Here is a 144,179-nt window from a genome sequence, read left to right as displayed (position 1 = left end):
CCACAAATTTGATGAACCATATGCACAAGAAATATGAGGAAAACTATACCAAAAATACGATGAAATTGCTTAAAATAAGTGATAAAGATCTTTAAATTATCCAGAGAAAAAGGGCAGATAACATACAGTGGAACAAAAGTAAGGATGATAGCAGAATTCTCATTGTCCAGAAAACAGTGGAACAAATATTTAAAGAACTGAAAGAAAAAACTGTCAACCTAGAATTCTATATCCAGTGAAGACCTCTTTCAAAAACTAAGGTGAAATAAAACCTTTTTCGGACACACAAAAGCTGAAAGAATGCATCACTGGCAGACCTGCTTTACAAGCAATGTTACAGAAAGTCCTTTAGGCAGAAGTAAAATGATACCAGATAAAGATCTGGATATTCATAAATGAATGAAAAGCACTAGAAATGTAAATATGTAGGTAATTATAGGAAACTTTTTTCTTCATTATTTAAATCTTTTAAAAAGGTAATTGACTGTTTAAAGCAAAGTAGTAACAAAGTATTGTGGGGTAGAAGTAAAATGTATGAAAACTATAGCACCCAGACCAGATGGGGAGAAGTAGAAGGGGACTGTTTTAATGTTCTTACACCATGCGCAAAGTGGAATAATAGCACTTGAAGGTAGACTGTGATAAGTGAAAAATATATAACATATACCCTAAAGCAACCACTAAAAAAATAAATAAATAATTGTAGCTAATAAGCCAACAAAGGAGTAAAAATGAAATAATAAAAAGGTAGTCCAAAAGAAGGTGGAAAAAGAGGAAAAGGGGAACAAGGAACAGATGGGTCAAATAGAAAGCAGATACCAAGATGGTAGATTTAAATCCAGACCTGTCAGTAATCATATTAAATGTGAACAGTTTAATATCCCTATTAAAGGGCAGAGATTGTCAGATTGGATAAAAAGCAAGATCCACTTATCCGCTGCTTACAAGACACCCACATTAAATATAAAGGCACAAGTAGGTTAAAAGTATGAAGAAGGGGCTTCCCTGGTGGCGCAGTGGTTGAGAGTCCGCCTGCCGATGCAGAGGACACGGGTTCGTGCCCCGATCTGGGAGGATCCCACATGCCACGGAGCGGCTGGGCCCGTGAGCCGCGGCCGCTGAGCCTGCGCGTCGGGAGCCTGTGCTCCGCAACGGGAGAGGCCACAACAGTGAGAGGCCCGCATGCCGCAAAAAAAAAAAAAGTATGAAGAAGGATATACCATTGCTAACGCTAATCACAAAACCTGGAGTGGCTATACTAATATTAGCCAAAATAGTTCTCATAGTAAAGAATATTAACAAGGATAAAGAGGATTATTTCATAATAATAAAGTGGCCAGTTCATCAAGAAATCATAAAAATCTTCGAAGAGACAACCCTCAGAATGGGAGAAAATATTTGCAACTGACAAAGGATTAATCTCCAAAATATACAAGCAGCTCATGCAGCTCAATATCAAAAAAATAAGCAACCCAATCCAAAAATGGGCGGAAGACCTAAATAGACATTTCTCCAAAGAAGATAAACAGACTGCAAAGAAACACATGAAAGGATGCTCAACATCACTAATCATTAGAGAAATGCAAATCAAAACTACAATGAGGTATCACCTCACACCGGTCAGAATGGCCATCATCAAAAAATCTACAAGCAATAAATGCTGGTGAGGGTGTGGAGAAAAGGGAACCTTTTTGCACTGTTGGTGGGAATGTAAATTGATGCAGTCACTATGGAGAACAGTATGGAAGTTCCTTAAAAAACTAAAAAGAGAACTACCATATGACCCAGCAATCCCACTACTGGGCATATACCCTGAGAAAAGCGTAATTCAAAAAGAGTCATGTACCACAATGTTCATTGCAGCAGTATTTACAATAGCCAGGACATGGAAGCAACCTAAGTGTCCATCGACAGATGAATGGATAAAGAAGATGTGGCACATATATACAATGGAATATTACTCAGCCATAAAAAGAAACAAAATTGAGTTATTTGTAGTGAGGTGGATGGACCTAGAGTCTGTCATACAGAGTGAAGTAAGTCAGAAAGAGAAAACCAAATACTGTATGCTAACACACACATATATATATATAGAATCTAAAAAAAAAAAAAAAAAAAAGTTGTGATGAACCTAGGGGCAGGACAGGAGTAAAGATGCAGACATAGAGAATGGACTTGAGGACATGGGGAGGGGGAAGGGTAAGCTGGGACAAAGTAAGAGAGTAACATTGATATATATACACTACCAAGTGTAAAAGTGATGGCTAGTGGGAAGCAGCTGCATAGCATAGGGAGATCAGCTACGTGGTTTGTGACCACCTAGAGGGGTGGGATAGGGAGGGTGGGAGGGAGACACAAGAGGGAGGGGATATGGGGATATATGTATACATATAGCTGATTCACTTTGTTGTACAGCAGAAACTAACACAACATTGTAAAGTAATTATACTCCAATAAAGATGTTTTTTAAAAAGTATAAATAAAAAGAATTTTAGAATAAATGGATCTTTTTAAACAAAACAAAACAAAAAAGTCATAAAAATCTTAAATGCTTGTGTGCCTAGTAATAGAGCTTCAAAATACGTGAAGCAAAAACTGACAGAACTGCATGCATGTATAAACAAATCTACAATTCTGGTCAGAGATTTCAACACTCCTCTTTCAGTAATTGATAGCAGGGATGCAGTCAACCCTTGAAATTAGTTCTGGGGATCTAATGGGAAGTGGGAAGTAAAAGTGGTGAGATGTCGGGGAGGAGAGGGAAAGGAAGAAGCGGAGAGGTTAGGAGCCTAGACCTCATCCTGAGGGCAGTGCCTGGATCCTGAAGGGTTTTGAGCAGGCTGGAGACATCATTAGGTGTGCCTTTTGGAAAGATTGCTCTCATTTTACCCTGGAGAGTGGTTTGTCACAGTGCAAGAGAGGAAGAGTCAACATGGCTTCAGCATGTTTAATTGCTGATGGCACTGAGCCAGTGTAGGAGGAGAGCTTACTGATACAGGAAAGGGGATCCAGAGTACTGGTGGAGGAATTATCTTTAGAAATGAAGGGATATATTTCTTCCAGTTTAATGGGAGGGAGAAAGAATTGGGTGCAAGTACAATCCGGTTTGTAGTTGGGTGGCAGTACATTGCAGGACCACCCATGTCATGGTTTCTGTTCTCATAGTAGAGAAAGCAGGGTCATCTATTGAGAATGAGACAAGTGTGGCAAGACAAGGCAAGAGGGTTGAGGGAGAGTAGAAACTTGAAATACTTATTGTGGAGAATGAGAGATTAGGGACGTGGGAGTAATTACTTAGCATTGAGACCGCTGTTCAGACTGACGATTGTGAAATTATAGTGGCACAAATTAAAGTTCTGTAGTTTTGTTTATCAGCATTCAGATACCCAGGTGTAGACAAGGAGAAAACAGGCAGTTGGATTGATCTGGAGCTGGGGCTTTATCAGGCATATGTGAAGAAAGGACAACTGGGAAGAGATGTGCGAATCAGAGGGTGCATTTGAAGTGATGATAGATGATACACTGAAAGGGAAAGTAGTGGGCAATTAAACATGCTGGAGCTTTGTAGATTCTTCCTCTCAAATCTACTCACTGCATTACACTGGTTGGAGCCATCATCATCTCTCACCAAGATTATTGGAAGATTTCCTAATCATATCCCTGCCTGTGGTCTTGAAAGTAGGATGTCAGGGTGGTGGCTGACAAGTAAAATGCTGTTTATTGGTGTTGAGCAGACCAAGAAGCTGAGAGGCTAACACAGTAGATGCATCCTATGGGTGACAGGGGGACTTGGAGTGAAGAGGGAGACCTTCCAGGAGCCTTTTTGCTTAGTCGCGTTTTTCCAAAAGGAGAGCTCTCATCTCACTTCCCGACCTGAACTTGTTCGCTGCTGGCATCTACGTGTTGCTTCTCTTTGCTCCTTGAATTGTTCAGCGCAGAAATTTGTGGCCATCTTAATTTATCCCTTTCTGATAGAAGATGTATATGTCATATCCTCTAGGAAGCGTAAATAGATCTTGGCATTCAACCACTTTTTCTGAATCATTTTCTGCCCTTAATAACCAACGTCCATTTTATCTTTGGATTCAGTTCTTTCATTCACCTCAGGGAAACTTTCTTTTATTTTATTTCTGAAATAATTATCTTACTCTGTTCTATTTATTAGAGTTGAAGGTACCAATTATTTTTATGTTGGCTCATCTTGGTCTCTTTTCTGTATCTATCATTTATCTCTTAGTTGCTTTGGCTACTTTGTTCTATTTTCTCTGCCTTCAGTTATGGTTATCGTGGGCCTTTTCTCTGTGGCATTGATTTGCTTTTAAACCGTATCTATTCTTTTCCCCATTAGTTGATTTCTTAAAGTCATACTGGCATTATTTTGGTCCTCACATTATTTCCATAGTTCTGTGGTCTCCCATTGTGTTGTTTTATGACCGTATCTTTGAAGTTAGAAAGAGGAATGGCTATTCTTGTTAAGTTAGGGGCCACATTGTGCTACCAGAATCTTTCTTTCCCCCCTTGGCCACTGCTTTTCTCAGTTTAGGGCATATTTTACCCACTTATTTACTTGCTTGGTTTCTGCTGATCAAGTGGAGCAGTAATTTTTGACAGATCTGTATTACTATTTTTATTCTTTCCTCATTGTTCATGCGTGTTGCAGATGAACGATTCCGTGATAATGCCTCACGCCTCCATCTTAACCAGGAACGCAGACCCATGGCAAGATTTTTATAAATACTCCTATCGAGTGGTTTGGATGTGAACTTTTGGTGTTACCCTTCATATTTTGATGGGAGTGGTAGCAACTTAATCTAGTGGAAAATCAGAATCATTGGTTGTATTTGGGCATCTCTAATGTAACTTCACCGTGTTTATAAATTGGTTGTAAAGTTACTGTTTGCTGGCAGGAGGAACCTGATCACCATTTATTTGCTCCTGCTGACTGTGGTGAAAAACCACGGGAATGTGGATTTCAGGGTGCCTTCGGTTACCCAATGAACCTTTATTTACCATCTGATGACATTTTTATTTCTTTTTTTGCCAGCGTAAAGATGTTAGTTATACGTTGGTGAGTCAGGCCACTTAATAGGTGGTATTTCTGCTTTCCTGAGTAAAGTTAACCTCCGTGGAGTTGTCCTCTAAGTAGCAGGTGTGAATACCTGAGCTAAGATATTGTACGAGCAGACCTTACCGTCTGGTTGCTTTACCTCAGGCCCCTCCAGACTCCACTCACCACTTGCCTTTCTTGCTCTCTTGGCTTGTTTTATACTGTATAGAAAGAAAGGATGCATTAAAAAGGAATTTTTATTCGCCTAGCTGATTGAAACCTTAAGAGTTCTCTTTTGTCCTCCAAACTTTTTTACACGTGTGACCCACTTAAAGGAAATGCCTGCCGTCTGTCTGAGATTTTTTTTACAACCTTTTCACTGGGGGCATGTAGTCTCTAGAAAAATAGTATCCTTTTTTTTGCAGTACACGGGCCTCTCACTGTTGTGGCGTCTCCCGTTGCGGAGCATAGGCTCCAGATGTGCAGGCTCAGTGGCCATGGCTCACGGCCCCAGCCGCTCCACGGCATGTGGGATCCTCCCGGACCGGGGCACGACCCGTGTCCCCTGCATCGGCAGGTGGACGCTCAACCACTGCGCCACCAGGGAAGCCCTAGTATCCTTTTCCTGACTACGATAGATTGGAAATGCGTAGCACTACAATAATAAAACAGTTAAAGAGGAGATAGCTACTTTGCATTGATTTTCTTTTAGTTTATCACTTATTAGATCTTTTGAAATCCTGATAGGTAAACTGTTAAGCTGTGATCCTTGTTTTTGGTTTTATTTTGCATGTGACTATGTTTAAAAAGTCCAAACTGTGCTGAAAGCACAAGGGCCACTGTAAATAATTTTTATCCAGTCTCAGATTTCTGTTTAATTATTTGGAAAAGGAATTGACTCTCCTTTTCGTCCTATTTCTCTCTTCTTCCATAATCCCCTTTGGCTTTTTTACCTCAGTTGTGGAACTCTACAGGGTTCTAATCTCCGTCCCTTTGCCAAGGGAAGGGAAGCAGTGAGGGTCAGAGGTGAAGTAATTTGAGCACAGTTTCATGTCTAATAATCCCTTCAGAACTCTGTGAGGTACAGAGATGGTTCTGTACTTCTTGGCCTAAGGAAATATACCAAGAGAAGTGGAGTAGTTCGGTCAGTGTGTCTGACTCCAAAGCTCCTACTTCCCCCCCCGCACCAAACCCCGCAAAGTAGCGATTTATTCAGGAGGGAGAGTCTGGTTTTAGGAATTATGGGTGGTGCAGCCCAGTGGTTAAAAGCATGCCAGAAAGATAAATTAGGAGGAAATTGTTTAACTTCCTTGTATGTTGGTTTCATCTGTAAACAGAGATAGTGAGCACTTTTTTGTGTTGCTGTGGGCCTGAGTTAGTGTTCATACAGTGCATAACAAAATAATAATTCAGTAAATGGCAGCTTAGAAAAATAAAGATCTAATATTAGAGCAGGTCCAGAAGCAAGGCTGACTTACTAACTTAACTTGGAGTGCCTGATCCTGGACAACCTATTGGTTTAAATTGACTGGAGTTGGATGGATGCTGTCCAGAGTTACTGTCCTGCTAAAATACCTGATTCCAAAATAATGATTCATAGTTGTTGAAAAGAAGTGTTAAAATCCGAGTCCCACGTATGCTAGGGTTAAGATATGTTGATTTCATGAGGAATGCAACATAGGTCTAGGTTTCTTTAAATCTGGGAGACTTCCTTGGTGGCACAGTGGTTAAGAATCTGCCTGCCGATGCAGGGGACACGGGTTCGATCCCTGGTCGGGGAAGATCCCACATGCCATGGAACAACGAAGCCCAAGTGCCACATACTGAGCCTATGCTCTAGAGCCCAAGAGCCACAGCTACTGAGCCCACATGCCACAACTGCTGAAGCCCGTGTGCCCTAGGGCCCACGTGCCACAACTACTGAGCCCATGTGCTACAACTACTGAAGCCTGCATGCCTAGAGCCTATGCTCTGCAGCAAGAGAAGCCACCGCAGTGAGAAGTCCGAGCACCACAACGAAGAGTAGCCCCTGCTCGCCGCAACTAGAGAAAGCCTGTGCACAACAACAAAGACCCAACGCAGCCAAAAAAAATAATAAATTCTGGTGCCATCTTGTTTCAGTCAAAGAGCACTTGGTTAGTGCAAGTTAGTTCAAGTAAAAAGAGTTGATTGAAGGATACATGGACACCTTATGGAATTTAAGGGCAGGGAGTATTGGCTGGGCCTCCTTGGTACTAGAAAACTGTCAGAAACTGAAGGTGTTCACTTCACCTTTTAGGGTCTAACTTATGGTTCTCTTTATATTCTTTCTCTTTTTATAGCATTCTACAACATGGTACAGCATTTGCATTGTTTAGTTTCTTGAGTGTATTTGAATTGCTGTTGGGCACCCACTAGATCTGGTGACCATTGTGGCCCATGTTGATAGTCATTTGTACTAAATGTGGCCATTTAAGGACCACCTTTTTAGCAGAAGATACAGGTTTGTAGAGGATAAGCCTACAGAGAAGAGCAGGTGCAGAAACCCTGTCTGTTATTAATATTTTCACAAAAGAAAGAAAGGTCTAGAAACTAGTTGTGTGTTTATTAGCCCAGTTCCCCAAACTGAAACTTCTAGCATTACTTGATGGCAGAATGCCCTGATAGCATGATAACTTTTTATGAGAAAATAATTCTCTTGGAAGTTGATCCTGCAAATCTAAATTTGTAAGTTTGCTGTTGTCACTTTATAATAAGTATTGAATGTTAATCTTCATCTTCTTTTGAATTTCTTCCAGAGATATGAAGACTATGGAATGGCTCCCCCATCAGGCCCATTATCAAGGTAAGGTTTTTAGGAGAAAATGTATCAGGACTTTCTCACATATGCTGTTTCTTAAATTTTGCAGATTTGTTTCTTTTAGCTAATGTGAACAGATGAAAAACTCTTGAGTTGTGTGTTATCTTGATCTAACCAGAAGAGGGGGAAGAAAGTTGGAATTTAAGTCCTGCTTCCAGTAGTGACAGACTAGATAATTTGCTGATGATAACTGGAAAAGCTAGACAAGATTTAAAAATAAAAACAGAAAACCACGTGGCTAACAGGGCAGTGAAGCAGTATGGGGCCAAGATCCAGCAAATCCAGAGAGATGAGCCCTGCCTTTCTCCCACGGATACCTGCTGATTCCAGAGGAGGTGACTGAGAAGCTGAGCAAAACTTTTGACGGACTCGTGAGGCTTGCTTAAAAATGCACCATATCGAAAGTTGTGTGGTACATGTAAAGCCATGTTAGTGGGGCACTTTGATGCCTTGAAAGACTCAAAATATATTTGAAAAGAAAAATGGCTGAAAATCAATAATCTAAGTGTCTGTCTCAATGTTAAAAAAAAGACCTAATAAACCTAGGGAAGTAGAAGGAAGGAAATAATAAAAATAAGAATAGAAATTAATGAAGTAGAAAACAAATACCATACTAGAGAAGACCAACAAAGCTGAAAGTTAGTTCTTTGAAAAATTCCTAGAAAGAGAAAACCTGAATAGTCCTATAACTATTGAGATTAAAGTCATTATTAAAACTCTTCCCACAAAGGAAACTTCAGGGCCAGGTGGCTTCAACAGTGAATTCTACCAAACACTGAAGGAATAAAAGATACCAATGTCATACAAACTCTTCTAAAGAACAGAAAAAAGAGAAAACACTCCTCAACTCGTTTTATGAGACCAGCATAACTTTGATACGAAAGACAAGAAGGACAAGGACATTGCAAGAAAGGAAACATTAAGGGCCAGTTTCACTCCTGAACATAGATGCCAAAAATTTGAAACTATATATTAGCAAGTATATCCAGCAATATAATCAATAGGATATCTATCATATCATAATCAAATTGGATTTTTTTCCAGCAGTGCAAGAGTAGTTTAAAATTTTTAAAAATTGTAATTCTCCACTTTGCAGTGAATAAAGGAGAAAAATGTTCTCATTTCAATAGATAGAACATTTGATAAAGTTCAACATCCATACATGGTAAAAATCTTAGCAAACACAGGATAGAAGCAGACTGATAGTAATCTGATAAAAAGGCATCTTGGCAAATATTGCTTAAGGGTGAAATGTTAAACGCTTTCCTCTTGAGAGCAAGAGCGAGACAAAGAGGCATTGCCCTGTGGGGTCCTGGCCAGTGTAATAAGGCAAGAAAAAGAAACAAAAGGAGTAAGGAATTCAAAGAGAGAAATAATACTGTTATTATTCACAGATGATATAATTTTGTAGCAGAAAAAACTAAAATGTCAACATGTGAATTGTTAGAAGTAAGTGACTTTAGCAAGATGGCTAAATAGCAACATAGTTAAATGACAAGGTAGCTGGATACGAAGATTACAGAGATCAGTATACAGCATTATAAGACCAGTGTACAAAAATCTGTTCTGTTTATGAGCAGTTACAGAAAATAAACAATTTTAAAGATACTATATAAAATAGCGTTCAAAAATATAAAATACCTCAGGATAAATCTAACTGAAGATATTCAAGCCTTCTAAAGAAAGATATTCATGGATTGTGCAACTCAGTATTTTTTAAATGTCAGTTCTCCCCCAGTGATCTATAGATTTATTGCAGTCCCATTCACAATCCCAGTAGTTTGTTGGGTTTTTTAATACATGGAAATTGACAAACTCACTCTGAAATGTATGTGGAAATGCAAAGGGCCAAGAACAGCCAAGGCACTTTGAGAAAGAAGAATAAGATGTTAGGATTGTTCTAAGTGTTATAAATTACTGTCAAGGAATTAAGAGTGTGGTATAAAGCAAGACAAATAGACCATTAGAACAGAAGAGAGGGTTGGTAATTCAGACCCACATGTGAATAGACAGTTGATTTATTTCAGTGAAGGAATTGTAGATAAACAGATTTAGTCTCAGAAATCATATTCAACTATCCCTTTAATGATCGGAAGTCACACAGGAGTAGGAATGTTATCTGCTTCCTCCTTACTTTTGGTTTTTTAAAAAATTTATTTATTATTTATTTATTTTTGGTTGCATTGGGTCTTTGTTGCTGCGTGCGGGCTTTCTCTAGTTGTGGCGAGCGGGGGCTACTCTTTGTTGCGGTGTGTGGCTTCTCACTGCGGTGGCTTCTCTTGTTGGGGAGCACGAGCTCTAGGTGCCCGGGCTTCAGTAGTTGTGGCATGTGGGCTCAGTAGTTGTGGCTCGCAGACTCTAGAGCCCAGGCTCAGTAGTTGTGGCGCACGGGATTAGCTGCTCCGCGGCATGTGGGATCTTCCCGGACCAGGGCTCAAACCCGTATCCCCTGCATTGGCAGGCGGGTTCTTAACCACTGCACCACCAGGGAAACCCACTTTTTCTTTATTTTTCTTTTATTTGCCCTCATTTTCAGCAGGGTTTCTTTTATTTTTCCCCAACCCTCCTCCCCCACCAAGGCAGTGCTTTGTGGTCCAAAAGCAACAAAGGGAACAGGTGGAGATTAGGTGATCCCGGGCAGAAGCTAATGATAGGGGGACCAGGTGACCTGATTTGCCCAGTTCAGTCCTAATTTACAGCTGTTGTTCAGCGTAATTATTAATAAATTTCACTCTCAAAAGTGTTCTGGTTTGGATAATAAATTTTACCGTCACCCAAGATAAAAGATTCTAGAGTATTTGGAGTGCACTGAACTATCTGAGCACACAATTTAGGATTAAAAGGATGCAAATGTAGGCAAGAGGGTGCTTATTGACTGGGTAAAGCAGAAATAAGTAAAGGACAAGAGATAGTTCCTGGGTGGATGGTCCAGAGATTATCATTAGGTTAGGTGAGCTCCAGTTTACAGATCTGGAAGAAGGAGTGTGCATTGGCTAAGCTCTTAGATATGTAAGGCCAGAGAGGTCAGACATCTGTTTCCGAGGTCAATCTAAAACAGCAGCATTTATTTAAAGAGATTAATATAGGTAGCCTGAGTTTCAGTTTATGAGCTGTACTCCAGAAATCACAGTATAGAATAAGGGCAAGTTGGTGTACTTTCTCATCGAACAGGTATAATCTATTAATTACTAGTTAACTGTCATTTGCAAGAAACTGTAATTAAATTATCATCTTTTTTTATTCTTAAATTTCTTTAGAAGGGTGGTTCTCAGGGTGAGATTCTTAGATCCCTAGAAGGTCCTTGAGAACCGTTCAGGGAGGTCTGTCAGGTCAAAACTGTTTTTTATAATAATATTGTTATCTGACTTCTCTCATTCAGTTGACCCTTGCACCAAGGTGCGAAAGCAATGGTGGGTGAAACTGTGGTGCCTTAGCATGAATCCAGATGGTGACACCCAGTTGAAGGGCGAGTTGAAGGACTCGCTCCAGTGTTCTTCACTGCTGGGCAATCACAGCTTTTTTTTTTTTTTGCGGTACGCGGGCCTCTCACTGCTGTGGCCTTTCCCATTGCGGAGCACAGGCTCCGGACGCACAGGCTCAGCGGCCGTGGCTCACGGGCCCAGCCGCTCCGTGGCATGTGGGATCTTCCCGGACTGGGGCACGAACCCGTGTCCCCCCGCATCGGCAGGCGGACTCTCAACCACTGCGCCACCAGGGAAGCCCGACAGCTTTTTTTTAAATGCCAGGTTTATGTTAGTATGTCATTGATGAAGTAGTAAAAATTAATTTTTTTAAGCCTAGACCCTTGAGTCTCTTAACAGTCTGGGTGACAAAAGAGGAGATATAAAGCGCTTCTGCTGAATATGGCCTTTTGAAGAAAGGCACTTGTTCACTTGTTTGAGTTGAGAATTGAACTAACTGGTGCCGTGTTTTTGCTTGAACAAACAGCCAGCGGACTTGGGTGTTTGGCCTCGAAAATGGACCTGTCACTTCAAGGAAAACAACTGACAGCATTTGTTGCCAATAATAAAATTGAGCTTTCAGGTGAAAGTTAGAATTTTGGAAACTTGTCTGCCACCGTGCAATTGACAGCTCCCTAGTACTTAAAGCCTTCTCTGATGAGCTCAATGGCGATATTAATGAATGTGATTTGGGGTTACTGTAAAATAAAATGTGTCAGTAAACTAAAAGTCTGCATAACTCATTGAACCAGTATTTTTCAAATGACCAGTGTCGTAAAACCATGCATAGGTCTATTCAAAGTGCAAGAAAGACCAGTGGTTTTAATGTAACAGAGGTGAAAAGTTCATTGATACCGTTTCAGAGTCTGTATTGCCACTCACCCTTAAGGAAATATTGTTGAGTTCTGGTGTGGTTTCAAAGAAGAATATTTAACCGAAATACTATTTGAATATTATCTGGAAAGGCTATTAAAATCTTCCTCCTTTTCCCAACTACATATTTATGTGAGGTGAGCTTTTCTTCTTAAAATAACTGATGGCAACTGATTGAATACAAAGTTTATGAGAATCTAGATGTCTCCTCTTAAGGACATTTTTTTTAAATGTAGAATTCTTCTCATTTAATTTTTTTTGAGGGGGGTGGAAAATATAGTTAATTTTATAGAAAATGTTGACATGTAATAGGTTTAATAATGTTATTTTAAATGAATTTTTAATTTTTTCAGTTTTAATTTTGAACATGAAAACTATCTATAGATACGGTATGCATAAACAAAAGCTCTTGGGAGTCCTCATTTTCATGAGTGCAAACGGGTCCTAGAACTAAATAGTTTGAGAACCACTGCTTTAGAGCACTGGTTTTTAGCCTTGATGAAGCTCAGGATCATCAATGGAGCTTTAAAAACTACCAGTGTCTGGGTCTCACGTCTAAAGAGTCTGTTTTCATTGGTGTCGGGTGCAGCGTGGGCTCCCCAGGTAACGCTACCATGCAGCCAAGGTTGAGAACCACCCCTTTAGTTGGGCGCTGGAGGTGATCGGGCCCCAGAGCTTGAGCCACACCCTCTTTGGGTCTGTAAACTAGAGCATTACTTCTTCAGTCATCCAGCAGATTGGACAAGCATCAGCTGTGTTCCAGCATGTATACTGGATGGCATATATACTTTTCATAGCACTGGAGATTTGTCAGTGAGCAAATAGAGTCCCTGCCCTCAGGGAGCCTGCGTTCTGGGAGAGGAGATGGATAATAAGCCAACAGACAAATAGGTCTTATTTTTCCTTAAGGGCTGAGGGTGGACCTAATAAAGTGCCGGAGTCGGGCAAGTGTGGTCCTGACGCTTGGGTGCGCTTCGCTTTCAGACCAGGTTTTGGCCCCGGTTTGCTGCAGTCTGCGGAGCTGCTGCCTGCCGAGCCCCAGCAGCCCCAGGCCTCGTCTGAAGCCACCTCGTGTGCTGCCCGAGGGATCTACTCTGAGGAGGTGCCATCGGTGGCCCGGCCTCGGCCTGTCGGGGGCACCACAGGTACATGTGGCTATTTACCTTGCGTTTCTTTTTAGCTAACTTCTGCAGAGATCATTTTCGACTTCCCAGAGCATCAGCATCCTGTTACTGGCCTCTTTCGCCGGTAAGAGCCGCGTCCCCTCGGATCCCGGTAAAGATGTAGGGCTAGGGAGGTAGGAAAGGAGAGAGTGGCTGAGATCCCAAGACTGATGGCCTCTGATTTGTTCCTGAGTAAGTGTCTCGAAAACAGTCCCTTCACATGGAATTCACACCCACACCTCTTCCAGGGAAAACGTTTCTGAAGTCTTACAGTGAACTGAAAGACCTATTTCTGAGTGCTTGCAATGGCACGAAAACAAGCGTTTATTTTAAAGAAGGCACTTTTCCAGTTTGTAATAAGCAACCTAAAAGTTGATGGAAAGTGACCAGAGGGAGATTTGTGTTTTATTTGGTCATTTCTGGGAGGGTATAACCACTGTTTTCTCCTTGAGCCTTACCTCCCTCATTTTTTCCCTTCTACCTTTATTAATAATCATCTTTTTCTCATTCTAAAGTGTCCTTGTCATTATCCCATGCCTCTATGCCTGTCCCTTCCCTGCTGTCACGCATGGGCAGAGTCGGCAGTGGAGGGCCTGGGGAAGCTGGTGGCCACATGGAACTGTTCTAGGTTTTTTTCCACCTCCTCTTTCATGTCATCATTAAAAGAACAATCTTAGTGTCATTTGTGAGTAACCAGTGCAGTCCTTTACTTGGCAATTCAACAGTGAAAGGTCACATTTTCTGAAGTTGTCTTCTAATTCATTACTAAACTTTTAAGTCTTTGCACACTGCTTTTCTTTACTTTTAGTATTTAGGTTTGCTTTAATTACCTGTTGGAAGTCAAATAAAATCTATACCAGATTATCTCCACATAGGAAATAAAAGTTCTCAGCTTATGTTCTTGAAAGAACATAAAGTGCCCAATTCCTGGAGCTCTTGAAGCCGGAGAGAAAATATGTTTTATTTTTAAAGGATTCTAAAATATATTTTTACTAGTTGTTTGGGAAACATTACACATAATGTGGTTTACTTGTAAAACTACAGTATTTAGTATATTCAGTGTAAAGATACAGGGAATTTTTTTTCAGACCAAAATTAAAATTTAGGGATTAAAAATTTTTCATATATCCAGTTTTGCTTTTTTAGAAAAAGAGCTATAAATACCAGTATTTTAACAATCTTTTTTGTCAGTTTTTGAGATGCATGTAGAGATTTGAGGAAAGGAAGAGCCCTTAGAATTTTGGTAAAGCAAAAAAGGTATAATGGTTTCTGAATTGAGTATCCTCAATAATTATATCCAGATTAGGAATAAATTTATTTTCAGAAAATGAGAAGAAAAGAAAAAAATACATTTGTCTCAGAGTCCCCTGGGAATTTTGTGATACTAGTTGAACCCACAACAAATCCTCATCAAGTTCAGTAGATGCTTGACGTTTATGAGGGATTCATTCTGAGATCTTTGTAAATCCCCAAATTTTCAAACACTGCTAGACCTCATAGTTGATTTCCCTAATCAGTCCAACAGAAGCGTAAGTGGACCAGCTAAGAGACCCTTTCCAGACCCATAATGAGAGACACTGCTGGTTGTTGACACACAGCACCCAGCATGGCTGAGCTGATATTCTGACAAGGCAGTTGGCTGGTCGGCCTCCACCAGGTTGCCTGAGACCCAATCTTGTGCCCCAGATTACAAATCACTGTTGCATGTCATGAAACTTCATCTCATGAATAGTTGATACTGTGAACACTGATTTGTGCATATCACTCAGTGTTCCCCGAGCTCTTTCCATTTCTTTCTTTTTTTTTTTTTCTTTCTGTTTCTTGTACCGCTACTCTAAAAAGTCCTCAGAGTTCATTATTACTCTGTCTTACTGCATTTTATTACCAGGGCTCAGAGCCCATCTTTTATTTTCCTAGTTCATTTCCTTCCTTTTGGAGTCTGATGCTTTAATAAGAGGAGCCATTACATGTTAAATAATTTCTTTTGCTATTTTCTCATTTTCTGGAGAATATACCGTTTTATAATGTCATCAAATAAGTAGTTTAGGCCAATTCCAAATTTGCGATAATTGATGGCTAATTATCCAGTATGGTCTTTTTGGCAGTTCTTGTATTTTGCATTGTCTGTCAGTCAATCAACAAAACAAAGAATGTATCCTGATAGCCTACATGATTTCCCATACCTTGCAGGTGCTGTGCTTTGCAGTGGGTCTTGTTTCCCTTATTAATTGTTTTGTATTTGAACCTTGTTGCATAGCACTTATACCAAACAGTATTCAGACATATTCATTTTTAATCTGGAGGAATATAGAAATTATATGTATGAAATATTTGAAGAGGAAGTTATTTTCTAATAATTTGCCATAAGGGATTAAATTGTGTAAAAATTTGAAATGGAAAAAATACTAAGATATACTAGAAAAGTTACTTTTCTGACTATGTAAAATTATCAAATATGTATATGTCTAAAAATTACCAAAAGCAAAAGGAAAGTAGTACCTAGGAAGATTTATAGCAGATATGACCAAGAGGTAGTCTTATTATAGAGAATGGCTCATAAATTGATAAATGGGCAAACTGCAAAAGATAAACAGGCAAAGGACAGAAAGAAGGAATGCACAAAAGAAATGTGTGTGTATCATATCAAAGTAAACATGAAAAATGTCCAGTTTTGAAAATGATTAAAGAAATGCAAATTAAAACCATGATGAGCCACCATTTCAATCATGAAATTGTTTTTATAATAATGTGATGTGGTAAAATTAGCATTCGGTTTCTTTATCTGTACAATGGGGATAACATTAGTACTTACCTCTTATGGTTATTTGATGATTGAAGAAGATAACAAATGTAAAGTGCTTAAAATAGTGCGTGGCATACAACAAATTTTAACAAATATTAGCTGCCATCATTATTACTATTGTATTATTTCCGGTGATGGTGTAAATCGTTAAACTTTTGGAAAGCAGCTTGGCAGTATAACTTCATGAGCCTTTGATTTGGTAAGTTTGGGAATATAGGCTCCCCTCACTGAAGAAATGCAAAATACTGGAGAAAAACTACATGTACAGAGATGTTTATTGGAGCATTATTCAGAATAGCAAACAACTGTGAGCTCCCTCAATACCAGTTATAAGGGCATCAGTAGTAAACTGGACAGCTATTTAAAATGAAGAGCTCAGATAGAGCCAGAAAAAGGGAATTTAAGATTTCCTGGTTGCCTCCTATGCATTTGGTACTTGACCTATTTTATCTCTTTTAATCCTTGAAATAACACTGTGAGGTAGACTTTTTAACTTCATTTGAAAAGTGAGGCATTGAGGCTCAGCTGGAGTGATTACTGGGTGTCCAAGGTCACGGGACTTGTCAGTGGCTGAGCTGCAATGCAAACCCAGGCTTGCTCGGGGCGATGGGCCACTTGAATCATGGGGGAGCTTGTGCTGTCTCGTTAAGTGAACAAAGCAAGATACAGAATCCTGTCTGAGCTATGACCTCAACTACTGTTACAATTTTAACACAAAGGTATGCTTTTCTCCCTATGCAGCTGTCTGAACCTTTATAAGTGATGGGGAACACTGGGCTGCATTTCTGTTCTTTGCAAGATTTGCTCAAACAATGTCTGTTGGGCAAACAGTACTGATAGTTCTAATAGCTTTAATACTGTTATGAATCTTCAGTAACTGACAAGCACTCCTGCAGAGTACGTTTTTAAAAATGTATTTGATTAACAGAGGCTGTTAATTAGGCAACTAGAGTAGGAGTAGACTTGAAGACGGAGGGGGCCACCTCCCTTATCTCTGTGAAAACCCTGAACCTTTGTGGGACCAGTCTGAGCATCACAGATGAATTAGACGATCCTAGGAGCATTTGTAAATTGGTATTTTATCTCACAGTGTTTAAAGATCTGTTTTTCCTCCCTCCATCTGTTGAAAAGAGATATTTCCGTATGCCAAAGTTGATGGGGGAGAAAAATACGTTGTTTAAAGCCTGGCTTTCACAGTCACACAAGGCCATAGCGAGTCTGAGTGTAGAATGAGTGCTAGAGATCATCTGTCTTTGCTATCAGTATACCTCAATGAGAAGGCTGGGTGGGTGGCGTTAAATTTTTAATTATGATATGACTAAGTTATGAAAACAATGTGAGTGTAACAAAAATGCACTTTAACATTCTGAATTCACACTCTGCCTGTTAAGGAAACAAAAGCATATTGTATTTTCAGCTCCTTGTGAGTATGAAAGCCATAAGCAAGAACCAGGTTTCAGCTTCTTCATGGCACCAACATCTTTCACTCCTTTTTTCTGAATACATAAGGTCATCCTTATTTGTAGCCTCTACAGAAATGAGTGGAAGGGCCCTCTGTTATGCCCTTTATTCCCAGTCCTTGGATGTCTGGCTGGGAAAATATGAACATCACTGTTAGCCACTGTATTGAAAGGAAGTAAAAGCCTGCAAACCCAGAAACTCATGGTCTGTTTTTCTTAGGAAATGTCTTCTCTGGAGGTAGAATTGGTGCCACGTTTGAGCAATGTTCGTATCCCCAGGGCGTGCTGTGGTCAGAACCAAAGTGTCTTACTGGGCAGCCTCACCCCCCTACCAGTGTTCACTGGGCCACTCACTGTGTTCCTCCAGGCTCCCAGATCCAGCACCTGACACAGGTGGGAATTGCCAGCAGAATTGGAGCTCAGCCAGTGGAGATCCACCCAGGCAGAGGCAGCCAGTATGGGGGACCAGGCTGGCCTTCGTACGGGGAGGAGGAAGCTGGCCGGAGAGAGGCTGTGAGTACCTCGTGTTGGGATCGTCATTGAGAATTCAGACATGATCACTTAGTGTAGCTGCTGCTGCTTCTGCTCGGGGGATCTCTTTTTAAAACCTACATAAAGTTTTAACTCCCCTCACTTTTTTTCCCCTTGAGTGTGTTTTTTCTTGCAGTTTGTAGATGGTAAATTCCCTCTGACCAGAGTGCGAGAGTATTGGCATTGAAATTTGGGAAAGTATATAATTTTTCTTGAGGTAGCTTTCAGGCTTGAAGTAGTGAGTTTTGAAAAATAACTTAAGAGGGCGGAGTCAACATGGTGGTGTGGGAAGACACCAAGTTAGCGTCTCCTCACAACTAGGGCACCTGCTGGCTGCTGGTGGGGACCCTGACGTCCAAGGAGACGGGAGGAACCCCCAAGTGAACCAGTAGGATGTGGAGGGACAGAGGGGGGAGGAGAAGTGGAGGCCAGGTAATTGGTGCCCCTGAGGCTGGGGAGATCAGGAGGGGCAGGCGGGAGGGGCCCTCCAGGAGGTGCGGGAGAGGAGCGGAGGGCGATTGCCCCGCCCACTCGGGCATGGGGAGCCTGCTGGGCTCCCAGATGAGGTCCCCTGCCCTCTGAGAACAGGGTTGGGGGGCACGCCTGGGCCCCTTCTGTTCCTTGAGCCTAAGCCCTGCCCCCCACAGCCCCCAGGGCCTTTTCCAGCCCTGTGGGTCCTCAGCATAGGCCCTGCCCACTGCCCAAACCTAGCTCTTGCTTACGCCCTGCCCTCCACAGCCAAGGCCTTTTCCCTGTTTTTTCTTTTTTTTTTTTTTTCTCTTTCTCTTCTCCCTCCTCCTCTTTTTTACTATTGTGGTTCCATTGTACCTTCCGGTTGTTGATTCATCTATATTTTTATTTTTATATTCTTTCTAACATATCTGTTAGTTTCCTAGTCTAATTTTATTTTTTACTTTGTTATTGTTCTCTCTTTTTTTTTTTTTTGCCACCCCACGTGGCTTGCGGGATCTTGGTTCATGAGCCGGGGACCGGGCCGAAGCTCCTGCGGTGGGAGCTCCATGTCAGAACCACTGGATAACAAATAACCTCAGACCCCAGGGAGTATTCATCGGACTGAGGTCTCACAGAGGTCCTCATCTCAGCACCAAGACCCAGCTCTACCCAGCAGCCTACAAACCCCAGTGTTGGAAGCCTCAGGCCAAACAACCAGTGAGACAGGATCACAGTCCCACTCATAAAAAAATGAGACAGCCGAAAAATATGTCACAGATGAAGGAACAAGGTAAAAACCTACGAGACCCAATAAATGAAGAGGAAATAGGCAATCTACCTGAAAAAGAATTCACAGTAATGATAGTAAAGATGATCCAGAATCTCAGAAATAGAATGGAGGCACGGATTGAGAAAATAGAAGAAATGTTTAACAAAGATCTAGAAGAACTAAAGAACAAACAAACAGATGAACAACACAATAACTGAAACGAAAAATACATTAGAAGGAATCAATAACAATAGCTGAGGCAGGAGAACGGATAAGTGAGCTGGAAGACAAAATGGTGGAAATAACTGCTGAGGAACAAATAAGGAAAAAAGAATGGAAAGAAGACATTCTCAGAGACCTCTGCGACAACAGTAAACGCACCAACATTCGAATTATAGGGGTCCCAGAAGAAGAAGAGAAAAAGAAAGGGTCTAAGAAAATATTTGAAGAGATTATAGTCGAAACTTCCCTAACATGGGGAAGGAAATAGTCACCCAAGTCCAGGAAGCACAGAGTCCCATACAGGATAAACCCTAGGAGAAATGCACCAAGACACATATTAATCAAAGTAACAAAAATTAAATTCAAAGAAAAAATATTAAAAGCAGCAAGGGAAAAACAAAAAATACATACAAAGGAACCCCCATAAGGTTATCAGCTGATTTTTCAGCAGAAACTATGCAGGCCAGAAGGGAGTGGCAGGGTATACTTAATGTGATGAAAGAGAAAAACGTACAATCAAGATTACTCTGCCCAGCAAGGATCTCATTCAGATTCGATGGAGAAATCAAAAGCTTTTCAGGCAAGCAGAAGCTAAGAGACTTCAGCACCACCAAACCAGCTTTACAACAGATGCTAAAGAAACTTCTCTAGGTGGGAAACACAAGAGGAGAAAAGGACCTACAAAACCAAACCCAAAACAATTAAGAAAATGGTAATAAGAATATACATAATAATAACCTTGAAAGTAAATGGATTAAATGCCCCAACCAAAAGACACAGATACAGAAACAATACCCATATAAAATGGGTCTGAATGGATACAAAAACAAGACCTATATATATGCTGTCTACAAGAGATCCACTTCAGACCTAGGGACACATACAGACTGAAGGTGAAGGGATGGAAAAAGATATTCCATGCAAATGGAAATCAAAAGAAAGCTAGAGTAGCAATACTCGTATCTGATAAAATAGAGTTTAAAATAAAGACTATTACAAGACAGAGAAGGACACTACATAATGGTCAAAGGATCTATCCAAGAAGAAGATATAACAATTATAAAAGTTTATGCACCCAATATAGGAGCACCTCAATACATAAGGCAAATGCTAACAACCATGAAAGGAGAAACCAACAGTAGCACAATAATAGTAGGGGACTTTAACATTCCACTTAACACCAATGGACAGATCATCCAAACAGAAAATAAGGAAACACAAGCTTTAAATGACACAATAGACCAGATAGATTTAATTGATATTTATAGAACATTCCACCCCAAAGTGGCAGAATACACTTTCTTCTCAAGTGCACACGGAACCTTCTCCAGGGTAGATCACATCTTGGGTCACAAATCAAGCCTCAGAAAATTTAAGAAAATTGAAATCATATCAGGCATCTTTTCTGACCACAATGCTATGAGATTGGAAATCAGTTACAGGGAAAAATCTGTAAAAAACACAAATACATGGAGGCTAAACAGTGCTCTACTAAGTTACCAAGAGATCACTGGAGAAATCAAAGAGGAAATAAAAAAATACATAGAAACAAATGACAACGGAAACACAATGACCCAAAACCTATGGGATGTAGCAAAAGCAGTTCTAAGAGGGAAGTTTATAGCAATTCAGTCTCACCTCAAGGAAAAGAAAAATCTCAAACAATCCACCCCTACACGTAAAACAACTAGAGGAAGAACAAAGAAAACCCAAAGTCAGTAGAAGAAAGAAATCATAAAAATCAGAGCAGAAATAAATGAAATAGAAACAAAGAAAACAGCAGCAAAGATCAATAAAACTAAAACCTGGTTCTTTGAGAAGATACTTATCAAGAAAAAAAGGGAGAGGATGCAAATCAATAAACTTAGAAATGAAAAAGGAGAAATCACAACTGACTCTGTAGAAATACAAAGGATTATAAGAGAATACTACAAACAACCATATGCCAGTAAAATGGACAACCTCGAAGAAATGGACAAATTTTTGGAAAGATACAATTTTCCAAGACTGAACCAGGAAGAATTAGAAAATATAAACAAACCTATCACAAATAATGAAATTGAAACCGTAATTAAAAATCTTCCAACAAACAAAAGTCCAGGACCAGATGGCTTCACAGGCAAATTCTATCAAACATTTAGAGAAGAGCTAACACTGATCCTTCTCAAACTCTTCCAAAAAATTGCAGAGGGAGAAACACTCCCAAATTCATTCTATGAAGCCACAATCACCCTGATACCAAAACCAGCAAAAGATATCACACAAAAAAATTATAGACCAATATCACTGATGAAGATAGATGCAAAAATCCTGAACAAAATACTAGCAAACAGAATGCAACAACACATTAAAAGGTTCATGCACCATGATCAAGTAGGATTTATCCCAGGGATGCAAGGATTCTTCAGTATATACGTAGATCAATCAATGTGATACACCACATTAACAAATTAAGGAATTAAAACCACATGATCCTCTCAATAGATGCAGAAAAAGCTTTTGACAAAATTCAGTTCAAAATTCATTTATGATAAAAAACTCTCCAGAAAATGGGCATAGAGGGAACCTACCTCAACATAATAAAGGCCATATATGACAAACCCACAACAAGCATCATACTCAGTGGTGAAAAACTGAAAGCATTTCCACTAAGATCAGGAACAAGACAAGGATTACCACTCTTGCCACTCTTATTCAACATAGTTTTGGAAGTCCTAGCCACAGCCATCAGAGAAGAAAAAGAAATAAAAGGAATACAAATTGGAAAAGAAGAAGTAAAACTGTCACCGTTTGCCGATGACATGATACTATACATAGAGAATCCTAAAGATGCCAGCAGAAGACTACTAGAACTAATCAGTGAATTTGGTAAGGTTGCAGGATACAAAATTAATGCATAGAAATCTCTGGCATTCCTGTACATCAACAATGAAGAATCAGAAAGAGATATTAAGGAAACAATCCCATTTACCATCGCAACAACAACAAAAAAATACTTAGGAATAAACCTCCCTAAGGAGGCGAAAGACTTGTACTCATAAAACTATAAAACACTGATGAAAGAAATCAAAGATGACATAAACAGATGGAGAAATATACCATGTGCTTGCATTGGAAGAATCAATATTGTGAAAATGACTATACTACCAAAACCAATCTACAGATTCAGTTTAATCCCTATCAAACTACCAATGACATTCTTCACAGAATTAGAACAAAAAATTTTGCAATTTGTATGGAAACATAAAAGACCCCGAATAGCCAAAGCAATCTTGAGAAAGAAAAATGGAGTTGGAGAAATCAGGCTCCTTGACTTCAAACAATACCACAAAGCTACAGTAATCAAGAGAGTGTGGTACTCGCACAAAAACAGAAATATAGATCAACAGTACAGGATAGAATGCCCAGAGTTAAACCCACGCACATATGGGCACCTAATTTACGACAAGGGAGGCAAGAACATAACAGTGGAGAAAGTACAGCCTCTTCAATAAGTGGTGTTGGGAAAACTGGACAGCTACATGTAAAAGAATGAAATTAGAACATCACCTGACACCATACACAAAAATAAACTCCAAATGGATTAAAGACCTAAATGTAAGACCAGACACTATATAACTCTTAGAGGAAAACATAGGCAGAACACTCTATGACATAAGTCACAGCAAGATCCTTTTTGAACCACCTCCTAGAGCAATGGTAATAAAAACAGAAATAAACAAATGGGACCTAATGAAACTTAAAAGCTTTTGCACAGCAAAGGAAACCATAAACAAGACAAAAAGACAACCCTCAGAATGGGAGAAAATATTTGCAAATGAAACAATAGACCAAGGATTAATCTCCAAAATATACAAACAGTTCATGGAGCTCAATATCAAAATACAGACAATCCAATTAAAAAAATGGGTGGAAGACCTAAATAGACATTTCACCAAGGAAGACATACAGATGGCCAAGAGGCATGTGAAAAGATGCTCAACATCACTAATCATTAGAGAAATGCAAATCAAAACTACAATGAGGTATCACCTCACACCAGTCAGAATGGCCATCATCAAAAAATCTACAAACAATAAATGCTGGAAAGGGTGTGGTGAAAAGGGAACCCTCCTGCACTGTTGGGAATGTAAATTGATACAGCCACTATGGAGAACAGTATGGAGGTTCCTTAAAAAACTAAAAATAAAGCTACCATATGACCCAGCAACCCCACTACTGGGCATATACCCTGAGAAAACCATAATTCAAAAAGAGTCATCTACCACAGTGTTCATTGCAGCTCTATTCACAATAGCCAGGACATGGAAGCAACCTAAGTGTCCATCGACAGATGAATGGATAAAGAAGATGTGGCACATATATACAATGGAATATTACTCAGCCATAAAAAGAAACGAAATTGAGTTATTTGTAGTGAGGTGGATGGACCTAGAGTCTGTCATACAGAGTGAAGTATGTCAAAAAGAGAAAAACAAATACTCTCTGCTAACACATATATATATAGAATCAAAAAAAAATGATGCTGATGAACCTAGTTGCAGGGCAGGAATAAAGATGTAGACATAGAGAATGGACTTGAGGACACAGGGTGGGAGGGCAGAGCTGGGGCAAAGTGAGAGTGGCATGGACATATATACACTACGGAATGTAAAATAGTTAGCTAGTGGGAAGCAGCCGCATAGCACAGGGAGATCAGCTCGGTGCTTTGCGATGACCTAGAGGGATGAGATAGGGAGGATGGAAGGGAGGCTCAGGAGAGGGGATATGGGGACATATGTATGTGTATGGCTGATTCACTTTGTTGTACAACAGAAACTAACAGTATTGTGAAGCAATTATACTCTAATCCAATTCCAAGATCCATTAAAAAAACTTAAAAATAATAAAAGCAATATTCATTATGAAAAATCTGCAAGAGGCCTAAGAAACAGTTACTTTTCCTACCATTTTTTTCAATTATGGTAAAATACACAACATAAAATTTACCGTTTGAACCATTTTTAAGTGTATACCTCAGTGGTTTTAAATACGTTCGTAATATTATGCGACGATCCCACCATCCATCTCCATAGCTCATTTCATCTGAAAACCTGAAACTCTATACCCATTAAACCCAAACTCCCCATTCGCCGCTCCCCCCAACTCCAGGCAACCACGATCCTACTTTCTGTCTCTATAATTTTAACCTTTAAGGAGTGTGTTTGAACCTATAAAATCTGGACTTGATCTTTGGTGTGATCACTATATAAATATTCATGATCTCACATACCTCCTTGCTCTCCATTTGAGCTTTATTGTTGGTTAATGTCATTTCCATTATAACCACCATGAGTAGGTGCCTTTGCCATAAGCCAACTGTTTGGGACATCGCAATACATAAGTCATCTTTTGGAGGCTTCTTATCACTGTGGTCACTCCTTGATAGGAATGGAATCAATATGAGCACCGGTAATTTCTACAAATGCTTTCATTTTTCTCAAGAATTTTATACCGAAGGGGATTAAATTAATGAATTTGACAACACAAACCAAAATAATATTTTTTGTTTTATCCTCATCACTGTGCCTCAGCTTTCGTTGCACTTACATGCTTTTCCAGCAGATACACTAAATTCCCTTGGTGACTGGATGCTTTTACTCAGTGGAAAGAAATTAACTTTAGGATATAATGTTCCCCTGAAGCACACATGGCTATCCTTATAGTCTCAGGTCTCTGCTTTACATTTGCTGACAGTTTGCTTTTTCTGTGCCCAGCTTAGTTTCATGAGGTGTTCTGGATTTTCCCGTCAAATCCGACATGCACTTTTAGAGGGCCTCTCGGTCATGATTTGGAGAAGTGAAATGTAGAAGTTTTTCTAGGGCTTGACTGTCATGTTTACCAGGCTATCAGGTTGCTCTTCGCACAAGTGAAACCACAGACGTTGTGTGTGTGTGTGTGTGTGTGTGTGTGTAACGAGATTTTTCACTGAAAAAATATGGCAAAAAATCACTGAAAAGTATAATTCTTTCAAAGGAATGCTCGATCTGTATTTTGCCAACATCAGCAAAACTATTGTATGTTTTGGCGCAGATAGCTTTTTACAGAAAAGGCTCTACAGAGCACTGATACACAGACACACGGACAGACAGGACGGAAGATGACTTTGTGATCTCGTTGCTGTCCTGTGGGCCCAGTCTGTGTCCTCATCATACCTTCCTTGGGCTCTGGACTCTGAGCAAAGACGGTTGCTGTTCCCGTCGGTCCGTCTGCCAGTATGTGCTTATTATCCCTTTGAGCAGACATCATCATCCCACCTTCCCATCCGTGGGCTGCTCTGGCCTCCCTCTCTGTCCAGCTCTTTAGGGCCCTTCCTGGTTCCCCAGCAGCCCATTCACTTCCACACACGGCAGCGCAGGGATTAGCCAGTGGGGCCGACTGCACATTCATTCTTTCTGTCTGTCTTTAAGCAAGTGCTTATAGGCCCTTGTTTTCTGTTTTTTAAAAAAATATTTATTTATTTATTTAGGCTGGGCCAGGTCTTAGTTGTGGCATGTGGACTCTTAGTTGTGGCATGTGGACTTCTTAGTTGTGGCATGTGAACTCTTAGTTGCGGCATGCATGCGGGATCTTGTTCCCCAGCCAGGGATTGAACCAGGGCCCCCTGCATTGGGAGCATGGAGTCTTACCCACTGGACCACCAGGGAAGTCCCTAGGCCCTTGTTAAGTTCATGGGCTTCTTTATTGTACTGCTCTCCCTCGAGCAATTTGCCTGCAGTTACTTCTCTCCATCCCTGTCCTGGGAGGCTGAGTTGTTGGGTGGGAGATGGGCGGAGCACGTCCAATGCCAGTTTGCATCTGATCTTCCCTTCTGTTTTCACGTGGGAAGTACAGTAACGTTTGCCATGTTTTTCAGACACATGTGCTCGGACATCAGGAGTATTCGTCACCGCTGTTCCAGGTGCCAAGGACTTCAGGTCGGGAGCCCTCGGCTCCTCCTGGGAACCTCGCACACAGGGGGCTGCCGGGCGCCGGGCTGGCCTACCCTGCCAGCTCCACGGAAGACCTCCAGCCCAGCCACTCCTCAGCCTCTCTCATCAAAGCTATCCGCGAGGAGCTGCTCCGGCTCTCCCAGAAGCAGACCACCGTGCAGAACTTCCACAGCTGATCGGCCTCACCTTGCAGATTTGCCAAGTATCCGCTTCCCGTGGAAGCAAGACTAAAAGGAAATCCACTGAGCAGGTGTTTGGAAGAGGACAGGCATCTCCTGGGCTGAGGGCCCAAGTAAGGGAACAAGTTGCAATTGTAAAAGATGCCATAAGTCCCGTGACAGCCCATGATGCTTTTAATACGTTGGCAATTTTGTGACCACCTGGGTTCAGTTGCAATTTATGTACTTTTGGCCAAAAGCCAGCAGCACTTCACGAAAGACAAACCACGATTCTAAGCTAATGAAATGACTACGTTAGTCTCTTTTTTAAAGGTGAGAGATGAAAATGTGTAGATGGTGTAGGGATGAAAGGAATCTAGTATTTCCGTGGGAAGATGTGATTCAGACTGGAGTGTACAATGAACCCGCTGCTTCGTTTTCTGAGAAAAGAGGTTTGAAGACATTAACAACTTAATTTCCCTCTTTTCCTCCATAGGAACTTATTTTAATAGTGATGTTAACAACATGAATCCTAAGGCTGTCCGGGAATTCAAGAAGCTACTAGTGAGAAACCAAATGATAGATTGTAGAGCCTGATGATTCCAAACGGAGCCACCAACTGCATTCTCCTTCCACTTCTGGTGCTACAGCTCCAAGAGCCCTTCACGTCCTCTGTGAAATGCAACTTTGGCTTTCTCAGCGGAAGGATATGTGGAAGGTTTCATTTTGTTCTAGAAAGGGGAAAAAAAAAAAAAGCCTCCCAAAATGGAAAAAGCTTAATATTTATTTGGTTTTTCAAAATACATATCAAAGTTTAGATTTACATTCTTAATTGTATTTGTGGTTTGTGAATCGGACACATGCAACTGCTCATTGCATCTCATTCGAGTACATGTCTTCATCCAGGCCAGGCCTAAAGAAAGAGGCTTTCAGGAGGTCCTAATGAATCCTTGCACTTTTGAGTTGCTCCCAAATTATGTTTGAATGAGAAATCTTACATAAGCAAAAATGATCTGTCAAAATTCCTAGGACCACTGAATGGTTGGTTATCCATGGATGCATTCATGGTAATCACATTCCCTGTGTTCGAGACCTGGAAATGAAACTGAGTTCTGTTCAGCCTCTTCGTAATGAGTCAAGAAAGGAAAGAAGAGCTTTGAGACCACGAGGGAGAAAAAATGTTCCTTCTGATTTCTGATTCTATTGTCCCTGACTCCGTCTAGTGACTGTTAAAACCGTCTTTGGGCCCAACAGAGGGGTCCTCCCACTTGAGATTGACCCTTGAAGGAAACATGTCTCCCCTTCCCAAAGTGGAGTAAGGAATAGAGTAACAAGGGCTGTTCTGTTTTCTGGGACCTGAGTGAAATGAAGAAGAAAGACAGACTTAGATAACAAATTTCCATGAATCCTTTTTTAGTAGATCAACTGATATCTTTAATTAAATAACAGATACACAGGCAGAACACGGGGTTGTGACTGGTCAAAATCTGTGTATCTGTGTCAAATTTTAAGAACCCTGAAGCAGCTAAAACAGGTTCCTAAAGTGTAATCATTGGGTTTTCAGAGTCATGTTTCAGCCCTTCCTTAATTAAGCCTGTTGTATAGACCCAGAGTCTCACAATCCAGGGGAAGTTGGTTCTGGGAAATTAAAATGTAGCCATTTTTCATCTTTGCACCTCTGAAAAAGGGGGAGTGCAGGAAGACAAGTCTCTTGAGGATGCTAAATAAAGGAATGGGAACTCCTTTTTAGGCGACCCTCACAGGCTCCAAAGAACGGGGGAGAGAAGACCCCGATCTGGGCTTGATTCTTACCTCTTGGTCTTGGTTAAATACCAGACTTGCCCAGAGTGGAGATTCTCCTTGCACGTCATTCAAAAATACCAGGTTTCTTGAATGTGTAATTAAGAATTTCAGAGATCCAGGCAGCATTTTATCATGGACACCTTACGGTGAATTCAGATTGAGTGCCAGCTGATGGGGTAAATGCTGGCCCCTCTCCTCCCATTCTGCTCTTTGTCCTCAGTGTTCACACGCAGATTGTACGAACATGATTACCTCCTTAGTACATGGCAGGAACGGGCCTCTGTTTTAAATGGGGCTGCAGTAGCAGTTTTGATGCCTTTCAAACTAGCATAAGGAGATTCTACCTGTATTTTTCTTCTTAGAACCGATACACTTTTAAACCGACGTCAAGACCAAAGATGACGTGGAATAAACAACGGCTGATGTGTGGTGGGTGTGAGCAGGCCGGTGGGATCCCCGGCACTCTTGTGTTGGCCATAAAGCATACTCAGTGTGCACTCAGTTTGACCATCACGAGATTCAGAACAGACTAGCTGTCATGGGGAGCACCACTCAGTGAACGGGATCTACGTAATGAAAGGTCCTCGTGGCAGTCACGCATGGCTCTGGAGTTCCATTTATTGAAGCACCACAAAATGAAAAGTTAAATTTTACGTCTGTTCTTTTTTCCTCTTTGAAAAGTTCTAGTGGTAATAACAAGAGCTATAAATTTGAGTCAGAGTTTTAGAGACGATTGTTTGGAGAAATGATCGTTTTCAGAATCTACACAATCACTAACCGGCTGTGTCAGGTCCCTTCTCTAAGCCTCATTTTCCCCATCAGCCAAACGAGAACAGGCCTCCCCTGCCCGCCTCCCAGGAAAGTTCTCATTGAGAGAATCAGATGTGGTCACATGTGCACACGTCCCTTGAGGAGGGAGCACAAAGCACTGTGAGAATGTAGACTATCTGTGTGATTGTGGTGGGAGGGGTGATCTGATCTGCTGTGGCCTCCCAGTGAACGAGTTCCCGTGGAGGGAACCAGAGGAAAACTAGAGGCCCCGTGTGACTCCGCTTCCTCTCTCCTGCTTTGCTTTAAATTCACTTCCTTCACCGTTAACTCTCAATTATCATGCATCTTCCTGCTCCTGAGTTACTGCTGTTCCTGGCACCAAATAAGTCAGTAGGAGCCCTGCCTTCTGAGATCTTAGAATCTGAATCAGACAATACCCATGGCTATAGAAGATGGAAGAAAAGGAAAAATAACGTGGTTTAAACATCAGTAAGATTCACCGAAAGGACACAAGTGCATCAGGCACTCAGAAGGAGGAATGGAATTTGCACATAGGGAAACAGTGGGATCTGGGGGAGAACTCAATGTCAGAAGCTACTTTGAGGAAGACAGGAGCTTCCCAGGCACATGGTGAGATGGTGTGGGAAGAGCCGGATGGAGAAAGTGGGTGAAGCTGCCGTTGAAAATAACCTTGATCCTGATCCGCTCCAATATGGGGACGAAATCCCTAACTGCACGGTCGAGGGAGTTTTATAAGAGGAGGAAGTGATGCTATGAGGATACATTTGCAGGAATACAGCGAGAAAATGACCAGGCTTGGGAAGAAGGTCGGCGGAGGAAGAGACCCGTTCTGAAGGGGAGGGGAGAGTCCCAGGAACTGCTGGATGACCAATGTCAAGTGTGAAAATAGTGAGACCTCCACCGAGGTCTACTGCTTAGAGCAGATCTCAAGGGTCAGCCATTCGGCCAAATTTAATCCTTTGTGGAGCGTAGGTGGGTTATAAATAAATATATTTGACTTCTTTACAGCTGCCTACACATTTTCCTCCAGATTATACTTAATTTCAGAGCGTGTTTTCTTTTTGGTGGTACGTGTTTTGAGCAGCAGACTTAAGCTGGTTTTTTGCCAACCAGATTTTTCAGGGCCTGAGGCCTGTGATGCAGGGCACAGGTGAAGGGACACCTGGAGGCTTCGGGCTGAAACAGGTAATTCTGTGCTTTATGGGCCTCCTGTTGAACTGTGTACAGGGTCAGCGTTTACTGCGTTTGCACAGCTTAGTGCTCCAGTGACCAAACCAGTCACTTGGACACTGATTTGCATTTGCAGTACTTCAGGAGTTAATCATTAAATACACTTCTCTATCCCTTTCATACGAGATTCCTAGACATGAATGAATCTGTTGGTTGGAAGGAGAGCTGGTTAAGGTTCTGGGTGGGTGGGCAGGGGGCTCCAGTGTTAAGTACCACGCCCGCTTTCACTGTAGATGTTTTAGCCATTTCATTTCTACCTCCAGAGCAAGTCCCCAAAGCCAGTCTCCAGAGCCCACCTTTGTTCCAGGCAGGAGCGTGAAGAAGTCTACTTCTGCACCTGCATGTAGACCATTTGAACACAAACCACGTTTCTGGGGGGTTTTTTTCAAAGCACATTTTTATGGGATGGTAACTTGAACTTCATTTTTACGTTTAATCCAGCACCGTCATGGATATTCTCGTAACAGGTGAGAGGGGTTTCTCTGAGCAACTGCTGTAACACACTCATAAACTGTATTAGGCTTACACTTGTTACCTAGCGTACAAGGAGTGTGTGCATTTCAGGTTTCTTTTGATATCCTTGGTGATGTTCATTGTTTAAACTAGGACTCCTTTCTCTAATTTTATGAAAAAGACTTGAAAACCGGAACCTCACGGTACGATCCTCATTCCATGCTGTGTGTGTAACAGAACACTTGACAATTTATCTTAACATGCAGCAACATTGACATTTAGGAAAAGAACATCAGATGCCTTGGAAACATGAAACCAAGTTGGGAACCAGTGAGCAAGTGAAAGAAGGAAGGAATGTCTCCCTCTGAGGCACTCTGTCCAAATTCCTTTTCCACAGGGTAGATAATCATGCAGGCTCTTTGCTTTTCCTTCTTCCTGTAGGTTTTTCTGCTCTGGGGCCACTTCACATTTAAAGAAAGAGTGGGTAAGTAGAAGGGACAGCGAAAATTGAAGTGATTTGGGTCTCGAGGTCCCTAATTCCACGGAATCTTTCTGGGCAATTTGGAACACCATGAATAGCCCCTTCTCATGTCCAGCAGATTCCCAGCATTCATAACTTGACCCCCTAAGTGTGCAAGGTCGGAATAGTACAGGGCCAGCTTCTAGCCAGGCTCCCTGTACTGTTCCTCCTGCAGATGTGGGGAAGGAGGAGGGGGCACTAGGGGGAACAGAGGCTCCACCAATGGGCTCGGTTGCTCTAAGCAACAGAGGGTTAATTTCAGAAAAGGGGAGTAGAAACTCTCCACTTTGCCCTCCTCCGGGGCACAGTCTAGGGAGCATGGGGATCGGGCGAGGCTCGCCCTTACGGGAAAGGCTGCTTAGCCGAGCCGCTCTGAGATGCCCACTTATCTCCTCTGACGTTGTCAAGGCCCGTGTCCTTATGACTCTTCCTGCACCCTCATTCCTAGATTATGAGTATTAATGTACGAAAATATGCAGAGTAAATTGAGGGCACTCGTGGGCTCAATACTGCAGTTTGAACTTGACAATCATGGTTTGCTGGTCTCAAACGGGCCCTTAAATTTCAGTATGGGTATATGATTTAGTAATCGAACCCTCCCTTCTCCTTGCTGGTTATGTTTCTACCCTTCAATTAGCTGCACTGTTTTCTAATGTGCTGTAGAGTTTTTGAGATAATTTATGCAAGTGTTTGGTTTCCATGTTTACAATTTATACAGCTTTCCTAGCATTTTAAATGGAAATGTCAATAAATGCTATGAATTGGTGTCAAGTGAGATTTTCTGTTTATTTCCTTTGCAACATGATAATTCTCTCATTTGCAAAATGTGAAAGTTGTGTGAGATGTTTTTCTCTAATTTTCGTGTCCCTCGTGAGAACACCTAGTACTTTCATCTTCCAAAGAATTAAGTTGAAAGCAGTCTATTCAGTGTGTGGAATTTGCAGAATTGTCACTCACACTGGTTGGTGCCACTCCTTTCTACTCAACTGTTTTGCTTTACGGCTCCCCACTAATCAAATTGATGCTTCCATTAAGAGCAGATTCATTTTGGAATTAAAAGATTAGGACTACAGTCTAGAAAGATAACTGAGAAGATCGACGTTTGTATAATCTTGAAAGGTAATAGGGTAAACCTGGAGTTGTTTATGAAACTCAAGAAAATAAAAACCCCTTGAAACTGAGAAAAACAAGAGGAACTACAAAACACAGTGGAACACAACAAAGGAATGAAATGTGGAAACCTGGGTAGGATTCTAGAACAACAAAAGTTATCAGTGGAAAAAATGGTGAAATCCAAATACAGTCTATAGTATAGTTAGCAGTATTGTACAGAGGTTCATTTATTGGTTCTGCTAACTTTAATATTAGGGGAAGCTATGTAAAAGGTATACAGAAACACTCTATTTTTGCAATTTTTCTCTAAATCTAAAATTAATTGAAAATTTAAAAACTAGTCTGGTACAGATAAAGCCCATAGGCCCCTGCAGAGGCTAATAAGAGCCTGCTGTGGGCATCCATGACCCAGAACTTGCCTTGCTTCTCAAGGCAGTCAGCTCCTGCTGAAGTGGAAACCACAGTTAGCAGTTGCAAGTCTTGGCAGAAAATAAGCCTTCATGAAGGAAAGTTCACAGGATCAACCCAAAGGAGAATTTGAAGCTAAAAATTAGAGAAAGACCACTATGAAGAAACGAATGTGTGTTTTGGCCGTTTACAGAGGTTAAAAAAAAAAAACAAACAAAAAAAACAGAAGGACAGGATAACAGGAAAGTTTAAGCACATTTGAGAAAACCAAAAATTAATCCTTGAAAGAAAAATAAAGGGATTTAAGAACATACATATATTCACACAGTGGTGTCAGATACTCCAATATTTTAGACATAGCTGAAGAAATATAATAGTTTTAGTATATCTTTATATTATGTTTTAATAAGTATACTTCAGATTAAAACCAAAAACACTGTGGGCTACTTGGTACACCTCGTTCCCCTAAGAGATTTTACATGCTCGAAATGTAAAAAGGTTCAAAATGGTGGAAGGACAAGGAGTTAGGAGAAGCAGCTAAGGCTTAGGAGGAAGGTCAGGCTGGTCCCACACCCAGAGCCTGACCACTGGGTTGACGTGAATGTTAACTTAAACCACAGTTGGCATTTCTTGTCCCTCTTTCTCTTCCACATTGCACCTGCCAAGCACGGTTTAAGGAAAAAGCAAACAAGGAACAATAACAAGAGAGATCCTTTGGTCCAGTGCCTGGGTTAGATAATTAATGAAATGTTTTTATTGTTGTTGGACCGTGCACTATTTATGCAGTAACTTTCTTCCTCTAAAGATCTCCGACACCTTCCTTGCTACACCCACCTGGGGGAATAATTAGAGGTGGTGTGTGTTTGATCTCTCTGGTGTTGGGAGACTGCAAAAATTGTAGTCACAATTCTAGGTAACCCATAGTCATGTAGTTAAACTACTATGTGTCATATCTGTGCCAAAGGATAGCATTACAGAAGCATGAAACAACATATCTGGAAAGCTCCTATTGTAGAGTTGTTTTAGAGTGACTGGTTCCTAGGTGGTTACATCAGTACCCTGAAACTACGCATTAGTGTAAGTATTTAGACTTTGATTCTGTGATGTGATGATACGCCTCAAGTCAGTGGTGTCTTTCATTCAGCATTTTACAATTCTGAGATTGTTCTAAAGAAAACAGTACAAAGGAACCGGTATGTGTTTAGAATGCTGTTTTACATTTCCCTGCTACTGTTCTTTCTGGATTCCTTGCAAGACAAGTTTAGGAGTAAAGTTCTTGAAAAAAGATGTAATTAACCAAATTTAAATAAGAACATCATATTTTTGGGTTGGCCAAAAAGTGCCTTCGGTTTTTAAGTAAAAATAAAACACATTTTTCATTTTCACCAAGAACTTTATTGAACAATGTATTCACCCTTTTGTTCCACTACCTTCTGCCATTTTCCAAGCAACTACATAATTCCGTCTTCCCAAAACTTTTTATCTTTTTGAGCAGAGAACTGTTCCAGGTGCCTTTACAGTCTTCCAGGGAATTGAAATATTTTCCATTAAGAGAATTTTGTAAAGACCTAAATAAATGGAAATCCGAAGGTGAAAAGTCTGGTGAATACGGCAGATGAATCAGAACTTCCCAGCCAAGCTGTAACAGTTTTTGCCTGGTCATCAAAGAAACGTGCAGTCTTGTGTTATTCTGATGGAAGATTATGCGTTTTCTGTTGACTAATTCTGGACGCTTTTCGTCGAGTGCCGCTTTCAGTTGGTCTGACTGGGAGTAGTGCTTGTTGGAATTAATCATTTGGTTTTCTGGAAGAAGCGCGTAATAGAGGACTCCGTTCCAATCCCACCGTATACACAATATCACTTTCTTTGGATGAAGACCGGCCTTTGGTGTGGTTGGTGGTAGTTCATTTCACTTGCCCCACAATCACTTCCATTCCACGTTGTTGTACAGTATCCACTTTTTGTCGTCCGTCACAATTTATTTTAAAAATGGAACGTTTTCATCACATTTAAGGAGAATCACATGTGGAAATACAGTCAAGAAGGTATTTTTCGCTTAACTTATGTGGAACCCAAACATCAAAGCGATGAACATAACCAAGCTGGTGCAAAAGATTTTCAGTGCTTGATTTGGATATTCTGAGTCTGTCGGCTGTCTCCCGCGTGGTATAACGTTGATTGTTCTCAGTTAATGTCTTGATTTGATGGCTCTCAACTTCAACTGGTCTGCCCGACCTTGGAACATCGTCCAGCGAGAAATCTCCAGCACGAAACTTTGCAAACCACTTTTGACATGTTCGATCAGTCACAGCACCTTCCCATACACTGCACAAATCTTTTTGTGTGTTTCAGTTGCATTTTTACCTTTCTTGAAATAATAAAGCATAATATGTCGAAAATGATGCTTTTTTCTTTCATCTTCAATATTAAAATGGCTACACAAATATTCACCAATTTTAATAAGTCTTTTTTTAAATGCATGTTCATATGACAGCTGTCACACTCTAACAAAATTGTTTTGAATGAAAAAGACAACTAAGTGCTACTAGAGCCATCTTATGGAAAAAAACGAACGAACCTTTTGGTCAACCCAATACTACAGGTAGCCCATTAAACCTAATCTGTTTAATTTTACCTTTTCTGGAAAAATTCAGATTAGCAAAAAAGGAAATAAAAACCACTATAACTCCACCATCAGAGATATTGCCATCAAAATTTTAATTAAAAAATTTTAATCTCAGCCAATTTAATCTTTTTTAAAAAACTTTTTATTTTATATAGAAGTATAGCCAATTAACAATGTTGTGATAGTTTCATGTGCACAGCAAAGTGACTCAGCCATACATATACAGGTAGCCATTCTCCCCCAAACTCCCCTCCCATCCAGAAAGCCAATTTAATCTTGTTTGTTGATTGGGACTGATCACGATGATTTGCTTTCTAATTGATCTTATAATTAAATAGATTAGGTCAGGAAGAGGGCAAAAGGATTAGAACTGGTGCAGGATGTAATCTGGGAAGAAGGATGGGGGAATGTGTCTGGGATTCTTCAGCTGCTGGAGGGAAATGGCACCATGACCTTGAGAACCCCACCCCTTTGTGGCTAATTCTGTGCTCCACTGGGGGGCACTGGCCGATTGACCTCCTGACATATTTCATGGCATTTTGCAGGGACTTCCCAGTGCTTGTAGCTGAGGTAGAGGACTTCATGGACAGGGAGGCTGGGTCCAGAAAGCCATATTCCATTTCTAGCCTCGGCTTTAATGCAGGTAACTTAAAAGCTTCTGCACACTGCCTTGGGGGGGACCATTGTGAAAGGTGTTTGCCTCGATGTCTTTCCCTTCACTGGCACACACATCAACTTTCCATAACGCATTTCCTGCCCAGGCTGCCTGCCTCTTTCTCCCGCACCAGGAGTAACATCTCAAGTATTTCTGCAGGGTCAAAAGTCTGATTTGGCCTATGACAAAGTCCTCCGTGTCTCAACCCCTTTCTGGATAATTAAGGTTTCTGTCTTCTGAGGTTACTGTCCCCTGGACCTCAGAAGTTAGGGTTTGTATGCTCTTCACATCAATGATCAGAGTGACTTACTGAACTTGATAATGCCTCAAAATGTAGAAGGATGGTTTTGTGATGGGTGGCAGTCAGAATTACAAATGATATTGATAAGCTAAAACACAGGCAAAGAACATCAACAAAGTTTCATTTATTCCTACTAAATTTACCTACATGTCTATTTTTATTTGCTAAATATGGCAACCTTAAAATTATGGATACCAGACATGTTGTGCACTGATGGGGGTGGCCCATGGAGTGAAGACAGAGAGGAGAGTGAGAAGGGCTGGGATTCAGAGGATAATGGGGGAATTGGTGTTCGGAGGAACAGGGATATTTCCCATTGTGCAAGGAGGGGAAACAGAACACAGCCCAGATTCATGTCAGTCTGTAGAGATGCGAAAACTGACAACCTTTCTGCTTCTGAGAAAAATTGATTTCAAGTGAATATGTTACCATTTCTTTAGACTTATTAGCTTAGGGTTTTTTTTAATAGGCAGCAAAAATATTATTTCACGGTAGATTGTCTAATTTTGTGCTTTTTAAAAGACGAACTCTGCTTCATTTTCCACGGCTAGAAAGATACATTCAAATTAATAGTGTCTGTTATTTGGGGTAGCATAATGACTGAGTGACACGGAGCTATTTCTTCTCTTTAATTTGTTACGGCCCAGAATATAGTCTATCTTGGTGAATATTCCATGTGAGTTTGAGAAGAATGTGTAATCTGCTGTGGTTGGATGGAGTAGTCTATAAATGTCAATTAAATTCAGTTGATTGATGGGGCTGTTCTGTTTAACTATGTCCTTACTGATTTTCTGCCTGATGGGTTTGTCAGTTACTGATAGAGGGGTGTTGAAGTCTCCAGCTATAACAGTAGATTCATCTGTTTCTCCCTGCTGTTCTATCAGTTTTTGCCTCACATATTTTGTTGCTCTGTTGTTAGGAGTATACACATTAAGGGTTGTTATATCTTCTTGGAAAATTGGCCCCTTTATCATTTTATTATGCTTCTCTTTATCCCTGATAAATTTCCTTCTCTAAATTCTGCTCTAAAATGAACATAACTATGCCAACTTTCTTTTGATTAGTGCTAGCATGGTATATCTTTCTCCATCCCTTTACATTTAATCTATCTATGTCTTTATATTTAAAGTGGGTTTCTTGTAGACAATGTATAGTTGGGTCTTGTTTTTTTTTCTATCTATTTTGATATTCTGTTAATTGGTTTCTTTAGGCCATTCACATTTTTTTGGAATTTTTGAATTTTATTTTTTTATACAGGAGGTTCTTATTAGTCATCAATTTTATACACATCAGTGTATACATGTCAAGGCCATTCACATTTAAAGTGATTGTGGACATGTTTGCCATATTTGTTACTGTTTTCATTCATTCATTGTGTTGTTTCTGTATTTTTTGTCTTTTTCTGCCTTCTCTAGTTCTATGAACATTTTATATCATTCCATTTCTCTCCTCTCTTAACATTTCAAGTTTCCTTCTCTTTTTATTCTTTTAAGCAGTTGCCCTAGAGTTTGCAATACATGTTTATGACTCATCCAAGTCCACTTGCAAATAACACTATACTGCTTCACAGGTGATACAAGTACCTTATAACAGAGTTTCAGCTCTTTACAAGTTTTACTGAAGCTGGAAGACATGGTGGTATTTAATTCACAATTAAACACATATGCACGTGCTACCCAGACATACATATTCCCCTGTATTTTGTTGCCTGAGGTTACTATGCAGCTTATTCAAGCAGCTCTCAACATTTGGGTGAAATTCCTTCCAGACTTTTCCATATGCCTCCTATTTTACCTAGTTGAGGGATATACTCTATATACAATTTTTTATTCTGTTTTCTTTCTTAAGCATTGTCATAAACATTTTCCCATGTCACTGAAGACCTATTTTTACCCATCATTTTATGTCTAAATCGACATTTTCCCCCAAATTCTTGTATAATTCATTGTCTTATAGCTTCCATGTATCTGAGTTAATTTCTTTTCTAAAAACATTTTTTCCTTTAGCGACTTGATTGTATTTGTTCCTTTGTAAAGTTTTGTGGTTGGCACTTGCATTCCCTTTAACTCTTCAACAGAAGAATTCCTGGTTCCTTCACCATTCTCACTTAAATATGAAAAGTGTAATTAGTTATGGAGGTGGAACTCATAGAGATCAGTGTGTCAGCCTACTGGGGTGAGGCACCCCTTCTGGGTTGCAGACTTCTCATTGTATCCTCACATGGCGAAAGGGGCTATATATATATTTATATTTTTATTTATTTATTTATTTTTTGCATAATATTCCTCTCTGTGCATCTACCATAATTTAACCATTCCCCCAGTGTTTAACATTTGGTTGTTTCTAATGTTTTGCTCTTGTACATAATGGTGTGCTAAATGTCTTTGTGTATAAACTGTCTAATTTTCAGATCCTTTCCTTAGAATAAATTCCTAGAGGTGAAATCACTGAGGTGAATGATCTGAATAGATTTAAAGGGTCTTATTCCATATTATCAATTATTTTTCAGAAATCCTGGGCCAATTTATATCCCCAAGGTCCACTTTGAGAATACATTTCATTGTACCCTCACCAGCATTGAGTCATAGAGTATTTTTATATATACTTAATATTTTATAATTTGACCAATAAAAAATTTCTGCATACTTTTCATAGTTATCATTTTACATCTATATAATATTCCATAGTCGTATTATCTTTCCTTGACCTTGTTCTTTGATATTTAGTATTCTTTTCTCAGCAGGTTCCATTATCTAAAACAGCAAATTACTGGAAACAACTACTACTTACCCAGATTATTTCCTAAGCTTTTTTTCCTTTGAATTATTATGTTTTCAATATACGTGGATTTTAAGGGGCTCTTTCTTTCTTTTTTAAAAAAATTTTATTTATGTTTGACTGCATTGGGTCTTTGTCGCTGTGTGCGGGCTTTCTCTAGTTGTGGTGAGCGGGGGCTACTCTTCGTTTCGGTGCATGGGCTTCTCATTGTGGTGGCTTCTCTTGTTGGGGAGCACGGACTTTAGGTGCGTGGGCTTCAGTAGTTGCAGCACAGGGCTCAGTTGTTGTGGCTCGTGGCTCTAGAGCACAGGCTCAGTAGTTCTGGCGCATGGGCTTAGTTGCTTCGTGACATGTGGGATTTTCCCAGGCCAGGGATTGAACACGTGTCCCCTGCATTGGCAGGCGATTCTTAACCACTGTGCCACCAGGGGAGTCCTAAGGGGCTCTTTTGTAGTGCAATGAACATCATTTCCTGGAGGTCACCAAGCAGACAGGTCATCTTTCTTGAGGTATGGTTAAATGCATGTGTGTGTGAGAGAGAGAGGAGATAAAATCTGTTGGCCTCTAAGGTCCCTTCCAACTCCGATTCTGTGACTCATTACATTGTCCCAGTAACCCAGGCAGTCTTGCTGATGAGGACTTAAAGCAGAGAATTCCAAGCCTGGAGAAGATCAGATTTATTATTATTAATATTTTTAATCCAAGCTGAGCTACTTAGAGTGATGTGACTTTGGTCCACTTACATTATCTCCTTGAGTTTCACTGAAACCCACAGATGCCTGTAAAAATAATTTATGTAGATAACATTAAATGGTAAGCTAAACATCTCCGGGCAAAAATTTTTTAAATATTGTCACATTGTACACATTAAATATATACAATTTTTGTCAGATATACCTCAAGGAAGCTGAAAAAAATGTTACCATCCTCAGACCATCATGGAGGTCTGATTTGCCTTACATGCGCAGATCTTATCCACCTGGCTCCCTGCCAACCCCACCTTAACCTCTCACCCCCAGAGTTCTTCAAAGGGAATTGCCCTTGGGAAGCTGGAAGTGAGAGGTTTGTTTGTGCCTATTGAGCTGGATGCCTTCCACGTGGCTTTATCCAGAGATGGGCTGGAAGGCTGACAACTCTGAATGCAAATTGGAGATGTTGGGGTACCCTGGGAGGTTCTGTATGTCCCCTGGAAAATTTAACTCTTGCAGTGGTATATCAAGTCTGTGGAAATTATTTTAATATATTAAAAATGATTCTTAAGGGGCAGAGTCAAGATGGTGTACTAGGAGGACCCAGAATTCACGTCTCCTCACAATTAGGGCACCTAGCAGGCACCAGTGGGGGACCACGGACACCTAAGGGGATGGGAGGAACCCCCAGTGACCAGGTAGGACGTGGGGCATGGGGGGAGTGAAGGGGGAGGAGAAGTGGAGGCGGGCTGAGACTGGCGCCCCTGAGGGGTGGCTGGGGGAGGGGAAGGGATCCCACACCCAAAGGAGGAAATTGGGGAACCATTGGGAGGGCAGGGGATCAAAAGGGAGCGTGGCCAGGTTTCCCTTGCCCACTGGGGCCCCCAGGAACCTACTGAGATCCCGGGCCTGATCCTCTGCCCACTGAGGCCCTCTCCAGCCGTGCGGGTCCTGAGGGAGTGGGAGAGAGGGAAGGGGGGAGCAAAAGTAAAGGCCGGACCTCTGGGACAGCACCCCTGAGGGGCGACTGGGGTAGGGGAGGAGTTCCTACACCCAGCAGGACCCACCCAAGGTTAGGGGTCCAGCAGCGACCAGGGAGACCCTGGGGGAGATGGTGGGGCAGGGGCGCAAAGGAACAGAAGGGAACGGGACCAGCCTTTCCCTGTCCACTTCGGCACCGGGGAAGCCTATTGGGCTCTGGGGCCTAATCCTCTGCCCTCGGAGCTCCCTCCTGCCACATAGAGCCCAAGCCCCGCCCCTACACCCCACCTAGGGCCCTACCTCTATACTCAGAGACCCCCTCTGAGACCCCCTCCAACCTGCTGGGCCTAAAGCCCACCCACACACCCTCACTCAGGGCCCTACCTCCAAACTCCAGAACTCCACACTCCAGAGGCCCTCCTTTCCACCTGCTGCCTCTCCCCTTCTGCACAGGTCCTGAGCCTAGGCCCTGCCCCATGCCGCTGAAACGTCACTCCCTGCACCTGCCTAGGTCCCACCCCACCCCAAACCCTGCCCCTGCCTAAGTTCCACCCCTGCCTAAACTCCGACCCCATAGCCAAGGTGCTTTTTTTTTCTTTTCTTTTTTCCTCTTTTACATTGGGGTTCTGTTTTACCTTGTTGATTCACTGTTGTTGATTCTTCTATATTTTTATTTTTCCTAATCTTTTATTTTTCTAATTTTACTTTATTCTTTATACTTTGTTAGTTATCTCTCCTTTTGGCTTGCTCCCCCCCACCTTTTTTTTTTTCTTTTTTCTGTTGTGGTTTTATTTTACCTTGTTGCAGTTATTTCAATTATAGTTTTATTTTCCTAATATATTTTTTATCTTTCTAATGTTATTTTGTTTTTTATTCTTTGATATTGCACTGCTCCTTTTTTCTTTCTTTCTTTCTTTTTTTTTTTTTTTTTACCATGCCACAAAGCTTGCGGGATCTTTGTCCCCTGGCTGGAAGTTGGGCCTGAGCTCCTGTGGTGGGAGCTCCGAGTCCAAACTGCTGGACTAACAGAGAACTCAGACTCCAGGGGATATTAATCAGAGTGAGGCCTCCCAGAGGTCCTCATCTCAGCACCAAGACCCAGCTCTATCCAACTGCCTGCAAACTCCAGTGCTGGACTTCTCAGGCCAGACAACCAGTAAGATAGGAATACAGCACCACCTATCAAAAAAAAAAAAGAAAGAAACGACAAAAAAATATGTTGCAGACAAAGTAGCAAGGTAAAAAGACCAAATAAATGAAGGCAAAATAGGCAACCTTCCTGAAAAAGAATTCAGAGTAATGATAGTAAAGATGATCCAAAATCTCGGAAACAGCATGGAGAAAATACAAGAAACCTTTAACAAGGATCTAGAAGAACTAAAGAGCAAACAAACAGTGATGACCAACACAATTACTGAAATTGACAATACTCTAGAAGAAATCAATAGCAGAAGAACAGATAAGTGAGCTGGAAAATAAAATGGTGGAAATAACGGCCAGGGAGCAGAATAAAGAAAAAAGAATGAAAAGAATTGAGGACAGTCTCAGAGACCTCTGGGATAACATTAAACGCACCAACATTTGAATTATAGAGGTCCCAGAAGAAGAAGAGAAAAAGAAAGGGTCTGAGAAAATATCTGAAGAGATTATAATAGAAAACTGCTCTAATACGGGAAAGGAAATAGTCAATAAGTCCAGGAAGCACAAAGAGTCCCATACAGGATAAACCCAAAGAGAAATACACCGAGACACATAGTAACCAAACTATCAAAAATTAAATACAAAGAAAAACTATTAAAAGCAGCAAGGGAAAAGCAACAAATAACACACAAGGGAATCCCCATAAGGTTAACAGCTGATCTTTCAGCAGAAGCTCTGCAAGCCAGAAGGGAGTGGCAGGACATATTTAAAGTGATGAAAGGGAAAAACCCACAACCAAGATTATTCTACCCAGCAAGGTTCTCACTCAGATTCAATGGAGAAATTAAAACCTTTACAGACAAGCAAAAGTTAAGAGAATTCAGCACCACCAAACCAGCTTTACAACAAATGCTAAAGGAACTTCTCTAAGCAGGAAACACAAGAGAAGGAAAAGACCTACAAAAACAAACCCCAAGCAACTAAGAAAATGGCAATAGAACATACATATCTATAATTACCTTAAATGTAAATGGATTAAACGCTCCAACCAAAAGACACAGACTGGCTGAATGGATACAATAACAAGACCTGTATACATGCTGTCTACAAGAGACCCACTTCAGACCTAGGGACACATACAGACTGAAAGTGAGGGGATGGAAAAAGATATTCCATGCAAATGGAAATCAGAAGAAAGCAGGAGTAGCAGTTCTCGTGTCAGACAAAATAGACTTTAAAATAAAGACTGTTACAAGAGACAAGGACACTACATAATGATCAAGGGATCAATCCAAGAAGAAGATATAACAATTGTAAATATTTATGCACCCAACATAGGAGCACCTCAATACATAAGGCAAATACTAACAGCCATAAAAGGGGAAATCAACAGTAACACAGTAATAGTAGGGAGCTTTAACACCCCACTTTCACCAATGGACAGATCATCCAAAATCAAAATAAATAAGGAAACACAAGCTTTAAATGATACATTAGACAAGATGGACTTAATTGATATTTATAGGACATTCCATCCGGAAACAACAGTATACACATTCTCCTCAAGTGCTCATGGAACATTCTCCAGGATAGACCATATCTTGGGTTCACATATCAAACCTTGGTAAATTTTAGAAAATTGAAATCGTATCAAATATCTTTTCTGACTATAACACTATGAGACTAGATATCAATTACAGGAAAAAAACTAAAAAATACAAACACTAAACATTACGCTACTAAATAACCAAGAGATCACTGAAGAAATCAAAGAGAAAATGAAAAAATACCTAGAAACAAGGACAATGAAAACGCAATAACCCAAAACCTATGGAATGTAGCAAAAGCAGTTCTAAGAGGGAAGTTTATAGCAATATAATTCTACCTCAAGAAACAAGAAAAATCTCAAATAAACAACCTTACCTTACACCTAAAGCAATTAGAGAAAGAAGAACAAAAAAACCCCAAAGTTAGCAAAAGGAAAGAAATCATAAAGATCAGATCAGAAAAAAAATGAGAAAGAAACGAAGGAAACAGTAGCAGAGATCAATAAAACTAAAAGCTGGTTCTTTGAGAAGATAAACAAAATTGATAAACCATTAGCCAGACTCATCAAGAAAAAAAGGGAGAAGACTCAAATCAACAGAATTAAAAATGAAAAAGAAGAAGTAACAACTGACACTGCAGGAAAACAAAGGATCATTAGAGATTACTACAAGCAACTATATGCCAATAAAATGGACAACCTGGAAGAAATGAACAAATTCTTAGAAAAGCACAACCTTCCAAGACTGAACCAGGAAGAAATAGAAAATATAAACAGACCAATTCACAGGCACTGAAATTGAGACTGTGATTAAAAATCTTCCAACAAACAAAAGCCCAGGACCAGATGGCTTCACAGGCGAATTCTATCAAACATTTAGAGAAGAGCTAACACCTATCCTTCTCAAACTCTTCCAAAATATAGCAGAGGGAGGAATGCTCCCAAACTCATTCTACAAGGCCACCATCACCCTGATACCAAAACCAGAGAAAGATGTCACAAAAAAAGAAAACTACAGGCCAATATCTCTGATGAATGTAGATGCAGAAATCCTCAACAAAATACTAGCAAACAGAATCCAACAGCACATTAAAAGGATCATACACCATGATCAAGTGGGGTTTATGCCGGGAATGCAAAGATTCTTCAATATATGCAAATAAATCAATGTGTTACACCATATTAACAAATTGAAGTAGAAAAACCATATGATAATCTCAATAGATGCAGGAAAAGCTTTTGACAAAATTCAACACCCATTTATGATAACAACTCTCCAGAAAGTAGGCACAGAGGGAACTTAGCTCAACATAATAAAGGCCATATATGACAAACCCACAGCCAACATCATTCTCAATGGTGAAAAACTGAAACCATTTCCTCTAAGTTCAGGAACAAAACTAGGTTGCCTACTCTCACCACTATTATTCAACATAGTTTTGGAAGTTTTAGCTACAGCCATCAGAGAAGAAAAAGAAATAAAAGACATCCAAATCGGAAAAGAAGAAGTAAAACTGTCACTGTTTGCAGATGGCATGATACTATACATAGAGAATCCTAAAGATGCTACCAGAAAACTACTAGAGCCAATCCATGAATTTGGTAAAGTAGCAGGATACAAAATTAATGCACAGAAATCTCTTGCATTCCCATACACACAGATGATGAAAAATCTGAAAGAGAAATTAAGGAAACACTCCCATTTACCATTGCAACAAAAAGAATAAAATACCTAGGAATAAACCTACCTAAGGAGACAAAGACCTGTATGCAGAAAACTGTCAGACACTGATGAAAGATGATACAAACAGATGGAGAGATATACCGTGTTGTTGGATTGGCAGAATCAACATTGTGAAAATGACCATACTACCCAAAGCAATCTACAGATTCAGTGCAATTCCTATCAAACTACCAATGGCATTTTTCCCAAAACTAGAACAAAAAGTTGCACAGTTTGTATGGAAACACAAAAGACCCCAAATAGCCAAAGCAATCTTGAGAAAGAATAACAGAGCTGGAGGAATCAGGCTCCCTGACTTCAGACTATACTACAGAGCTACAGTAATCAAGGCAGTATGGTACTGGCACAAAAACAGAAATATAGATCAATGGAACAGGATAGAAGGCCCAGAGATAAACCCACACATATGTGGTCACCTTATCTTTGATAAAGGAGGCAAGAATATACAATGGAGAAAAAACAGCCTCTTCAATAAGTGGTGCTGGGAGAACTGGACAGCTACATGTAAAAGAATGAAACTAGAATACTCCCTAACACGATACACAAAAATAAATGCAAAATGGATTAAAGACCTAAATGTAAGGCCAGACACTATAAAACTCTTAGAGGAAAACATAGGCAGAACACTCTATGACATAAATCACAGCAAGATTCTTTTTGACCCACCTCCTAGAGAAATGGAAATAAAAACAAAAATAAACAAATGGGAGCTAATGAAACTTAAAAGCTTTTGCACAGCAAAGGAAACCATAAACAAGATGAAAAGACAGCTCTCAGAATGGGAGAAAATATTTGCAAACGAAACAACAGACAAAAGATTAATCTCCAAAATATACAGGCAGCTCATGAAGTTCAATATCAGAAAAACAAACAACCCAACCCAAAGATGGGCAGAAGACCTAAATCAGCATTTTTCAAAGAAGATATACAGATTGCCAACAAACACATGAAAGGATGCTCAACATCCGTAATCATTACAGAAATGCAAATCAAAACTACAGTGAGGTATCACCTCACACCAGTCAGAATGGCCATCATTAAAAAAATCTACAAACAATAAATGCCGGAGAGGGTGTGGAGAAAAGGGAACCCTCTTGCACTGTTGGTGGGAATGTAAATTGATACAGCCACTATGGAGAACAGTATGGAGGTTCCTTAAAAAACTAAAAATAGGACTACCATATGACCCAGCAATCCCACTACTGGGCATATACCCTGAGAAAACCATAATTCAAAAAGAGTCATGTACCACAGTGTTCATTGCAGCTCTATTTACAGTAGCCAGGGCATGGAAGCAGCCTAAGTGTCCATCGACAGATGAATGGATAAAGAAGATGTGGCACATATATACAATGGAATATTACTCAGCCATAAAAAGAAACGAAATTGAACTATTTGTAGTGAGGTGGATGGACCTGGAATCTGTCATACGGGTGAAGTAAGTCAGAAAGTGAAAAATAATGTATGCTAACACATATATATGGAATCTAAAAAAAAACCCATGGTTCTGATTAACCTAGGGGCAGGATAGGAATAAAGACACAGACGTAGAGAATGGACTTGAGGATATGGGGAGGGGGAAGGGTAAGCTGGTACAAAGTGAGGGAGTAACATTGACATATATACACTACTAAATGTAAAATAGATAGCTAGTGGGAAGCCACCACATAGCATAGGGAGATCAGCTCGGTGCTTTGCGACCACCTAGAGGGGTGGGATAAAGAGGCTGGGAAGGAGACGCAAGAGGGAGGGGATATGGGGATATGCGTATGCATATACCTGATTCACTTGTTATACAGCAGAAACTAACACAACATTGTAAAGCAATTATACTCCAATAAAGATGTTTTAAAAAATGATTTAAAATTATTAAAACCCCTGCCTCTCTGGCATTTACATTCTAGTGTTTTATAGAATCTGAAATACCCTCAGTATAAGCCTTGTAAGTCACGATGTCTGAGGTTTCCTCACCATCTTAGCATGGAACACAGGTGTCATCCAGCTTCATAGCCCGCTCTGCTGTTTGTTCTCACTTCTGGGACAGACTTTCAGAACTGACCAGTTGAAGCTACGTTTTGGTTCATTTCTGGGAAAAACACACTGAGGTCTCATCATAGTTCTAAAAAGGTCCTTCAGAATTGCTCTCTTGAACAAAACCGCTTCTCCACATTTCCCCAATCCTGGCACAAACCTGGTATATCTGAAGGTGAGGAATCTGTCCCGGAGCCAGGAATAGAGTTACAGGGCAGTAAATTTTATTTTTCAGTTCAGCTAAAATGCACACTTGCATAGAATTTCTGTTATAGCTAACCTTTAAAAAAACCACATTTAAAAGAAAAATGCTAACTCTGATACAAATTGATTAGCAGTGCTGTCTTCATATTCAAGATAAAATTGAATTCAATAAATCGAATTCAATATCTAACAGTGGGAATGTTATGTGTATTATTCTTGGATGAGGCGTGGATATGATTAATGTCTATCCTGGAACAGGGAGATAGAAAGAAACAATGAAAAGTCAGTTTCAGTTTCTGGGACAAAATGAAATATCTGTGTGTTGATTTAAAAAGAAAGTTATCCTGTAACACTTAGTTCAATTAAGAATGTGTTTCTCCTGTGACCGTGTGTTACTGCAGCTGGCAGTATTGACCTGGGGAATACATTCCCAAACCCATAATGGGAGCCTCTGAGGATTTTCGTGGCAGTGTGATGTGGAGGTGGGCTTGGAGCCAACCTGGGTGTCCATCTCCCTGGAAATGGTGAAGTGAGCTGTGGTTGCTCACATGGTAGAATCCTGTGTAGCAGCTAGAAGCTCTGGACTTACGGACATAGAAGTATAAACAGATCTTCAAAACATTACTAGCAAGTGAACAAAGTAAGAGGCAGGATGAAATCTAGCTTACGTGAATTCAAAGTACCTAAACTTAAAATAAGACTTCATATTTTATAGGAGTCCATATAGGGACCAATATGGTTGCCTTAGAGGGTGGGCGCAGGAAAATGAGAGAGAGAAATGGGGGTAAAAGTGAATAAAGAGTAAAATGAAGAAAAGCTGGGTTGACCATTGGCTGTATATCAGACATTTTCCCCCAAATAAGTAAATAAATGAGTACAGTTATCTTAAGAGTAAACAAGTACTTACACTTTTGATTTATTCAGTGATCCTAAGAATGGACTTGATAAACTAATTTAGGCATTAAAGTTTGGTGCTGGTGCATACGATATGGAAGTTATCGTTGCATAAGTAGTCTTTTATTCAAGATTTTTTTTTTTTTTTTTTTGCTGTACGCAGGCCTCTCACTGTTGTGGCCTCTCCCGTTGCGGAGCACAGGCTCCGGAGGCGCAGGCTCAGCGGCCATGGCTCACGGGCCCAGCCGCTCCGCGGCATGTGGGATCTTCCCGGACCGGGGCACGAACCCGTGTCCCCTGCATCGGCAGGCGGACTCTCAACCACTGCGCCACCAGGGAAGCCCTATTCAAGATTTTAAACTCAAGGTTATTTAATTTGATGCATAAAAAAACCACCCTTCTCTGGAGTGAGTACTAAGATTCTCCCAGATACTTGTAAATCCACTTCTGAAAAGAGACTTTATGTTTTAGGTTAGGTCTTTAGGTTCACAGCAAAATTGAGCAGAAGATGCAGAGATTTCCCACATACGCCCTGCCCACACATGCATAGACTCCCCGGCTCTCAGCATCTCCCACCAGAGCAGTACATTTGTTACGACTGATGAACCTACACTGACACATCATTATTACCCGAAGTCCATGGTTTACGTAAGTGTTCACTCTTGGCGTACATTCTATGGTTTTGGACAAATGTGTAATGACATGTATCCTACATTATTGTACCATACAGAATACTTTACTGCCCTAAAAATCCTCTGTGACCAGCCAGCCTATTCATCCCTTCTCACCCCCAATCACTGATCTTTTTTACTGTCTCCATAGTTTTGCCTTTTCCAGAATGTCATATAGCTGGAATCATTTAATAAGTAGCCATTTCAGATTGGATTCCTTCACTTGGTAATATACGTTTAAGGTTCCTCTATGTCTTTGCATGGCTTGATAACTTATAATTCAGTTTTTAAAAAGAATATTTGATCTCAGCATCTTCAAAGTATGATTTTTCTCTGTATTTCATATACTGCTTATAACAATACAAAATTTGAGAAATAAACTACTTGCTCAACCAGTGAAAACAGAGAAATAGTTGCTTACCTTTATAGAACCAGTTAGCTCTTATTCCTTCTTGAGAGAAACGAACATGTCACAGAAGAAATATGATAATTGCATTTGTGGGCCTGGCTGCTTTAGTGGGGAATAGGAATGGCTTCTTTGCCCGTGCAAATTGCATAACTGCATGTTTGTAGTCTACCGACAGTGTCGCATCTGTGCTGTGGCCCTTTTTATCAACGGCGCTTTATCAGTCTGGCCATTATGGAGTATTGTTTGTAATCAAGTTTTGTTTTTTTTTTTAACTTTAGCCTTTTCTTTTCAGTACAGTTTGTTTTTGTTTTTGTTCTTGTTCTTGTTCTTGTTTTTGGCCGCGCCATGCGGCACCTGGGATCTTAGTTCCCCCACCAGGGATTGAACCCATGCCCCCTGCAGTGGAAGTGCAGAGTCCTAACCACTAGGCTGCCAGGGAATTCCCATTTCAGTACAGCTTAAACAATGAATTTACAAATATGCTATATAGCAAGTGTGTTTTGTACCAGACAAGCCTGTAATTGAAGCCAAATGTTACATCTTATGTGTCATTTCTTTTTTCTTAGGTTTTGGCAGCCCTTAGGCCACCTCTATGCAACTTTTAAAAGGTGCCCATTCCTCAAGGAAACCTGAGTAAGTGCGTATGAACCACCTGAGCTGTTCTAGAAGAGCTTTCCAGATCCCAGCTGGCAGCAGCCTCGGCCCCGTACTCGCTCTCCCGCTCATGTGCTCCCAAGGCGCCCTGCGTTGGCTTCTCAAACACTCCGTGTTCCTCTGCCCAGGACCATTCAGAGTCAGACGGGGGCAGTGGGGCAGGAGGGGACGAAGCGTGGCAGTGTCAGGCAGTAAGTAGGGAGTGGGCCAGTGAGGGAAGCGAGCTCAGGGGCCCCAGGTGTGGCCAGAACAAGGCGACAGTGTGCACAGCCATGGGTGCAGTGTGGGTTTATTATAGGGTTTTCTAGAAGCGGGCTTCCTGCTACCCCAGGATTTACATGAGAGCCCTGAAGTCCTGCATTCTCCACCCCTGGCCACTCCCAGCCCTCACGCAGGTAAGTCTGGATGGAATGGTGTTTTTGTGCCGTGCACAGGATGTGTGTGACCCTGGGGCTGGCATCTGGCACCTCTAGTCGTCCCGTCTTCCAAGGCAGCATCTCCACCCTCCTGACCTGTTCTTGAATAGGTAGTGTGTGGTGTGGGAGAGGAGAGCCATCCCGGGCCATGGGGAGGTGCAGGAAGACGGCCTGGGTCTCTGGTCCCCAAGTGTGACTCACTCACTCACTCCACATGACCACAGCTTGAAGCTCCATGGGAAACCATCCTGCCTATCTGTTCATGTTCAATCACTTCATGTCTGTGGTCCAGGCATCGCAAACCCTGGACACAAGACTCCCCTTGGTTTCAAGTTGAAACTGCTCTTTTTTCAAAAAAGAGCATACATACAAAAGAGCATACAAGCATACTCCTTGTATTAGTTTGCTATGGTTGCTCTGATAAAATACCACAAACTGGGTGGCTAAGACCAATAGAAATGTACTGTCTCACTGTTCTGGAGGCTGGAAGCCTGAGATCAAGGTGTCGGCAGGGTTGGTTCCCTCTGAGGGCCATGGGGAGCATCTGTTCCAGGCCTCTCCCCATCCCCCCAACTTCTGGTGGTTGCTGACGACCTTTGGGATTCCTTGGCTTGTGGGCATCATCCTGATCTCTACCTTCATCACATGTTGTCCTCCGTGTGTGTGTGTGTGTGTGTGTGTGTGTGCCAAAAAATCTTTTTTATATAAGGACAGATCAGATTAAAGGCCCAATAGAGGTCTGTTCCAGGGTAACCTCATCTTAATTAATTATAATTGCAATGACCCTATTTCCAACTAAGGTCACATTCTGAGGTACTGGGGGTTAGAATTCCAACATATGAATTTTGGGGATCACGCAACTCAGCCTAACACTCCCTCTCAGTAGCTTCTCTCATTTTGACCTGGTAACAGGAATCTCCAAGGTAAAAAGATCTACTGCAGGGTACAAAGAACAGGACAAATGTTTCAACAAAGAGTTCAACAAATAGTCACTGTGGAAATAAACAAGACCACCCAACTGAAAACAAGCAAACGCTATTTATTCAGGGAGTCGGCCACCATCATTTACATTTGGCAGAGACTCGAAGGTAGGCAGTGGGGTGGGAGAGCTTGATGGTGAAAGGAGGAAGACTTCAGGTCTTCAGGTGTGCCCCATCGGAGGCTGTTGGCATGGGATGGCTGTAGATGGGCTAAGTAGGAGCAGGGCATCCTATGTGATTGGTCAGGGGTACTTATTTGGCTTTCTGTGGTTGGTCCCAAGTTGGAAGTTGGGGCAAGAATTGATTAATTAGGGCTTCCCTGGTGGCACAGTGGTTGAGAGTCCGCCTGCCGATGCAGGGAACTCGGGTTCGTGCCCCGGTCCGGGAAGATCCCACATGCCGTGGAGCGGCTGTGTCCGTGAGCCATGGCCGCTGAGCCTGTGCTCCGCAACGGGAGCGGCCACAAAAAAAAAGAATTGATTAATTAATTAAACTGTCTGAAGATGTCCATTATTAACCAAATCCTGGCTGTCTGGGCTGATTGCTATGGAGGTTGTTTGACTTCCTGGACTAGTTGCTGAGGGTAGTGGGTTGGCTTCTTGGACTGGTTGCTGCAGACTCTCGGTTAAAGTTCTATTTTTATATATGGTCTGGCCCTTGTCCATTTGTATATTTAGTCTCTTATCACGGAATCAACTTTCGGGGTAGGTCTGCCAGATACTTGTTTCCACAAGTAACTTAATTATGTATACTTATGAACTTATGAAAACAATAATTTAAATGTTTCCCAACTTTGAAACCTCAAATTTTCCCAAGAGCCTCTTTCTTTGTCCTCACAGCTCTTCTGCTTCACTGTGGTTGTTTGCACAGGCCACATTCGTGGGTCTCCTCTGACTCACTAACTCATCAGATGTTTATTGAGTTTTTGCTTCACACTGGTTAGGCAGAAGGAATCAGAGGTGAAAGACACAGTCTCTGCCTTCAGAGAGATCAGTGGGAAAGGCAAGCATGTAGATACTATAGTCCAAAGTGCTCAGTTGTCAAAGATAAACAAAGCTGGACACTAAGGTGGTGAGGACAGATCTGAATAAGAACTATAACTATTGTCATAGATAAGAGAGTCCACTATGACCTGAACTCAACTGTACAGAGGTGGCTGGGCATTTTACACGGAGGATGAGGGAGAAGGGAGAGGTGAGTGGGGCTCAGGAGAGTCAGGGAATTGAGAAATTACAGAGTTGGTCACTGTAAATGCTGATCAGGCCAGCTCTACCTGCTACCTGGAAGACCCTGAAGCTAGGATTCTGTCCTCCCACAGAGACCCGGGGGACAGAGGGCCTATCCTTCTTGATGAATAAATTTTAAAGGAACAGGTTTCAGGTCCTGAGTTGTAGGAGATATGGATGGATGGATGGATGGATAGGTAGATAGATGGAGAGAGAGATATCTCGAAGGGACAGCGGAAGGACTCACAACTAAGCCCTTTTTAGTAAATGTTCTAAGAAAATATGCTCAAGGGCCTATTGTCAGGCATTGATTAGAACAAACAGCAAATTCTTTTGGCAGCCTTGAGAAAAGAGAGGCTAGGGTCATCCTAGGGATGCAGCCTTGAGCTGTTAGAAAATATGTTAGTGTTTATTCAAGCCTTTAATGGCGGGGGATGAAATCATTTGTGTTGAGAGTCTGTGGTTTTTAGAGGCTAGGTTGAGGTCTAGTTGACAAGAAGGCACAAAGGAGTTTGGTCAAGGAGAGAGTCTTTGTGTGTTTTTTTAAAAAAATTGAAGTGTAGTTGATTTACGACATTGTGTTAAAGACATACAGCAAAGTGATTCTGATATATATATATATATATATATATATATATATATTCTTTTTAAAAATTCTTTTCCATTATATGCTCTTATAAGATACTGAATATAATTCCCTGTGCTATACAGTAGGTCTTTGTTGTTTATCTATTTTATATATAGTAGTGTGTATCTGTTCATCCCAAACTCCTAATTTATCCCTCATCCCCCTTCCCCTTTGGTAATCATAAGTTTGTTTTCTATGTGAGTCTGTTTCTGTTTTGTAAATAAGTCCATTTGTATTATTTTTTAGAGTCTACATATAAGTAATATTATATGATATTTGTCTTTCTGTCTGACTTACTTCACTTAGTATGATAATCTCTAGGTCCATCTATGTTGCTGCGGTGGCATTATTTCATTCTTTTTTATGGCTGAGTAGTATTCCATTGTGTATATGTACCGCATCTTCTTTATCCAGTCATCTGTTGATGGACATTTAGGTTGAATCCATGTCTTGGCTATTGTAAATAGTGGTGCTATGAACATTGGGGTGCAAGTATCTTTTCACAGTATGTTTTTCTGCAGATATATGCCCAGGAGTGGGATTGCAGGATCATATGGCAGCTCTATTTTCAGTTTTTTAAGGAACCTCCATACTGTTCTCCATAGTGGCTGTACCAATTTACATTCCCACCAACAGTGTAGGAGGGTTTCTTTTTTCTCCACTTCCTTAAGGAGAGAGTCTTTTTCACATTGCTGCCCTGGAGGTGAGCACAGGCCATTGAGGTAGGTTGTGCATGCGTGCGTGCTTGCACGTGTGTGTGTGTGTGTGTGTGTGTGTGTGTGTGTGTGCATCCAGGGAGGAGGGATAACTTGACTTGGAGGACCAATCCCAGTAAACCAAATGAATCTAATCAGGAGAGGGAGAGGGGAGGGAAGAGCAAGGGCAGGTCCAGTTTTATGACCTAAAATGTATACAATTAGAGTTCCCACTTTAAAAAAAAACAAAAACATACAAAATTCGGAATATAAAATTAGGTAGAGGACCTTGGGGTGGGGGGCATGCAAGAAAGGGGACCAGAAATTTTAGCTTCTCTTGGTTCATGGCAAATCTGCCTCTTGGGAAGCGTATGTTCCAGGCTGTGTGAACAGCAAGAACGAAGGTTTGGAGGATAGTGAGAGAGCTGAAATAATTCAGAACTGGGTGTGTGTGAAGAATATAGAACAGATAAAGCTAGTGAGGGTCTTATGGGTCAGGTAAGAGTATGGAGTTTCCTCCGTCAGATGTGAGGAGTCACTGGAGGATTTTAGGCAGGGAAGAGTGACTCGATCCCTTATTTATGGATTAGAAAGATCACTCTGGAAGGAAGTGTGGAGGATGGGCTGAGCCAGGTAAGGCTGGTTGTAGACATCGGGTAGAGGTTGTCTACAAGGCACTCCTCCCACACAGTGATGAAGACCCATGGAATGTCACTGTATGTGTATGTGACTTCAAAACAGAAGCCAGGCCTCCAACAGAAAGAAATGTTCTTCATCAAAAAAATTTCTAGGGCTTCCCTGGTGGCGCAGTGGTTGAGGGTCCGCCTGCTGATGCAGGGGACATGAGTTCATGCCCCGGTCCGGGAAGATCCCACATGCCACGGAGCGGCTAGGCCCGTGAGCCATGGCCGCTGAGCCTGCGCGTCCGGAGCCTGTGCTCCGCAACGGGAGAGGCCACAACAGTGAGAGGCCCGCGTACGGCAAAAAAAAATAAAATTCTAGATTGTTCTTTCTCTAAGTTTAAAAATATGCCTACATGTATTTTTGTGGAAAAGAGGCCCAAGTTACCCTAAGACTTGTTTTTAATTAATTTTGCATGGCATAACGTTTCTATACATAAAAGAAAATTATATATTTGGTTTATTTGTCCTTGGCTATCATGCATCTAAAAATGAATAGATTTAAAGATGATGATTTTAAAAGCTAGGTAATTGTGTCACACCTTAATGTTTAAATATTCTATTTCTGTGTAGGGCATTTTGAGATATTTAGAAATGCCCCAAACTGGATGTGCCCTGTGTCACACAGTCTGTAATGGCGCTGAGGACAGCCTTGGTTGCTGGGGGCAAAGTTTTTAAATGAAAAGTACATGTACTGTTAGGCAGGTCCTGCTGCCTTATCCCAGAAAGCTCTTAGATGGATGTTGATCCTCAGTTTTCCCTCTCAGGTTTTCCTTTTTTTTTTTTTTTTTTTTTTGCGGTACACGGGCCTCTCACTGCTGTGGCCTCTCCCGTTGTGGAGCACAGGCTGGGGACGTGCAGGCTCAGCAGCCATGGCTCACGGGCCCAGCCGCTCCGCGGCATGTGGGAGCTTCCCAGACCGGGACACGAACCCGTGTCCCCTGCATCGGCAGGCGGATTCTCAACCACTGCGCCACCAGGGAAGCCCCAGGCTTTCCTTTTTAATTTACTAACAAATCTTTGCTTTGCTAAATAAAGAGATTCCATGTTGAGGGTGGATCTGAGAGACAGCATCTGGGTAGCATAACCATCAAATTATAAAACCATCTTTCTTTCCAGTCTCAAAGAAAAAAGTGATTGTTTGGATTTGATCTATCCTTCCTATTGTGAAAGAAAAGCAATTCACAAAATGCCTAAATTTTATTGTGACAGTGGCAGCAACTAAACACAATTCATTTCAGTGTAGTCAGAGAATCTACACGTTGTCCCAGGCGCCAACTGGTGCTCTGACTGTCCGTTCTCTAAGGCAGCAAATGCAATCTTGCCACAGAGGTCCACATACGTGTAAAACAGATTAGAGCCCTGCTGCTCTGGTTGCAAGGAAGGGCCTCCTGCACACCCACTTTCATGAAGCACCTTGCATAGCTCCCTGAGCTTTTGGAACCTAGTTTGCAACTGTGTATTCGGTCCAGTTCTTACATTTTCCACTTAGAAAATTGAAGCTCACCAAGGCAACATGAGTCAATTCTATTCACATTTGTTAGAAATAAATCTTAATTTCCCTTCTTTTTTTTTTTTGCTTTTGTGAGCCCGTGCTCTTATCACTATTGCCCACTGATTTATTTCAAAACTGTTCACAGATATTAAATCCAAGTAAGCTCCACACTGAATCTTTTCATCTCGAAGGAATTAAACCATTCATGTATTGTGGAAACTCTTTCCTTCAATTTCTAAAAAAGTGGAACACACATCCACGTGTATGTCCATGACATCGCTCGGGGCTTACATAGACACTTGTGTCCACATGATTAACCCTTAGGGACAATAAATCCATCCCGTTTCTCTGATTAAACAACTGAGATTCTGAAACCATCTGGCTCTTCAGAAGATAGCAAAATGTGCCAGGCGATCCTTTAGTTCCCATTGGCAGGGAAATTTATTCAGACTTTCTGAAAGAGCAATCGGTCGGCTTTGGGTCATTTGCCACCTCTAGATAATGTTTCTTCCTATTTCAGAGGCCTCTGACTTTTCTTTTTTTTCTGTATTATGATTATTTAGAGTTTATCCATTCGAAACACATATTTGCTCTCAAAGGGAAGACATGTTTTCATAAAGAAAGAGTCATTGTCCTTTCTTCCTTCTCATGAACCCACCCTCCTTTCCTCCCGACTCCCACTGGAAGAGTGCACAGTGATGGGGGACACCCTGGTCCTGAGGGATTCCCTGAGTCAGCAGGAACTAAGTAGAGGTCATTTGTGTCAAACATGTATAGAAAAACGGTGGTTCTGAATGCAGAGCGATGATCATAAATTCATCTAGGGCAAGAACTTATTCATTGGCTCATTCATCCGTTCACTGGAAAACATTATGCCCCAGAGTGTGAAGAGGCCCATTCACAATGGCTTTGCTCAGGGCAGCACGGAAATGCCCTAAGACCACCAGCTTCTGGTCTCCCAAAGACGAGCAGAGAAGGCTGCAAGCAGAGCAAGCATTAGAGCTGGACTTGGAGGAACAGCCTTCATTCTGGAGGTGGAGGTGGAAGTAGCCACCCTAGAAGAGGGAATGACAGCAGAGAAGTGGAAGACATCGGGATGAGGGGAGTGACAAGCTGGGGGTGCAGATCCTGAAGCAGTGAGAATGAAATGAAATATTCCTGACGTGATGGTCAGACGGTGTAGTGAAGGCCAGAACTAGGGTGCCGGCAGGGAGAATGGCTAGGACAGCCATGGGAGATGCATCACAGAAAGAACAAGAGCTGGAGAAGCATCGGACATGGGCGTGAGGAAGCTGGGGTGTCCAAGGTGAAGTTCACATTTTGAAACGACAGTGACGCCCTTGACTGAAGTATGGGACAAAGGACAACACCTTGTTTTTGGTGAGAAGGTTCTGAGTTCTGTTTCGAATGTGTTGACTAAAAGACTGAAGCTTATGTTTCTCGTGTACCACACCCTTGGAAGCCAGAAGAAGGCGATAGTTAAACTACAAGCAATTTTCATGGGGGCCATCTTGAGAAAGGAGATGATCAGGGAGATATGAGATTATAAAGGGCCCAAGTGCTTTTTGAAATTAGGTGTGACGGCAGCAGCACTGATCTTGTCTTCCTTGGACCCCCATTTCCTTCTTCTTTCCCTTTTAAAATTAACTGAAGTTTAGGGATGAAAAGACTTTGGGAATTCCTTGGAGGTCCAGTGGTTAGGGCTCCGAATTTCACTGCCAAGGGCCCGGGTTTGATCCTTCGTTGGAGAACTAAGATCCCACAAGCCGCACTGCACGGCCAAAACAAAAACAGAAACAAAAGCAAAAACAAACAAAAAAGGATTAAAAGACTTTAAAGTAATGGAAATCACATTAGCGCTATCCCTGCCTGCTATTACCTACAACTTGGTGGTGATTGACATTCTTGGGACAAAGATTCTAAGTCTCATGCTTGCAAGTCCTTGGGCTCATCTGGAGTCAGCTTCATCAGTTTGTCCACACAGAGCAGGATGAGGGTGAGAAACAAGAGACTCCAACCAACGGCAGCCGCGATCCAGCCGTATTCATCCACTCCGGTGTGGCAACACTGGGCTGCTTGTGGGCAGAAGTCGACATCTGGTGGGAAGAGAGAGCGAGCAGGAATGACAGCGTCACACCAGCCTCCCCTCCCCCGAGCTCTTCTCTAATATTCATAACATTGAGACCAGTAATAATAGAATAGCCACCATTTACTAAAGCACGCCATGTACTAGGCTAAGTGCTCTACACACATTACCTTATTTATTCCTCACAGAGTGATAGGCACAGTTATTCCTGCTGTTTGACATGAAGAAACTGAGGCTGTCACCTGTGCAAGGTCACGAGATGGCAGAACTAGAATTCAAACCCAAGCCTGTAGGAGTCCAAAGTCATGTTCATAACCTCTACATGTTATTGCCTATTACCCTCCTTTGTAAGTGCCCAGAAGTAAACACATCTGGTCATCCAATGAAGGCAGAATCAAGGAGGCAAACTTCGAATAAGGCAAACTTCCTGTTAATTAGACACGCATAGCAGTGGTTGCTTTATGAAGCGGTAGGCTCCTTGCCACTGGAGGTCTTCAGATAGAGGATGAACTCAAATATACAAAGGATACCAAAATGAAGCTCCTGCCTTGGGCATAAGTTGGACTGGCTGATGTCTAGGGTCTTTCCACTTCCAAATTTCTATAAGCATTTGAAGGCAGGGGGGTTTTGACTGCTGTCCTGGGGATGGGCCATTAAAGCCACCTGCACCAAAGAGTGTGAGCTTAGATGGGGACCAAGCCCAAGAGAGCTTTTTAGACGTGCTCTGCAGACAGTTCTGGGGCTGTGAACAAACCACACCGGTGCACAGGAGGGCCAGGCAGGCGCTCAGCCACCCGATGCCAATGGGCAGAGAGCAAGGAGGCTTAAGTGTCCCTCCCCGCTCCAGGGTGAGCCCTGGGGTTAGGGAGGTTGCCAGGAGAGGCTTACTGGGGCACTGCTCCAGGGTCTCAAGGCCTGGATGGTGGACAGTCAAGGTTGAGTTGCTGCTGCCGCTGGCTTCTGGAAGAAAAGACAGAAGATAGTCTCAGGCACTAGGAGAAGCCATTCTCAGGCATAGAGTTTGCAATCTTTTTTTGAATCAGTAGTGAGTATTATGAAAGTGTTATAGAAGTTCCAGTAGAGGTACATTGAAATTTCATGCAACAAAGCTAACCCTCTGTCATAGCCTGCACTATGTCCCCCAGGTTTGTAGGTTGGAGTCCTAACCCATTTTATGGAAATAGGACTTTAAAAAGGCAATTAAGGTTAAATGGTTAAATGAATCCAATATGACTGGTGTCCTTGTAAGAAGGGGAAGAGACACCAGGTATGTGAATTCATAGAGCAAAGACCACATGAGGACCCAGCACAGACGGGACCATCTATAAGCCAAGGAGAGGGGCCTCAGGAGAAAACAAACCCGGTGATACCTGGAGCCTCCAGAACGGTGAGAAAAGAAGCTTCTGTTGTTTCAGCCACCCAGGCTGTGGTATTTTGTTGGCTAGCAAACTCACACACTCCCCTTTTCCTATCACTCCCGAGTCCCATTCAGAGATGCCTTATCTTCATATCTCATGTCCCTTCCGTCACCAAGGGCCTCTAAACACTCTCTTTTATGTGCTTTCCATGCAGATAGGTACATCTATAAACTTTTTTTCTAGTATATATTAACACAATCACTTAAAAATCTGGAATGTCTTTTCGTAACTAGCTTCAATTTCCTTCAAAAACTTGAACTAGTAAACATTGAAGTCTGACCTTGATTCTTTATTTATGATAAGTATGATGTTATTACTCAGAGAGAGGGTTTAATAAAAAATTAATTAAACACCCTACAAGCAAGTTGAGAGGTCTCTAGAATATGCAGCACTTAGAATTGTCCCTTGATTAATAAACAAGGAGCACAATGATAAAAAGAACTTTAGCAGAAATATCAGAGTTTGGGGGGTGGGGAGGGGTTATGGAGAGGAACATAAGGATCCCCAAGGGAGAAAAACCATGGCCCACGTTCCCTCTCATCCCTGAGGATAAGAAGATAGATGATTGGACTTCCCTGGTGGTCCAGTGGTTAAGACTCTGCCTTCCAATGCAGGGGGTGCGGGTTTGATCCCTGGTCAGGGAACTAAGATCCCACATGCCATGGGGTGTGGCCAAAAATTAAAAACAAAAGCAAAAAACAGAAGGTAGATGGTCTCGGTCTCTGTTCAACGTGGTGACCACTAACCATTGTGGCTGTTTAAGTTTATTAAAATTAAATGAAAAATGCAGCTACTTGGTCATATCAGCCACATGCCAAGTGCTCAATCACCACATGTGACTAGTGGCTACCATATTGGAAGCACAGCATAGATAACGGAACATTTCCATCATCAAAAAAGTTCTGTTATGGGCTTCCCCGGTGGCGCAGTGGTTGAGAGTCCACCTGCCGATGCAGGGAACATGGGTTCGTGCCCCGGTCCGGGAGGATCCCACATGCCGCGGAGCGGCTGGGCCCGTGAGCCATGGCCGCTGAGCCTGCGCGTCTGGAGCCTGTGCTCCGCAACGGGAGAGGCCACAACAGTGAGAGGCCCGCGTACCGCAAAAAAAAAAAAAAAGTTCTGTTAGACAATGCTGATCTAGGTAGAGCAAAACCAAGAGACCATTTAAAAGAATCTTTCTGGAAATTATGTTGTTGTTCAATCTACTTCTTTGGGAATGAAAAAAAAAAAAGAGTTTGGAACTCTCCAGGCCCCACTGACTCTAGGTTAACATGTCCTTCAAAATTGCTTGTTGTCACATAGCAGGACGAGTCAGGAGGAAACTTCTGATTTAGCCAAAGCCATGAAATTGCTGCTCAGACTAATTTTATGCCACGCACCCCCAGCCACTCCAATGTCCTGCTTAAGTATAGTAATTACCTTGATGCAATCTGATTGTTACTGTAAATAATTTACAGCTAAATGCCTTAGAGCTTGGTCTTTATTTGCTTTGGAAAAATTGATTCCTCAATGTTTTAATTTCCCTTGTTACCCAAATAACTTCCTTGACCCTGACTTTCATCTCCCCTCTACCCTAGAATGGAAGTGGTCCCAGTCTAGAGCTAGTGAATGGAAGAAAACCTAGTTAATGGAATACTAATATTAGGTTCAACCATATGAAATTGGCATTTCTGTAGGTCAAAAATTATTCAGTATCAGAAATTTTACGTGGTTCAAACTAAATGCCCTGTTACAAATTCTTAAGAATTTAAATATCACCCACCTCCCTCATAAGCAAAGCCAGCCAGGGACTGGTCCCACTTGGAGTCACTTCCAAAGTAAAGGCTGCTGGCAAGACCCAACCATTCAGTGCAGTTAAATTTGTCAAGTGTTTGAGGCCCTCTCTTAAGCATGGCCGGGTAAACAGAAACCACTCTTATCTGGGGAGGGGTGATTTGGAAAATAAAAGGAATGTGTTAACATTCGTTGAGGGTTTACCATGTGCTATTTTATTAGAAGTTGTTTACATTCAGTAGCCTATTTCATCTTTACAACGAACCTATATATAAGCACTATGATTATCTCCATGTTAGAAATGAGGAAACTGGAGCACAGAGAGGGTAAGTAATTTGCTCAAGGTCACACAGCTAGTAAGTGTGGAAGCCAGAGTTGAGTTGAGCCTCAGTGGCTTGAGAGCCCACGCTCTGAACCTCCATAGGAGAGACCGTGAGGATGGGAGAGAAAGATACAGCCTGGAGGGGGGACAGCGAGGATTGGTTTCAAGAGAGGGAGAATCTGTCTGTCAGAGAGGAGGGCAGACTGTTCTGAGGAGCAAGATCAAAGCCAGAGGCAGAAACCAGGAGCATGAGAATGTGACCGAGGTCCCTGACGTGCAGAGCCCAGCCTGGGAGAGCAAGCCAGGGGAGACCACCTAACATCCCCCTTTAGCCTCCAGAAGAAAATCGGGACATAACCCAACATCTCCTGAGCCGGGCAAGGTGGGAGAAGGTTAAACAGCATATGACAGCTTTGTGTGTTGAGGTTTTGTGAAAGTTGCAAAGGGCGCACAGGGTCAAGGGAGGGACAGAGGTCCTTAGGTGAGAGGAGGGCACGCAAAAGCAGGATGACAACCACAAAATATGGGTTTGCAACACAATTATGCTGACAAGGAGCCATTGAGAAACAGCAACCCAAAGATATCATTTTAGGCCAGTTTGGTCCCCTGATGGGAGAGACTCTTTGTGGCAAAGGCCAGCAGAGGTGGCTGCTCCCATACTGGCTGACGCTGGTCTTAAGGTAACTCCCATCCCACCCTACCCTCTCTTGCCTAATCCTTCAGATGAGAAAGTACTGTTTCCTCTTTCCTTTGTGCGGGACCAACCCTAGCCAAGGAATCCTTCTCCCACCTCCTTCTTTCCCCCCTCCCCTCCCTTCCTCTTCCCAGCGTGGCAAGAATAAAGCTCACAGTTCTACCTGCCAAGCAAGCCGGGTGGAAAGAGGCAAAGGCCAGGCTGAGGACCAGGGCGGCCCAGGGCGCAGAGTTGAGGTGCTTCATGCCGAGGAGCGAGGCTTCTGTGATCACGGTCCCCGCCGAGGCGAGCTGAGGGCCGCCTGCCATGCGTCCTGTGTGTGGCCCGTCTGGCAGGAACTTGAAAACAACGCTGGCAGAGGTGAATTTCTGTTCTGTGTTTGGGGGAAAGAGAGGGGGTGGAGCAAAGGGAACTCGGGCTGTCACACCTGGCTCTCACCTCTCCAGGAGGGAAGCTGAGCTACGTTGGCTGGGGGAGGAATGGACGGTGACTCAGTTGGTTCTTCCTTAGCTCACATTTTGTCCCTGCTGTGAAAAAAGAGGACAGGGGCAGGAGATCTGTGTCGTGCTGGTTCCTTGAAGATGAGTTTACTGCCTCTTCCACCCTCAGGCATAGTCATCCTGTCCAATATTTACCGAGCACCTACTGCGTGCACTACCCTCTGCTCAAGTCTGGAAATACCTGCCCTCCAGGTGCTTTATTACAAACACACATCGTTAAAGCACAGAGCGGTGTTTCAGGGGTGGAGGACAAAGCACTTTGCTTCTCAGCAGTAAGAGGCCTCACCTCCTGATGGCTGCTTCATGAGGAACATGGCATTTGGGTTGGGCCTTGAAGGATGGATAGGGCTTTGACAGGCGAAGAGGAGAAAAAGGCATCGTATGCAGAAGGGACAGGTGAGCAAAGGCCCGGAGGTAAGAGGTGCTCAGAAATCCACTGTGACCAAGAGGCTGAGCATCCGATGTGCCAGGCTGGGGGTGGAGGGTTTGAAACTGTCAGGAGGCCAGAGGGAGGCTTTGTGAAGATTTTGAATTGAGTAGTAACTTGATTGAAGCTCTGCCTCCAGTCTAAGACATTTGTTGAATGCCAACCATGTATTGTAAAGGCACCATCCCAGGCATTCGAGACTCAAAGATGATTAAGATGTGACGCCTCCTCTTGATTCCTACTCAGTACGGCAGTGAGACCAGGCAGTGAAGAAAGAACTGGGAGGCAATATGGTGGGACTTAGTATGGGTACCTTCCCCGGTGATGGAGATATAAAAGAGGGAGGGGGAAGTCTGCCCGAGAGCAGTGGAGGAGAGATTCACAGAGGAAGTGACCTTTGGGCTGGGTATTAAAGTTTGCGTATGCAGGTGGGAGGTGATGGGCCTTTTGAGTACAAGGAATAGCAGCATGTGTGCATGCTGGCCGGCTACCACGTGTGGATACGTGTATTGTGTTCCTAAATAAGCTTGGGTCTGGCTAAGAGAGTGAGGGATGAGCTTTGAAGCTCATTCAAAGCTCAGTGGAAGTGTTGCAGGAAGGGGGACCCCTTCCAGGGCCCGAGAGTGGGCTCTTGTCTAACACTCAGAAATGAATTGTCCGAGGAGACACACGTGTTGACAAAGCAAGAGACTTTATTGGGAAGGGTGCCTGGGGGGAAAGCAGGAGGGCAAGGGAACCCAGGAGGACTGCTCTGCCACGTGACTCACAGTCTCAGCTTTGATGTTAAGGGGGATAGTTTCCGGGTTGTTTCTGGCCAGTCATCTTGCTTTGCCCATAGTTGGTCTGACTCAGGGTCCTTCCTGGTGGCGTGCATCTCTCAGTCAAGACGGATTCCGGCGTGAGAGCTTCTGGGAGGGTGGCAGGACATATTTTCTCCTCCCTCCTCCTTTTGGCCCCTCCTGAATTCTTCAGGGTTAGTTTCAGGGATGGTTTCGGTCCACAGTTCCCTAACAGAAGGACGTATAAGCCATGTGTAAGCCCAGAATAAGGATCTCGTTGTTATACATCAGCCTGGAGGGGGCACTTTTTTCTAATCCGCCCAAACGTACCAATTAATGGTGGCCCTATACTCTTGGATTTGGGGATTGGGAGCAGAAGAGCTTTAAGAAGGCTGATCTTCAGCCAGTGTACAAAAGTCCAGCTTAGGCCTACCACTTGGTTGAATATTCAGTGATTACCAAGTAGCTGGTGTATCCAGGCCCTTGGTATGAGGGAGGGGCTTTGACATGGGTAAGGCCGCAAAGCCCCTGTCCTCAAGGAGCTCAGGGTCCAGTGAGGAAGATGGACAAATAAGTAATGACAACACAGTGAAATAAGTGTGGCGAGGAGGGTTGAGGACTAGTGGATCCTGAGAACATTTCACAATGGAAGTGGCATCTCGACCTGAAACTTGAGAGATGTGTAGTTCGCCAGGCACGGGAGAAGGGACCAGTGTGTGCCTGGTCTCTGAGGCATGACCGTGTGCCCCTTGCTTTGGGAGGAATTACTGTCCTCGGGGCATGGGCTGGGGCATGGTGTGTCTGGTTAGACTAAGAGATTGTAAATGGACCTGCATGCCAGACTAAGGAAACTGGACTCTCATCTTATCATTGGGGCACTATAAGGAAATTGTAGATGTGGCCACCTTTGTATTTCAGAAAAATGGAGGAGGGAGGGCAGGTCTGTATTCAGAGAGATTATCGAAGAAGCTGTTGCAGAAATCCCAGACAGACATCAAAAGAGCCCTGAAATAAGCAGCTGGACTGAGGATAGAGGAGGGGGGGACAGAATCTAGAGGTATTTAGCAGGCCGAATCAACAGAAAGGAATCCAGGAAGAAAGCGTCCAGGATGGAGGCAAGGTCTCCAGCTGGGGTGAGTGGGTGGCCATGAGGCCAGTCTGGGCTAGAATCACAGCCTTGTGTTTTATTGGCTGAGGGGCCCTGGGCAGGTTACTTTATACATCCAAGCCTCAGGTTCCTCATCTGAAGAATAATAGGAGGTGCTCCTATCTCAGGAGTTGTTGTGATGACTTAATGAAGTAATCTATGTGAAGCGCATTGCCCAGTGCCGGCTGATGGCAAGTACTCAGCCAGTGGTAAACATCATTATAATAGGAGGATCATTGTAAGTAGCAAGTATGGGAGAAAGGCAGTTTTAAGGAAAAATAATGCTATTTATGTATTCATTTATTTATATCCTGCCTTGGTCCAAAAAGGATTTAAGGAAGCTTACATACATTAATTAAGCTAGGTAAAATAAAAGAAACAAGAAGAAATGAGGCAGAGAGAAAGTTAGGATAGTAAATATAAGATGGAACCATGAGTGAGTTGAGAGCACAAAAATGGCATGCATGTTTTCTAAGCTTTCTGGTAGCCAGTGCCAAGAGGGTCACATGATCACATACATGATTCATGACCTCACAAGACGAAAACAACAGGGGAAGTACAACTGCTATTCATGAATTCATTATTGATGTATAGTTGATGTTCGGTGTTTCAGGTGTACAGCAAAGTGATTCAGTTACACGCATATATATATATATATTTTTTTTTTTCAGATTCTTTTCCATTACAGGTTATTACAAGATATTGAATATAGTTCCTTGTGATATAGTAGGTCCTTGTTGTTTATCTATTTTATATACAGTAGTGTGTATCTGTTAAAAGCACAACTGCTCTCGATACCAAAACCAGATAAATGCTCTTGATACCATTTCCCCTTGGGTGCCCACAGAGATGACACTACTTAATAGGATGAACACTTTCTTTGATTTTTTTTCTCCTATCTTTTTTAAAAAAGATTAATTAATTTATTTTTGGCTGCATTGGGTCTTTGCTGCTGTGTGCGGGCTTTCTCTATTTGTGGCAAGCAGGGGCTACACTTTGTTACAGTGTGCAGGCTTCTCATTGTGGTGTCTTGTTGTGGAGCATGGGCTCTAGGCACACGGGCTTCAGTAGTTGTGACATGCGGGCTCAGTAGTTGTGGCTTGTGGGCTCTAGAGCACCAGCTCAGTAGTTGTGGCACACGGGCTTAGTTGCTCCGTGGCATGTGGGATCTTCCCAGACCAGGGTTTGAACCCGTGTCCCCTGCATTGGCAGGCGGATTCTTAACCACTGCACCACCAGGGAAGTCCCTCTCCAATCTTTTGATCTCTGTTTTCGACATTCTCCTCACAGCACACCCCTCAGTGAGCTTCACAGATTAGGGCTGATTTATCCAAAGGGCAGTGGAGATAACAGCAGTGTGTGTGGTCCACGGAATTTTCAAGGGCCCCCCAAATGTTTGAGACCTGAAAAATGTTCTCAGGTCCAAAATATGAACAACAACAGCAACAAAACCTGTGCAATCCAAAAAATTTATTTCGGGACTTCCCTGGCAGTCCAGTGGTTAGGACTTGGCGCTTCCACTGCAGGGGGCATGGGTTCGATCCCTGGTCGGGAACTAAGATAACATAAGCTGTGGCATAGCCAAAAAAAAAAAGGAAAAAAATTTATTTCAAAAGCAAAGTTATACAATTCAAACATTTAAACAGAAACAATTTAATGTAGGATGTTGGGTGTATTTTAATAGGTTTGATGTGAGCAGAGCATGTCCCTCCAAAATAGTGAGAGCCTGGGACATAGATTCGAAACAGCCCTGTGTGGGGTTTTTGTGATGGGGATTTAAAGAGCATGCACCTGTCTAAACTGACAGCATCCTATCAAGTCATACAATGGAAAGTAATTCTGGGAAGCAGTGGATGTGAAGGGGACAGGCAATGATCTGTCCTCTCTCTCTCTCCCTCTCTCTCTCTCTCTCAACACATTGTTAGTTGATTGGGGACTGTTTTAGATTAGGTGTTTGCAAGTCAGTTTAAAAGACACATATTCTCTTATTGACAGATGAAAGGATTTTATTATTCTAAAATAGGATGGACTTGACTGGGGTCTGATCACTCATTAATTCCCAAAGGAAGGGCCGCGTGGCAACGGTTTTACAGGTGTCACCATTATTAGCTGTCTTTCATTTTAACACGTCTATAACTAGCAACTCCATGCAGGTGGTTACCTCACCTGGTAAGTCTTTCATTTTACATCAGATTTCCTTTGGAAAGTATACCAGGAAGTTGCATTGCTCAAAGCTAGACATTCTGCAGGAACTTTCTCAAGATTTTTTTTTTTTTTTTTTAATGGTTGAGACAGGTGTTTGGTTACACATACTTTAAAGTTCAAGTTAAAATGTCTGTGACCAGGCTCCATGTTGAGGTTGGGGTGGCCTAGAGCATGGGGTTCCAGGGCCCTCACTGCCTCCAATTTTATCTGTTTTCCCTGATATAATTTCATGTGAAAAAGAGAAGGAGGGGGGCAGAGGGTTTCCTGTGCTAAATGATTGAAAACCAGCATTCTGTGGCCTGGAATGGCCTTTGCCTTCTGGAAGGATATTTTATGTTGAGGGAACTTCCTCTGTGATTCTTTTTATTTATTTTATTAAAGTATAATTAATTTCTGTTCTACAGCAAAGTGATTCAGATATATATACATATAGATATGTATATATATACACAATCTTTTTCATATTCTTTTCCATTATGGTTTATCACAGGATATTGAATATAGCTCCCTGTGCTATACAGTAGGACCTTGTTTATCCATCCTGTATATAATAGTTTGCATCTGCTAATCCCATACTCCCAATGAATCCCTCCCTAACCCCCCTTGTGATTCTGATCGCCTCCTCTAACCGCCCCTCCATCTCTGGGAAGAGACCACTGGCTTTGAACTTGGGGCTTTCATTTCCGGTTCATCCACTCTGAGAATCATGGCCCTGACCACGCCTGTGCCTGCTATTCCCTAATTTCTGAGCAGAGCTGGGGTCTGCGGCTCTTCCTGCATGCAGCTTTGTCAGGATCCGTTTTCACAAAATAATGTCAGTCTCTAGTTGCTCATGCGACCGGAACATCTAGACCTTCCCCTGAGCAGCACTTAGTTTGTGGAGGAGCTTAACCTCACCCCCTGCCACTCAGTTACAGGCGTAGGATTTGGAGAGAATGAGGAGTACCCTTGTAAGAAAAATGGAGAACTACGTAGCGTCCAATTTGAGATCATACCATAGAGCTGATAGAAGGAACAAAGTGACCAAGCCCTGGAGCCCACCATTTGGAACCATTTCTGAGCAGTTCCAGGGTGACTCAGCTTGCCCTTAATCCACAGTTGCACTAGAGGGCGGTGATATGGTGGCCAGGACAGAGGTGGGTTTAATAAAAAAGAATGGAACTTCCGCTTGGCTAAGGCCGTATTCTGCCTCCATCCTGGATCTCATTATTTCACATCTTCTCAAGAGTATATTTCTGAATTTTCAAATATATGGAGGTTTTCTAGTTATCTTTTTGTTATTGATTTCTAGCTTAATTGCATTGTGATCTGCAAACACACTTGAATGACTTATTTTGTGTATTCTTTAAGAACCATCATATGGTCAAATTTTGTAAACGGTTGATGGTGCTTGTAAAGACTGTATCGTAGTTGTGGGGTTCAGTATTCTACATGGGTCTATTAGATTACTAATTGTGTGGTTCATATCTTCTATATTTTTCCTGTTTTCTTTGTTTAATTCTATTGACTACTGAGACAGATGATTGTGGATTTCTGTCTTTTCCTTGTAGTCTTGTCTATTTTTGCATGAAATATTTGAGGTTGTAATTAGGCTTCATACAAACACAGAATTATGACACCTTCCCAGTGAATTGAACCTCCTTTAAAAAATAATTTTGTAACATCCCTTTTCATCTCTAGTAATGCTTTTTGCCATAAAGTTTACTTTGTCTGCTATTACTATAGCTATCCCACTTTTCTTTTGCTTAGTTTTTTTTTTTTTAGTTGGGATATAGTTGTTTTACAATGTTGTGTTAGTTTCTACTGTACAGCAAAGTGAAGTAGACTTCCCTGAGCTATATAGCAGGTTCTCATTAGTTATCTGTTTTATACATATTAATGTGTATATGTCAATCCCGGTCTCCCAATTCATCCCACCCTCTGCTTTTGCTTAGTTTTGCATACTATATCTTTTTCCATCATTTCTTTCAACTTTCCTAAATTTTTATTATGTTCTTAGATATGTACCTTATAAAAACATAGTGTAGGATTTTTAAAAACCGTTTCTAACCATCTTTGTTTTTAATTTGACCACTGGCTCTATTCCCAGGGACTGTATTTACTGATTGGTTTAGGTTTTAATCTACCATCTTACCAAGTGCTGTCCGGTTTTCCCATCTGTCTTATGTTCCTTTTTTTCTTTTTCTTACTAAGTTTGGATTGAGTTTTTTATTATTCAGTTTTTTAGAGGTTACAGCATGCATTCTGATCTTATCAGAGTCACTTTAATTGATACTTTTACCTTCTTCATAGATAATGCAAAGACTTGGGAGCTTTACTTATCAACTCCTGATTTTTATACCATTATGGTCATGTATTTTTAACTCTATACATACATTTTAACTCTAAGTCATTACTACTATTTTATAAAATAAATTAAATTTATCCCCATATTAGCCAGTTTATTGCTCTTGACTCCTTTCTGCATGTCTGTTCTTCTATCTGCGATCATTTCCCTTCTCCTTGAAGAACAGCTTTTAGTATTCCCTCAATGTAGTGGTTAATGCTCTCAGTGTTTGTTTATCTGGATATGTTTTTATTCTTGAAGATATCCTTGAAAGATATTTTCATTGTGTGTAGAATTCTAGGTTGACAGATATTTTCTTTCAGTGCTTTGAAGATATCATTCTATTTCTTTTGACTTTTATTGTTTTTGTTGAGAGCTGTCCATCTGATTGGTGCGTCCTTGTAGGTAATTTGTCTCCTTTTTCTTTGATTGTTTCTAGGCATTTTGCTCTGTCTTTGGTTTTCAGCAGTTTTATTCTGATGCACTCAGGTATTGATTTCCTTTTATTTGTCTTGCTTGAGGTTTGTAGGCAATTGAATATGGAGTTTGATGTCTTTCATCAGTTTTGAAAAGTTCTCAGTCATCAAATACTACTTCTCTCCCGTTCTTTTCTCTCCTTCCAGGACTCCAATTACACATAAGTTAGGCTTTCCCATATAATCTTCTAATTCTCTACCCTCTTTTCTATTCTCCATCCTATTGTTTTCATGTGCTTTATTCCAGATATTTTCTTCTGCCCTATCTTTTATTAAATCTCTTGTCATCTGTGTCTATCCACTTTTATAACTACCCACTGGGTTCTTAATTTCAATTATTTTAGTTTTAGTTCTTAAATTTTCATTTTGTACTTTAAAAAATAGCTTTCTGTTATTCAGTTGTGTTTTTCATCTTCATGAACAGAGTGAACATGATTAAAAAAAAATCTTTGTGTGACAACTTCAATATTTGCCCACCCCCATTGGTCTGTTTCTATTGTCTATTATTTCTGTTGGTTTCCATTCATGTTGTTGTGTTTCCCTGTGTACCTGGTTATTTTTTATTGTGTGAAAAATTGTAATTACATACAATTGTTTGTAGAAATAACTTGTGACCTAGGATGACCTAGGATGAGACATGATTTTTTTTGTTGGTTGCTTTAATCAGGTGCTAGGGGCAATAACAATGTGCCATCATGTCAGTCCAGGCTCAGTAGTTGAGATGATTTATAGCGAAGTTGTAGACTTTGTTAGGGTCAGCTTAGTTTGGTCACCTTTCCTTCTATAGAGCAGCTCTTGGGAATATTTTTCCCCAAGGAAATAGTCAGAGATGAGCACACACATGCCCAAAATGTGTATCCAAGGCTCTCTATCTCAATATTACAATATTTGTAAAAATAAAAGCTTAGAAGCAAATTATAATGGAATAAAATGTTAAACAATTTTTTAAATTAATATTATGTTTGGAATAACATTTTGTATTTGGGAAAACACTTGCTACATAATACAAAGCAGAAAAAGCTGGATATAAAACTATATATTCAGTATCACTGCAGTTTTGTAAGCACACACATATATAAAGAAAAAAGTTTGGAAAGCATCTTACCAAGATGTTAGCAGTGGTCATATCTAAAATTACACTTTGATGATTTTTATTTTCTTTTTTATACTTTTTTATGTCTTTCAAATCCTCTACAAGGAATGTGTATTACTCTTATAGTCAGGAAATAAAATCAAGTTAATACATTTTTTAAAAGAGTAGTTCACAGGAAAGCAATGTAGTCACAATGGAGCAGATAGACTACAGTTTACAATGTCTGACTGCTTGGGGAAAATTTCAATGTCAGGAAATCTTCTCCATTAAAAAAAAATCTTAATGAAGTTTCAAGTTGCATATGGTACAGAGAACTGCTTATTGACAGCCTCTGCTCTTGAGGTGCCCAAGGTGTATAACAGAAAGTGCAGACAAACCCAAGAATGTCAGGACAAGAAGAAGACTAGAAATAAGACACGGGAAAAACAACAACAACGACAACATGGAATCTCAATGTTGGCAAGGCACCTAGAGACCGCCTGGCCCAATCCTTAACCCGTAAGAATTCTCTCCTACAATTCTCTCCTCTCTGCTGCATTTGACTTCTCAAGGTTGTTCCTTGGACTTTGCTAAAATGCCTTAAGTGACAGGTTTATTACTAACTTTTAAGGCAGCCATGTCCACTGTGGGATAGCGCCAGCTGTGGGAATGTTAGTGAGTTACTAGCATGAAGCAGGGACGGGCATTTTAAGGTGAAGTTAAACAGCAACGGAGGGGAGATCCTGTTCAGCTCCGGGCCTCTGTGATTGGCAGTTTCTGGCTCCCTTCAGTTCCCAGTCTGACCATTTGTGCAAAATGTTTCTATTGGTACAACAGTGTTTGTGGTCAGATTCATCTTTTGTTTAATAAACAGAGATGTGTGTTCCCCAAAAGTAATTTTAAGCTAAGGTTTTTGGGAAATAAGCTGTATGTTTGCAATAAACACTCGGCCAATTTTTCTTCTCCAGTTCTGTCCACATGAAACTCAAAAGGACCAGGTAGCCAAGTGAGAGATTGTTGGTCCTCTCTACCCAACATCTAACTTCTCTCCTCCCTGGCCTTCCAGTCTCTTCTATGACTTTTCTTCACTCTCTCATTTTCTCATCTCTCCTGTACAGGCTGCCCAAAGCCCCTTGGGATCAGCAAAACCAACCCTGAGTCAGGAGTCCTGGATTCCAGTTTTCATGTAGTCACTTCCCGTGAGACCCTGGGGGAGTCACATCACCTTGCCGACGATGTTACCCAAGAAAGATGATGGTCGTCTCTCTGGGAGGGGGATACAGGAGGGAAAATCTAGGGAAATGCTGCCTTCAATCCTGTGTGGGAAGACCTTTGTCTGGGGTCCTCCAGACTCCCCAGAGGGGATAAATTATCCCCAGAAGGGGTTTTGCTCCATATGGTGCCTACACAAAGGGATATTAACTCCTGTGAGAAACAAACTGGGAAGCTACAGGTATGAAGCGAAAACCCTGTGTACGGAGCCCTGGGTTCTGCATCCAGCTTGGTCACTGATTAGCTGTGTGACCTTAGGCAAATTCCTTCACCTCCCTGGGCTTGTTTCCTTACCTCTGAAGTAAAGGGACTGGATTAGACCTCTAAGTTTTCTTCCAGTGGCACGATTCTATGACTCTGTGCTCAGTATTATATATTAAATGGAGAAAGAAGAGAAATGAGGTAGTAAAGTCTTTTTTTTTTTTTTAAGAAAGTAGAGGTAGAATCATGCTGAAAAGAAACTCCCTAATAGAATTTAGAGTAAATATTATTACAGAAAAGGTGAATAACTGGGGAAATGCTCCCCAGTGAAAAACTTGGAGAGGTGATGGGTAAAGTTGGCCAGTGACAAAGTTAGAGGCGTTCTGTTCTCTTCATGATGAAATTTTATTTCCCTAAATCTCACTCCCAGTCAGCCTGTGACTTGAAGTGAAGACAGGAATGAAAGGGATGTAAAGTAGTTCTGCTCTGGAGAGAAAGGAAACGGAGACAAGACCAAGGCATGTTGAGGTGGAGAAAAGGGAGCCGGAGGGTGCCATGATGGAGGGTCTTTTCCCCGGGAATGAGGTGGCCATGTGCTGAGGCAGGGAGGTGGGATGGGATGGAGGGTGGAGGAGAAAGTGGCTGTTCCTGGGAGGGCTCTTTCTCTCCAGGTGTGATCTAGAGGATGGAAAGCTGTAGAACCACAGTGAGGGCCAAATGGACATTGGATGGCACCAACGCACCCTGAGACCCATCACTGGAGAAGGTCCGAGGCTAGGAGGGAGTGGGGATGCTCACGGCAGGGGACGGTCCTGGCTCCAGCATACATAATATCATCCTCAGTGTGCTGACAGCATAGACTCGTGAACTCATGAATGTTACTGTCAACAAACTGCACCTAATCGTGTGTGTGTGTGTGTGTGTGTGTGTGTGTGTGTGTGTGTGTGAAGCTGGATGTCATTCTCTCTCTTTTGAGCAACCTCAAATCATTCTCTTTCTATCTCCAGCACTTTCTCTGTTAGAGCCTGTTGTGAAGGCTCGTGGATGGTGAGCTCAGTGCCTGGCCTGTGGTGGACAAGTGCTAGGTAAGTGGATGGGAAAATCAGTTCTTTGAATGAAGGGGATCTGGCTGGGATTCAGTTTAGAAAAATTAGACACTGTTTTAGAAAAATCAGGTTGTTAGTGTTGCAGTTTACCTTTTTTGGAATTGCTGATGTAAATTTCTTGCAAGGATTTTGGCTTGCTTTCCACTTACCTCTTTTCATTTTTTAAATTATGTGACGATCTCCTGTAAATTGATCTTGTACAGCTGAACATGTGGTTGTTCCCAGTATCGTCCTAATCCCAGGTCCAGGGCTATGAGAACAAAGGAGGCCCTTTGTTGAAAGGAATGTCCACTTTGAAGTGCTGTAAATCAAGTGTTCCCTCTTCAGCTCCTCAAGAGACATTTTATAGACAGTCCTCAGGGCACGAAAGTGTCTTGCCAGAAACCTGCACAGACAAGTGTATAGTGGCCGCAGCTGGCATTGTGCCCCAGACTTGTCTAGAGAATGGGGACTGTGGTATTAAACACTCGGTATCAAAAACAATGTTCATTTGGATAATATAGGGGATTGATTCTGCTCTAAGAACGTAGTTTCTCTCAAGACCTAATGCCAAATTTAAGTGTTATTGGGGATTCTGAGAGTATATTAAAAATATGTAGTATTTAATGATTAATAGGAGAATTACTTGCATTTTTTAAAAAGTCAGTGACACAAATAATTAAAGAAATGCGAGTGTCCTATGTGGCTTTGGTAAATCTTTTAGCCTCACAGGCCTCCACTCCAGTGAGTGGATTGGAGTAAATCTCAGTCTCTTTTCTACCAGTCACTGCAAAACCCTTTTAGGGCCGGAGCTGGGCTTGGTTCTTCTCTCACTCACTCTCTCCTTCCTTCACTGTGGAGATTTACAGTATGGCTAGAGAATTCAGGAAGTTTACTTTGGTTTTAGACTAACTGGGCTGTGGTTGCTAACACCTTCTCTTTCAACCTCCCATGAGTCAGCAGTGCTATGAAAAGTTGCCTATAAAATATTGAGCTCAATCAGGAAACTTGCAGAGAAATTTAAGTGATATCCTTGTATGGTTCAAAGTGATTGTCTCAAAGGTGCTTAGTGGGTGAGAAAAAGTAGAAGCTGCTATTTTCTAGAGTGCAACTAGAGCTCACAGAGTTCTCTTGGATTGTCAACTGTCTCTGCCCTTAAAGAAATAAATGAAACCTCCCATGATGCTTTATTTTCTCATCAGCTACTGCCCTGGTCCCTCGTTCCCTTTCATTAGCCTGATATTTTGAAAGAATTGTTGTTATCTACCTTCTCTTCACCAGCCGCTGACTTCCCAAGTCCATAGTCTACTTTGAACTCTGCACCTTTCATTCCACTGAAGTAAGTCCATCGGGGTCATCAGTAACCTCCAGGTGCTTCTCAGCCCTCCTCTGGCATGACCAATCCATGGTTCTTGAGACACTTTCTTCTTTAGAATTCTCCTTCTTCGGATTTTCCTTCTCTCTCTCTGTTTCTTGTCCATCTACTCTGTCCTGTCTTGAAATCTTGAGTTCTCCCATGCTCAGGCCTGACTTTATTGCTTCCGCCTTCTTATGGGCTGAGTTGTGTACACCCCCAAATTCATATGTTGCAGTCCTAACTCCAGTCCCTCAGAATGTGACCTTATTTGGAAATAGGGTCTTTGCAGAGGTAATTTGTTAAGATGAGGTCACACTCATACTCAGGTAGGCTGGGCCCCTACTCCAGTATGTGTGGTGTCCACGTAAAAAGGAGAGATTTGGACACAGACACATGCGTGTGAAAATGAAGACAGAGATCAGATGATGCTTCTACAAGCCAAGGAACCCTAAAGATTGCCAGCAAATCACCAGAAGCTAGGGGAGAGGCATGGACCAGATTATCTCGCACAGCCATTAGCAGGGCTGATTTAACCTTGCTGACACCTTGGACTCTAGCTTCCAGAACTCCTAAATGACAAATTCTGTTGTTTACACTACGCAATTTGTGGTACTTTGTTCAGGCAGCCCTAGCAAGCTAATATACCCCTCTGTTCTCTCCCCAGGCCAGTTCCAATGTTTTGGTCTAGGTGGCCCTTTATACCCTTAAAAATTATTGAGAACCCCAAAGAGCTATGGCTTATGTGGATTCTATCCACTGATATTTATCACACTAGAGATTAAAACTGAGAAATTCTAAAGATACTTAGATATTAGCTCATCTAAAATAATATGAAACCTGTTGTATTTTCCAAAACAAACAACAATTTAGTGAGAAGAGTGACAATTGTTTTATTTTGCAAATCTCTTTAATGTCTGACAATAGAAGACAGCTTTTGTCTTTTGTATCTATTTTTGCATTCAATCTGTTGCTATTTGTTATTTTTGTTTGAGTATATACAGAAAGTCTGACCTCACATAGATATGTAGTTTCAAAACGGGGGAAAATGTTTTACCAGCTTTTTCAGATAGTTGTGAATATTTTTCTTTAATACTACACCAAAACTTAACAAGTAGTAATTTTTATTTTTATTTTCTTTTTAAACAATATTTATTTATTGGGCTTCCCTGATGGCACAGTGGTTAAGAATCCGCCTGCCAATGCAGGGGACATGGGTTCAAGCCCTGGGCCGGGAAGATCTCACATGCCGCGGAGCAACTAAGCCTGTGTGCCACAACTACTGAGCCTGCGCTCTAGAGCCCGCGAGCCACAACTACTGAAGCCCGAGCACCTAGAGCCCATGCTCCTCAACAAGAGAAGCCACCGCAATGAGGAGCCTGCGCACTGCAATGAAGAGTATCCCCCGCTCACCACAACTAGAGAAAGCCCGCATGCAGCAACGAAGACCCAATGCAGCCAAAAATAAATAAATTGATTTTTTTAAATTTATTTATCTATTTATTTATTTGGTTGTGCCGGGCCTTAGTTGCAGCAGGCAGGCTCCTTTAGTTGCAGCTCGAGAGCTCCTTAGTTGTGGCTCGTGGGCTCCTTAGTTGTGGCATGCGGGTTCCTTAGTTGTGGCATGCATGTGGATCTAGTTCCCTGGCCAGGGATCGAACCCAGGCCCCCTGCGTTGGGAGCACAGAGTCTTAACCACTACACCACCAAGGAAGTCCCTTAAATTAGCTTTAATACCGAATATTTCCCCAGGTCGTGAGAACCTGAAATTCATTTGGGTTAGTTTCTATTATATTTCTGAGAGTTTCTGTAAGCACTTATTTGTTTAAGCCAATTAAATAGAGCTCTTTTACAAATTAATTTTGGCCATACCATCTGGATATAGACAGACACAACCAGAGATCTGATAGTTTTCATTTTAAAACTGTAGTCATTGGTGGACTTCCCTAGTGGTGCAGTGGTTAAGAATCCACCTGCCAATGCAGGGGACATGGGTTTGATCCCTGGTCCAGGAAGATCCCACATGCTGTGGAGCAACTAAGCCCATGTGCCACAATTACGGAGGCTGCGCTCTAGAGCCCGTGAGCCACAACTACTGAGCCTGTGTGCCACAACTACTGAAGCCTGTGCACCTAGAGCTGGTGCTCCGCAACAAGAGAAGCCACTACAATGAGAAGCCCGCACACCGCAACGAAGAGTAGCCCCTGTTTGCTGCACCTAGAGAAAGCCCACGTGCAGCAACGAAGACCCAATGCAGCCAAAACAAAAACAAAAACAAAAAAAACTTTAGTCATTTGGGATTTCCCTGGTGGCGCAGTGATTTAGAACCCTCCTGCCAATGCAGGGGGACGTGGGTTTGATCCCTGGTCCAGGAAGATCCCACATGCTGTGGAGCAACTAAGCCCATGTGCCACAACTACTGAGCCTGTGCTCTAGAGCCCACAAACCACAACTACTGAGCCCACGAGCCACAACTACTGAAGCCCATGTTCCTAGATCCCATGCTCCATAACAAGAGAAGCCACCGCAAAGAGAAGCCCACGCATCACAATGAGGAGTACCCAGCTTGCTGCAACTAGAGAAAGCCTGCGCACAGCAACAAAGACCCAATGCAGCCAAAAATAAATAAATAAATTTAAAAAAATAAATAAAACTTTAGTCATGAATTGGTGCACTACAAAACTCACTAGTTTATAAATAACAGTTGGAATAAACTAGATAATTAGATTACTTGCTCAGTTGGCTAAAGTCTTTTATAGTCTATGGAGAAGACTTTTAAGATCTGTCTTTGCCTTTGACAAGCAATTTTAAGGGGGCTCTTTGGGCAAGAGGGTCCTTTTAGAAGTTTGGGTTTAAAACGATCTCTCTCCCTCTTTTTTTTTTTTTTTTTTTTTTTTGTGGTACGCGGGCCTCTCACTGTTGGGGCCCCTCCCGTTGCGGAGCACAGGCTCTGGACGCGCAGGCTCAGTGGCCATGGCTCACGGGCCCAGCCGCTCCGCGGCATGTGGGATGTGGGATCTTCCCGGACCGGGGCACGAACCCGCATCCACTGCATCGGCAGGCGGGCTCTCAACCACTGCGCCACCAGGGAAGCCCTCTCTCTCTCTTTTTTTCTTTTTAGTTTTGGGTTCTACTGATTGAGCTAAGGCTGCAGTCTCAGGTGATGTGGCTGTGTTTATATTTCATTGAAATGATAAGATTTATAACTTTATTGGAGAAAGAAAATGTATCTATTATTATAAGTCTTAGGATGATTATTATTTAAAAAATCTTTAAAGTACAGGACATTTTCTTTTCTGATGTCCTGATCTTTTATAATATCTATAATCATTTTGAGAGGAATAGGTGAGGCCTTGGGGCTGGTGAAGGTAGGTGGGTAGTAGTAGTTTGTAGGAGTTGTAGAGATTTGCAAAACAAAAACAGTTGCTTCTAGTAGCCCTTGAATATTGGCTTGAAGCTGATTTATTTCCTGATTACTTGTAGGAAGGCCTGGGGAATTGCTGAGGCGCCAGGGCAGGTCTTTTCTCTTGTCCAGAGGGCTTAGTTTTAAAAGGGCCTGCCAGGAGGGAGGTTAGAGGGGAGGAAAGGAGGAGGAAGGAGATCCGGTGGAGAAGGAGAAGGGGGGGGGGGGTCTTGCAGATTAAAAAAGAGGAGTTTGGAAAAAGGTGCATAAAAGGATAGAGAAGATGCAGACTTTGTGAGGGGGTAGGAGGGGGGCAAGAGAGTTCATTCAACTGATTTTTCAAGTTTAGAGACAGTCTGAGTCAACTTTTCATTTACAGCTTGGAGGGAAGCAGTTTTCTTGATATTACATTTAGAGGCCTCCAGACACTAATTAAAATATGCTTCCTATTATTTGTCTGTTTCTGAAACATGTTTAGTCATGCATGAAGATAGACTAATTTGGGAATTTTGAAAGTTCACCATTTCGGCCAATGCAATGTAAATCATCCCAGCTTAAATGGACCCATTTTGATAAGTAGTTACAGGATGAGGGCCCATAGATGTTAAACATAAGGCCAGCAGGGGTTTCTGGGGTTGGGTGTGTCATCTTTCTTTGAATTTCTCTCTGTAAGAGCTTCCCATTATTCCAAATACTCGTGGAAACATGAAACCCACATCTCAAGACAGAAAAATAAACAAACAAGAAAACCCCATTCTCAGAAAGGGAGCGGGGCTAGTGTCGACACCAATAAAACCCCCAAATAAAGGCCTGAAGCTCAACCGGAAGGACCCTGGCCAGGAGACCTGATGCAACTGAAGAGACGGCTGGACACAATGGGTCCGTATAGGTCCTTACACCAAATCTGAGGAAGTGCCGATTGCCACTGAATCTTGCCGGCTACACCAAGTATATTCATTTTAGAAACAAAATTTTAGAAACAGAGACCTGATTGAAATACAAAGGTGTTGATTTGGGGTTTGTTAGGACTGCAGCTTGGGAGACACAAATTCAAGAAGCACGTGAATTGTGTTCTGCTGGACTACAAAATGGGGGAGACTTAGGCAAAAATGGCAAGGTTACAGTGGTTTATCAAGAATTACAATCGGAGCTGGCAAGAAGTAAAGGTGCTTGTTGACTAAAGATTGGTTGGAGTCCAAAATGGTCGCATAGTTACAAGGGGAGACCTTGAGACCATAAGGCTGCAGCTGGCAGGTGTTGTTTGGAATATAGCTGGTAGTGTCCTTGGATCTGGTATAGTTCAAAGAAAGTTCAGGTTCTCAGTGGTACAGAGACATGTCTGAGACCAGATCCTCAATGGCCACCTGGCTCCATTTTTGTCTGCCTGAGCTGTGATCACTCCATTATAATTTCAATTTGTCATCAGTACTATATATACACTCTCATAAAATACTTTTTCATCAACAGTGTACCAAGAAGAGATTTCCTTGTCAGTAGAATGCTTTTGGTGCTGTTTTCATAGCTGCACTGTATTCTATCACACAGCTACATCATAATTTATTTAACCAGTTCTGTAATGTTGAACATTTATATTGTTTCTAACTTCTTAAGATCTTTTTCCCAAAGTTTTGTAATTTGTTTTTATAAATTATGTATGCCTATCACAAAAAGATTAAATAATCAAAGATTCATAGCATGACAGCTATAAAGGCTGCATCATTCTTTTTACCAATTACAGTGTGAGGACAAACAACTTGCTCTCACTGAAATCATTTTAAAGTTCTTCCTGACAAACTAGCTTCCTCTCTTGTCCATTACTAATCCTTTCTTCATGCAGCTTTCAGAGTAATTTGTTTTTTATTTTATTTCTTCCCCCCCCCCTAGTTTTCATACTTCTTTTTCATGAGGAAATTCTCTGTTCAAACAAAAAAAATTATACAGCAATACCATAGATAAAGGTGTTGCTCAGGGTGAAGCAGGGCATCTTGACTCTTCCTTTCCACTTCCCCAAAATGGGACCTGAAGAGGGCTGTGCAAAATCCCTAGGGTTCTGTGCCCCAGTTTAAAAACCACTCATCTGGCTCAACATCTTCATTTTGCAATGAGGGAACTGAGTCTCATGGTGGGGACTTATCGTTTGAAGGTCGCTCAAATCTCTTGGGCTAGCTTGATCTAGAACACACATCTCCAAAATTTTTCTCTGCTCTCTCTCTTAGGATGCCACCTAAGTACAAGTCATCTTTGCTCTTATTGAAATCTTAAAAAAAACCAAAAACCAAAAAACTTCTATTTTGAAATAATTGTAGATTTCACTGAAAGTTGCAAACATAGTACAGGGAGGTCTCCCGTTTCCATCACACAGTTTCCCCATTGGTTACATCTTACATAACTATAGTACAATGTCAAAACCAGGAAACTGGCAATAATATAAAGAGTGTATGTGGTTCATTTTATCACATGTATAGATTCATGTAACCAGCGCCACAATCAAGATATTAAACTATCCCATCACCACAGAGTTCTCCTTCATGTTTTACCCCTTCATCGTCATACATACATGTCACCGTCCCTAATCCCTTGCAACTATTAATCTGTCCTTCATGTCTATAATTTGTGTCATTTAAAGAATGTTATATAAATGGAATCATCCAGGGACTGCCCTGGTGATCTAGTCATTAAGACTCTGTGCTTCCATTACATGGGGCACGGGTTCGATCCCTGGTCGGGGAATTGAGATCTCACATGACACATGGTGAGTCCAAAAAAAAAAAAAAAGGGAATCATCCAGTATGTGACCTTTTTTCACTAACATAATGACCTTGAGATCCACCGGAGTTGCGTTTATCAATAGTTTACTGCTTTTAGTGCTGAGCAGTAACCTATTATATGGATGTGTCATAAGTAGGAAATTTTGGTTGTTTCCAGGTTTTGGGATATTATAAACAAAGCTGCTATGATTGATGTACAGATTTTTTTGGGAACATAAGTTTTCATTTCTTTGGGTAAACGTCCATGAGTGTGATTGCTGGGTTATAAAGAAAATGCATGTTTAGTCTTTAAAAAAACTGTCAAACTATTTTCCAGAGTGATTGTAACGTTTTACATTCCCACCAGCAATGCATGAGAGATCCAACTTCTGTTCCTTTTTGCCATCATTTGGAATTGTCAGTATTTATTATTCTGGCTCTTTTAATAGATATATACTGATATTTCATTATGGTTTAAATTTGAATTTCCCTAATGGCTAGTGATGTTGAACATCTTTTCAAGTGCTTATTTGCAACCTGTATATCCTCTTTGGTGAAATGTCTTTTCATGTCTTTGGCCCATTTTCCAGTTGGATTGTTCAGTTTTTTTCCTGTTGAAGAATGAGAACTCTATAAATGCTAGATATGGGTTCTTTATCAGATATGTGGGTTGCAAATATTTTCTTCCAGCCTTTCTCTTGTCTTTTCATCCTTTTAACAGGGTCTTTTTGTTCAGCAAAAAGAAAAACATTTAAATCCATTTTATTCTTTTTATGAATTGTACTTAGGTGTCCTGTCTAAGAACTCTTCACCAAACCCTCAGTTCTGGAAGTGTTCTTCTAAAAGTTGTAGAGTTTTATGTTTTCAACTTATCTCTAAACCATTTTGAGTTAATTTTTTTAGAAGGTGTGAGACAATACCATGCAGTGGTTGTAAACAAGGATTCTGGTGTCAGATGACCTGTCATAAGTGACTGTGTGACCTTGGGCAAATGACTTAGCTTCTTTGTGCCTCTATTTCCTCATGTGTAGCATGAGAATAAGAACACTGCCAACCTCATAGAGTTATTAAGAAAATTAAATGGGCTAATACACATAAAGTATTTTTTTTTAATTGATTTATTTTTGACTGTGTTGGGTCTTCGTTGCTGCACGCAGGCTTTCTCCAGTTGCGGCGAGCAGGGGCTACTCTTTGTTGTGGTGCGCGGGCTTCTCGTTGTGGTGGCTTCTATTGTTGCTGAGCACGGGCTCTAGGCATGTCGGCTTCAGTAGTTGTGGCTCGCGGGCTCTAGAGCGCAGGCTCAGTAGTTGTGGTGCACAGGCTTAGTTGCTCCATGGCATGTGGGATCTTCCCGGACCAGGGCTCAAACCCGTGTCCCCTGCATTGGCAGGCGGATTCTTAACCACTGCCACCAGGGAAGTCCACATGTAAAGTATTTAATTGTGTTTTACAGCCATGAGAACAATGCCCAGCACATGGCAAGCACTCAATAGATACATTAGCTATTGCGATGATGTCACACCCCTGCTCTTATCTTGGGGTTCCTGATGTCTAGAATACCCTTCTAGCAGCTTCTTTTTGCAAAACTGGCTCATTTAAAAAATTTCCACACCTCAGCTCAAATGCCACCTCCTCTCAAATGAGAGAGCTCTTCCCTATTTGTCTAAAATGATCTCTCTTCATTTCTCTAAAGCCTATCTTCCTTTGATTACACTTTTCATAATCCTCAATATCTTGCTAACTTATTACTTGTTTACTGTTTGTCTCCTTCCATCTGGACGTAAGCTTCATGAGGGGAAGACCTTGTCTCTTATCTACCACCCTATCCTCAGAGCCTAGAACAGAGCGGCACATAATAGACTCTCAATAAATATTTATTGAATGGATGAAAGAATTCGGGTCTTTTACAATTACATGCTTATTACAGACAATATGATTGTAGTTAAATTTTGGTTTACATCCTTTTTTTTTTTTTAGGATGAACTTCCAAAAGTGGGATTATTGGGTCAAAGGACAAGCAAATTGACTTTCAGACAGATTGTACTTATTTATTTATATTTTTTGGTCTTGCTGCGTGGCACATGGGATCTTATTTCCCCGACCAGGGATTGAACCCACGTCCCTAGCAGTGGAAGCTCAGAGTCCTAACCACTGGACAGCCAGGGAGTTCCCCAGGTTGCACTAATTTAGCGTCCTGCCAGTGGCATATGAGCATGCTGGCCTTCTGCACCTTTGATTTGGGGCTCTAGGAGAAAAAATAGCAAACCTGAAAATAACCTCTCCCTCCTATATTTCCACATGCTAAATAAATATCTAAGATCCTATTGTATTTTACAGATAAGGACACTGAGGGCCTGGGGCTAAATAGCTTCCCCAAGGTCACACATGTTAAAAGGCAGAGATGGGCTCCTGACCCAGGCAGTTTGGATGTTGACTCTGCTCTTAACCATCAAGACGTACTTTTAATTTTTTTATTTTTTAATTTTTTTGCGGTACGCGGGCCTCTCACTGCTGTGGCCTCTCCCGTTGCGTAGCACAGGCTCCGGACGCGCAGGCTCAGCGGCCATGACTCACGGGCCCAGACGCTCCGCGGCACGTGGGATCCTCCTGGACCGGGGCACGAACCCGTGTCCCCTGAATCGGCAGGCGGACTCTCAACCACTGCGCCACAGGGAAGCCCAGGATGTACTTTTTTCTCTATATGCTTCTCAGTGACTCCTGGGCACCAGGACCTGTGGGAGCTACTGTTCCACCCACTGACCGGAAGACACAGCACTCCCAGCTGGGGTGAAGAGCAGAAGGGAGGTGGGCAGGGGGAGGGGCAAGAAGAGGGAGGCACTAATTGGGGCAGGGGCTCCTCTTGCCTCCGGAGCTTATCTGATGGGAGAGGCAGAGTCAACACTGACGATGCCTCGGGAAGTTTTCAGTTCTAATCTTCCTGCTCTGCTTTGCGAATCCTGAGTTCAGTCTTTGAAACTTTGCCCAGGTGAGTCTGGACTCTTGAGTGGATCTGCCCTGTGGAGATGGGTGGGTGTGGTCAAGTTTGGCTTCTTAATACCCCGTCCTCCACTGCCCCAGGGGCAAAATTTCTGCTGCTTCTTAGCTGATTGTTTGCAAACTGCCTACACCCTGCTTCTCTCTGCTTCCTCCCAGGCTAAAGTTAGATTTTTCACCCTGTGTTCTCAAAAGCAATGGTTCTAATTTGATCATACACAAAAATCACCTGAGGGGCTGACTAAAAAGGCAAATCCCAGACAACCTGGGAAATGTGAACACTGATGGGATATTTGATATTAAGGAATTATTGTTGAATTTTAGGTGTGACCATAGTATTTTGTGTGTGTGTGTGTGTGTGTGTGTAACATACACACGGAAGAATCCTTATCTTTTGAATATTTTGGTATTCAAATATTTTGAAAGAAAAATGTGATGTATGAGATTTGCTTCAAAATAGCCCAGAGTGGGTAGAAGTGGGTGGGAATTAGATGATACAAAATTCAACAACTGTTGCTGCTGACTGGTGTGTACATGGGGGGTTCTTATACTATCCTCTGTACTTGTGCATATGCTTGAATTTTTCCATAACAAAGTGTAAAAAACCAAAAAGCACGCTCCTCATTCTAGGGTACATTTTACAGGCACCCAGGGCCTCGGTGAGGGATCTGCTCACCTCACAAAGTGAACTCAGGTGGCCCCTGCAGAGAAACACATCTAATTGGCTCACTCTTCTGCCCCTCACCCCTCCACCAGATAAATGGGAAAGACAGCAAACCTCAGTAGGAAAAGAATAAATCTCTCAACTGGCTCCGTCTCTTTACCTGGGCCACCTGGAAGCTGAATTTTAGCCATAGGCTATATAGATGGATTTGTTTGTCTATTCTCCTTTGAAAGTTAAGTGTTTTTGAAATTGTTGGTAGGGTAGTGAGTGTGTGTGTGTTTGTTTTTCCGAAACCATTTTTAAATGTTATTTCATTTCTCCACCGAAAAGGAGTGTTTTAATGTGAGCAGTAGATACGCAGGAAGTTGTCTCTGGGGCCCTTCTGAGGCCTCGAGCAACCTCTTCCCAAACCCTCCGCTCACTGGGGGGTAGGTTTCTTCCTCAGGGAAGAAAGTCACCGCTTCCTGGTGGGGCCCCAAGGTCATGGCCGAGGGCATAGGTGGGGCGGGGAGAGGGAGGGGGTTTGAGCAGGGCCGGCCGGCGGAGCAGGTTTGTCCTCGCTCCGGACAGGTCGGTGTTGGTACAACAGAGCCGCCTCCCGGCCTCTAAGGGCGCCCGGGGAGGAGAAGCCGCAGGAGGGGCTCGGCCGTCGCCGCAGGGAGGTCGCCTGCGGAGTCCCCGGCCGGGCTGGTCCCATCCGGCCCGCCGCTCGCCAGCCCGACACACCCGGCCCGGCCGCTGCGGCTCGTGCTGCCTGCTCGGGGTCCGGCGAAGGAAGCCGCGGGAGACCCGCGCCCAGGACCTGCTCGAACAAGGCTGGGTAGGAAGGAGGGGTCTCTACCTTGTGCTCTTTGATCTGCAAGAAGCTAATGTCTTCCGTCTCGTTTCTATGAAAACATCGCCGTAGTTACCAGAATTGGCAGGATGAAAAATTCCTTCATCTCTGGTGTCAAAAGGCAAAAATGGAAAACCAGACTCTGCATTCTGGAGGGAGGGATGAGGGTTAGCCTCTAGTCCATAAATCGGGAAACGTTTTTTGAGCACCTTCTTTGGCATTGAGCTAGACTGGTGATGGAGTGAAAAACACAGAGTTCTGACCTCATGGATTTTTCTGGTTAGTGGGCAAAACAGACACTAAGCAAGTAATTGCATACGATTATATTCTGGGAGGAATATATAGGAGGGGGCTAAGTTCACTGGGAGTGCTGGGGATCGGAAAGCTTATGGAGGAAGAGGATCCTGACACCCAGAGGGAGGAGTGACAGCAGTATTCGTGGTGTGGGGAAAGCAGGGTGGGGAGGAAGCCGTTGAGGTTCTAAATCTAGGGTAAGAAGGAGAAATTCTGTGAAGCTGGAGGGGAAGGCCGAGGCCAGATGATGCACGCAGCCCTTGCTGGCTACGTCAAGGGTTTTAGACTTTATCCTGTGAGAAAATGGGACAATGGAAGGATTAAAACAGGAAGGATAAACCCAGTGTCTGGCAAATAGTAGATTATATATTATAAAATGATAAGGAAAAGGGACTCCCTCTGGGAGGTGTGACAGTTCTTCCAAAAGGTTGGACTTTGAGGAAGACAATTTGGTTTGGCAGCAATAGGGCAGTCTATTGGGTCTTTTCCTTATAGAGGACATACAGATTTTTTTTAAAATTCCTGCTGACTGCACAGGGTTCTGTTGTATCAGCTGAATCATTCCCCCTGTTGATGGATATCTAGGTTAGGTCAATTTATTATAATTAGTATACACAGTGTTATCAGAAACATCCTTGTGAGTCTATTTCCCCATACATCTCCAAGTTTTTCTGGGTGAAGAGCAGTGGAAATCTTGGGTCAAGGATATGAGTAATATAAAGTTTGGTAGATATTGACAAATTGCTCTCTAAAAAGCTGTACAAATGTAACACTTCAAGTATTAAGTGTATGAAAATGCCTGCTTCCCCATACTCTCCACAAATGTGAGTTTTTAATCATATCTTTTAATCTTTTGCCAATCTGATAGGTGGTGAAAATTGCTACCTTGTTTTTGTTAATATTTTTAAAATCAGGAGTGATTCCTGTTGCATTTTTTAGTTCTGTTGGATTTTAATTTGACGCAACTAAAACCAGCTTTCGTCCTAAGGTTTTCACCCATTTGTTACCTCAAATACCTTTGTCTCCTGCAGACCAAGGCTGGGTCAAGATGGCTTCCATATTCCGAAGTGAGGAGATGTGTTTGTCACAGCTCTTCCTCCAGGTTGAGGCTGCATATTGCTGTGTAGCCGAGCTTGGAGAGCTTGGATTGGTTCAGTTCAAAGATGTAAGTACTGCATTCTTTGGAGACCAGAAGAAGGTGGAGTTTCTACTTCTTGGTAGTGAACAAAGTTCAGGGAGAAGAGCCCTGGGCTGGAATAGATGGAATTCGGTGTTTCTAGTTCTTCTGGCTAGGATTTGCGATAACACTGGGCAAGTTACTTGCAAACATGTTCTCCCTTCCTCTCTATGTGTCTCCTCTCTAGGAATGTTTTGAAACTCTAATCACAAAGATGGCACTGTATTTTATTTTCTGATGTACCATCTTCAGAACATTTGATATATCCAATGGGCACATGGATTACCAACCTTTTTCTCAGGGCAGAAACCAATTCTTCCTGACTAGTTAGTCTGAGGAAAAAGTATCCTGGAGTCCACAGTCTCTGCAGTGACATTCTTGGGCTAGACTGTTTCTTTTTTTTTTTTTTCTTCCAGTTTTATTGAGATATAATTGACCTGTAACACTGTGTAAGTTTAAGGTGTACGGCATAATGATTTGACTTTCATACGTCATGAAATGACGACCACAGTAAGTTTAGTGAACATCCATTATCTCCTGTAGATACGAAATTAAATAGAAAAAAATTTTTTTTCCTTGTGATGAGAACTCAGGATTTGCTTTCTTAACTTTCATATATAACATACAGCAGTGTTAGTTATAATTTACCATGTTGTACATTACATCCCTAGTACTTGTTTATCTTATAGTTGGAAGTTTGTACCTTTTGGCTATCTTCATCCAATTTCTCCATTCCCTCACCCCCCACCTCTGGTAACCACAAATCTGATCTCTTTTTCTATGAGTTGGTTTGTTTCTGAAGTATAATTGACCTACACCTATGACTATGTTAGTTCCCGGTATACAATGATACCAGGATATCGATATTTCTTTTCATTTCAAAATGATCACCATGAGAAGTCTGTTCACCATCTGTCACTATTGGACTGTCTTGAGTATGATGTTGGGTTATCATTTCCCAGAGGCAGTTTAGATCCTCACCAAAATCTTTTGAATCCAATTTAGAAAATTGAACTCTTTATTTTCTCACTAAGGTCAGGGTCAAAAGTAAGCCCTGCAGAGAAGGGTCATGTCTTGTTCTTTGTGGCCCTAGTTCCTAGCTCAGGACCTGACATGGGGCAGTTCCTCAATAACATTTATTGGGCTGAGCTGTGAAGTCACCACCACAAGGACACTGACTTTTTGTTGAAGACAGGGATACATTGCAGGGAGCTGTGCAGTTTTCAAGGTCCTGCCATATGCATGACTCCATTGAGGAATTCAAGGCAATTTGGATAGTCAGTGCAGCTAAAAATAAGGAAACCTTAGCTACAGGAGGACTCTTAGAAGTATAAGGAGGCCAGAGCTTAAGGCATTTGGGGGGTTGAGTGTAAGAACGTCAAGGTGTGTTTTGCCTGGAACTCTCCTGTCTTGTGCACAGAAGTATCTAGTCCTAAGACGATTCCAGCAACATTCTCCAGCATTAAAAAAATGTAATAAAATAACCAAAGAGAATATGTTGGCAGCAGTTGCTACTAATGTGTGCCTTGTTTCACGTGCCTTGTGGTTTCTTCCCCACCCCCCACCCCTTCTAGTTAAATGTGAATGAGAGCCGCTTCCAAAGGAAATTTGTGAATGAAGTCAGAAGGTGTGAATCGCTGGAGAGAATCCTCCGTGAGCCAATTTTCTGCTTGCTGTCTAAAAGTGAACTGGCAGGGAGGGAAATGGTTTGCAGGGCTGATGTCCTGTAATATGCCCCTATTTGTAATGCTACTCTAGGTGATCCTGGAGATGGGTCGGGGAGGTTAGAGATGGGATCCAGGTGCCGTGGCAAGTCCCCAGGGCCATTCAGGCAGCTGAGCTGGGAAAGGCACCTGTCCTGCTTGACCCCATTTCGTACGTATGAGAAAATACAATCACCTCGGGCTCTCTGGTGGGGTTTTGTCCCTCAGGTTTTCTGGAAGATGAGATGCAAAATGAGATTGAGATTCAGGTGCCTGAGAAGTCCCCGTCAACCCCTCTCCCACGGGAAATGATTACCCTGGAGGTAGGTTCTTTGCGACTTTACTGAGGACAGTCACGAAGTCTGTCTCCTGGGGCCTCTGCAAGCCTCTCATGGGTCCTTTACCCCGTTGCTGAAGGTGGGGAGGCGGATTTATGTGTTGTTCCACTTTTCAGTGTTACTCCCCCAGGAAAATCCCATGGTGCAATTTTTAGAGTCACTCTCCCTGATCCAGGAGAGAGCTCTCTTTCTCAACGTAGCCCTAAGGAAGCTCACTCCACTTTGAGGAGTGGTTTCCTTTGGGACATAAGATTCTTACAGGTAGCAAAGTTTTGTCTATATGATGCCACTGAACAGACCTTACACTGGCACAGTGGGAGGTTTTCTTTTTTTCTTCTTTTTTAAAACAACAGTCATCATGCTGTACATTACATTCCCAGGACTTATTTTATAACTGGAAATTTGCACCTTTTGATCCCCTTCACCCATTTCACCCACCCCCCTCACCCCGCCTCTGGCAACCACCAATCTATTCTCTGTATCTCTGAGTTTAGTTTCTTTTTAGGCTCCACATTCTACATGTAAGTGAGATCATACAGTATTTGTCTTTCTCAACCTGACTCACCTCACTTAGCAGAATGCCCTCGAGGTACATCCATGTCGAAAATGGCAGGATTTCCTTCCCTTTTTTATGGCTGAATAATATTCCTTTGTGTATATATACCACATATTCTTTATCCACGCATCTGTTGGTGGCACTTGTGTTTTTCCATGTCTTGGCTATTGTTAATTCTGCAGTGAACATGGGGATGTCGATATCTTTTTAAGATAGTGATTTCATTTCCTTTGGATAAAATACCCAGAAGTGGAATTGCTGGATCCAATGGGTTGTTTCCTAATTATCTGTCTGGTGGGAAATAGCTGATGCATTTGTTCCAGTCTGGATTGAGGCCTCTCCTCAGACTGGCTCCTGAGGTCAAGTGTGAGAAGACAGCAGTTTTCTTTAGCCAAGGTCACTGTGGCCGGTGGGTCCCTTCCTCTTTCTTTCTGCTTTCTGTCTAGTTGCTTTTATAAAACACTGAGTACCTGCCACACACAGGGCACCTTAGAGAGAAGTGAAACATGGCCTTGCCCTCTAGGAGCCCTCTAGAGCAGGTGGTAGAGAAGGCAGGGTGAGGCAGAGGGAGAGGATGCCAAAAGGTAGGCAGAACCAGATCCCAGAAGGCCCTGTAGATCTTTTTTAAAAAATAAATAAATTTATTTATTTATTTTTGGCTGCGTTGGGCCTTCGTTGCTGCGCGCGGGCTTTCTCTAGTTGCGGTGAGCGGGGGCTACTCTTCGTCGTGGTATGCGGGCTTCTCATTGTGGTGGCTTCTCTTGTTGCGGAGCACGGGCTCTGGGCGTGCGAGCTTCAGTAGTTGTGGCACATGGGTTCAGTAGTTGTGGCTCGCGGGCTCTAGAGCGCAGGCTCAGTCGTTGTGGCGCACGGGCTTAGTTGCTCCGTGGCATGTGGGATCTTCCCGGACCAGGGCTCGAACCCATGTACCTTGCATTGGCAGGCGGATTCTTAACCACTGTGCCACCAGGGAAGTCCCAGCCCTGTAGATCTTGATAAAAACAAAAAAAATTGGAGTTTTTATTGTCAGAGGAGGAAGGGCTCCCTAAGGGAGGCGGGCAGGTAAGGAGGAGCTTCACTGAGTTGAACCTTATCTCTGGCTGGGTTTTCTCGTTTGTTTTTTGTTTTCTTTTAAGATAACTTAAAATTCTTGAAATTGTTGAAGCCATCAGTAGTATAAATCTAGATCCTCTAACAGAAATATGAGGCTGGCAACTCCCCTAGGAAATATTTTAGATCTTGTCTTATTAAAATCTGGACATTTGGGGAGAACGTTTTTAATCCATATGAATCGGATTTCCATAAAGTCATCTCCAGTTTCAGTCTTATCACTAGTCTTCTAATACCAGCCCTGTTAATTAACAGCTCCCCTCCCCGGCTGTTATCCCCCTTACCTTCCTAAACACCTAGAGCTGATCTTGTGGACTGTGAGATATCTTAATGGCTCATGTTTTTACCATAATCTTTTTTTTTTTTAATTGACGTATGGTTGATTTACAATGTTGTGTTAGTTTCTGGTGTACAGCAAAGTGATTCAGTTATACATATACACCTATATGTTCTTTTTCAGGTTCTTTTCCATAATAGGTTATTAGAAGACATTGTTCCCTGTGCTATGTAGTACGACTTTGTTGTTTATCTATTTTATATATGGTAGTGTGTATCTGTTAATCTCAAATTCCTAATTTATCCCTCCTCCCCTTCCCCTTTGGTAACCTTAAATGTGTTTTCTATGCCTGTGAGCGTAAATAAGTTCATTTGTATCTTTTTTTTTTTTTGATTCCACATATAAGTGATATCATATTATATTTGTCTTTCTCTGCCTCACTTCACTTAGTATGATAATCTCTAGGTCCATCCACGTTGCTGCAAAATCACTCTAATCTTATTTCTGAGTTTTGGCAGAAGTTTTCCTAGTTTTCCAACTTTCTTCTTAACTATTTCATTCTTTTTTTTTTTTTTTTTTACAGTGTTGTGTTAGTTTCTGGCGTTCAGCAAAGTGGCTCAGTTATCCATATGTATAATCTTTTTCATCCTCTTTTCATTCCAGTCCCTTCTGCCTCCCTACCGCCAGCCTAATTTTTGTCATGGTGTCGCTCTATCTTGTCACTTCCCTGCTTGAGAATGTATGATGGTTTCCTTCTTGCCTATGTCAGGCCCATGCTGGCAGCAAAGCCCGCTCCCCTCAGCCCTGTCCTACCTCTCAAGTCCTCCGCTGTCCTCGGGCAGGTCCCTTGATTCTATACTCTTATACGATATTGAGGATCCCAAAGAGCTTTATTTATGAGGGTTATATTTACTGATATTACTGCATTAGGAACTAAAGCTGAAAAAAAGCAAACTAGTTATTACAGTGGGTCCCCTACATACGAACCTTCAAGTTGCAAACTTTCAAAGATGCGAACGTGCATCTGGTTCCAGCAAAGAACCAGAACCTGTGCCATCAACGTCAGGCGTGAGTGAAATTGTAGCTTGCCCTCCGTCTCCTGTTGCTGACAGTCCTTCAGCTCTACCATCTCCCACCTCCTCTCCCTTCTCCAGTCAGTAACTCTTCTTGCCTGTTCACTCGATGCCAGCCTCTGTATGCCAGCTGTTGTACAGTTGTACCTTTCAAAGTACTGTACTGTAAGGTTAAGAATTTTTTGTGTGTGTTTGTTTTTCGTGTATTATTTGTGTGAAAAGTATTATAAACCTATTACAATACAGTACTACATAGCCGATTGTGTTGTTAGTTGAGTACCTAGGTTAATTTTGTTTTACTTACAAACAAATTGGACTTACAAACGCGCTCTTGGAACAGAACTCGTTGGTAAGTAGGTGACTTGCTGTAACTCATTTAAAAATAACAATATCTCATTACATGTTAACATTTTTTTAACGAAAAATAATTGTATTTTCCAAAACAAAAACTTTAGTGAAAAAAGTGACGTTGTTTGCAAATTTCTTAAATGCATGGCTTAATAGAAGACTGACTTCTCGTGTCTGTTCTACTTTGAATCTGTTGGGATATGTTATTCTCATTGAAGTATGTAAAGAGAATTCAGCCTTGCACAATAGGTAGTTGGAAAAGGGAGGAGAATTTTAATAGCCTTTTCAAATAATTGCAGATATTCTTTGATATTACATTGAAACTTGACACGCATGGAGACTCTTGCTTTTGTTAAACAGGTAACAAGTATTTTTATTTCCAAATTGACATTGGTTATATGTTTTAGATAGGAGCTTAAAAAATCACTTCATCCCAGTGAGTTTGGGCTGACTGGTTGGTTTGAAACTGTACACATTTGTAATAATAACCAGTTAGATAAGGGGCAGTCAGATGCGTGCCAACAGTCTTTGCTCAGTATTTTCCTTCTAGATACTATTTATTGTAAAGATGAAATTAAAACAACATGTGCTTATGAGAGTAATATGTGTCTTACCATTGATCACAGGGATTGGTTAATTGATTCAGCTGATCTGGCAGTGACTTGAGTGTTCCTCCCACATTCCTAGAAAGGAGAATCCTGGCAGTACTACACAGTGGCTTGGGCCCTTGCCTTGTAGAATTTCTAAAGAGGCTTTCGTAGCAATCCTAGAGGGAATAATAATTCAGGAAATAAAATGTACCCACAAATCTACCATCTCAGCTTAAACTGCCTTAATTTTTCTGTTTTTATTCTTGCCAGCTATATTTTTTATAACTACGTATCCATAATATACATTATAGTTTTCTACTTTTCCATTTACCATCATGTTGTAAACCACTTCTTAGATACTGCATAGTCCTCCAAAATATTTTTAATGGCAGCATTACTTTTAATGGAATCATTAAACGGATAGAGCAGATGGTTAAGAAATGAGGATTTGGGGGCTTCCCTGGTGGCGCAGTGGTTGAGAGTCTGCCTGCCAATGCGGGGGACATGGGTTCGAGCCCTGGTCCGGGAGGATCCCACATGCCATGGAGCAACTGGGCCCATGAGCCACAACTACTGAGCCTGCGCTCTGGAGCCCGTGAGCCACAACTGCTGAGCCCGCGTGCCACAACTACTGAAGCCTGCGTACAGTAACAAAGACGCAACGCAGCCAAAAATAAATAAATAAATAAATTTATTTTTAAAAAAAAGAAGAAATGAGGATTTCATTTTTTCCCCAAACTTTGCCACCTATAGTCAGTGTTCAAAATTCAGGGTAGTGATTGTTTTTGAGAGGGGAAGGAATGGGATGCAATTGAAGCTGGGTGACCAGTGTGTGGGTTCATTATGTGGTCTCCCTACTAAAGTATGTTTGAAAAATGTTAAATATTCAATTTTGTCTGATATTAAGGTGCTTTTTTTAGAAGATAGGAACTAACATTTGCATGGATATCTTTTTATTTATTTATTTTTTGTTTGTTTAATTTCTTCGGTAAGGGTGTCTCTTAGATGGATTTTTAAACCATCTAGCTTGATACTGTCAGTCTTTTAATAGGTGACCTTAATCCATTTTCGTTTATTGTGATTACTGAGTTACTGGCTCTTTGTTATACCATTCCTTTGTTTTTTTCCTCCCCTTTCCTGCCTTTCTGTAATGCCCTTCAACCCTTTTCACCCTTCTCTTGGGTTGAAAGCTATAGATTATAGTTAAGCTTAACATCTGGAGATACACGCTTAGTAAATTTTTCCCATAAAATCTGCTGCTGGTTCACTGCTCCTTCCTTTGTGGATTATATGTCTTTTTTCCCTCAATGGCCTTTAAGGTTTTGTCTTTGTTCTATTGTTTCACTACAATGTGTTTAAGTATGGATTCATTTGTAATTGTTTTTATTAAATAATTGGTGTATTAGGATTTTTAGAAAATACATATATGGTACAAAGAATAATGATATAGCAAATATCAAGTGTCACCACCCTGTATAAGATGAAAGGTGACTGCAGTGATACTCTTAAAGCCCTCTGTGTGCCCCTCATCTCACCCCTCCCCTCCTCCCTTGGAGATAATCACTACCTGAATTTTGTATTTTTCATGTTTCTGAAATGAATTCATTTTCACTGTTGGGTAGTGTTTCTTTTATTTAATGTACCACACTTTATCCATTCTATTGTTGATGGATATTGGATGAATGAGAAATGAGCTTTCATATTTTAACATTATTTGCTAAATCTCAAATTGTGTCCAGTAGAGAGTTGATCCTCACCTGTTGGATTTTTTTTTTTAATATTTATTTATTTGGTTGCACTGGGTCTTGGTTGTGGCTCGAGGGCTCCTTAGTTGTGGCATGCGAACTCTTAGTTGTGGCATGCATGTGGGATCTAGTTCCCTGACCAGGGATCGAACCCAGGCCCCCTGCGTTGGGAGTGTGGAGTCTTAACCACTACACCACCAGGGAAGTCCCTACTCACCTATTGGATTTTGAATTTCAGTAGCTGTATGTTACATTTTTAAGATGTCTAAGTAGTTCTTTTTTAATACTTCCTGTTCTTTCATTTTATGACATGTTTGTTTAGTAATTTCTTGTTTTACTTTTTAGTGGAAGTAATACCTTTGTCTATCTCTTCGAACATTCAAAACTCTTTCAGACTATTCTGTAAAAATAATTCCACCCACTGAGATTCTGTGTTCTGATTGTTGATTTTGTTGGTGACTTTTCCTATCATTAGATTTCTTCATGAGCCGTATTCTTTTTGTAGCCTCACTTGAAAGGGAGATTGGTTTCTTCTTTGTTTTTGTAATCTTGCCTTCTTTGCTCACAGAAGCCTTCTGTGCTTCTCTGTGTTGCCTTTTTCACTTGCTTGTACCTGGTTCTCCAGGACCCCCCAACTCAGAACTGGTGGTTTATCTTTTTATATCTTATGAGAAAATATATTTTGTATTTTATCACTACAACGTGTTTGGGGCAGAAGGAATTCTCAACATGTAAATTTATTCCAGCTTCCCCATTCAGTGTTTAAAACGGGGGAAGAGACGTGATTTGCTGAAATGCCTTCACTTCCTCATGCAGCTAACGTCCCTTCCCCCAGATTGTTTTCTGATCCTCCCCATTTGATGAGAGAACTCCTGTGAGTGGCTTTACTTACAGCTCTACAATCTTGCTGAGTTTGACTGGACAGGCCTCTCAACTTCAAGCTACCTTGTGTTGCACTGAATACCGCTTTGATATTTAGTTATCCGTTACGGTTAATGTACAGTAAATGTCGTAGTGCTTTCTGCCCGGCTTACTTTCTTTTCCCTCCTGCATAGACTGCTCTAGAAAAACTGGAAGGAGAGTTACAGGAAGCCAATGAGAACTATCAGGCTTTGAAGAAAAGCTTCCTAGAACTGACTGAATTCAAACATCTCCTGAAGAAAACCCAGGACTTCTTTGAGGTTGTAATTTGGGGACTATTTATTCAAGGGCCTCTTCCGCCAGAACCTCAAATTTCCATATCGACAACTGGCTGGTTTGGAATATGAATAAATTGCGCTGTTTCTGTCACATGGCTGGGCCGAGGGGGAGGGGGAGGGTTAGGGTGGCACGTGGTACTGGTTGAAATGAATGCAAAAATATTAAGGTGCTCACTAAAAAGTATGTGCCCCAAATGGCCCAGACAGAAGTGGAAGTCAGAAAAAAGCACCAGTTAGTTTGAGCAGGTTTGGGATTTTGGTAGGAAGAGACTGCGGAAGCTTTTTGATCTGTCAAGGGGCACTCTACCTTTTTTTTTTTTTGACACACACATAAATCTTTATTTAAAACAGAAAAATAGATCAGGTCTAAGCAGTCTACCTTTTGAATTCTAACTATTTGTGGAAAATTGAAATATCATTAAAAGCAGACAAAACTATGAGGTGTGGTTTTAAGGTAGTCTAAATACATTTAAATGAAAATAGTGATTCTTTGACTTTCAGACGGAAACCAATTTAGCTGATGATTTCTTTATGGAAGACACTTCTGGTCTCCTGGAGTTAAGACCTACACCTGCATACATGAGTGGAAAGCTGGGGTTAGTGAAACTCCCTGCTCTGAAGGTTATGTGTAGATGGCTCCCTGGTCCGTAGCTCAGTGCCTGGTGCAACATTTCCCTGAGTGTTTGAGTGAATGAATGAATGAATGGACAAATAGCGACCGGCATGAGGACTCTTTCACACGACTGTAAGGCCTCCACCAGTAATAAACCCAAGTTTAACCTGACCAGGTTAGTGGAGTTGCAGGTAGTGTTACCTTGTTTATGGTGATACTGACCTTCTTGGGTCTGAAGAGTGCAATGTGTGTATTGTCTCCACATGGGAAGGATGTAGTGATAATTGTTTAGATGGGGTTTCACAACTGTTCCCTGGCTTTGGAACAATTATGGGATACATGTTTTTGTTTTTTTTTTCCTGGTCTCTAAAATACTGTTTTCGTAATAAAATAGATTTGGAGTGTGAAGTTTGAGTGTAATTAGCGATGAGGTAGTTATGCAATCGTGTCTTCCACAAGTAGAGGTAATAGGATGTGATAATACCCACCAAAATGTGTGGTGATTCAAAATGGTGGGATTTCATTCAGTGTCCAAGTAAAACTGATGAAAATGAGTTTTAGAATTCTAGTTTTTTATTCAATAGGTACTTGGGGGCATGCTATTTGAGGCACTAGACATTGAATTTGAAATGGCAAGGAAAATATGTATTGAAGATATTTGATCAGAAGGTAATACAGAATCAATGTACATTTAAAGTAATAGGCCGGTGAAAGTAACCATTCTAAAGTTCATTTGAAAAGTTCGGATCAGAAATTATCTAGATACCTAGATGACTGTAAAAGCAGAGATGTATAGAAATCAATATATATGTTTCAGTTTTAGTACCTTATTTGTATAAACTCATAGAGGCCATTGTTGAGCAGATTGAACACTTGTTCCCTTTAGCTACAATGCTATAATGAATGGTCTATCATATTTTTAATTGCAAATAAGTGAATATATAGTATTGGGATGATTAAGGAAACCCGGACATGTCAAAAGAAACAGGAGGTCAAAAGGGACTTGGGGAAAGTTGGGGCTGGGATCCAGAGCGGCCTTGCGGCCCCTGCCCATCAGGGCTATGTCCTTACCTCCCGCTCAGAGGGAAGGTCATCCTCCACCTTGTGATTGCACATCTTCCCATCCTGCACCCCACTCCCTGTGCCTCAGTAATATGTCCTCTTCTGACTGCCCAGGTTCACGGCTGGTGTGGTCAACCGGGAGAGGATGGCTTCCTTTGAGAGGCTGCTGTGGCGAATTTGCCGAGGAAACATCTACTTAAAGTTCAGTGAGATGGACACAGTTCTGGAAGATCCCGTTACAGTGGGTATCTCAGCCTGCAGGAAATGTTTTCTGAAATTTTCTGTAGCCCCACCAGAAGGGTTTCATTCTCTCAAACACTGAGTCTTTAGCTCTATGAAGCTAATATCTATTTCCTTTTTTTCTCCTTTCTTTTCTTTCTTCCTCCCCAACCCCTCCTTTTAAAAAATACCCATGAAAGGACTGAGTCTTGTTAACACCTTGTAAATGTTCATTCCTCCAAATACCGTAGCTGTACCAGTTCCTGGAAACTTAGCTGTAGTAGTGCCACGTGGAATGGCAGCTGTGTCTTCATCACAAAGCACTGAGAACTGATTTAGGTCAGTGCGTCCCAAGCTCCAGTGTTCATGGGAGCATGAGATCTTGTTCAGTGTATCGACAGATTCTGATTCAGTGGGTGGTGGTGCCCGGGAGCCCGAATTTCTAATCAGCTTGCAGTTAGTTGCTGGTAGTCAGTGGGCCACACACTTTGAACGAAGATTTTGAGGGTCCCCTTCACTGAGTGCCACATGGTTATCGCTACTAAATCTGTAGGGTATGCTTCCTCCACCCTTCCGGCTAGTATTTAAATCCACTTACTTTTTAATTCCAAGAAGCTGGGCTTATTTCTAAAAGAGTCATAATCTTGTCTATAGTAGAGGCTAAAAAAATGTAATTTTAAGTTTTATTTCATGGAAAACAACTTCACTGTTAAAACAAATACAATTCAAAATAAGAAAAAAGCACTTGTTTTAAAAAAAAAAAACGCATTACCATTCTAATGTCTTTATTTTTTTCTTGTCTTTCTCTCTAGTCCATAGCCGTAGGCAGGTGTAATTTAATATGGTTGTAGTAATAGCATGGAAGTCATTTTTTTGTTGGCCTTCTCTTGATTTTAGATAACATAAATGCCCTCCTGTATTACTATGTGCCATTTATAAATATTAATTTAAAATTCGACATTGAATCATTCCTTTTCACAATCATGGTTTGACATGGAATAGTCTTGGTGGTAGAGAGAGTATTTACAAAGTAAGATGACTTTAGCCTCATGACATTGAAGATCACTGAACAGAGAGCATGAGATCAGAATGGATTCCTGGTTCTGGTGGATCCAGAGACAAAGAAGGATCTGAGAGATTCAGCAAAGGACTAGGGTTGAACTCCATGGTTGAAGGAACCTTTATTCCTTCAAATAATGTAAAACAGTCAGTTCCCCAAATCCTGAAATACTTCCCTGCTCCCATGAGCAACTAGCAAAGAGACAGTTCGTTCTGATATTATTTTCAGTTGGTGCCTCATATTTCCATTGAGTTGATGGGACATTAACCGTCGGTTATTAGACACTTTATTTCCAATTTTTCTCCAGAATATAGACACTGTGATAAGCACCTTCATGCATGTGGATTTTTATTTTGAAGTATTTCCATGGTATGAATTCAGGAAATAGGATTTCTGGCTTAAAGGGTGTGAGCATTTTCATGACCCTTGATAGGTCCTGACAAATGGCTTTTCATTGGGGTCATACCTGATTCCAAAGATACATCATACCCGAGTGGTGTGTGATGAGTGCGTTGGATTTGTTACCGCTTTTCCAACAATGGGTTTCATTTTGCCTTTACCCCCCCATCCCAAACTAAATAGAGTAAAGCAGCACATTTCTTTGCTTACAGTAAACGTTGAACTTTTCCAGATATTCTTGTGAAATGCATATTTTTTCTTTCTTGTGAAATGTCAAACTTGGACTTTTAAATTGCATTTAATCAGGGTTCTTACGGGCATACACTGAGTGTGTGAGTCCAACATTAGACCTGGCTCTACCTTTGTTAAATATCAAACACCCAGTCCCCCCTGAAATGTCAATGTTGTGTATGAGTTAACTCTGGTGAGCTAGGTCAGCTCTTTTTATTTTAAGCCTTTGCAATATCCTGGTCCCTCTCTTCTGGGTGTTTTCTTAACACACCTCTTAAGCACAGGGCTTAGAGCTGAACACAAGGCTCAGCTGTGATCCAAATAGTGTAGCAAACGGCAAGGTGGTCCCTTTAAGGCTGTATCGGCCTTCCTGGGGGCCCCGCCCAGCCTGCCTCAGTGGCCTTGCCCTCAACCATCATGAGTTACGAACTTGAATCAACTGGGAGAAGTTTAAGTTTTCCAATTTTAAATTTAGAAAATTTTAAAATTTTCTAAAAATATATTTTTCACTGTTTTGATTTTCCAGAGAGAAGAAATTAAAAAGAATATATTCATCATATTTTATCAAGGAGAGCAGCTCAGGCAGAAAATCAAGAAGATTTGTGATGGGTAAGTGGCTATTAAGGGCTTTTTTTTTTTTTTTTTTTTTTTTTTGCGGTACGTGGGCCTCTCACTGTTGTGGCCTCTCCCGTTGCGGAGCACAGGCTCCGGACGCGCAGGCTCAGCGGCCATGGCTCACGGGCCCAGCCGCTCCGCGGCATGTGGGATCCCACGCCCCCTGCATCGGCAGGCGGACTCCCAACCACTGCGCCACCAGGGAAGGGAAGCCCAAGGGCTCTTTTCATCAGCAATTTGGGTCAGAATTGGGTCAGGTTGTGTGCAATACATTGAATACAATACGTAGAACCTAGGGGAAGGCGGTCATCTAACCAAAGTGGGCAAATGATGGGTTAGCGGAAAAGGATGTGCAGAAGGCTTCTTGGCAATAACCCATGTGTGTCCTTTGAAATGTATGAAACACAGGTTTCGAGCCACCATATACCCCTGCCCAGAGCCGGCGTCGGAGCGCAGAGAGATGCTGGATGGTGTCAACATGAGGCTGGAAGATTTAATCACTGTGAGTGAGGCGTTCGGGCTGGTGACCCGAGCCGGGGCTGCCGATGGGCTACGTCTGCCATTTCCTTATAAGTCCTGTCTCCCAGGGCCCTTGCTCCAAGGCCGGCTGGAATGTCTGCTATGCTCTTCTGGCTGTTGCGGCAGGAGGCTTCATAATTAGGGAACAGTGTTCACTAAGCTCACGGTGATGATTCTGCATGTCAGTGATGCTTTGCCTGGGCTTAGAATTAACCACAGCCCTGGTCAACCTGCAGGTGCCCACCCCAGTCTGATAAAAGGAGGCTTTTATTGCCAGACTGGCCTAGGCCGCATCTGTGATATAACTCACTAGCCAATTAAGTCGACCAGCCAGTCTTGCTGATTCTTTTTCCACGGAATTGCCCAGTTGTGTGAGCCAAGCAATTAATTCTGTCAAGACAGTGAGTCTAGTTTCACATATGAACACGCCCCCAATTCATATCCTCTTCTCGAATCTGTCATCAGCTAGGATGGGCTCTCAACACATATGATTTTCTTCAATAAGCTTTGCAAGTAGTCACTGAAAGGAGCTGGGCCTACATCAAATCGCCTATTCCAGACCAGCCCTGTCCAATAGAACCCTGTGTGGTGGTGAAAACGTTATATAACCTGCAAGTCCAGTGCAATAGCCATGGGCCACATGTGACCACTGAGCACTTGAAACGTGGCTAGTGCAACTGGGGGACGGGATTTTTATTTGTGTAAAATGCGGCTGCTATTTTGGTCAGCACAGTTCTAGGTCCTCAATGAGTATCTTTAGAAATTAGGTGTGTGTGTTTTTCGAAACTCCTAGGCTAACAAACATCTTTATCTTCCCAGAAAAAGCTGTGTTTAATTGTTCTAATCCTCTCTGTTCCCTCTTTGTCACTTGTCAGGGAGACCGTGGTTCCCTGAAGCAATTACCCTTGAAGTCCTTTCCCCCCAAATACTCTGCTGGATTTTATGAAAACTGCACGAGGAGAATGGAAGTTATGCTAAACTTACATTTCGGATGACTTGAGTAGCCCCGTGTAGAGGTTACTGAAGAGGGTTTCTGTGTTGTATCACCAGAACAAAAACTAATTCCACTAAATAAATTCTGTGGGGGCCAAATTGCCTATTCATTCCTTCATTCATTAATTCATTAGTCATTTATTGGAGAGGTTATGTATGTAAGGCATTTTGATAGGTGTATTTGTTTCCTATTGCTGCTATAACAGGTTACCACAAACTACGAGGCTTAAAACAACAGAAATTTATTCTGTCACAGTTCTGAGGTGAAAAGTCTGAAATCAAGGTGTCAGCAGAGCCAGGCTTCCTCTGAACGCACTAGGAAATGATCTTTCCTTACCTGTTCTCCTATGGTTTGAGTGTTTGTATTGCCCCCAAATTTGAATGTCAAAAACCTAATGCCCAAGGTGATGGTGTTGGGAGGTGGGACCTTCCGGGAGGTGATTAGGTCGTGCGGGTGGAGTCCTCGTGGATGGGATTAGTGTCCTTCTAAAAAAGACCCCAGAGAGCTTGCTTGCCCTTTCTGCCATGTGAAGTTAGAATTTGAGGTCTGCAACCCAGAAGAGGGCCTTCACCCAACCGTGCTGGCATTCTGATCTCAGACTTCCAGCTTCCAGAACTGTGAAAACTTTCTGTTGTTTATAAGGCACCCAGTCTATGGTATTTCATTATAGCTGCCCGAGTTGACTAAGGCATCTTCCTAGCCTCTGGCGGTTGTCAGCAGTCCTTGATGGTCCTTGCTTTGTAGATGCATCACTCTGGTCTCTGCCTGCATCACACATATCTTCCCTGTGTGCCTCCATGTCCAAATTTCTTATAAAAACACCAGTCATACTAGAATAGCGCCCACCCTACTCCTCATTTTATGACCTCATTTTAACTCGATTATATCTGCAAACACCCTATTTCCAAATAAGATCCCATTCACAGTTACCAGGGGTTAGGACTTCAGCATGTCTTCTGGGGAGGACACAATTCAATACATCGCAATAGTACTCTAAGGAATTTAGAAGAAAAGGAAGATATAGTCCTTGCCTGAGGGTTTTAACCTCTAGTGGGGGAGATAAACTGCTCCTGAGAGTGAAAGGCCGGGTGAGAGCTGCAGGCCGGAAGAGGGGGCCAGGAGCAGAGGACGCCCCCGTGGCCGATGAGCCTCCATTGTTGCCACATTGTCTGGCATCTCCACGAGTGCCCCTTGTTTTGCTGTTGGTATTTTTTGCCCAGGTCATAACACAGACAGAGTCTCACCGTCAGCACCTCCTGCAAGAAGCAGCTGCCAACTGGCACTCCTGGGTCATCAAAGTGCACAAGATGAAGGCCATTTACCACATTCTGAACATGTGCAACATCGACGTCACCCAGCAGTGCATCATCGCTGAGATCTGGTTCCCGGTGGCAGACGCTGTGCGCATCAGGAGGGCGCTGGAGCAAGGCATGGTGCGTGGCGTGTGGAGCAGGAGGCGGGTAGTCACGTCCAGCCCTAGCAGCCTCTCTGCCAGGCCCTCAGCCGGTCAGCCTCCTAAGTCAAGCGAACCTCACCTGGTAGGATTGTCTCCTTTATCTTTGCGCCTTCGGTCCTTACCCGGGGCGTGGGCGCATGTTAGAAACTCCCACTCTTCTCAGCGTTTGATAAACATGCACCATTTCTTTGATCTTAGCAAGTGTGTACTGGGCACTGATGTGCCGTCGCTCTGCTAGTTATGCCTGTAGATACCACCTTTGTCTGGCTGGAAAGACAGATAACCAGGCACCCGCAATAACAGCCGGGACGCAGGGAGTGGATTGCTCCCTTGTGCCAGCCGCTGTGCTGAGCACTCAGTGCGCCTTACGTAACTCTCACCGCGCTCTCGAGTCACCCCTCTAGGCGTTCACTGTGCCCCAGGAACTGACCTAGGGCTGTGCTGGCAGAACAAAGGCCTGCTCTGATAGACTTTCTCGAAAGGGAGATAGACAGCAGGCTTGTCCCTAACTAATGTGATTTCAGGCAGTGAAATCATGGTGAACGGGAAGTAAAGCAGGGGGACAGTGAAGGGTGTGGGGAGTGAGGGGCCTGTCTGATCACCTATTCACCCCATTGGTGAAGAAGGGACCCTCTGCCCTAACTATTGCAAGCTGGCCAAACAGACGACACCTGATACTGGACAGATGAGGTTGGCCAGTTTGTCACATATACTCACGGCCCAGGGGAGGACACTGCACGTCACACAGGACCACATGGAGGTTGCACTTGGGACCTGCACTTGGGAGCAGAATGAATCAGCAGGAGCTATAGGAGAGGCAGGCTTTATAGTGACAGGAGGATAGGGGGACCCCTGTTTCCATGGGAGAATGTGATTATTAGCTTGTTTGAATGATTTTCTGGGGTGGCATGGAGGTGAAACTCATCGGGTTGAAGCCTGGGCAGTGTGCTGTTGGCCTGTCTGCTGGGAGAACTGGCTAGGTGGGGAGCCTTTCCTGTTAAGTGGGTGGCATACCTGGTGGGAGCAGAGGAACGCATGGCTTGGCCTTTGGGGCCCTGAAGCTTTAGGTCTTTCTAATACCGTTCTAGGGCTGTTGGGGAGAAGGCCCCTCTGAGCAGCTGGCACTGGAGCAGACTTTCCTGCACGTCATGGGAAGATGAGGCAGGGTGGGAGGAAGAGCTTTCGGGCTGAAGGGTCTGAAGGGACCCAACCTGGAGGTCGGGTTGGATGAGGAGATAGGAGCTATCTTTATCCCCTCTGTACAGATGAGGAAACCGAGGCACAGAGAATGGAAGTAACTTGACCCCGGTCCTGTAGCCAGGAGGTAGGATTTGAATGTCCCCACACTGTGGTCCAGTAACTACCCAAATGGGGCACTTACACAGAGCGTTTCACCCAGACTGGGAGGGGCAGCTGCTTCCCGGAGGAGTGCACGGGCTGAGCCGTGGAAGGGCGGTCAGTGGGCAGGTGGAGAGAGGTGGGGTGGCCAGTGGTTGGAGCTGGGGCGCGGCAAGTTGAAAGGCTTCGAGTAAGGTCAGGGAGAGGCTGCAGGGCAGGTGCTGGTGGACGGACTCTCTAGTGGTGTACCTTCCTGTGCCCGAGCGACACGGTCCAGTTTGTGTTTTAGAAACATTTCACTGCCGTGTGGGGCAGACAGCGGGCTGTGGGGGAGGGCTGCCCTAACGCAGGGTTCTGAACCCAACAGTGACATCCTGTAATCGTGAAGGGGCCAGACTCCTACAGGGCTACTTGGGACCATTTCTACAGCATCTCCAGTCCTCTGAGATAATTCCTTCCCGAGATCGGAGCAGAGGACCTGTGTGGGTAGGAGGTGAGGAGAGAAGTGGAAGGGAGGGGCTATCGTTATCATCATCACATAAGCAAAAGATACTTACTCCATGCCAGGCATTGTGTCAGCTCCTGGAGGGCATGTTTAGAAAAAAGAAGGAAGCCACAGTCCTTGCCCTCGAGGAGATCATAATCACACACATGAAAAGGCATGTAAGAATGGAGTGAGGATCTCCTCGACTTGCTGTGTGACCTTGGGGAAGTTCCTTAATCTCTCGGCACCTTAGCTTCCTCATCTGTAAAGTGAGGCTTGTGGTGATACCTACGTCATCGAGTTGCTAGGAGGATGGCTGAGCACTCATTTAGTTGGTGCTAAGTTGTACTGAGTGTACAGGTGGTAAGCACTGCTGGAGTTTGGAGTGACCAGAAGGTTCCTGGGGGCTGAGCTGGAGAATTGTTAATGCTTGGAGAAGGGAAGAAGAGAGAAGCCTAGTGTGGAGTTGGCTGATTTCCATGGAGAAGTAGTGCGGGTGAAGGTGTGAATACAGGATTAAATCAATGTTGTAAAGAAGTCTGGATTATAAGACCAAAGAGATTTGATTTCATTCTTTAGGCAATGGGAAGCCTTTGAAGAGTTTTGAGTAGGAGGGTAACATGACTAAAGTAGTGATTTTTGTTTGTTTTATTAAAAGAAGGATTACGCGGTCTGGAGTAGGCACTAAATGGAAGGGAAGGAGACTGGAGTCCGATGGTGAGGCTCGGGGCCAGGCTGGTGGCTGTGGGAATGGGAAGAGGAGGGACTTAAAGGGGACGATTAGCAAGATTTGGTGATTAACTGAATCAAGAGAAGAGACAAGTCTCGTGATTCCAAAGTGTCTGGAATCTGGAGATTGGAGATTACTGAGAGGTCAGGGGAGGACCTGGCTTTGGGGCAAGTTGGTGAGTTCAGTTTTAGGCTCCTGGATTTTTGTGGGGTTGTTGAGACATGCGTGTTTGAAAGCCTAGGCAGGCAATGAAAAGAGAATTGAAATTTCAGAGAGGGTCAGGGCCATTGGGAATCTAGGAACAGAATTAGGAAAGTGAGTGAACTCTTGAGAGAGTGAGTAGGAAGGAAGGAGGGAAGAGTAGAGGGCTCAGAAGTGTGCATGACATTTGCAGGAGCCGGAGAATGGAAATTACCAGAGAATCAGGAGGAACTCTACTCTCTTGACGCCTCTCCTGTAAGAGGAATGAGAAGAGTACTAACTTTACAGATGAGATCATGAGTCTCAGAGAGGTCAGAAAATTGTCCCAAGTTCACCCAGTAAGTGACGGCAGCAGGAGTAGGACTGTGAGATGTACCTGCTGACACCTAGCCTACGGCTCTCTTCCTTACATCCTCTTATATGTTCTTTTTGCAGGAACTGAGCGGCTCCTCCATGGTCCCCATCATGACTGCAGTGCAATCTAAAACAGCTCCTCCCACATTTAACAGGACCAATAAATTCACAGCTGGCTTCCAGAATATTGTCGATGCATACGGTGTAGGCAGTTACCGGGAGATGAACCCAGGTAAAGGGACCGATGTATTGCACAACTAGGCAGCTTGAAAATGAAAACTGGATAAGATTTACCCCTATGGTGGCCTTGGCAGTTAATCACTTTGAACTGTGGCATTCCTAAAATCTTATTTGGTTTCCTAATGCCCTGCATTGTCTTTTGCAAATGGTGATTAGTGAAAGATTTGCTCTTCGTCAAGATTTCACCTGTTCTCCCTTAAACCGTAGATGTATCAGGCAGCCAACCTCAGTTCTTGTTTCCTTACTGATTCAATGAGGGTCATCTGTAGGCATCTGCACAGTCCCATAGCTGTTGTGTGGGAGAGATGGAGATGGACGTAGACAGGACTTGTAGTCAGAAGACTGGAGTCACAAGCTGTGTCACTAAGTTGACTTGTAAATGATCATGGGGAGAGTCACTTAGCTGCTCCAAAACTCAGCTCATCTGTAAAGTGGGGAATAATAATACTTACTCATTGATGAGCTAGTGTATGGGGGAGCTAAGTGAGTGTCAGGGGTGGGGATGGTGAGGGAAGACAGAATCAGAAAGACACAAGGAACCAGCTTGTAGATCGTGGAGCGTGGTAGAGAAATCTTTGACGTGGGGCCCAAAGAATGCTGGGAGGACTCAGGCTGTGGTGGGTCTCACCTCTACAGCTCCCTACACCATCATCACTTTCCCCTTCCTGTTCGCTGTGATGTTTGGAGACTGTGGTCACGGAATTGTGATGCTACTGGCAGCCCTTTGGATGGTCCTTAATGAGAGACGCTTGCTGTCCCAGAAGACGACCAATGAGGTGAGTGTTCATCAAATGTCTCGCCTCATTTCTTGGAGGTTATAAGTGGAATATTAAAAATGTGTATATTGTTTTCACCATGGAAATAACATGTTGTTATAAAAAGTAAGAGAAAGATGGAAAGTAACAAAGGACCCAGAGTTCAACATAAAAACTCCTGGCCAAAGGTAAATCCTTTGGATGGTTTGGTGCAGTAGCATCTTTGTTTTTTGTACATTACTTGACATGCATTGATCTTTTCCTTTACTTTTTTTTCTTAACATTGATTTTTTCCTTTGATTATAAAAGCAATATATGTTCACTGCAAAAATTGGGCAAATACAATAATCTAACTACCTAGAGAAAATCACAGTGTTTTTTTTCCTGTGCTTATACACAGGTATATCATTTTCTAAAATTGGGATGAAATAGTGCATATTAATTTGTAGCTTCCTTTTTTTTCACTCAAAATATCACGAATATTTTTTTACGGCAGAGCCCTTCTCCTACGATCAGCCCATGATCAGCATTCTTATGAAAGGCTGAGAAATCCTGAATATCGGGTCTTCACTTGCACACTTGAAGTTTCCACATTTTCTGTGAAGTCCCTGCACAGCGTTGTGAAGGTTGAGACAACTCAAGTCCGCCTTGTTTCAAAGTTGATCAGCTAACGTCACTTTATGTCCACTGTAATACATTTTATAAACTGGAAACACGCTTCTCACTCTGTTCTGAATTTTAAGAATATCTGCAATCTTTAATACAAGTTGACTTAAGTTGAGTTAGTTCAATGATGTCATAGCAAGTCAGTCATAAGCAGGGTTAGTGGGAGAATCAACCTGTGACCAGCAGAGTTTTCCATGACAAGCATCTTAACAGCTGGGCTTTCCTATAATGAATATTTAAAGTCTCAAATGGACACTTCAGCTGTTCTGAGAACGGCTGATACACATCATCCAGTCCTACGGAAAACGCTTTACTCTTCTTGGTGGATGTGCTTAGACAGAGGCTCACTGTTATAACAAGACCCCAGGTGAGTGGAGACTTCGCTTGCTGTAAAACTTAGCAGCATAGGAGGCAGGTCCCAGAAGCGCTTGAGGCAGCCGCCACCCACTTTCGTGTCCCTTCCTTTATAAGGGAGGCCTCAGCTGCTTCAGTTACGTTTTCTAACCAAGGCTGAATTAAAGAATATGAGGCTTATAGTGCTTTGTTTCCACAGGGACAGCTACCATTCTAGGACTTTTCTGAATCTCCCGTAGAAGCTCAGGAAAATCAGGATGTGTGTGCCCTGTCTGTTTGGATCACTTTGATGCCTGCCTGGTCACATGGCCCCTCTGTGTGGGATGCCCGTGTGCCTTGCAGTGGCTGTCCCAGTGGTGCTGGCGGCATCCTGTAACACACGTCCCCGGGGTCTGGTTCAGAGCCCACTGACAATCGTCCTCTGTCTCCCTGGGGCCAGATCTGGGACACCTTCTTCCACGGACGCTACCTCATCCTCCTCCTGGGCATCTTCTCCATCTACACGGGCTTGATCTACAACGACTGCTTCTCCAAGTCTTTCAACATCTTCGGCTCTTCTTGGAGCGTCCAACCCATGTTCAGAAATGGCACGTGGAAGTAAGTTGGGACAGAGCTGGGTCACTCAGTGGCCATCCAGGTGGCCTCAGTGACAGTTCTCGTGGCGGGGGGATCCTACGCCTGGCCCTGCTCAGAGGTGCGCCCACCACTTCACCAGATAATTTGGTTTTATCTGTTGAGTGTGAGACCTTGTACCGCTTCCTCAGTAACTGCGCTGGTAACTGTAATGCGTGGAGAGAGTTTTTAAAACTTCAGCTGAATTAAGTAGGTATCCTGGAGTGCACCCCGTGTGCCAGGCACTGTTGCGAAAACAACGGTGGGGCAGGTATAAACTGGGCATCCGAGTAGCGGTCGTGGAAGTGAGGCTTCCGGGAGAAGGAGGTGGCGTTTGAAACATACCTTGCTTGGCAGGGAGTTGGGGATAGAGTGAAATTACGCAGCCACATACTTAGGACAGAAGGCTTCGCTTTAAGAATGGCTGATGCAGGTCTGAACTATATATAAGTGATTGGTTTCCCATGTTCAAAGCCCCAGACTCACCAGAAGGGCATTTTTGTTTTGACGGCTCAGAGCAGCTTGATTGAATGTTGAAAGCAAAGGAGGAGACGGTTAGTTTTGCGCTGCTGTACTTGTTCCCTGTACTTGTGGGGGACGGGGTGAGGAACGCAGAGGGTAGGGTGTGCAGGCTGGTGAGAAGTTTGGGCTGCAGGAAAGAGACCTGGAAGCTCTCTGCGTCCCCACCCACCACACCTTCCGCAGGCATCCCCAGTTATTATGCAGTGCGTCAGACACACAGCCATCAGGATGGAGAGAGCGCTTCGGAATGGAGACTTTTATGGAGAGGGAGAAAGATTTTTGAGTTTGAGGGGTGGGTCAGTGTGATGAATTGGGGGAGAAGAGGAGGGCAGTGGAGGGGCAGGGGTTTCGAGGGAGAATGCTGACTCCCTTGGGATCTTTGGGGCACCTTCGGCTGCCTGCGTCTGAGACACACTCGAGACAACCGCAGTGGGTTCCGGGTTGCTTTGCGAGGCCTAAAAGTCCCAGGTGATGTTCCCTCACGTCTGCCCACTCACCTGCTTCAGGGCAGCTTCAGGTTTCTCTGTCTCTTTCTGGAACGTCCAGTGGGAAGTGTGACAGGAGAGCACTGCGAGAAAGGGGAGGCGGAGATGTGTAACCATATCTGCAACCTTGCTTCCATCTTTTCTCTCTCAAGCGTGGTAGGACTTTCTATTTAAGGCACGTCAGGGGTCTTATCTGCTCACCAAAATCTGCACCACACATCGTAAGTGGGGGGAGAGAATACACCATCCGTCTCCTCTGAGGATTTCTCAGGAAAGATTCAAAACAGGGTTCCTTTCGATGTGAATGTTCCTAAGTGCATTTGGGGGCTTGGTGCTGACTGAAGGCCCAGGGGGGCTCAGGGGCTATCGTAGTACAGGTGGGTGTGTCACAGAGGCTCTGTGCCTCTCTTTTTAGTCCCTTTGCTGGGTCCAAGTGCCCTGTAGTAGAGGACAGGAATGTTGAACAATAAATAAGTAAATAAAAATGAAGAAGAAAACATTTTGCAGGACTACAGTTACAGATGGCTATGGCTATGGGGTTTTGTTTGTTTTTTCTTTGCAATTAGTACCCTGAAGAGATGCCTCGAAGAACAAAACTTTTCATAGCATTTGGAGAGAAATTGCTGAGTTTTGCTCTTCACCTTTAAACTCATAAGCACAGTGATGGATCCCGAAACATGTGTTAAATCAGCATAACTTTAGCAAACTATTTACACAGAATTTCACTTGCCCTGGAGTGTGACTGCGAAAAGTCCGAGTCAACTGGCTTGCTGTCACTCTGCAAACGTGGGTTGGAATATTGTTCTTTTGTGTGCATGTAAGTTACCTTGGCCCCAGTTCCAGGCTGTGGAGGCCAAGCCTAGTCGGAGAGACCCCAAGCTCAGCCCCACGCCCAAGCATGGATGGTATGAAGCAGACCCTCTTCAGCAGGGAGGCGAAAGGAAATCGTAGGCACACATCAGAGCGGCAAAGGGCACAGCGGGCTGATTTTGTCACTGGCCACAAGCTAGGTCTTGGGCCTGCCTTCCCTGACAGTGGGCTAGAGACACTGTCACACCATCCTTCAGCCACAGACCACAAGGATCGTGTGTGTTGTCACCAAAATTGGGTTGATTGACTCAGTGAGGGAGATGGTGCCCTCTGGGGATGGTGGGCATCTCAGTAAGAGGGTGTTAGAAGGGCTTAGAGGATTTGGCCTCTGGGAGGATAAGGGGAGTGGTGGTCATTTTTGTGGTTTGGACAACGTCCTTATTTTTGAACTGTCCATATTTTGATATCAGATATGATTGTGGAATGGTCTTGTTTTTGTCTTGGTCCCTGATGGTCACAGGGTGGCCTTGTCTGATGTTCTGTGAAACAGATACTATGGCTTAGCTGTGGGCGCCAGGCCAGTTCCCTCTTTTATCTTTGTTGACACACAAACACATCTCTGATCATTAGATCCAACCATTTGCACTGAGGCGTGCTGTTAGGACCGGGGTCTAGGTCTGAGATGGCCGGTCAGGGCCAGCTGTTTACACTGTCACTGAGGGCCTGGCCAGCATAATCAGGCTTCCTAATTTCCCCCGTGCTACCGAACACCCACCACACCCCAGGTGCAGGAGGGAGGGAGTGTATTTCTAGGCAGCCTGTCCACGTTGTCAACATTCTGTTCTTCATCCTTTCAAACACTCATCCTTGGGCCCCTCCATAGATGTGTGCTCTTAAAATAAGAAAAATTAAGGGCTTCCCTGGTGGCGCAGTGGTTGGGAGTCCGCCTGCTGATGCAGGGGACACGGGTTCGTGCCCCGGTCTGGGAAGATCCCACATGCCGCGGAGCGTCTGGGCCCGTGAGCCATGGCCGTTGAGCCTGCGCGTCTGGAGCCTGTGCTCCGCAACAGGTGAGGCCACAGCAGTGAGAGGCCTGCGTACTGCAAAAAAAAAAAGAAAGAAAAATTAAGCCCTAATGTTCTCAACCCCTTCAGGTTTGCACAGATGGTAAGAAATTCCTGCCCATTGACATTTGTGCTTCTGGGTGAGAATGGGACACAGATTTAAAGGCAGTTAATGGACCACAGCTTTCAGGGGCTGAGTTTCCCAGAGGTCAGGGGCCATGTGTGAAAGCCAATTCACTCCTCCAGGATCAGTTCTCGTGCTCCCAGGGGAGATTTCCCAGCCTGGTCCCAGGGCTGGGTTTTATCTCCTCTATACTCCTGTCACCCTTGCCCCCTGCCTCTTTTCTGATGTAGTATAACTTTTTCTTTACTATACCCAGTCAGGCTGAGAGCCCTTTGGAAACTCACACTGTGACTTCCTTAGGGGCCAGATGGTAATTTCTGTAGCTCAGTACCTAGGGTGATACTCAGCACATAGTAGGTATTCAATATCCATTTGTGGAATAATTGAATGAACCAGTTGGTGAGTCGCACCAACAGTTAGGCTTTGATTGGCTAGCAAGTGGATGACTGATGGTACTATAGTATTTTTCCTACCTCTAGTTGATCATTGGTTTTGTTTTGTTTTTCCTTTCTCCCTCTGTAGTACACAAGTAATGGAAACAAATCCATATTTACAGCTGGACCCAGCCGTTCCGGGAGTGTACTCCGGAAATCCATACCCTTTTGGAATTGATCCGGTAATAATGTCTTCTGAGATTAAATATTCATTATGTAAAATGTCTTGCTGAGGAGATCTCTGTGTGGAGGGGACGAAAGTACCAGAACCTGTCAAATCCACCAACTTGTACTGAGATAGAATAGCATGTCCTGGAGGTTTTTGTGACGCATTGCAATGGATTCAAGTAAATGTCCTACCTGCACCCTTTACCCAGCCCCTGGGTCATTTTCCGTGCAATTTCCAAACATCTGCCTCTTTCTTCTCAGTTATACCCCTGGTGGTTTACCGTTGCTTCTTTAAAAGGCCCTTGGTTGCTTGGAAAGTATGCATATTAGATAAGCAATTTAGCAACCTAACCAGGTTCCCAACTTTGGCGTTTTCTTGCAGTGATTAACATCTCTCTTTTTCCTAGAAAAGTGTGGATTTGCTTTTATATTTGCTTTATTTTATTGCATAGAATTATACAAGTTTTTAAAAATGTGTTAACTTTAATGGTTTGTTATATCTACCTCAATTGGATTTGAGCCAAACAAACAAATGTGCTTCCTCGCCAAGCCTGCAGGCACAAAGAGATGTCAAGAAGACACATCCCTATTTGGGTAAAACCCCTCACACGATGGCTTAGCACCATATTGCCACCAGGTGGCGGCCTTGTGCCCCAAATGAGCACAAGTGTCTGGAGCTGAACTTGGCAGATGGGGTTCATAAAAGTTTCCTCTACTCTCACTTTGTTGGAAGAGAACCTGAGACCACAGTTTTACTTGCTGACAGTTGAGAGTAATAGCACTGGCCCTAAAATTGGTTCTCTGGCCTCTCCTATCTTGTGGGTCATCTCCTCTTCAGTTTTCCTGTTCCTCCCACTTGCTGCCCAACCTCCTGTCCCTTATAAAAGCAGCAAGCATCACCCAGGATTGGTTTATACTTGCCACCCAGGGGCACTTGCATTCAAAGTTTTATCAAAAGAGGCGAAGTCCTTGAAGTCCTGTTTGTAAGCTGCAAAGTGCTAAAAATAAATGCAAGTTGTTACTTTTGTAGACTGGAAGGCTTTATCTTCAGTCCAAGGAATTTCATGATTAGCGAACAGGCAGCGGAGGAGTATTAGAGGGGAGTGATTTTTAGGGTCTGGTTGACCTTCCTTTCCTTTGAATCTCATTGCTCCCACTGTCCTGTCTCTTCTCTTCACAGCCCCCATCTAATGCATCAGCAAATCCTGTCTACCCAATTTTGCCCCTCGTGGACAAAGGGAGGGTAGCAAATTTCACGATTCAGAATTGAATGGTCCAGTCTTTACTCTGTGTGCAATTTTGTCATCTGCCCACTAGTTAGAAAAGAAAAGAAAAATGTGAGGGTGAAAGGGAAGGTGATGTGTTGAAAATAATTAATTTTTTCCTAGTAACATTTAGATTTTTAAAGATTTTTGGCCTTTTTAAACATTATAAAATAATATATATGATTAAAAACCCATATAATACAAAAATTATTAAAAAATAAAAAGATAAAGCAGAAACTAACACACCATTGTAAAGCAATTATACTCCAGTAAAGATGTTAAAAAAAAATTAAAAAAATAAAAAGGAAGAGTTGCCTTTCTTACCTTTCCTCTTCCTGCAAATTGATTGCCCAGAGATAATCTCTTTAATGGAACATTTCTGTGTTTATATTAGCACTTATATATATTAATGAAGGGTTTGATTTTTACATAATGTAAATTTACAGCTGCATTTATTAACTCTGTTGAGCATCTATTTGTGAGTCAGATCACAAAATATTCGGGCATCAGAGCTGAGGGGGCTTTCTAAAGGCGTCTGTAAATATTTTATAATAAATGAACATTATACAATGGTTACAAGCCCATGATTTAGAATCAGATAGGCTGTGTTTAAATCTTAGATTTTCTATTTACTTGCTACGTGATTTTGAGCAAATTATCATCTCTGGGTCTGTGTTTCCTCATCTGTAAAATGGGTATAATAATAGCCTTCATAGAATTGCTCAGAAGAGTAAACGAATTTTATAGGTAAAACACCCAGAAGAGTCTGGTGCATAAACAGAGTAAACGCTCCATTTGCTGTTATATTATTTCTCCTTGGGCGTGTAAGTAACTTAGTTTCTCTGAGATTTTGATAAATGCCCTTATCTGTAAAATGGGAATACTTATAACTATCTCATAGAGTTTTTGTTAGAATTAAATGAGATAAATACACTTAAAGAGCTTAGTATGTACCTGGTACTTAACCGTGAACATTTTTTAGTTTTTCCAAGCTGGGTCTAAGGTGTACTGGTAACCCTGCCCTTACTGTGTTGAGTGATTCTGTGGAGACTGGCCAACCAGGAGGGCAAAGGGAAAAAGCAGAGGGTGGAGGGCAAGCCTGGTGCAGCTTCAGTGCCACGGCAGATGGGGAGGGTAGTGGAGGTGCCTCTGGGGTCTGAGCACCTGTTACAGGAGTCCCTTTCCCCATCTTCCCAGCAGCCCCCTTAGTGTTTGTTAAGCTGGTGGCCGCTCAGGACGTTGTTGAGACAGAATCAGTGAGAGGTGGTTCCTGCATGGGGGAGGGGAAGGTAACTGTGCACTGAGGCTGCACTAGGTGGACGTCGACCCCTTAGCAGAAGCAGAGGAGTTTGGAGGAGGAAGTAGTTTAGGAGGAAAGAAAAGAAGACCCTGTGGCTTTGTTAGTTCTGAGGAGCAAACCCTCCAGATGCCTAAAGTTCCAGAGGGGTCAGAGGTAGAAGCAAGGACTTGAATCATTCGCATGGGGGTGGGTGTTGGAGATTTCTGCGGGGAAGAAGAGCGTTAGTGACTGGGACCATTAACCAGGGTGAGGCCACGACAGCCCCCAGCCACTGAGTGCTTGTCCTGTGTGCCCGTCTTGTGTGGGCAGGACAGGTACACACGTCCCTCTCTGTGCCAATAAATGTTGGCTACAGGAGTGGCTTCTTGAGAAGGGCCTGGGAAAATGCTTTGTAATGTAAAGTGCTATAGAAATTCAGCGTAAAAGGTGGTATTATTAAGAGGGGATGGGCTAAATTCATGGGCCAGAGATCTACACCATTAATGTGGGAACCCAGGCAAGTTTGAGATCTCTCCATAATGTTTCAGAATGTCTTTTCATTTAGAACAGGGGAAAAATCATGTCGGTTTTTTTTTTTTTTTCTTCCAGTTACTTGATGTTTTACTAATGGTGCTATTGGTTCCAACACAGTTGTCATGAGAATTGCATTTATAAGGGGTTTGGTCCTTTTCTGAGCCTAAAATGCATGGGCTGAACTGGACAGAAATTTGAAAATGTGGTTCCCAGAGCGACTTTTTCAGGGGAAATCGAGCTTTAGCCCCTGACTCTGGGAGAACTTCTAGACTCTGGTCTCATGTCTTCCTTGTCACGTTTCCCTTCCAGGTTTGGAACTTGGCTTCAAACAAGCTAACATTCTTGAACTCCTATAAGATGAAGATGTCAGTTATCCTGGGAATTGTCCAGATGGTTTTTGGTGTCATTCTCGGCCTTTTCAATCACATGTAAGTTTCACAATGAACTTTCTGCCTGTTGGTCTGACCGTGTCGGGGATGAGCAGTGGCAGAGCCCCCAGTTTGCTCCTGTGTCCCTCCGTGCAAGTTTCCTTCGTATGGGGACTGCTTTCCCCGGTCTCTTGGCTTGAGTTCAGACAAGCTGGTTTGCCAGAAATGACACCTCTGTTTCTCCTGAGCTGAGGGCACCTTTCACCTCAGAAGTATTTGAGGGTTCAGAAAGAGACTGCAAGGCCACAGTGCTATGTGTCCTCCCAGCCTGCAGGGCCTCCGCTGGTGCTAGATCCAGGCTTATAACTCCCACCAGTGGGCAAATGGGGACATAAGTGCCCTCAAATTCTGAATTCCATTCGGTATAATTTCTTCCTGCTGGCAGCAGCCTCTCTCTCATTTCTTTGACTGTTAACGTTCTCCCATCTCTTCTTTCTGTTAAGATTGATCTATAGAAAGCTTCTCAAACTTGGATATTTGTGCTAAGTTGTAAATGTTTGAAAACGGGCTCCAATATGCCTATTTAGAGAGGCTTTTGTGGACATGGCAGCTTGTGGGTATCGCTGAAACCCACCTGCCAGGAGGTCAGCACAGTGCCAAAGAAATGGTACAGAGTTTAGAGTCAGAAAGTTGACTGATGGTTCTAACTCTTTATAGCTGTGTGATCATAGATGTGTAGCTTAACGTCTCTGAGATCGTTTTCTGCTGTAGAATGGGAATAGAGGAGTCAGAATGGGTCGGTTACTGTGCAGTAACAAACAACTCCCAAATCACAGTGGTTTATGACCGTGATGCATTGTCATCGTGGGCCACCGGGGACACTGCTTATCTCATCCTCACACTGGGACCAGAGCTGATGGGCTGCCACCACCTGGAAGCTGCCAGTTGCTGTGACAGGAGAGTGTGGTCAGTTACACACTGACTCTTAAGGTTCCACCTGGAGTGACACAGGCCACCTCCATTCCCATTTCATTGACTAGAGCCAGTCACATGGTGACCTCCAATCAGAAAACCAATAGATGTACGATTCTACTTAAAAAATAAGAACTATTTAGTGAGTAAACGAATGACAGCGCCTTGGTACTACTGCCTGCCTGAAAGTGCTGTGAGAGTTAAATGAGAGAGAAAACCAGGAGGTGATTTTTGGACTATCATTGACATCGTGTGTCAGGCTGGCCTCAACTATCTCTAGTAATCCTGCTTTATCATGGGATCTCCATTTTTCCCTCCAATAACTCTTACAATTAACAAAGGGTCTGGGGCCCTTTTCTGACATTTTAACTGGGTGTCCCCCAACTTAGTCTTGTGGGACTCTCTCTATGTCTTAGAGCAGAAGTTGGCAAACTTTCTCTGTAAAGGGCCAGATAGTAAATGTTTTAGGCTTTGCAGGCCAGATGGTCTGTGTCACAGCTACTCAATTCTGGTGTTGTAGTGTGAATGCTGCCACAGACTCTGTGTAAACAAACGAGTGTGAGTGTGTTCCAATAGAACTTTATTTATGAAAACTGAAATTTGAATTTCCTATCATTTTCACATGTCATCAAATATTCTTTTGATTTTTTCCCCCCAACCATTTAATGATGTAAAAACCATTTTTAACTTGTAAGCTGTACACAACTAGGTGATGGGCTCAGTTTGGCCTGTGGGCCGTTGTTGACCGACCCCTGTCCTAGGGCATCCTTAGGGGCAAAGCTGCCAAGCCATGCTTCTATATCCTTGTACCATTAATTGTGTTGATATGAATTCGGTCTGCATGGGAAGCTGTGGCCAGATCATCAGTTGTCTATGTGAGCCTGCCCTCTGCCTCAGACTTTATCTTCTAGACCCTGGTTCTCTCTGAACCTTTTGTGCAAAAGCACCTTTCTTTCTCATCTTCTCCAGCCATGCATGATTGCCACTTGCCTGGGGAGTGGATGCAGTGTTCAAAGAAATGAACATTTGGTGATTTGGAGAGAATAGTGAGTTGCTGGTATTCCTTCAGTGTTCTGTCTTGTATGTGTGTATGTTTCCCACCCTCAGATTCTTCAGGAACACTCTCAACATCATTCTGCAGTTCATCCCCGAGATGATTTTTATCCTGTGTCTTTTTGGATACCTGGTCTTCATGATCATTTTCAAATGGTGCTCCTTCGACGTCTCTGTGTCCCGGCGAGCCCCGAGCATCCTCATCCACTTCATCAACATGTTCCTGTTTAACTATAACGACCCTTCGAATGCACCCCTATACAAACATCAGGTACTGATGGGGCTTTTTTCTTCTTTTACGCACTTGATTATGTTAAATCTCTCTCCTACTCTTGGGTATTGCAGAGAGTAATTATTTGCAAGACTGAGCCATCTCAGCACCCAATGTGTTAGGTTCTTCAAATTCAGAAGGTCTTATTGGATGAATGTCTGGGTGCTGAAGGCAGTGCTGTGGTGTGGCTCCAGCCGTTCCTATCTGGGTAATACGTGGGAGGGATTATTGCTGTGGGGTTGAAAATTAGCTTGTACGTTGTCTGCGAAGAAAGAAAAAAAATAATCCTTCGGATTGATTGGCTTGAAACTGTAAACGCTCTAAATAGCACCTTAAAAATGAATAATCTTTTATTATAAAAGTAAACTCTAGTTAAGGTTCACAAGAAAGAAAATTGAAATAGAGTCAAGAAGAAGAATCCCTCTGTTCACATGGGGAGTGAGTTTCTGGAAAACTGAACCAAACTCATGCTGTCCTATGAGCTTCCATGGCCAATTGGAGATGCTTTCTTTCTTTTTTTCTTTGGGCTCTTCTTCTATGGATGATACCTTCCAACAGTTGGATGTTATTGCCATTCTGACTTCTGTTTCTTTCAGCCTCATTATCAACTTAATATTTTATTTTAAAAAAGTATAAATGTCCCATGAGAGGTGGGTATAAAAATATCTCAGTGACTAATTTTTGGTCACACAAATAGTTCTTTTCCTCTGGCCTCTCCCAGTGATAACCTGATCATATTGTTTGCTGGTAGATTTTCACTAAGGGAGGATCCACTTATATAGGTTCTAATTCCTCTGGATCAAGCTCTAGGGCTAGATTTCCCAATATCAGCCCATGGCACCTGCCAGTGACCGCTCATCCTGGGTCCCAGTTACAGCCATGCTCCTCCTACAGCTGCACACGTCCTCATGAGTTTGAATCCTAGCTGTGTTCTCCTCCCCTACAGAAGCAGCAAATAAGAAGAAGAAAAAGTAAGGAATGATTTTAGCTAATAATCAGAGACGACATATAGCTCTGAAAGCTCTCTTATATCCCACCTTACTATTGTTGCACCTGTTTGTTATACATCAACGGTGTAGGAACCATCCCTAGACTATTGGCATTAAATGAATGTATCTGGAAGGTTCGTTTGTGCAATGCTGGAGTCTAAACGAAAGTTCACTTGGATTTCCCAAACAAGTCTTCTCTTTGAGGCACGGTACTCAGATTCACCACATAGTTCATGTGCTAATTCTTTTCTTAAAGACTAAAGTCCTGTCTTAGTGCACTGAACATTGAACAGTGAATGGCTTTTCCAGCTTTTTTCCATTCAAAAATGTTATTTGGAGTTGGCTGGTTTCCACACCCTGGAATGAAGATTCATTATCTAGACACAGTTTGCAGTTTCCATAACCTCATCTTCCCGTCATGCAGCTGGAAGAGACAGTGTAAGTTACTAATACAGCCTCCTCCAAACACTGCCCTGGTTGCTTCGTGCCATGTTTCAATATCAAAGAAGAAGAGCAACAGATAAGTAGACATCTCTGGTTGCTTTGTACATTGTGAAGGGAAAAAGCATGATATCTAAATGGGCAAATGGCAACGAGGTAGCTTCGAGGACAGGGACCTGGGACTGGCAAGTGCAGTGTGTGTTCCCGTGGTTCTCCCCCTTCTTGGGAGCAGTTAAGAGTGGAGGAGGGGGCTTCCCTGGTGGCGCAGTGGTTAAGAATCCACCTGCCAATGCAGGGGACATGGGTCTTCTCCCTGGTCTGGGAAGATCCCACATGCCACAGAGCAACTAAGCCTGTGCATCACAACTACTGAGCCTGCGCTCTAGAGCCCGCGAGCCACAACTACTGAGCCCGCGTGCCACAACTACTGAAGCCTGTGCACCACAACTACCGAGCCTGTGCTCTACAGCCCGTGTGCCACAACTACTGAAGCCCACATGTGTAGAGCTTGTGCTCTGCAACAAGAGAAGCCACCGCAACGAGAAGCCCGCGCACCGCTACGAAGAGTAGCCCCCGCTCACCACAACTAGAGAAAGCCTGCGGCCAGTAACGAAGACCCAACTCAGCCAAGAATAAAATAAAATAAGAGTGGAGGAGGGTAGGAGATGGAGAAGATAAAATGTTTCCACTGTTATCGGGGTAAATCTTGTTACAATTGGGATGATAATAAATTGTCTCACTGGGAGCTTGGCCAGAACAGTTAAAGAAATGTGAGGGCTCAAGAAGCGTTTTCCCTTTTACTCTGAGCACCCCATTTCTACACCTTTTCAATGGCTCTGATGAAGCCTTCCCAGGAGTCTTGGTTCTTCAGACCATAGCAGCTCTGGGTCAGTCCTCAAACCCAGTGACTCGGGAGGGTAGGAAAAAGAGTTGGGGGTGAGGATGTGAAAGGAAATATGTGACAGGATGATAAAATGGGATGTCGCCTGGGCTTCAGCGAGGCATGAAGACCATAGACGCCTCACTCCAGAGTGAATTCTGACAGTGAGAGAGACAGCAAAAGAGAGTTCAGCCCAGGCGTCCCAGGACCCGTTAGGTGACTCACCCATAATGAGTTCTGTGCGAGTAGGCGACGATTGTTTTGAAAAGGAGAGCACAAGGGCTTAGTAGTACTGGAAATACAAGGTTACTGATGGAGACAGTAAATTTGTGACTTAAAGTGACCCAAGGACTTTTGGTCACTCCAGAGTGACCAGCGCAGTGCCAGGCCAGCGCTTTGTCCAGGCCCAGGGCTGACTGTCCCCACGGAACAGGGTCAAGGGGACCAGGGACAAATAAAGCTGCCCTTATGATGTGGCTCATGAGCTCTTCTGTCCAATGACAGGCTCCACATGGTGCGGGTGTATGATAAGGGACCACTTGGAGAGTAAGGAATAAAGACAGGGAGACTCCAGTGTCCACCATGAGTGGACACCCCGTACCACCGGACTGACAGCTGTCTCCCTGCACTGGGAATAGCCCAAGATGGGAGGGTGAATGGGTCCATTGAAATGCTGTAGATCACTCCAAATAAAGTGCAGCTAAAATGAGACATATTTACCATTTGTATCATGTGAAATGTGCTGTGCAATCACCTTGAAATGATAGGATCTTACGGTTTTGGTCTTACAGCAAGAAGTCCAAAGCTTCTTTGTTATTATGGCTTTGATTTCTGTGCCGTGGATGCTTCTGATTAAGCCGTTTATTCTTAGAGCCAGTCATCGGAGATCCCAGGTAAGCACCATCCACTTCCATTCACTCACTGTGGGTAGGAATGTGGGTTCCCTGCAAGTGTAAATTGGGGTTTAGAGAGAACACTGCATTGACCAGGGCCTGAAGGACCTGGTGAGGTGAGGAACCGGCCCACCCCAGGTATGCTTCCTACTGCAGAGCTCAGCTTTTCCTTGGGGCTTTCTTGATTCCAGCATGATGGTCGCATTTAAATCTTACGTGCTGCAAACCGTGCTTGGGGTGTGTGTGCTGAGTCAAGTGGTAGGTAATGACTTTTAAGGCTCTGAATGTGGTTGCTGTATTAGTTGAAAATAAGAATCTTTTACTGTAGTTTTAGTGTGTTAATGAGTATTGAACGTTGTTTTCATCAGGATTCTAAAGTTGTGGGGAAAAAAATAAAGTTGTGGGCTTTTACTGTATTATGTTACAGATGGTGAGAGGGAACTAGAGGAGGAAACACGTTTAAATAAGTCTGTTCTTGTTTTTCTGATTTTCACCCTATTGTCAAACACCAGTTTCAGCCCACTTCCTCCTTTTGTCTAAACTTCTCCTGAGCCTCAGGTTTACTCAGGGGGTGATGAAGTGTTTACTGTCAGCCTAAATCAAATAGGATTTGGGAAGATTAACCTTCCAGGGACCATTAGAGTCTAGAAATGACACACAGGCACTGTTTGAGATGATCGGTCTCTGCTTCCCTCTATTAGTGCAAAACATTAAGTGGGCTGTGCTGAGATCACGTATGTTTTAAGTGGTTGGAAATATTTTCAGGTAAACTTTTTTTTTTTAACATCTTTATTGGGGTATAATTGCTTTACAATGGTGTGTTAGTTTCTGCTTTATAACAAAGTGAATCAGTTATACATATACATATGTTCCCATATCTCTTCCCTCTTGCATCTCCCTCCCTCCCACCCTCCCTATCCCACCCCTCCAGGCGGTCACAAAGCACCGAGCTGATCGCCCTGTGCTATGCGGCTGCTTCCCACTAGCTATCTACCTTACGTTTGGTAGTGTATATATGTCCATGCCTCTCTCTTGCTTTGTCACAGTTCACCCTTCCCCCTCCCCATATCCTCAAGTCCATTCTCTAGTAGGTCTGTGTCTTTATTCCTATCTTACCCCTAGGTTCTTCATGACATTTTTTTTCTTAAATTCCATATATATGTGTTAGCATACGGTATTTGTCTTTCTCTTTCTGACTTACTTCACTCTGTATGACAGACTCTAGGTCTATCCACCACATTGCAAATAGCTCAATTTCGTTTCTTTTTATGGCTGAGTAATATTCCATTGTATATATGTGCCACATCTTCTTTATCCATTCATCCGATGATGGGCACTTAGGTTGTTTCCATCTCCGGGCTATCGTAAATAGAGCTGCAATGAACATTTTGGTACATGACTCTTTTTGAATTATGGTTTTCTCAGGGTATATGCCCGGTAGTGGGATTGCTGGGTCATATGGTAGTTCTATTTGTAGTTTTTTAAGGAACCTCCATACTGTTCTCCATAGTGGCTGTACCATTCACATTCCCACCAGCAGTGCAAGAGTGTTCCCTTTTCTCCACACCCTGACGTGGCTGATGGTAGAGTCGGGGACCTGGGTGGGTCCAGGCTGGAGTTCAGGAGGTTCGTCTCTAGGTGGCGCTCTCTTTCTAAATCACCTGCCTTTCCCACTATTTCCTGCCAGCCTCGACCAGATCCAAAACCTGTCTGAAATATAATTTATGTGGGATATAAATACACAGGAAGGCAAACCAAAGAATACTTGTTTATTGTTTGGTTAATAGGTGAGAGACCAGGATGGTAAAGGAGAGTTGAGGTGGACCATTGTCCAAATAGGTGAACTGGTGTTTCAAAGGAAGGTGGCAAATACCTTTCTGCAGAAACAGATGCAACTGTCTTTCTTAGAAACTCAACCTGTCCGTAAGTCGAGGACTAGGTTACTGCTGGCTCGCCTGAGTCCCAGGACTCTCAAACCATAGCTTGTCTTATTCTTTGCTCCACAAAAGCTGTTTAAATAGTGGCTGAGCCCAAAGTGACGGATTTCTCCCTTTTCCCCATGGATGACTTGTATGACAGGGAAGGAGGTAGAGGTGCTTTTGTAGTCTGCCATCTTGGGCGATACCTCCTAGGCTGACTCAGGGGAACATGGGCTCCCAAAGGCTGCTTGGAGTCCTGCCTCCTTGGCCCCTGGGATGTGTAGCTGTCGATTGACTCCTTAGGCTGCTGATTACGTGGTCCTTTTTCATGTTAGAAACATTTCCTTCCACCTCCATCCAAGACATGATTCCATAATGGAATTATCTGGCCTCCTCTCAAGTCCCCCTGTGAAGCCTTAAAGAGGCCCAGTACATAGAGATTATAAACAGGCTTGTTCTGATGGGCCTTGGGGGAAATGAGCAGAGGTCCCATCTCCTCAGGCTCCTCTGTAACCCTGTAGCCCTGGGTCCCTGCAGGACATGGTTTGGAAACCCCTTCACTAGAGGGCCACCTGTGATGTGGCCCTTCTGGCACGCACCCTGTAGGCAGCCAGTGAGCGCACACCTCCTCCCCAGAACTCCTCATGCCAGCCCCCTGGACCGCCTGGACCACCCACATTCTGTTTCCTCTTCTGACTTGCTGCCGTGGACCCAGGTCTCCTATCACTCCGTATCCCAGGTCACGGTGAAGTAACTGCATTTCTATTGAAAATCTTTACATTGACATGCGTGTTTTCTATGCTAAAATTCACTGAAGTATAACCTACATACATCAAAGTGCACAAATGATAAGGGCACAGATCAGTGAAGTATCATCACACGAACACATCTGTGTGACCAGCAGTCAGATAGAGACGCAGAACACCGTAGACCCTGAAGTCCCCGTGTGCTTCCTTCCGGTCACTGTCACCCCAAGGTCAACCACTATCCCGACGTCTAACACCACAGGTTAGTCTTCCCTGCTCTGGAACTTTATGTAAGTGGAACCATACACCGCGCCTTCGTCTGGGTCTGGCTTCCTTCCTCCAGTGTTATGTTTGAGAGATTGTGTGTGCGTGTGTGTGTGTGAGTGTGTGTGTGTGTGTGCGCGTGTGAGATAGCTATGTATTATAGTATTCCCTTGCGTGAATATACCACAATTTGGTTATCCATTTGTATATTGATAGTTATTCGGCTTTTTTCCAGTGCTGTTAGTAATTACAAATAGTGCTGCTGTGAACATCCTTGTGTCTGTCTTTGTGCACATGTGTTTTACGTGTTTTTAGACAGTTGCAAGTAACTCATTTAAAATTGATTACTATTTTATTTCAGACGGCATCCAGCTCAAACATTGTGAGATGTTTAGTTAGGGGGATTGCAAAGTATATTTTGAATGGGAAGAAGAGTCAGTAAGATCCACAAAGTCCCAGTGTCACGCTTCTACACAGTTGTTCATGCTCATTTGAACCAATTTCAGGATATGACCAGAAAAGGCTAGCATTTAAAGATGGAAATGGAAAAACTGTCTTCTGTTTCTTCTTTGGTATTTTCTTCCTTAAGTTGATGGGGAGAGAAAATAGGATTTCAAGAAGACAAAGTAATGTTAACTTGAGCCCCATTTCCTCACCATGGGGCAAGGAACCATGGGCCAAGGGGAAAGGCTTACCCAGAGCCCCCTCTTGGTACCCAGCACCCTGGAATTCCTGTCCAGATGGACACAAGCCCACTTCCAGGGCACAAAAAGGGCCAACCACGGCACCGGCCTGGGTACCGCTGACCCTGGTGTGGCCAAGGGGCAGCGGGACTCCCAAGGAGGGAGTGTGGGTGGAACGTAGACATTTGGGTGGGAGTGTCCACGCATGTGCACACGAGGCCACGGCCCTTGTGCTGTGAGATGAAATCACAGGTGAGAAGGGAAGGGTCACACGCCGGGGTGCAGGGCCAGCTCTCCCATGCTGCCATGTCCTGGTGTGGGATGCTGAATTTGAACCTGGCCTTCCAAGTTCTTGTGAGAATTTACTTATCAAGACAGACGCCAGAACATATTTTATTTAGGAGTTTGTTGGCTTGATTTCTAACTTTTAAATATTTGAACATATGGCATGTGGGCTTTCATTTGTACCTTTGCCCAAAGATCTGCAAATATCAGGTTCAGACCTGCTGAAGAAAGAATGGTAAAGACACTTTAATGCCTAATTTGCAATATGCCACCCGTGAAATTATTCTAGGAAAAACTTTGGATGTGGGACATTAAATTTCACAGTGACTTGAAAGAAATATTTTCTTCAGACTCAAGGAGAAAACCAGGCCAAATTGAATGGTGACTACACCTAGATTTTTTTTTCCTTGAATTTTTTTCTTAGCTATTTTCATAAAGTGATGTTTTTATTTTAAAAAGTATATTTGTGTTGGAAAAGTCATTGTCTAGTCCGTTTGGGCTGCTGTAACAAAATACCACACACTGGGTGGCTAAGACAACAGAAATTTATTGCTCACAGTTCTGAAGGCTAGAAGTCCAAGATCAAGGTGTCAGCATCGTCACCTGGTGAGGCCCCTTTCCTGGTTCACTGCTGACATCTCTCTGTGTCCTCACCTGATGGGAGGAGCTCGGGAGCTCTCTGAAGCCTCTTTTATAAGGCACTAATCCCATTCACGAGGGCTCCACCCTCATGACCTAAGTGCCTTCCAAAGGCTCCACTTTCTAATACTTTCATCTTTGGGGGTTAGGATTTTGACATGAATTTTGTGGGGGGACACAAACATTCAGACCATAGCAGTCATTAATCTCTCTTAATTTTGCTTGTAGAAATATGGCTGTTTGGGTCACACGACGATTGGTTTACTGTAAAGAGTGTGATTAATTTGGCACATTCTGGAATACAGTGGAGAAAAGCACATGCCCTGGAATTAGACTGCCTGGATTTGAATCCTGGCTCTGCCACTAACTAGCCTTACCAGCTGTGCAGTCCTGGGCTCATTTCTTAACCTTTCTGTTACTTAAGTTTACTTCTCTGTAAAATGGGGTGATAATTGTGCTTACATAAAAAGATTGAATAGAAGGTTTAGAACAGTATCTGGGACATGGCTAATATTTAATGAGAGCCTTTATTTTATATAGAAGTTTTGTCATTCGAAGGGTGAATTTGACACTGCATTTTCTTATTTGCTGAAAGCTACAGGCCTCCAGGATCCAAGAAGATGCCACCGAGGACATTGAAGGTGACAACTCCAATCCTTCCGTGAGCCCTGGCCACAGGGCTTCTGCAGGTGCCCATGGGGCTCAGGATGACCACGATGAAGAGGTATCTGGGGGAGTTCCCTGGTGGCCTAGTGGTTAGGATTTGGTGCTGTCACTCCCGTGGCTCAGGTTTGATCCCTGGTTGCAGAACTGAGATCCCACGAGCTGCATGGCCAAAAAATTAATTGCTTATCTAAAGAAGAGGGAAGAGGTATTTGGGACTTGACACCCTATGAAGACTTCCAGTTTGTACAGATTCTAGAAGCCAGATCTAGTCAGGGGTGGTGCTCACGTATTTAACAGCCAGTAGTGTGTGGGCACCAGCCAATCAGAACGGACTTAGGCAGTAGAGCTGGGAGGGTTGGGAGGACACTGCTGGTGGCAACCCTGTCATCACTGAGTCATGGGAAATTGGGGAGGTCCCAGGAAAGGGGGGTCACTTAAGCTTACAGCTACTTACTAACCAATCAGGGAGCCTTTTAAATAATTTCGCCCAGGTGCCGCTCTATCTGTGAGTATGAGGTGAGTATCAGCCTCACATTTAGTGACATAGAAGGTCCTAAATGTTACTGAGGTCTCCTTGGCTCAGAACTGTGCCCCTGGGAGTCTGCTAAATTTATGATGATCTTTCCCATCAGTGACCCTCACTCATGAGAGCAGAGGCCAAGTCTGGTCCCTTATATTGAAGCAAGAAGTGGGTTATGGGGCTTCCCTGGTGGCACAGTGGTTGAGAGTCCGCCTGCCAATGCAGGGGACACGGGTTCGTGCCCCGATCCGGGAAGATCCCACATGCCGCGGAGCGGCTGGGCCCGTGAGCCATGGTCGCTGAGCCTGCGCGTCGGGAGCCTGTGCTCCGCAGCGGGAGAGGCCACAACAGTGAGAGGCCTGTGTACCGCAAAAAAAAAAAAAAATAATAATAATAAAAAAGAAGTGGGTTATTTATTCTCAGTCCTCCTCCCCAGCGTAAGCAGCCTCAGATGCCATCACCGCCTCTGGCCTCAACCCTGGCTCAGTCTCTTCTTTGTTCACTTATCTTTGTAATATTGTCTGCCTCTCAAGGGAAGTCACAAATTCATGTGTTCTTCTCTCCTCCCTCCCTGTCCCTTTCCATCCAAGGGCAGCCACTCCCCGCTCAGGAATTTACCATGTTTTCCCAGACAAGACGGCTGGCTGTTTTTATACCATGACTGAAGTCACCCACGGTCCTGAACCCCGGGGCAGGGGGTTTTAACCCGAGCTCTGTTCTAATTCTGGAGTGAGGCCTGAGGAATGCTATAAGTAACTCCGTCTGTGGTGTTAATTACTTTAAAAAGCCAACAGGTGTTCATCTGCACCAATGGATAGTCAGTCAGGATTAATGAAAAATCTGGATCATGGCAAGTTTTCCCAACAAGATTCCAGGTACAGAGAGTAACCCATATTCACGGCGATTGGTATCACTAGGTCTGTCAGACCTGCTGGAATGTTTTAGAATCCAACCCACACATCTTCTGACTCATCAAGTCCCAGCCTGTCCAGTACAACCTTCCTCATCCATCCTCCTCGTGGCCTCGGTATATATCCGGTCAATGTTCACCTGCCACCTCCTTCGTGAACCAGCTGCCTTCACTGGGGGCAGCTTCAGGCTCCATTTGACGGCTCTTCCCCCAGTACAATAATGCCTGGGTCTCCCAGTACAAGGCACATACAGGCTCGACTCTGCTTCCCCCTCCAGGTCCTGTCCCACTTCTGTCCGCACCCGGAGTTAGCCAAACTCCAGGTTAAGGGCCCAGTTCTCCAGACTGCCATGTCTACCCAACACTTCTGACACCACCCACAAGTCTGGAGGTCCCCTCAGACTCCCTCATGTTCAGTCATTTATAGACAGCTCACAGAACTCAGGAGAATGCTATACTTTCAATTACAGTTTTACTTACAACAAAAGTCTACAAATCAGAACTAGCCAGAGGAAGACACAAGTAAGCAGAATCTGACACTGGGAAGGTTCCAGATGCAAAGCTTCTGTGTTCTTAGGGATGCATGACTCTCCCAGCATTGACGTGTGGCAGTATTATCGTATTGTTAACTCAGGAAGCTCCCATGAGCTTCTGTGTTTGATGTTTTATTGGGGTGTCATTATGTAGGTGTGATTGACCCAAGTGCAATCCAGGTGGTTGCACTCAATCTCCAGCTCTGTCCCCTCCCTGGAGATGGGTTTGGGTTGATAACGTGTGGCTGAAAGTCTCAACTCTCTAACCACGTGAAGTCAGCTCCCACTTAAACTACCAAGTGCCCACCATAGACACCTCATTAGCAAAAGTGGTGAGGTGTGGTCCCAGGGACGGACCATGAATATCAGATGTTTCTTTCACTTGGGAAATGCCAGGCGTTTAGAGGTTGCCTCCCAGGAGCCAGGGCAAAGCCAGACCTCTCTTTGGCTGAGGTTCATTCTTCACCAGACATTCCTCTGTTACTGTGACTCTCTCTACCCACTCTCTCCACCTCTGCCCATCCCTGCCCCTTCAGTTCCTCTCTGCTGTTTTCACTGATGAATGGGAGGGGAGGCACTGATTTTGGTCTTTTCCCCATAGCATCTGACTACAACCCCCAGTGACCACAACCCCCATTTCTTCCTGGATATCCCTCCATCCTTGACATCCTGGGCCGCAGCCCTGTGACTGCTCCCAGCTCTTTGACCTTTTCATTTCATCATCAATTTCCTTCTTTCTTATCTCCGAGTTGAGATGTTTCCTAAGGGTGACAGCTCTTCTTCTCGTGATCTTCCCCTTGTTCATCTTCTCAGTCCTCTTAGCTCCCACTCTCACTCCTCGCACAGCTGTGGTCCCAGGTGTCCCTTTCCAGCCCAGACTTTTCCTCTGAGCCTGTTCTGCCTCTGTCTGTGCTGAGAGATTCAGTCTGTATGGCCAGCTATCACCTGCAACGCAACACGTCTGGGAATCAGCTACTCCCCTTCTCCAATTTATTCATTTCTGCCAGTGCCATTCTTTCACCCATTCGGGCTCAGGGACCTCAGAGCCCTGTATGACCCTGGCCCTGCTGGGTGAGGGACCCTCCTCTGTGTTCCCACGACACCCCTGCATTCTTGGTTATTGCAGTTCCCATGCTGATGTGTGGTAACTGTCTGTTTGCATCTTCTCCCTGCTGGGCGGTGAGCTGCTTCAGGGCAGGGATGGTGCCAGTCAGATTGTTTCCCTCGTAACATCAGAGTACGTGAAAGAAAAGAATGATCTATTGCTGTCTTTGCACTGTTCCTTTTCCCCTCATACCTGGATTACTAACATAATCAACAAGTTGGCTTTTTTTTTGCTTATGGGCTGTCCTTTCCCTGATCCATTTTTCTACCAGATTAATCTTGCCTCCAATATTTCTTTATTTTATTGAGATACTTCTACTGGTTCCTCGTGACTCCAGGTGGTTTTCTCGATTGTGTCCATCCTTGCCTTTCCCACGGCTTCCACAGCTGAGTCTTTCCTCACCTCAGCAAGCTCCCAGTCGAGCCAAATGGTTTTTCTCCCAAACTTACCTTCATGGTGCTCCCAACCACCTGCCTTTTCCTTACCCGGAGTCATTTTCTTTACCAGGAATGAACTGGCTTCTCTCTTTCCTTCCCTGTTCTTCACGGCTCAGCACAAATCTCAGCTCCCCTTAACAACCAACCACTCTGCTGCTTTGAGCTCTTTTCAGCCATTTCTGGGAAATGTTACTGCACACACACCATGTCCTACTGTGGGCTGCTCATTCTGTTTCTACAAGTATATTAATACCTATTTCCCCCTCGTTCAACTGGAAATGTCTTAACAGCAGAGTCCAGGCCTTATCCGTCCGTTGTATCATTTGTAATCCGTTTGAGCAGAAAGTACTTAATGAAATAGCATTACAAATTCTCTCTTTCAGTTCAGCTTTGGAGACATCTTTGTGCATCAGGCCATCCACACGATTGAGTACTGCCTGGGCTGCATTTCCAACACAGCCTCCTACCTCCGGCTCTGGGCCCTCAGCCTGGCGCATGCACGTGAGTGAGCGGGCCGCATGGCAGGGCCACCATCTCCTGTCCCTTTGGAAACAGATGCGGTGTACTTCTGGGTCATCTCTGGTGCGCTGACCAGAAGAATGGCTCTTCTTTCGTAGCAGGAGTGACCTTTTTCAGTGGGTCTGGCTTTATCTTGCTGGAATGGTTACCCTCTGTATCAGCTTCCAGTTGCTGCTGTGACAAACCACCACATATGTGGTAGCTCAGAACACTGTGAAATTGACTATCGGACCGTTCTGGAGGCCAGAAGACCTATAAACAAGGTGCTGGCAGGTCTGTTTTTTCTGGAAGCTCTTGGGGAGAATCTATTTCCTTGCCTTTCCTAGTTTCTACAGGCCCCTTGCATCTCTTGGTATAAAGATTCAAGCCCCAAGAATGACTTAAGTCTGGAATCTTGACTCATCAACTTACTTTGTAAAACCCCTCTTGATTTCTGCCTGCTTCTCCAGTCTTGTCTCTTGGTATTTCCCTCCATGCCCCACCGGCTCCCGATTACCCCCACCCACTTCCCCATTTCATGTGCAGTGGCCACAAGGAACTGCACTGAGGCTCCCGAAGATGCCACACTAGCTGGGCCCCTCTGTGTGTTTGCCCTGCAGCTCCCTTGCCTATAAAATTCTTCCCTTCTTTCACTCTCTCCCCACCTGATGTCTCATCCTTCCTTCAGAACTCAGCTTAGCTAGCACCTTTCCCGGGTAGTCTTCCTCCCTGGCCCCCAGTCTGGAAGGTGCCCTTCACCTGGGTTCTGGAGGTGCCCCTATCCTAGCACCGATTGTAATTCTGTCTCATTAGCCTGTCTCCCTACTAGACTGTCATCTCCTGAAAGGCAAGGACCCTGACTTTTATCTCTGCATTCCCAGCACTGGGCATAATGCCAAGAACAGAGAAGCCAGGCCAAAATGTGTGCTAAAGGGATAGAAAGCAAAGCAGTGAAAGTGAGCCTGATTGTTGACTTACAGCAGAAAAGCAAGTGCTCAGCGTTAGTGTGGTCTTGACTGCTCTGGCTGTGTTTGTTTCCTTGCACAAACTCCTGTAATTACAGTATCTCCCTGGAAGGGGTGGGGGGTTCTCTGGTATCTCTTCTTATAAGGGCACTAATCCCATCATGAGGATCCCACCCTCATCTCCCGAGTACCATCACTTTGGGGTTAGGGCTTTAATATATGAATTTGAGGGGCTATCAAATCATAGTACATGTATTCTTTTGTGTTTTGCTTCTTTGGCATAAGGTGATGTTACTCGGATTTATTCACGTTGCTGCCCGTAGCTGTGGTCTGCTCACTTTCATTGGTGAATAATATGCCATCCTATACTTGTCGTCTTGATGGAAGCTCCTCCAAAGCTGCGTAGACAGTCTCACGCAGGTACCCTAGGGCACACATGACCGCGTTCTCCACCTGGGAGTGGAGTTGCTGAGTCGTAGGGTGTGCAGGTCCAGGATTATGGTGTAAGAATAATCTGCATTTGCCAGATAAACCGTGTGGTTGAGAATGTTTCTCTTGCATCTTGCAGAACTGTCTGAAGTGCTCTGGACCATGGTGATGAACATTGGCCTTCGCGTGCAAGGCTGGGGAGGACTGATTGGGGTCTTCATCATTTTTGCCATATTTGCTGTTCTGACGGTAGCCATCCTTCTGATCATGGAGGGCCTCTCGGCTTTCCTGCACGCCCTGCGGCTGCACTGGTAAGAACTGGTTGTAGGGTAGATGCTCTCAGTGTGCTCTAGGGAAAGAGGATGGGCTGTAGGGCCAGCCAACTGGGTTCAAATCCTGACCTGCTGTGTGACATTAGCAATTCACGTACCTTTTTGGAACCTTAGTTTAGTCCCCTTGTTGGTATGATATTAAATGATGTAATACCTGGGAGCATATATACATATATAGTGACTGCTCTGTAAGGCATGTTAGAAATGTTCATTTGTTATTATAATTGGCCTCAGAATAACAAATGTTCATTTGTTATAATTGGCTTCAACTGTTGGTAAGATGATGGATCTGAAAGGCTCACAGAGGGCAATGCTGAGCAAATCTGGCATGTCTGGCCTTTGTTGCTGAGTGCTGGAGTTATACCAACAGAACAGACACCTAAACTCTTTTTTTTTTTTTTTCTTTTTTCTTTTTAAATTAATTATTTATTTATTTGGCTGCGTCGGTTCTTAGTTGCAGCTCGCGGGATCTTCGTTGCGGCATGTGGGCTTCTCTAGTTGTGGCACGCGGGCTCTCTAGCTGTGGGGTGTGGGCTCAGTATTTGCAGCGCATGGGCTTAGTTGCCCTGCAGCATGTGGGATCTTAGTTGCCCGACCTGGGATCGAACCTACGTCCCCTGCATTGGAAGGCAGATTTTTAACCACTGGACCACCAGGGAAGTCCCGCGACTAAACTCTTGGAAAGTGGAAACAGAAGGAGGGTACCCAGCAGGAGGAAGGCACTCACTGGAGGCCCTTGACATTCACAGATGTGTCCAGAGACTGTCGGCCATCACTGGGCTGACGAATATGAAAACATTTGTTTCGGCTTCTCTCTCTCCCAAGTCACATTTCAGCCAAGAGTTTTGAGCGTGCTGTCCATACTGAAGCATCAGGGCTCCTGTGCATGCTGAACCAGACTGTCCTTAGCAACCCTGGGGCTTCCTCCCTCCCTCTGTGGCCACTGTTCATAAAGGAAAGGTTTTACACTTCACCTGTGGAGAGAATCACAGGGTCCCCCGCCCGAGGCTATAACATCATTTCTCCCCGTTTCATTAAAGAAATGAACTCTGCAGTATAATAAAGCGGAAATGATCATACATGATATCTGTTATGTAAGTTATAAAAATATAAGTCAGGGGCTTCCCTGGTGGCGCAGCGGTTGAGAATCTGCCTGCTAAGGCAGGGGACACAGGTTCGAGCCCTGGTCTGGGAGGATCCCACATGCCGCGGAGCAACTGGGCCTGTGAGCCACAACTACTGAGCCTGCGCGTCTGGAGCCTGTGCTCCACAACAAGAGAGGCCGCGATAGTGAGAGGCCCACGCACCGCGATGAAGAGTGGCCCCCGCTTGCCACAACTAGAGAAAGCCCTCGCACAGAAATGAAGACCCAACACAGCAAAAATAAATAAATAAATTACTAAACTCCTACCCCCAACATCTTCTTTATATATATATATATATATATATATATATATATATGTCAAGGCTCTGGTGGTTCTGCAATCACGTAAGCCCCGCAGTTTAAGATCAGGATGGAAACAAAAAACCTCGTACAACCTGGTGACACGCTGTCTCATCACCAGCTCCTTATCCGGTACTGCGTAGCGAGGGCTTCCCGGCTGCTGGGAGCTGGGGGAGGTCGTGCTCTGGTCCCTGAGGCCGCTAGCAAAGGCCTGGAAGAAGTGGGGTCGGGGGAGGGAAAGGTGTAAGAGGGAGGCAAGAGAAGGATTAAAAAAAAAAGCCTCAGAGGATTCCTGTGGTGGCTGCCAGCCTGGGGCGCCTTCGTCACCTGGTGCTTGATTTTACACATGCTCAGCCTCTCCCCTCCAGCTGCCAGCCTCTCCCCTCCAGCTGCCAGCCTCTCGTTTATGTGTTCAAACCCCCTTCTCCTTGCCCCTAACAACAGGGTGGAGTTCCAGAACAAGTTCTACGTCGGGGCTGGTTACAAGTTTTCTCCATTCTCCTTTAAACAAATCCTGGATGGGACAGCTGAGCAGTAGCTGCACGTCTGGTGGCTGCAGCCACCTCTTCCATCAGTCACCTCCTACACCAGTCTCTGTGCCAATGAAAGAAGTTTTGTCTTGTCTTTAACGTCAGCCTGCATAAGGCAGTCAATGGAATGATTGTTCTCGCTAACCGGAGGGAGGAAGCCATGTATTGTATCTGTAAGCCTTGGGATTTGATATGACTTAACCATGTCGTAGAGAGACTACACAGGCAAGTCATTTCAACCTCATGCAGGGTCTTAATTGTTAAATCGTAGAATGATTGAGAAATGGGGAGAGGGGAGTGCCAAACTGAGATTTTCTTGTAATTAAACTTCTGGATCATCCACTTTGTTATTAAGGTGTCTTTTTTCAACATTATTCTGTAAAATTGAGTATTGATAATTATAGGCCAAAGCTAAACAATAGAGTTACACAAAGTAACCCTAGAGAAAGGTTATGGTTTTTTATTCCTCATTTCCTCCTTCCTCAAATACCTTTTTTCCTTGTCGGGGGCTAAGTTTTACAGGATTAGGGACTTTCTCAAGAATTTTCACTCCAGGTGAGGAAAAACAGATAATGTTCTCTGTTCAGATGGAGAGCTGGCCCTGGCGTGGCTCGAACTGTTAAATCCTGTGGAATGAAGTGTGACAACATGATATCATCAGTGATTTTGTTTATTCTCAGTGCACATCGTGCTGGAGTTAGCTGGAGAAAGAGATCTGCAGGCTTCAGCAAGTTCTGGAAAATGGCTTGCCGGAAAGGAGACTGCCAGACAGTCTACCCTGATGCTCTCTGGGTCAGCCGGCCCCAGAGTCACTTCTTACGCATCTTTACTGGCAGACTTCCAAGATCCAGGTGTAGAAGAAGATGTGTTCCATCGACTAGTCTGAACAGCCTGTATTCAGGTTAATTACCATCTTTATGGTAACTATACTGGTAGAATTAGGTGTCATTAACACTGGTGTAGTGCTTTACAGTTTACAAAGCAGTTTCACATAGTATCTAGCTTGTAATAAGTTTCCAGAAGATCTGACCAAATGCAAAATCGCCTTTTGGACAGATCTCTATTTTTTTTAAGCTCCCACCTGCCCCTCCGTGCAGTGGGGTTGACGATTGTTCATGTTCAGGTGTCGTTGTTCAAGCCCAAGGAAACGTCCGTGTCACCTTCCACGTTGGTGTCCTGACTTGTGCAGCACAATTTAAGGCACAATCAGGTGCTCAGCAAGTATTCATTTAATGATTAAAACAGGTTGAGCTCAAGAATGGTATAGCTGGGGTCAGAAGACTCCGTATCTATGAGTTCCAACTCTGATACTTTATCATGTGTGCCCTTGGGCAGGAACTGGAGTGTTCCACATATTGCTGGGGGTCGAAGAGCACCAAGCATGGATGAGGTACTCAGCCAATGGCATCGATCAAAGAAAAGGACAGACTAAAGTAGTATGTAAATGGTTCTTGTAAGCCCATAAATCCCCATGCTGCCAAGGTCACCAGAGAGTTTCAAGGTTCTCTCAGCTCATCACTGCCCTTCTCAACGGCTATCTAAAAATACGCTATGCCTAGATGGATCACAGCCTTTTGCCGTTTAATTCTAAACAGTGATGGCTGTGAGAAAAGGCATGAAAAAACAAAGCTGCCCTCTGCCCCTTGCTTGCTGAGACCCCTGTTCTTTCAGAAATCCCCGGCCTTCTTGAGAATGACACAGTAGTTTCCTCCAAGGATTAGCAGCCTCTTTCTGTCTCAATGAGAGATGTAATCTCCCCTTTAAAAAGGGATTAGGTGAAGGGCTGCTGAGAAGAGGGTGTGACCGGCATGTCACTCAGTCGCCCAGGATGCTCGATTGTTCCTTAAAGAATCCTGTTCACAGAACTAAGCTGAAAGGGGAGGAGAAGACCTGCGTGCGAGCCAGGCTTCTTGGGAAGGGAAGTTCAGAAGCCCCCAAGAGGCCATCAGCGGCCCAACTTCTGTGTAAGACTCAGCTGCAGTAAGGAAGAGCAGAAGAGCCCGAAACCGGAAAGCTTCCCAAGCTTCCCAGGACATACAGAGAGGTAAGAAACTCCGACAGGCAGCATAGATCTGGATTTACTTTTTCTGCTCTGGGAGCCAAGGGGATTTGACCATTAGTACTTGGCTGAATACAGACGGAGTATAAAAATTTCTCTCTTCTTACTGATGATATTGCAAAACAAATTACATCACACACACACACACACACACACACACACACAAGTTCAGTTTTAAAAAGCTCTACATGGCCTAATTATTTTTGGCTCAAAAATTAAGTGTAGCAAAATGCAGTAGAATAAAATGTCCATCAGTTCCTTAGAAATTGTTTGAATGAAGCCTGAACTCCATCTGAGCCCTTGAGTTTCACAGTAAATCCCCAATATGTCAGTTCTTTGAAGGCAGGCAATGGTTACTTTCCTATTGTAGGTTTTCAGGAATGATGGTGAGGGATGTGGAGCGTTCTTCCCCATGTTAGTCCCTATTTTCTTGAATTGGTCTGACTGGTTATCTGTCCATCCCTCCGTGCATTTATCCATCATCCATCCTCTTCCTAGGCTAGAAGGGATTTAGAATGACTTAGGGAGCCTAAGAATAGAAGATGCCAACTCAGCTTTTCCAACATTCTTTTTCAGCGTTGAGATTACAAGCTCTATCTCTCAGTAACTTTCCTCATATTCATCTCTGAAATATTTTGTCCTCTTTATAAAAACTTTTTAAATGAAACTTTTGGCTGGAACTCAAGAAAATATAGTAAGAGAATACTTTCCATATCTGTTAACTTTGAGTTAGTATTCGAGTGTCCTCTTAATGACATGGAATGAAAGCCCCTTTATTTTTTTTACTTATTTATTTTTAATTAATTAATTAATTAATTTTTGGCTGCGTTGGGTCTTCGTTGCTGCCCGCGGGCTCTCTCTAGTTGCGGCGAGCGGGAGCTACTCTTCGTTGCGGTGTGTGGGCTTCTCGTTGTGGTGGCTTCTCGTTGCAGAGCATGGGCTCTAGGAGTGCGGGCTTCAGTAGCTGTGGCACGTGGGTTCAGTAGTTGTGGCTCACGGGCTCAGCAGTTGTGGCCCGCGGGCTCAGTAGTTGTGGCGCATGGGCTTAGTTGCTCCGTAGCATGTGGGATCCTCCCGGACCAGGGCTCGAACCCGTGTCCCCTGCACTGGCAGGCAGATCCTTAGCCTCTGCACCACCAGGGAAGCCCTGTAAGCCTCTTTATAATTCACAGATGTGAATAACAAAATCCTGATAATATCCTATCAACCAACAACCCTGCACCCCTACAACCAACATGCCCCCACCAAGGAATCCTGTGGTTGAAGGCCCCGTATAACCTACTAGGGCAGGAATGAGAACTTTCTCTGTTGCAGGTAGTTTATATGTTTGTTTTTTCCATCCCTTGGCAACCTCCCCTGACACTGGGAATGCACCTGAGCCTTGACCATCTTCAAGGAAGGGCTGGGCATTAGAAAGATTGATGTTACAGTTGGCGAAACTGAACGGGTTTGCTCCTCTGAGTGGAGTCTGGGTCACACGTGACTGCCAGCTTTTTTGTCCACCAGCACCGCACCCCTGCACCAACCAGGCCATTCCATGTTCAGAAGGTTTTTCTTTCTGTAAAATACGCTGGTTTTACAATTGAAAGCAATGTAGAACAAGTGCGTTTTTAGTGAAAATTACCCCTTTTGTTGTGCTCTTCATAAGTATAAGGTGACTGGGTTGGGTGGATATCACTGTTACATATCTGATTAGAGAGGTTATTTTTGGTCTTATGTTCCAATAGGCGTATGGCACATGTGAGGGCTTCCTAACACCACTTAAGCTGACCCTTGAAATTTAATCAATCTATTTTAGAAAACAAGCAAGTTTTTTTCCCCCAATTTGGGTGGTTTTTAATTTGAGTCCAAGGTGTTTTCATGTTGGCCAAATACTAGCAATAATTGCATTTGGAGAGATATACATTTGATAACACTGTAGATGCTTAAAAACTTACCGAGTGTATTTGATTTGTGATTATGGTGAAATTTTAGAAATTTAGTTGATACTTTTACTCAGACATGAGAAACAGTGGGACCATGAGTGCTTATCTTGCAGTGAGCACTGTGCCGTATTATACAAGCATTATCTCATTTAATCCTCATAACACACTTAAAAGAAGGAAGTTTATCAGTTAAAAATCACACATACCTGGCTAGTCCGAGTGTAGTGGTGTTTACAGTCGATCACAGACAGTACAGATTTCTTTGTTCCTTCTCTACCCCCACTGCTTCACTTGAGTAGCCTAAAGAAAGCACACACACACACACACACACACACACACACAGAGAGCTTTATTTTTTCCCCGTGGAAAATATGCCTGGAAGTGAACCATTCAAGGCTGTAGGAGAGCTCCAAATCCTCCTCGTCCTTCAGGTTTTTCAGGACTCGCCTCCCTGGGTCCCAGGACTCGCCAAAGCAGGGCCTCCCTTACGTTGCCAGAGCAACCTCTGCTACCCTTGGGACCATGTGGTTCCCACCTGAATACTTGCCTTTATCCCCCATTAGACTGTAAGTGCTTTGGGGGCAGGAGCCCTTTTCATGATATTTTATTGTCTGATACATAGTAGTGTTCCATAAATATTTGTTGAAAGACAAAACACAGTTTCAGACATCTCTCCTGAAATTTCTATGCAGGTATGTATTTAAATGAGATTTTATGAATTGGGATCATTGTATACATACATTAGGTACATACACATTGGAAAATGCTTTTCAGAGCCAAATAGCCTTTCACCTAAGAGCTTTTAAATGACATTCTGTTACAGGAGTGTATTATAATTTGTTTGGTCACGTCTTTACTGGTCGGCATTTAAGTGGTACCCAATTCTTTCATCGCTGTTGTCAAAAGAACAGTGTGTTGAGCTTTCATGCACCTTTATCTTCATTCACCTCTGTGATTACCTCACTAGAATGAATCCTAGGAGTGAAATTGCTTAGTCAACATTCTTTCATATTTGCCTAACTGCTTTCTGGAAAAGTTGTAGCCATGTACCCTCCCACCAATATCAGTGCCTGTTTCCCTTACATTGGGCACAACTGATCTTTAAGGTTTTTGCAAATCCAATAGAGGAAAATAACCCACTTTAATTTGAAGGCATAGTTCTCTTCATATTATGGAAACCAAGTAATATCAGTCTCTTCAATCAAGAAACATATGAAATCGCAAATGTGAGCCTCCCTTCCTGCCATCAGCTTGTTTCTTTTCCTTTTTTTCGGCCGTGCCACTTGGCTTATGGGACTTTAGTTCCCGGACCAGGGATTGAACACTGGCGCTTGGCAGTGAGAGCGGGAGTCCCCACCATTGGACCGCCAGGGAATTCCCTCAGCTTTAATTGAAGAGAAACTGAAGCAATTATCTTGGACCTAACACCTTTCTCTCCAGGAACTCTGTGATGAATCACTTCTCTTTGCTGATAAGAGAAGGAAAGTATGTAGGGTATTTATGACCCATGGAACTACCTAATCAGTTAAAACACACACATCAAATTAAAACTTAATAGTAAGTGGCAGATTTCCTGGGTTTCTTTTCTTGCCACTCAATTACTTTAGCAAGCAGACTTGCTGGAGATTGTGTTATTAGTCTCTAAAACGTAAGCCTTCATGATTGTTAAAATTGTAAAACATGTTTAGACTGCTATGAGAAGTCATAAAACTTGACTGGTAGAAGAGATTAAGTGTTGATTGAATATTTAATTTACTGTTAAGCATTTTAGTTGTAACTGAACTTAAGATGAACTTACTGGGATTTTAAAAAATTATTTGCCCACCAAACTAAATTCTTTTATTCTCTAACACTAAAAATAGCCAGAATTACTTTTGGTTTTTAAGTCGGCTACTGCGATTGGCCTGGCTATTCTTCAGAAAAAAAATGGATATAATTTATACTCAATAAGATTCACCATTTTAGAGTGTATAATTCAGTGATTTTTAGTATAGTCACAAGGTTGTACAACCATCACCACCATCTAATTCTTACTGAATGACCTCATTCTCATATTTTGATTAAGTTAGTAGTTTATCATCTCGAAACATGATAAGTCATAGCCAATTTTTAATGTGTACTGAAGTCCTTTTTATAATCAAATTAAGCTGATTTTTCTCATAACTACTTTATTTTAAAAGTTACCAGATAAAGAACACCCCTCCAAAGGGTATTTGGACAACTTCTGGAAAGGGAGCAGTAGGAGTTTCCGGAACAGTGTATCTTTGTGAATTTCAGCCTCTCAGATGGGCTGAGAGACGAATCATTTTTACTTTTTCCACCCTGTGAAAATAACAGCTTTTTGTACTTTTCATGGTCTCCCTTGGTAGAGAGGATTTCATGAACTCATTTCTGAGCGTTATTGATTGCTCTCCCATCTGGGAATATTTGTGTCTCTGTGACAGTGTTTTAAGAAAACAAATAATATCTACTTTACAGTATAGTTGCTTTTATGTGTATCTTTTGTGTCCCCAGATAGATTAAAAACTTCTTAGGGAAGGGAACACTGTCAGACCCTCCTACAAGGTCTCCACAGGAGCCCACACAACAAGATACAGGGCTGGCACTTGGCAAACATTGATGACCTTGACGTGCTTCTCTACAGCAGCTCTGCAGCTATTTCTGTGCTCTGGGGAAAGGGGATCTTTGAGTTCTGATTCTGCTGCTTCTTAGTGGTCTGACATTGGAAAAGTTACTTAAGAATCTCAGAACCTCATTTTCTGAACTATTTATTTTGAAGAATATTACACATCTTCAAAAGCAGAGGATGGTCAAATAAACCGCAGCGTACCTGAAACAGGAGGGAAGGAGGCAGGGCACAACCTTTGAAAGAATGACATAGCCCGAGGACGTGACATAAACTGATTAGAACCAAATGGGTCCAAGATGGCAGACAAGTCGACTGCACTAGACCTTGATCCTCAGTACACACTCACATCAGCAAGCTAAATGACACACCCACGGAAGCCATGACAGTTCCGAGACCCACCGTAAGGATCAAAAAGTGGGCGGTGGCCCAGTTCCTGGAAATCCCCGCCCCTTTCTAAAATAGCTGGAATACTCCTCCCACTCATTAGCCTAGGAAATTACCCACCCCTATAAAAACTGACAACCGCATACCCTGGTGCCTTTCTCACCTTTTGAGATGGTCCACACTCTGTCTGTGGAGTGTGTTTCTCTCTAAATAAATCCACTTCTTACCTATCACTTTGTCTCTCACTGAATTCTTTCTGCGATGAGACATCAAGAACCTGAGCTTCATTAAGTCCTGAAACCAGGTGTGTGATCTCAGTTGGAAGACTGTGGGTTTTGGCCGGGTTTGAGTCCCAGCTGCATGGGTTCAAGTCCCAGTCTGAGGTGCACGGTTTCATACCCACTATCCCTATCCCCTTCAATAATTTTCACCATATGGCCATTCTTTTTTCATCTATACACCCATCTCCTTCTTTTGCACTCTATTGCCAACCCACCACTGAATTATTTTAAAACCCAGACGTCAAATTTCATCTGTAAATATTTCAGCATGTATCTCTAAAATGTAAGGATTTTTTCCTACTGTGACCATATCATTGTCACACCTAATGATGTCATCAGTAATTCCTTAATATCATCAAACTTTCAAACTTGCTTGCATTTCCCTGATGTTCTATCATCTCTTTTTCATCTCATTTGCTTTCTTCTTGTTGTTTTACAATTGGTTTGTTTGAATGAGGCTCCAGACAAATTAACTCATTTATTTGGTTGGTGTGTCTCCTTTCTGTTAGTCTACAGGTTCTCCTTTCCTCTTTTTTTCTTGCCATTTATTTATTGAAGAAGTTGGGTCATTAACCTGTAGAACTTCTAGCATTCTGGATTTTTCGTATTGCATCCACATGGTATAGTTTGACATATTTCTTCATCCCCTGTGTAAACTGTTAGTTAGAGCTAGGGGCTTGTTCAGATTCATGTTCAATTTCTCTTGATGAGACTATGGCACTGGTGATGTTGTGTATTCCCTTCCTTGTGCATCTCATCGGGAACAACATCACATCTGATCATCTCTTTCCATGGCATGAGGAGCCATTGTTGGGTTCAGGGGTTATAAGTCTTATCCATCTGAGTAAAGTTCTCTCTCAGCCTTTCACCTAGTAGTTTATCAGCCGTTGATGGTCATTGCCTGGATCCATTATTTCTTTAGGAGTTGTAAAATCACAATTTAATTCTATCCTTCTTTAGGATGTTTTCGCTGAAATTAAAAAATACTTTTCTTTCACCAACTGTTTGGTTACCCTGAAATACAGACAATCTGTACAAGAAAGGCAAGATATTTACTAGTTTTCAGAATAATGAGTTGGTTTCTTAGTATTCTCCAAAGGTGATCAGTGAGATTATCATTTTAGTAATCCTAAAATTTTGGTATCTTTGATGGGCTTCAGTTCTTTGCAACCATTCTTCTTTGTGTGTGTATGTGTGTGTGTGTGTGTGTGTATATGATAGGTAATGAACTCATATTGATATTTGCAATTCAAAATTAGGATATAAAGTCTTTATATAACTTTGATATTTGTGTCTTCTTACACTGAAAATCTTTGTTTCTAATAATAGTAACATAATTGCTTTATTCTATAATATGTACTAGTATCAAAATAATGATATCAACATTATTACTAACAGTATAATTACTGAGAACAGGTTAGGATATCTGTTTATCCCACTAGGGATGTAGAGTTAAATTACCATGTTAAAGCCATTTGAAAAAAAATTTTCACTAATTTCAGCTTTCCTTGTTTTATTTTTCTTTTGATTTTTAGGGTTAAGATTTTTTTTAGGATTAAATACCCAAAAAGGGGTGGGGGGGGAGATAAAAAGAAGTGCTCCATTGGTTTCTGTCAGGATTAAGTGAAAATAAGGTGAGAAAGCACGCTATAACATATGACTACACTGTAAACCGTAGGATCTATGAAGATGTAAAGCATTGGCTATTGTGATTAGTTTTCTGTAGCAAAGCCTACCTTCATTCCCAGTCAGAAGACCCTATTGGTTAAACTGTCAAGAGCTCACCTGGCCCCCCTCTCCAGGTTGATTACTAGCCACCAGGGCCCAATTCTCTCATTTG

The 144,179-nt window shown here is 43.0% G+C and overlaps 3 protein-coding genes across 6 annotated transcripts in view; 2 read left to right on the top strand and 1 right to left on the bottom strand.

Moving 5' to 3' along the window:
* Positions 1-27,548, top strand: part of KIAA1549 (KIAA1549 ortholog) — an 87,456-nt gene extending 59,908 nt beyond the window's left edge. The window contains exons 17-20 of the mRNA XM_029233072.1: positions 7,825-7,871; positions 13,205-13,365; positions 18,014-18,159; positions 26,517-27,548. Coding sequence (XP_029088905.1) covers positions 7,825-7,871; positions 13,205-13,365; positions 18,014-18,159; positions 26,517-26,768 — 606 coding nt within the window. The 3' untranslated portion in view covers positions 26,769-27,548. The remainder of the gene's footprint in view (positions 1-7,824; positions 7,872-13,204; positions 13,366-18,013; positions 18,160-26,516) is intronic.
* A 28,568-nt stretch (positions 27,549-56,116) lies between these two features.
* TMEM213 (transmembrane protein 213) lies at positions 56,117-63,191 on the bottom strand. 2 transcript variants are annotated; one of them, XM_029233274.1, is made up of 3 exons: positions 62,969-63,190; positions 59,487-59,555; positions 56,117-58,608 (listed from the first exon to the last, which is right to left on the bottom strand). In XM_029233274.1, the coding sequence occupies exons 1-3, from the start codon at positions 63,111-63,113 to the stop codon at positions 58,439-58,441; spliced, it is 384 nt and encodes a 127-aa protein (XP_029089107.1). In that variant the 5' UTR covers positions 63,114-63,190; the 3' UTR covers positions 56,117-58,438. The 2 variants fall into 2 exon arrangements, with proteins under 2 accessions (XP_029089107.1, XP_029089106.1); XM_029233273.1 differs by having other exon boundaries at positions 56,122-58,608; positions 59,487-59,558; positions 62,969-63,191.
* Positions 62,988-135,721, top strand: ATP6V0A4 (ATPase H+ transporting V0 subunit a4). 3 transcript variants are annotated; one of them, XM_029233270.1, is made up of 21 exons: positions 86,034-86,277; positions 87,618-87,751; positions 89,338-89,416; positions 89,695-89,789; positions 96,559-96,684; positions 97,204-97,298; positions 98,492-98,618; positions 100,813-100,895; positions 101,310-101,403; positions 103,635-103,847; positions 107,059-107,209; positions 107,854-107,993; positions 109,432-109,589; positions 113,132-113,225; positions 116,599-116,717; positions 118,737-118,953; positions 122,055-122,156; positions 127,288-127,416; positions 131,247-131,364; positions 132,895-133,066; positions 134,976-135,721. In XM_029233270.1, exons 2-21 carry the CDS (start codon positions 87,635-87,637, stop codon positions 135,067-135,069), a joined length of 2,523 nt encoding a protein of 840 aa, XP_029089103.1. In that variant the 5' UTR covers positions 86,034-86,277; positions 87,618-87,634; the 3' UTR covers positions 135,070-135,721. The 3 variants fall into 3 exon arrangements, with proteins under 3 accessions (XP_029089105.1, XP_029089103.1, XP_029089104.1); XM_029233271.1 differs by lacking the exons at positions 86,034-86,277; positions 87,618-87,751 and adding an exon at positions 93,468-93,528 and having other exon boundaries at positions 134,976-135,203; XM_029233272.1 differs by lacking the exons at positions 86,034-86,277; positions 87,618-87,751; positions 89,338-89,416; positions 89,695-89,789 and adding exons at positions 62,988-63,165; positions 74,218-74,295 and having other exon boundaries at positions 134,976-135,203.
* The last annotated feature ends 8,458 nt before the right edge of the window (positions 135,722-144,179 follow it).

This window comes from Monodon monoceros, unplaced genomic scaffold, assembly GCF_005190385.1.
Source record: "Monodon monoceros isolate NGI ecotype Baffin Bay Population unplaced genomic scaffold, NGI_Narwhal_1 Super_Scaffold_2, whole genome shotgun sequence".
NCBI classification, from domain to species: Eukaryota; Metazoa; Chordata; class Mammalia; order Artiodactyla; family Monodontidae; genus Monodon; species Monodon monoceros.
Note: the sequence above shows the minus strand (reverse complement) of the source record. Positions and strands in the feature narration are given on the sequence as shown.

Coding starts and splice junctions, on each gene's coding strand:
- TMEM213 (XM_029233273.1), bottom strand. CDS start 63,113: ATGGCAGGCGGCCCTCAGCTCGCCTCGGCGGGGACCGTGATCACAGAA. Junction 59,559..62,968: donor CCACCCGGCTTGCTTGGCAG/GTAGAACTGTGA, acceptor CTTTTCTTCCAG/AAGCCAGCGGCAGCAGCAAC. Junction 58,609..59,486: donor GACCCTGGAGCAGTGCCCCA/GTAAGCCTCTCC, acceptor TCTTCCCACCAG/ATGTCGACTTCTGCCCACAA.
- ATP6V0A4 (XM_029233270.1), top strand. CDS start 87,635: ATGGCTTCCATATTCCGAAGTGAGGAGATGTGTTTGTCACAGCTCTTC. Junction 89,417..89,694: donor ATCGCTGGAGAGAATCCTCC/GTGAGCCAATTT, acceptor TTTGTCCCTCAG/GTTTTCTGGAAGATGAGATG. Junction 131,365..132,894: donor CCTCAGCCTGGCGCATGCAC/GTGAGTGAGCGG, acceptor TGCATCTTGCAG/AACTGTCTGAAGTGCTCTGG.